Source organism: Lissotriton helveticus (assembly GCF_964261635.1).
Source record: "Lissotriton helveticus chromosome 1_1 unlocalized genomic scaffold, aLisHel1.1 SUPER_1_unloc_7, whole genome shotgun sequence".
Classification (NCBI taxonomy): Eukaryota; Metazoa; Chordata; class Amphibia; order Caudata; family Salamandridae; genus Lissotriton; species Lissotriton helveticus.
Genome location: NW_027611714.1, coordinates 3,692,068 through 3,836,246, shown reverse-complemented (window position 1 = coordinate 3,836,246; position 144,179 = coordinate 3,692,068). Strand labels below are relative to the sequence as shown.

The 144,179-nt window shown below is 46.1% G+C and overlaps 1 protein-coding gene and 1 long non-coding RNA gene across 2 annotated transcripts; one reads left to right on the top strand and one right to left on the bottom strand.

The window, feature by feature from the left end:
* The first annotated feature begins 25,285 nt into the window (after window positions 1-25,285).
* Window positions 25,286-141,766, top strand: LOC144806415 (uncharacterized). Its single transcript, XM_078672776.1, is given in 6 exon segments — window positions 25,286-25,339; window positions 26,802-28,849; window positions 28,851-29,014; window positions 29,016-29,298; window positions 32,921-33,475; window positions 137,433-141,766. Coding segments are annotated over 5 exon segments (3,996 nt in total). The 5' UTR covers window positions 25,286-25,339; window positions 26,802-27,517; the 3' UTR covers window positions 139,095-141,766.
* On the bottom strand, window positions 50,158-52,285 carry LOC144806405 (uncharacterized). Its single transcript, XR_013605797.1, has 2 exons — window positions 52,182-52,285; window positions 50,158-50,347 (listed from the first exon to the last, which is right to left on the bottom strand). It is a non-coding gene; the product is annotated as an uncharacterized LOC144806405 (long non-coding RNA).
* Window positions 141,767-144,179: the final 2,413 nt, after the last annotated feature.

The following is a 144,179-nucleotide window of genomic DNA, read 5'->3' as shown; positions in this document are numbered from 1 at the left end:
TTCAGGAGGTTCCTCTACTTTGTAATAGTGGAAGTACTTTGTTACAGCATTTGCTGCTGGAAAATGTATCCATGTATAGTATACCTCTGTCTGCCGATATTCGTGTGCCTCAATTACGAATATGACTGTGCCACCTCTAGGTGTCAGTCCATTTTCTATAAGTTTTAAGGTTATAGATCTCCTTTTAATGACCGGAATAAGTATTATATCCGCGTCTGCTGCTTGCATGGTAGCATCAGCATCTGCTATTTCCGTAGCTAATCTAATTGCCTCTCTTTCTCCATCGCTGTCTCCCATTTTACTGACAGGATGGTATTATTTTTGTTTGCAGATCAGGTTTCTTTATGGAAACAGAGATTAGATGCACAATATTTTGGAACTGTTTTATCCTTCAACGTTGACTAGACCAAGAACCATACATAGGAGTTCCCTCCTGCGAGGTTTTGGAGGATATAATAACCTTTCACCCACTCCAGACGTCTTTGGAGTATTTGGGAAAAGGGGTCTGAGTGAGAAAGCACGACTGAGTTACTCTAAATGTCTTACGTTAGTTTTATCGCCCTTTCCAAACACGTTGGGCGCCATGTAGTGTAGCTCCTATTTTCCCAATAGGCTCTGCGCATTGGAATAGTGCCTACAGCAGTAAAGGCCTAGGCCAGACGTTAACTAGGTCTACTACTGTCGATACTAGACTTAATTTTTGGGTTTGCCAGCTAAGCTCAGAGTTCGCTAGAAACTTTCTCGAATGTTCAAGGAAGGATTAACTCCCCTGATTAGACAAGAAGGGATTTAGTTTCTGACAACCATAGAACATGACAACTTTGCTCTCCCCTAATCAAGAGTCAATCTCGAGAGTCGTGTGAGCACAAGGCAATTATTTTACTCAGTCAGTACGTGCATTCTTAGTCTCATCAGAATGTAGAGAAAAGGAAGAGACGGGCGTGTTCAATAAAAGATGTTATTTATTGATCAGTCTCTTTTCTCGTACAAGAGAAATGGATCGATATTATTGCAATACTTATAGTTAAGTAAAGTGCATACATTAGAAGCAATAGTATAAAATAATACTGTAAAAACATTGATATGGTTTCTGAGCCATATGATGTTTAAAATGATTAAAATATATTTACATACACATATACATTTGACTAAACGTACTCAACTGGTGTTTCTAAATACGCCTACCCCGTGTACCTGACCTAAGTCTAATGCGTGGGCGGGAATAGAAAGTTACAGTTTAGTTTAAGTTTGTTTTTGCCAAGTGAATAACTAAAGAATTCTCTAGGAGGGGTTATTCAGTTCTGTACCTGGAATTTAGGATGAATGAGGAATGGTATCTCTTTCTCTGCTCTCGATATTCCAGGCTGCCTGCGAGGGCTGCCCAGAAGCGCCGGTGCTGGGTCTCTCGGCTTGAGATAGCAGCGCGTCTCTCAGCGCGTCAGGAAGGCGGGGCTGCTGCCTGCGGGGTCTGCTTCTGCTCTCGGCTTCGGCAAGTATGGCTGCTCCGTCTTGTCACCACGCGTGTGTTTGCATAGGGCAAGGTCGGCAATATTTATACCTTAAAGGTGCCGAGATTGACGTAAGGATGGACATAGGTACGTCAATAAAGATGTCATACGACTTGCTCGTTAGCACATTCTTTACTAAAGTTCTCTGTGAAATCAAAACAATGGCCGCACGGATTATCCAGGTTGTCATAGGTTTGATTTGTTATGAGAACGTCGTATGCCTTATCAGGGGCTGGAGGAATGTCGCTTGTCTAATTAGATCTCAAGCGTTATGACCTAATCAGATAACACGTTCCTGTGCCGTAGTGTGACTGCGTCAGATAACGGTATCTGCATCATGGGGGATTTCTTGCCTCATGGGCTGACTGTTAGTTAACTAGCTAGTAAGTTTAACCAGAATAGGGTCAGGAATAGGGGGATCGAATCAGAACCTATAGAAATACACGACAGCATGAGCTGAGCCTGTCTGCAGCTGTCGGGAACAACTCCCTAAGCTGTTTCAGGATAATGCCATACCATATACTCTTAAGTGCATTATAATCCTCGCGGTTATATAGCAACTTTGGTTTGGCTTTATCAAAACATGTCGTGTAAGGTGTCATACGATTTGGAATACTATCCCCTCGGCAGTTCTGGCGACAGGGATAGCATTCCACCCCTCTAGAGGGAGAAGACATGTTACTTTACTGAAATGCGGTTAATTTTAAAAGAGCCTCAGATCCACAAAATGGATGCTTCTGCCACAGACACAGGTCTGACCCCCTGCAGCTGACCGAAATTCAGCCAAGGGGGCCTGGACAAAGGGTTTCCTGTCGCAGGGAGGTGTTACACCTCCCCAGACAGGAGATAGTGGATTGTAGCAGGGAGGTTTGAAAGAAACCAGACAGTGCTGGGGGCGCACAAGGCTGCCCCTTGCATAATTTATGTATTTATTTATTTTATTTATTTATTTATTTAGTAGCTTGTAGAGCGCACAGCTACCTCCAACGGAGGTGTCCCAGCGCTAAAGAAATACCCTCTACAGGGGGGAGGGGGGAGAGTACTGTGATTTGAGAAGTTATTTAGATAAGGGAGAAGAGCCAGGTTTTGAGTTTTTTTCGAAAGAGGGATTCTGATGTCAAGAATCTTATGTCAATTGGCAGTTGATTCCAAAGTTTGGAGGTGGTCACTGCAAAGCCTCTACCACCCGTCCGGGCCAGTCGAAAGCGGGGGCAGGTCATAAGACGGAGGTGGTTGGATCGGAGGTTCCGGGCGGCTTGTGAATGTTTGATTCTGAGGCATAGGTAAAGAGGACCTCGATCGTTCATCGCTCTGAAGGCCAGAGTGAGGGCTTTGAATTGGATGCGGAGTCTTATCGGAAGCCAATGAAGTTTAATCAGATGGGGGGTGATAGGGTGGCGGAATGGGATGTTGCAGATCAGCCTAGCCACTGCGTTCTGTACTCTCTGTAGTTGGTTGATGAGGTAGGCTGGGGCCCCTACGTATAGGCTGTTTGCATAGTCCAGGTGAGCTGTAATGAGAGAGTGGATAACTGTTTTTCGGGAGTCAGGAGGAAGGTAAGGGATTATTTTTTTTATCATACGCAATTTGCTGAAGCACGCCGAAGTAACTTTATTATTTTGTGCTTTGTTGGAGAGAGCAGTATCGAATTGAATGCCCAGGTTACGGACTGTTTGAACAGGTTCAGGGGAGGGTCCAATTCAGTTGGCCACCAGAGGGTGGAGGGGATAGGAGATTTTTGGTTAAAGAATAGGACCTCGGTCTTGTCCGTATTCAGCTTCAAGTTGTTCGCTGACATCCAGGAGGCGATGTTCATCATGCATTGGCGAAATTTATGAAAAGCTGTTTCGGTGTGATCTTTGAAGGAGAACACCAATTGCGTGTCGTCGGCGTAAAAGGTAGCTTTGACGCTCCACTGTTCGATTGCTTTGGCCAGGGGTTTTAAGTAAACGTTGAATAAAAGTGGGCTGAGCGAAGAACCCTGTGGCACGCCCCAGATCAGAGGTTTATTGGCGGAGAGAAAGGAACCCATCATCACCTGTTGAAATCTGTTGGTGAGGAAGGATCTGATCCAGGCGAGGGGAATTCCACTTATTCCGACCTCTTGTAGGCGAGATAGAAGAGTGTCATGGGAAATGGTGTCGAATGCAGCGGATAGGTCGAGGAGAACCAACATGGTCTCCTCTCCCCTATCCGTGCATTCTCGAATTGACTCCGAAACTTCAAGAAGAGCTGACTCTGTACTGAAGTTGGGTCTGAATCCAGATTGACTGTCATGGAGCAAGAGGTTTGATTCAAGGTAATGGGATAGTTGCTCCTGAACTGCTTTTTCAAGAACCTTTGCAGGTTTGGGTAGAAGTGAAATTGGCCTGTAGTTACTGAGGCAGGCCGGGTCAATGGCCACCTTTTTTTGTATCGGTATTAGCATGGCGTGTTTCCAGGCGGAAGGGACCAAACCTAACCGTAGAGATGAGTTCCAGATTTCGAGAAGGGGGTCAATAATAAGAGGGGCCATTTCATTTAGGATAGATGCCGGGGCTGGATCTAAAGGTGAGCCAGATTTACATTTCATTAGAAGATTCTGGGCATGTTTCTTCGTGAGAGGGTTGAACGCCGAGAATGTATGTTTACTGCAGTCGATGGATTCCTCTGTAAAAAAGGTGGCATTCTGCCTGATATTTTCCGCTATGTTTGAAACTTTTTTTCAAAGAAGTCTGATAAGTTTTCACTCAGATCTTGGGAAGGGGTAACAGCGATGGACATTGCATTGGGCTTGGTAAAATCTTTCACGATGTTAAAGAGGGCTTTGGAGGAATTTTTTGCCTTTGTGATAGCTTCTGCGAAATGGGTTCTCATTGTATTGCTTTTAACTATGCGAAATTCTTTAAGGGCGGATTTGTAAAGGGCTTTTGCTTCTGAGTCATAGGCCTTTCGCCATTTTCGTTACATCCTTTTGCATTTACTTTTTTGTTCCCTGAGTTCCTGGGTAAACCATGGAGCTGACGGTTTTTGTCTACGGGAAGTAAGAGCTTGTAGCGGGGTTAGTTTCTCAATGGCCGCAATTAGATCACTGTTAAATGTTTGTACCGCTTCATCGAGGTTGTCAGGGCAAGGGTTAACATTGTTGTGGTATTGAGGTTCTAAGGTAATGCCGGATATTTTGTGCCATTTCCTTCCTTGTGTTCTAATGGCGACCTCTTTATTGTCAATATGGGTAGAGTGAATCACAAATGGAATTAAGAAGTGGTCTGACCATGTCAGGGGCATACTTTGAAGGATGGTTAATTGTTCATGGTTTGAAAAAATGAAATCAAGGGTATGGTCTGCGATATGCGTGGGGCCCTTCACTTTTTGTGACAGATTTAGGTTTTCCATTGATTGTAGGAAATGAAATAATCCGGCCAAACCGGTTTTGGGGCACTCCAGCCCTCGTGCCAGCGCGGCCTGGATCAAAGGAAGGGGGTGTATCCACCCACTTCCTGGGTCCCACCCATAGGAGGGGACCTAGCAGGTAATCCAGCCCCCTAGATTGGAATAAGAATGGGAGCAGTGCCAATGCACTTCAGATTATCCTGATGAAACATAAGAAATGAAACTCTGGACCCTTCGACATCCTACTCGACGTAGAAGACTGAAGAATCTCCCTTGTGGTCAAGGGGTGACCACCCTGTGCAAAGAGGCACCATCCAGCCCTCGACGTCTGCTTTGTTGCAGTTCCCGCCGGAACTCGATCGACAGAGATCGACGAGATCAAGCTTGCCTGCCTTCTAACAGCCCGATCCACAGTCCCTGCAGAGCTGAGACCCGTGGAGGCGACCGGAAGCGTGGGGCACGCCATCTTGAAAAGACCACAAGACGCTGACTGTGCAGCCCACGAGTGACCCTCGAAGCTGTAAACCAGGGTTTGAGAAGCCCCAGCCCTGAGCCACTCTTGCACCGAAGCTCACCCCTCTACACTCAACGCGTTGGCCCGGTCACTTGCCAGCCGGCTTGTGGCCCCTGTGCCGACGAAACTTGAAAATCAACTTGTGATTCTGGTTGCTCCAGACTTACACCAGCTCCCCTGAAAAGGAGCCCCCACTCTGAACCTCCTGGTTCGAGTGAGAAGCAATCTCCCGGTTCCACGTGGATTGCGCTTGCCAAGTGTTGTTTGCTCCAATCTTGAAGCCGACAGCGCCGACGGTGAGAGCCTGCGTGGGACAGATCGTGACCCGCTCCTGGACATCGCAGATGCCCCGGAGCCCACGTGACAGCGGAGAGAAGCTCCTCGACAGCCACCTGATTGCGCCCGACATTGCCTGGTTCCGTCCTGGTTCCACCCTGGTCACTGCTGAGTGACCCAGACTCTGTCCCCTCTGCTTTCAGGTACTTTTCGACTTGAGTCCACCCTGGGACTCCACCGGACACTTCTCCTTCACCTCGCCTGCAGCCCTTTCAGCTCCAAGCACCAAGAACCTGCGTGACGAAACCCGACCCAACTTCGACCCTGTGCACCCACTTCCTGTGGGTGAGGTAACATTGCAACGCCGGTGTTCCCACACTGGTACACACCTCTAGGGTCTGTGTCTTAAGTTTTGTTCCTCTAGGTTCAGCAGAAGTGTCTTTAAACTCTATTTGTGTAATTTTTACGCACCATTGACTTAACATTGATGCAAGCTTGTGCTTTCAGCACTGCACCCAAATCCCGCGGGCTTTTCCCGACTTCAGCATTGCTTGTCCCGACTGCTCCCAGCGATTCCCTGGGCCCTAGGCCTAACCACTGATCGAATGGTCTCTCTTATACCATTTTTTAGTATATGGGTTGAGTGGCCCCTCGGCCTCATCCAAAATTGTGCAACTTTGTATGTTATACTGTGCTTTTGATTTAACGCTTGTGCCCCTTTCTTCATAAAGAATACTGGGGATTGTTTTTATTAATAAATACATATATTTTTATAATATATACTTGTGTGGTGTCCTTTCATTTGATATTACAGGATTGTATGTGGTAAAACAGCTCGCTTAACACGACATCTTAAGTTAAGCCTTTAGGCTGCTTAATCCATGCTACCCCTAGGATAGCTTGTCTAATAAGGTTGACTTACAACCAGACACCATAAGGGTTGTTTGGACTGATACAAGGTGGTTCCAGAATTGGAAACATCATATATCAGGCCAACTTCTCACATTGGTGAGTAGCGGTGCGGATTTGAGCTTGCTGTTTGTTTTACCATTACAATCTTTTATCAAATTGAAAGATCACATCAAGTACCTTAGGTACATATAAATCAAAAGCTTAGCATATTTAAGTTCTACTGAACTTATTAGTTGTAGATTAAAGGGATTAGCACACCCTGACTACAACTTACTAGCAAGGTACATTAGGGAAACACTTAGTGTAGGTAGGTGCATCACTTACACCACACTAGAGTCATGTCTGACACAGGAAAAGCCTCAGGTCTGCTCCTGTGACAGTTGACCTTACCAAGGCAACTTCCAGTTATGACAAACTAACCCACAAAGACTTGGTTGCCTTGTGCATATCAAGAGGGTTAAAAAGGGGCAGAAGTCCCACCAGTCCTTCCCTGATAGCCATTCTAGAACAGGACGACTTAGATAAGGCGAATGCAGTTCCCTTAGAATCAGGAGATGGAGTGAACCCCCCTGTTACTGAGACCACCCCAGAGGAGGAAGAAGAGGAGGAAGAGGAGGAGGAGGACTCAGAGGTAGAGGGCCCTGAAGATCAGGATCTAGGGGTTAACCAGGTTGTAGTTGCCAGGCTTAACCAGGCCAACTTAGACCTATCACATGTGCCCCATCATTCTCTTTTACGGGGATACTTATAAACAGGCCGCCCGGCTATAGAGCCTCTGATATTCTGAGAATCCTGGAACCCTATTTTGGAAAGCCTCGTCTCACCATCCTGGGCGACCTTAATTTCCACCTTGATGAGGCCGATTCTAAGGACACTCTTTCATTGGTTGAGTCTCTTGGAGCCTGTGACCTTGTTCAGCTTGTTACCAGTTCCACCCATAAGGCAGGTCACATTCTCGATGGGGTATTCTCCAATGATTCGAGACTTTCCAGCGGCTTACCTTTGCCGTTGGTCTGGACTGACCATCTTGCAGTACCTTTATATCTTGCCCTTTCTACTTCCAATTCCATCAAGAAGGCGACATCTTCTTTTGTTCTTAGAAGAAATCTTAGAAACCTCACGGATGAGGCTTTTGCCTCTTTAGTTTCTTCACCTGAGGTTCTTTCCCCTAAAGACGTGGATGAGGCAGCCCAAGATCTGAAGGATTCCATTACTAATGCTGTGGAAAAACTCGCTCCTGCATTCCTGCGATATGTAGCCCGACGTAAGCCATCAGCCCCATGGTTTTCTGACCATCTTAGATCACTGAGACAGGGCTGCAGAAGCAGTGAGAGGAGATGGAGGAAATCCTGGGATCCTAAGGACCGGGAGGCCCATAAGTCTGCTCTGCGTGAGTACAAGCAGAAAGTGATTATGGAGAAGCAGAAACACTTCTCCAATCTTACTAGCTTACTCACTTCCTCTAGGGAGCTTTTCAAAATTGATGACTCGCTATGCTCCCTTCAACTTCCTGACCCTGTAGTCAGCTCTCAAGATCTATGTAATGACATTGCAGACTTCTTTCACAACAAAATCCTTGATATCCATATATCATTAGAAGCACAAGGTCATTCTCTGGATGAGAACACTCCTCCTGGTATAAGCTCTTTTGAATCTTTGGATACAGCCTCTTCCAGCTCCTTCACGGAATTTCCTTCCCTGTCTCTAGAAGGATTAAATCTTCTACTTGACAGGACGAAATCCTCCTCCCCATTGGACCCACTACCTCTTAAAAAGCTGAAAGAGTGTAGATGCAGTCTTCTTCCCTCCATGTTGGAGGTGATGAATAAGGCGATCGCTCAAGGTTCCTTTCCATCGGTATGGAAGAAGGCAATAGTGAAGCCCCTCCTAAAGAAACCTTCACTTGACCCCGGCCTCCTTAAAAATTTTAGGCCCATCTCCCTTCTCCCTGCACCTGCAAAAATATTAGAGGCACATTTGAATTTCCATCTATCTTCTTTTCTCGATGCCTCTGAGTATCTTGACAGTACCCAACATGGATTTCGAAAACAGCATAGCACAGAATCTGCCCTCACTTTTGTAGTCAATAACATTCGACGCAAAGTTGACGCTGGTCAAACTACTATTCATGTGCTACTGGACCTCACGGCCGCATTCGATACCCTGTCTCCCGCCATTTTAACATCTCGGCTTAGGGAGGCAGGTGTAACTGGGTTGGCCCTGAGCCTCCTCAGTTCCTTTCTCCTTGATAGGGAACAGAGAGTGATGCCCGGAAACCACCTCTCCCCAGCCAAGTCTTTGCATTGTGGGGTGCCACAGGGGTCGGCATTAAGTCCGACCCTGTTCAACATCTTCGTGGCCCCCCTTGCTAGGCTGGTAAGATCGCAGGGGATGGAGGTGGTTTCATACGCCGATGACACCCAGATCATGGTGTCATTCACTCATTCCTCTGTCACTACATCTGCCATCAGCTTCAGGTCATGTATGCAACTTGTTGCAGACTGGATGGTCATCAACTCCCTGAAGCTGAATGGCGATAAGACAGAGGTATTGGTCTTTGGGAAGGACCAAGATGCCTGGTCGAGTGAGTGGTGGCCTTCCTCTCTTGGCACCTGCCCCACTCCCTCTCAATCGGCCAGAAATCTCGGTGTGGTGTTTGATACTTCACTCTCAATGTCTCTTCAGGTGAATCGGACTGTGGCAACCTGTTGGGGTGTTGTCAGGATACTCAACAGAATTCGCAGCTATCTGTCTCTGCATGCACGTAAGCAGATTGCGGTCGCCCTTGTTGGCTCCAGGCTGGATTATTGCAATTCTTTTTACATGGAGTCCAACAAGGGCCTCATACATCGGCTGCAAATCGTGCAGAATGCTGCTGCACGTTTTGTCTTAGACCTTCCGAAGACATCATCTGCCACCATCGCGAGGAGAGACCTTCATTGGCTGCCTGTCCAGCACAGAATTTATTTTAAAATCCTGTGCTTGACGTATAGAGCTCTCGAGGAGGGATCTAGAGGTGCTCTCAGCTCCCTACTTACCCGCTACCATCCCACAAGGTGCCTTTGCTCTGCGGGACTACTCCAGCTTGCTGTCCCCCGTTTCAGACTGACCAGATGGGGAGCCAGGGCCTTTTCCGTCGCTGCTCCTCAGCTCTGGAACACCGTGCCTATGGAGATTAAAACTCTACCCTCTCTAGACTTGTTTAAAAAGGCCTTGAAAACGTGGTGCTTTTCAAGAGCCTATTCAGGATGAACTGCTTGGTCTGTGTCATGAGCTGGTTTTTTGAATTAGGCGCCTTGACGCCCACTGGGCTAAGTTTGCGCACGATAAGATTCCTATCATTTCATTTCATTTCATTACTGGGGAATGGAGAGGGCCAGCACCTCCCCAGAACCCACCATATCATTCTCCCAGGCAACAGAAGAGTGAGATCTCCATCAGGGGACTCTCATGTTTCTAGTACCTCAAGAGAATCTCAGAGAGGTATGACTGCCTCTCAGAAGATAGAGCATAAGGCCATGATGAGAGCTGTCAAACTCCAAATAGAGAGGGAGGAGGTAGCCCTGGCTCAAGCTAGACTTACCTTGGCAAGAGAACAGAAGTTGTGTGGCTTAGATGCCACTGGTGGCAGCAATATTCCTAAAGAGAAACCCAGGAGCTATGATAATAGAAACCTGACAAAAATTGTGGCACCCTACAAGGAAGGGGATGACATCCACAAATGGATGACTGCTCTTGAGAGAGTCTGCATGGTACAGCAGGTTCCTCAGGATCAGTGGGCTGCAATTTTATGGTACTCCTTTTCTGAGAAAGGGAGGGATAGGCTCCTCACAGTTAGACCTGAGGATGCCAAAAACTACTCTGTCCTGAAGAGTGCTCTTATTGAAGGGTTTGGCCTAACCACTGAGCAATACAGGTTGTTGTTCAGAGACACCCAAAAAGCACAGACTCAGGACTGGACTGCTTTTGTTGATTGTGCCACTAAGGCTCTGGAGAGTTGGCTGCAGGGAAGTAAAGTCTCAGACTATACAGGATTGTACAATCTTATAATGAGAGAGCATATCCTTAATAACTGTCAGAACCAGCTGTTGCATCAATACCTTATTGACTCTGATCTGACCTCTCCCCAAGAATTGGGAAAGAAGGCAGACAAATGGGTCAGAACAAGGTTTAAGCAGAAACCCCAGAACCAAGGTGGTGACCAGAAGAAAACAGACCAGAAGGGTGGGAATCAGAAAGATAAAGAAAAAGACCAGAAGTCTTCAGGCCCCCAAAATAGTAATAAGGAGGGTGGTCCCAAAATGGAAACAAGAAAAAGAAGAATGATGGCCCAAAGAAACCTTGGTGTAATACCTGCAAATCAGTTTCACACTGGGGAAGTGAATGCACCAAGAAAAATCCAGTCCGCACCACTGCAGCTCCTAAAGCACCTGCACCCCCTAGTTCAGTTAGCAGTGGTGGAACACAGCCAAAGGGTGTAGTAGGGTTAACCCTGGGTACTGAAGTAGGATCTGCACTAGTCAGAATCCCTACTCAGGCAGTTCTCCTATATGATGTGGACTTGGCCAACTTCTCACAGCAAGGAACTATTCAACATCGTCAAAGAATTTACCAACCCCACCGCCGGCACTAACGACATCATTCCCTCCCAAGACCTCTGCGACTCCCTAGCCTCCTTCTTCCACAACAAAATCGCCGACATACATAACAGCTAATAAAACCAGCCCGGAGACCAATCCACCCCGCCCACATCCGAACCAAAACGCCCCTCCAACAACCTTTGCGCCTGGAACCCAATCACCACTGAAGACACCATCCGCCTGATGAACTCCATCCACTCAGGATCACCTACCGACCCATGTCCCCACCACATTTTCAACAAAGCAGACTCCATCATCGCTCCCCATCTCCGAGACGTCATCAACTGCTCCCTCAACTCCGCTACCTTCCCAGAAAGCTGGAAACATGCCGAACTCAGCGCCCTTCTGAAGAAACCCACATCAGACCCCACTGAACTTAAGAACTACCGCCCCATCTCGCTCCTCCCATTCCCTGCCAAAGTTATTGAGAAAGCCGTCAACAGTCAGCTCGCCGCCTTCCTCGAATCCAACAAATTCCTCGACCCTTCACAGTCCGGCTTCCGAGCCAAACACAGCACCGAAACCGCCCTCATCGCAGCAACAGACGACATTCGAACACTACTGGACAACGGAGAAACAGTTGCCCTCATCCTACTTGACCACTCCGCAGCCTTCGACACAGTCTGTCATAGCACCCTCATACAACACCTCAACAACGTCGGAATACAAGGAAAAGCATTGGACTGGATCATCTCGTTCCTCGCCGGAAGAACCCAGAGAGTCCGCCTTCCCCCTTTCAGATCGGAGCCTACCGAAGTCATCTGCGGCGTACCACAAGGATCTTCACTCAGTCCCACCCTCTTCAACGTATACATGAGACCCCTCGCATCCATCGCACGCCTACACAACCTCAACATCATCTCCTACGCAGACGACACCCAGCTGATCCTCTCCCTCACCAAAGACCCAAACTCCGCCAAAACCAACTTACACGAAGGAATGAAAGATGTAGCCGAGTGGATGAGGAACAGCCGTCTAAAACTGAACTCTGACAAAACGGAAGTCCTAATCTTGGGATCATCCCCCTCTGCTTGGGACAACTCATGGTGGCCACCGGCCCTGGGAACAGCACCCATACCAACGGACCATGCACGCAACTTGGGCTTCATCCTGGACTCCTCCCTCTCGATGACCAGACAAGTAAACGCCGTTTCCTCATCATGCTTCAACATCCTTCGCATGCTCAAAAAAATATTCCATTGGATCCCCACCAAAACAAGAAAAACGGTCACCCACGCACTGGTCACAAGCCGACTGGATTACGGAACCACCCTTTACGCCGGAACCACAGCCAAACTACAGAAAAAACTCCAACGCATCCAAAATGCCTCAGCCAGACTCATACTAGACATCCCCCGCCAAGCTCACATTTCCGGTCACCTGAAAGACCTCCACTGGCTCCCTGTCAACAAGAGGATAACGTTCCGACTCCTCACCCACGCACACAAAGCCCTCTACAACCTAGGACCCGAATGCCTCAACACGCGCCTGTCATTTTACACCCCAACCCGCCAACTTCGCTCGTCCAATCAGGCCCTCGCCGCGATTCCACGCATCCAAAGATCCACCATGGGAGGAAGATCCTTTTCCTACTTAGCGGCCAAAACCTGGAATGCTCTCCCCACCCACCTCTGCCTTACACAGAACCACCTCTCCTTCAGAAAACAACTTAAAACCTGGATATTCGATAAGTAAAGTACCCCCCCTCCTCCCACAAGCGCCTTGAGACCCTCTGGGTGAGTAGTGCGCTATACAAATTTCTGAAACTTGAAACTTGAAACTTCACCGTCTGACATTTTACTGACAGGAAGGTTTTTGTTGCAGATCAGGTTTCAAGGAAACAAAGATTAGGTGCACAATATTTTGGAACACTGTATCCTTCAACGTTGAATAAACCAAAAACTATACATAGAAATCTCTTCCTACTAAGTTCCGGCGGATTTTAACCTTTGACCCACTCCAGACGTCTTTGGAGTATTTACGGGAGAAAGGGTCTGTGTGAAAAAGCACGACTGAGTTACTCTAATGTCTTGCGGTAGATTTATCGCCTTACCAAACGGTTGGGCGCCATGTAGTATAGTTCCTATAGTCCCAATAGGCTCTGCACATTGGAATAATATCTTCAGTAGAGTAGACGTAGGACTGAGGTTAACTAGGCCTCTACTGACTATATTAGACTTAAGTTTTTTGCCAGCTAGCTCAGAGTTCACTAGAAACTTTCTCGGATAGGCAAGGAGGAGTTTAACCTCCCTGGATAGACAAGAAGGGATTTAGTTTCTGACAACCATAAAACATGACAACTTTGCTCTCTCTGAATAAGAGTGTATCTCTAAAGTCGTGTGAAAACAAAAGGCAGCTATTTCACTCAGTCAATAAGTGCGTACTTAGTTTCACCAGATTGCAGAGAAAAAAAGAGACAAGAGACAGGCGTTTTCAATAAAAGGTGCTATTTATTGAGCAGTCTCTTTCCTCATACAAGAGAAATGAATTGCCACAATTGCAATACTTATAGTTAAGTAAAGTGCATACAGTAAAAGCAGGATTATAAAATAATACTGTAAAAGCATTGATATGGTTTCTTAGCCATGTGATACTTTAAAATGGATAAAATAGATACATACATATATACATTGACTAATCGTACTCAACTGGTGCTTCTAACTACGCCTACCCCGGTGTACCTGACCTAAGCCTAATACGTGGGAGGGAGTAAGTAAGTAGCAGTTTAAGTTAAGTTTGTTTTGCCAAGAATCTGACTCAAGAATTCTCTGTAAGGGTTTAGTCAGTTCAGTACCTGGGTATTAGAAGGCAGGAGGGCTGGTATCTCTCTCTCAGGACTCGGTATCCCAGTCACCCGCAAGGGTGGGCTGGAAACGCCGGAGGCTGAATTTTTCCGCAGGAGAAAAGACAGCGTCTCTCTCAGCGCGTCAAAAGGGAGGGGCGGCGTCCGTGGGCTCTCGCATCAGCTGGGCTCTTGGCAAGTAGTCGCTGCTCCAGATTCATCACCACCGTGTGTTTGCTTATGGCAACGTTGGTATATTTATACCTGAAAGGTGCCGGGTTTGACGTAAGGCTGGACATAAGACGTCAATAAAGATGTCACCAAGAACTGGTCGTTCTTACAGTGTCTTACATGAGTTCTTGGACGAAATCAAAACAAAGGCAGCGGGGATTTCCCAGGTTGCTGGAGGCTTGGATTTGTTTAAGAACTCGGTGTGCTTTCTAGGGGGCTGGAGGAATAGGCTTGCTTAATGTGACAGCATGCGCTATGACTGAATTATGAAAAGGGTTTCTATGCCGTTGTAGGGATATTATTGATTTATAACCGGACAAGGGCAAAGAATAGGAATATCGATTCAGGTACCTAGATAAACACACTACAATGTGACTCGGCTACCCCTCCTACTAGAGAAAATAGTCTCGACTGTATAGTCGGGATTTGTCCCACATAAATCCACAGCGGTTCATCTACAGACTGTGAGAAAGTGAGTTTCTGTTGCAGTACCCCCCCCCACACACACTTTTTACCTGATACCACTTTTCCTTGGTGTGCTCTGGGTCCCTGCCAATCAGGTGCCCAGGGCCTGTGTTCCTTCCCTAAAAACGTTACTAAAGCCTAAGCCAAATTGGCATCCCTGGCCACATGTCAGCCCCTAGTAAATGGTACCCTAGGTACCCAGGGCATTGTGACCAGAGAAGACCCTTAAGGGCTGCAGCACTTATTGTGCCACCCTTAGGGGCCATGTACCCTGACACACACACACACACTGCCTTTGCAGGCTGAGTGTCCTGGTGCAAAACTAAACAAAGAGTCGACATGGCACACATCCCTGTGTGCCATGCCCACACCCACTGCCCTGGCATACATCTGCCACCCCTCTAGCTGGGTGCCCTATGCCAATGGTGTGGGCACAGGTACATGAGCCCCGTCCCCCTACAGTACCCAGAGCCATTCCTGGGCACTGTAAGTGTAGTGATGCCATTAAGAGTATATGGTGCTGGGAGGTTGTAATTACGAACTCCACAGCACCATAATGACTACACTGAAGACTGACGAGTTTGATATCAAACTTCTCAGCACCTTAAACCCACACTGATGCCAGTGTGGGATTTATTGTCAAATCCGTGGGGCCTGACAGCCCTTGCAGGGTATGTGCAACTTCATGCCCAGTGGTTACTTCAGTCTGTCATTTGCATGTTTTCATGGATTCAGCAATGCATTGCACTGTATTTGTTTTTCTCTGAAACCAATAAAACAAATTTAAACCTAAAATGCACTACAGAGGGCATCTTAGAGATGCCCCCTGAAACCTAACCTACAATCCACGTCTTGTGTGAGAGGCTGTCTAGGCTGCCACACAGCAGACATGTTGCTGGACCCCTGGGTGGAGAGCCCCCGCTCTCCTGGGCCTGCAACAATGCACATCCTGGGACGAGGTACCAAGCCTCCTCCCCCAGGGTGGGCAGGGGAAGCTTCAAAGGCTTTCCGCCTTTGTGAGCTTCTCCAGACCACTTGATGTACTGAGTAACTGGCCTCCACCAGTTCTAACCAACACTCTGGCGGGAAGACTGGTGGGAAACCCTAAGTCAGGAACGGGGGTGTGCCAGCCTGTGCCAACTCCACCCCTCAGCGTGTGTTATTGCATTGTTTGCATCAGATTCTTCTAGTGCCTGTCCAGTGTTATTACATTGTTTACATCAGATTTTCCTTGGGCCTGGCCTGTGTTATTGCATTGTTTACATCAGATTCTCCTAGTGTCTGGCCCGTGTTATTGCATTGTTTGCGTCAGATTCTCCCAACACCTGGCCTGTGTTATTTCATTGTTTATATTAGATTTTCCTTGTGCCTGGCCTGTGTTATTGCATTGTTTGCGTCAGATTCTCCCAACCCCTGGTCTGTGTTATTGCATTGTTTATATCAGATTTTCCTTGTGCCTGGCCTGTGCTATTGCATTGTTTGTGTGTGATTCTTCGAGTGCCTGGCCTGTGTTATTGCATTGTTTGTGTCTGATTCTCCTCATGCCTAGCCTGTGTTATTAACAGTGTGTCCGTCAGATTCTCCTCGTGCCTGGCCTGTGTTATTGCATTGTTTGCGTCCGATTCACCTAGTGCTTGGCCTGTGTTATTGCATTGTGTCCATCATATTCTCCTCGTGCCTGGCTTGTGTTATTGCATTGTTTGAAACAGATTCTCCTTGTGCCTGGCCTGTGTTATTGCATTGTGTCCGTCAGATTCTCCTCATGCCGGGCCAGTGTTATTGCATAGTTTGCATCATATTCTCCTCGTGCCTGGCTTGTGTTATTGCATTGTTTGCATCAGATTCTCCTTTTGCCTGGCCTGTGTTATTGCATTGTGTCCGTCAGATTCTCCTCATGCCGGGCCAGTGTTATTGCATTGTTTACATCGGATTTTCCATGTGCCTGGGCTGTGTGATTGCATTGTTTGCATCAGATTCTCCTCGTGCCTCGCCAGTGTTATTGCATTGTTTGCCTCAGATTCTCCTTGTGCCTGGCTTGTGTTATTGCATTGTTTGCATCAGATTCTCCTTGTGCCTGGCCTGTGTTATTGCATTGTGTCCGTCAGATTCTCCTCGTGCCTGGCCTGTGTTATTGCATTGTGTCCGTCAGATTCTCCTCGTGCCTGGCCTGTGTTAATACATTGTTTGCCTCAGATTCTCCTCGTGCCTGGCCTGTGTGATTGCATTGTTTGCATCAGATTCTCCTTGTGCCTGGCCTGTGTTAATACATTGTTTGCCTCAGATTCTCCTCGTGCCTGGCCTGTGTGATTGCATTGTTTGCATCAGATTCTCCTTGTGCCTCGCCAGTGTTATTGCATTGTTTGCGTCAGATTCTCCCAACGCCTGGCCAGTGTTATTACATTGTTTGCCTCAGATTCTCCTCGTGCCTGGCCTGTGTGATTGCATTGTTTGCATCAGATTCTCCTTGTGCCTGGCCTGTGTTAATACATTGTTTGCCTCAGATTCTCCTCGTGCCTGGCCTGTGTGATTGCATTGTTTGCATCAGATTCTCCTTGTGCCTGGCCTGTGTTATTGCATTGTTTGCGTCAGATTCTCCTCGTGCCTCGCCAGTGTTATTGCATTGTTTGCGTCAGATTCTCCCAACGCCTGGCCAGTGTTATTGCATTGTTTGCATCAGATTCTCCTTGTGCCTGGCCAGTGTTATTGCATTGTTTGCCTCAGATTCTCCTCGTGCCTGGCTTGTGTTATTGCATTGTGTCCGTCTGATTCTCCTCGTGCCTGGCCTGTGTTATTGCATTGTTTGCATCAGATTCTCCTTGTGCCTGGCCTGTGTTATTGCATTGTGTCCGTCAGATTCTCCTCGTGCCTGGCCTGTGTTATTGCATTGTTTGCCTCAGATTCTCCTAGTGCCTGACCTGTGTTATTGTATTGTTTACATCAGATTCTCCCAACGCCTGGCCTGTGTGATTGCATTGTTTGCCTCAGATTCTCCTCGTGCCTGGCCTGTGCGATTGCATTGTTTGCATCAGATTCTCCTTTGCCTGGCCTGTGTTATTGCATTGTGTCCGTCAGATTCTCCTCGTGCCTGGCCTGTGTTATTGCATTGTTTGCATCAGATTCTCCTCGTGCCTGGCCTGTGTTAATACATTGTTTTTCTCAGATTCTCCTCGTGCCTGGCCTGTGTTAATACATTGTTTGCCTCAGATTCTCCTCGTGCCTGGCCTGTGTGATTGCATTGTTTGCATCAGATTCTCCTTGTGCCTGGCCCGTGTTAATACATTGTTTGCCTCAGATTCTCCTCGTGCCTGGCCTGTGTGATTGCATTGTTTGCATCAGATTCTCCTTGTGCCTGGCCTGTGTTATTGCATTGTTTGCGTCAGATTCTCCTCGTGCCTCGCCAGTGTTATTGCATTGTTTGCCTCAGATTCTCCTCGTGCCTGGCTTGTGTTATTGCATTGTTTGCATGAGATTCTCCTTGTGCCTGGCCTGTGTTATTGCATTGTGTCCGTCAGATTCTCCTCGTGCCTGGCCTGTGTGATTGCATTGTTTGCATCAGATTCTCCTTGTGCCTGGCCTGTGTTAATACATTGTTTGCCTCAGATTCTCCTCGTGCCTGGCCTGTGTGATTGCATTGTTTGCATCAGATTCTCCTTGTGCCTGGCCTGTGTTATTGCATTGTATGCGTCAGATTCTCCTCGTGCCTCGCCAGTGTTATTGCATTGTTTGCCTCAGATTCTCCTCTTGCCTGGCTTGTGTTATTGCATTGTTTGCATCAGATTCTCCTTGTGCCTGGCCTGTGTTATTGCATTGTGTCCGTCAGATTCTCCTCGTGCCTGGCCTGTGTTATTGCATTGTTTGCATCAGATTCTCCTCGTGCCTGGTCTGTGTTAATACATTGTTTGCCTCAGATTCTCCTCGTGCCTGGCCTGTGTGATTGCATTGTTTGCATCAGATTCTCCTAGTGCCTGACCTGTGTTATTGCATTGTTTGCATCAGATTCTCCTTGTGCCTGGCCTGTGCTATTGCTTTGTTTGCATCAACCCTAGTGCCTGGCCCGTGGTATTGCATTGTTTGTGTCAGATTCTCTTAGTTTGTGGACCTTGTTATTGCATTGTTTGCATCAGATTATCATTGTGGTTGGCCTGTGTTAATGCATTGTGTCCGTCAGATTCTCCTCGTGCCTGGCCTGTGTTAATACATTGTTTGCTTCAGATTCTCCTCGTGCCTGGCCTGTGTGATTGCATTGTTTGCATCAGATTCTCCTAGTGCCTGGCCTGTGTTATTGCATTGTTTGCCTCAGATTCTCCTCGTGCCTGGCCTGTGTGATTGCATTGTTTGCATCAGATTCTCCTTGTGCCTGGCCTGTGTTAATACATTGTTTGCATCATATTCTCCGCGTGCCTGGCCTGTGTTATTGCATTGTTTGCGTCAGATTCTCCTAGTGCCTCGCCAGTGTTATTGCATTGTTTGCATCAGATTCTCCTTGTGCCTGGCCTGTGTTATTGGATTGTGTCCGTCAGATTCTCCTTGTGCCTGGCCTCTGTTATTGCATTGTTTGCGTCAGATTCTCCTCGTGCCTCGCCAGTGTTATTGCATTGTTTGCGTCAGATTCTCCCAACGCCTGGCCAGTGTTATTACATTGTTTGCCTCAGATTCTCCTCGTGCCTGGCCTGTGTGATTGCATTGTTTGCATCAGATTCTCCTTGTGCCTGGCCTGTGTTAATACATTGTTTGCCTCAGATTCTCCTCGTGCCTGGCCTGTGTGATTGCATTGTTTGCATCAGATTCTCCTTGTGCCTGGCCTGTGTTATTGCATTGTTTGCGTCAGATTCTCCTCGTGCCTCGCCAGTGTTATTGCATTGTTTGCGTCAGATTCTCCCAACGCCTGGCCAGTGTTATTGCATTGTTTGCCTCAGATTCTCCTCGTGCCTGGCTTGTGTTATTGCATTGTGTCCGTCTGATTCTCCTCGTGCCTGGCCTGTGTTATTGCATTGTTTGCATCAGATTCTCCTTGTGCCTGGCCTGTGTTATTGCATTGTGTCCGTCAGATTCTCCTCGTGCCTGGCCTGTGTTATTGCATTGTTTGCCTCAGATTCTCCTAGTGCCTGACCTGTGTTATTGTATTGTTTACATCAGATTCTCCCAACGCCTGGCCTGTGTGATTGCATTGTTTGCCTCAGATTCTCCTCGTGCCTGGCCTGTGCGATTGCATTGTTTGCATCAGATTCTCCTTTGCCTGGCCTGTGTTATTGCATTGTGTCCGTCAGATTCTCCTCGTGCCTGGCCTGTGTTATTGCATTGTTTGCATCAGATTCTCCTCGTGCCTGGCCTGTGTTAATACATTGTTTTTCTCAGATTCTCCTCGTGCCTGGCCTGTGTTAATACATTGTTTGCCTCAGATTCTCCTCGTGCCTGGCCTGTGTGATTGCATTGTTTGCATCAGATTCTCCTTGTGCCTGGCCCGTGTTAATACATTGTTTGCCTCAGATTCTCCTCGTGCCTGGCCTGTGTGATTGCATTGTTTGCATCAGATTCTCCTTGTGCCTGGCCTGTGTTATTGCATTGTTTGCGTCAGATTCTCCTCGTGCCTCGCCAGTGTTATTGCATTGTTTGCCTCAGATTCTCCTCGTGCCTGGCTTGTGTTATTGCATTGTTTGCATGAGATTCTCCTTGTGCCTGGCCTGTGTTATTGCATTGTGTCCGTCAGATTCTCCTCGTGCCTGGCCTGTGTGATTGCATTGTTTGCATCAGATTCTCCTTGTGCCTGGCCTGTGTTAATACATTGTTTGCCTCAGATTCTCCTCGTGCCTGGCCTGTGTGATTGCATTGTTTGCATCAGATTCTCCTTGTGCCTGGCCTGTGTTATTGCATTGTATGCGTCAGATTCTCCTCGTGCCTCGCCAGTGTTATTGCATTGTTTGCCTCAGATTCTCCTCTTGCCTGGCTTGTGTTATTGCATTGTTTGCATCAGATTCTCCTTGTGCCTGGCCTGTGTTATTGCATTGTGTCCGTCAGATTCTCCTCGTGCCTGGCCTGTGTTATTGCATTGTTTGCATCAGATTCTCCTCGTGCCTGGTCTGTGTTAATACATTGTTTGCCTCAGATTCTCCTCGTGCCTGGCCTGTGTGATTGCATTGTTTGCATCAGATTCTCCTAGTGCCTGACCTGTGTTCTTGCATTGTTTGCATCAGATTCTCCTTGTGCCTGGCCTGTGCTATTGCTTTGTTTGCATCAACCCTAGTGCCTGGCCCGTGGTATTGCATTGTTTGTGTCAGATTCTCTTAGTTTGTGGACCTTGTTATTGCATTGTTTGCATCAGATTATCATTGTGGTTGGCCTGTGTTAATGCATTGTGTCCGTCAGATTCTCCTCGTGCCTGGCCTGTGTTAATACATTGTTTGCTTCAGATTCTCCTCGTGCCTGGCCTGTGTGATTGCATTGTTTGCATCAGATTCTCCTAGTGCCTGGCCTGTGTTATTGCATTGTTTGCCTCAGATTCTCCTCGTGCCTGGCCTGTGTGATTGCATTGTTTGCATCAGATTCTCCTTGTGCCTGGCCTGTGTTAATACATTATTTGCATCAGATTCTCCGCGTGCCTGGCCTGTGTTATTGCATTGTTTGCGTCAGATTCTCCTAGTGCCTCGCCAGTGTTATTGCATTGTTTGCATCAGATTCTCCTTGTGCCTGGCCTGTGTTATTGGATTGTGTCCGTCAGATTCTCCTTGTGCCTGGCCTGTGTTATTGCATTGTTTGCGTCAGATTCTCCTAGTGCCTCGCCAGTGTTATTGCATTGTTTGCATCAGATTCTCCTTGTGCCTGGCCTGTGTTAATACATTGTTTGCATCAGATTCTCCTTGGGCCTGGCCTGTGTTATTGCATTGTGTCCGTCAGATTCTCCTTGTGCCTGGCCTGTGTTATTGCATTGTTTGCGTCAGATTCTCCTAGTGCCTCGCCAGTGTTATTGCATTGTTTGCGTCAGATTCTCCTAGTGCCTCGCCAGTGTTATTGCATTGTTTGCGTCAGATTCTCCTAGTGCCTCGCCAGTGTTATTGCATTGTTTGCATCAGATTCTCCTTGTGCCTGGCCTGTGTTATTGCATTGTGTCCATCAGATTCTCCTTGTGCCTGGCCTGTGTTATTGCATTGTTTGCGTCAGATTCTCCTAGTGCCTCGCCAGTGTTATTGCATTGTTTGCATCAGATTCTCCTCGTGCCTGGCCCGTGTTATTGCATTGTGTCCGTCAGATTCTCCTTGTGCCTGGCCTGTGTTATTGCATTGTTTGCATCAGATTCTCCTCGTGCCTGGCCTGTGTTATTGCATTGTTTCCATCAGATTCTCCTCGTGCCTGGCCTGTGTTAATGCATTGTGTCCGTCAGATTCTCCTCGTGCCTGGCCTGTGTTAATGCATTGTGTCCGTCAGATTCTCCTAGTGCCTGGCCTGTGTTATTGCATTGTGTCCGTCAGATTCTCCTCGTGCCTGGCCTGTGTTATTGCATTGTGTCCGTCAGATTCTCCTAGTGCCTGGCCTGTGTTATTGCATTGTGTCCGTCAGATTCTCCTCGTGCCTGGCTTGTGTTATTGCATTGTTTGCATCAGATTCTCTTGGTGCCTGGCCTGTGTTATTGCATTGTTTACATCAGATTTTCCATGTGCCTGGACTGTGTGATTGCATTGTTTGCATCAGATTCTCCTCGTGCCTGGCCTGTGTTATTTCATTGTTTGCGTCAGATTCTCCTCGTGCCTCGCCTGTGTTATTGCATTGTTTGCGTCAGATTCACCTAGTGCCTGGCCAGTGTTATTCCATTGTTTCCATCAGATTCACCTAGTGCCTGGCCAGTGTTATTGTATCCTGCCCGCCCCATTAAAAATACATTGCATCCTGTGGCAATTATAAGGCAGACAGGATATTTGTCACGTTTTGATAATGCCTTGATGTATTTTGCAGAGTTTTACTCCGCTGAATTCCACAAAGTGCTAGGGAAACTCCGTTGCACTCTGCAGACTTCCGCTAGTGGCAGAGGTTGTTAAGTTGCACTGTGCTCACTGATTTTTAGTGCCAGGAGTTTAACCCGCACTGTAAAATCAGCACGAACAGCACTACGCGTCGTGCCAGAGGGCGATGCTGCCTCTGCCACTCTAATTGATATTCATCAACGACAATGGCAGATTTTAACATTTGAGTGTTCGCGACCTGCCAGGACCTCCCGCAATGAGAAACCTCGCCAGGAGGAGGTCTAGCGTGATATATTTTCTCACAAGCGCTCGCCACCTTACCGTTGGCGAACCGCTTGAGAAAAGAACTCTGTTCTACATGGAGTTTTTTGGACCAGGAAGGGGCAAAACTTTGCGAGCTCGGCCGGCAGAGCGGAATTCTTCACCCACCCCTAGTTTTGAGGCAATAATCTGTTGGACAAACTCCTAACTAGGCCCTATGTCTGCAATAAGTGTTGTAGGAGAAGTGAGATCCATGGCCTTGTGACTATCAGGCCATTATCTGACTTCTGATGAACCCCACAGAGTGAGTGTGCAGCCAGAGGGCAGTAGGGGGCCGAAAGACATGAATTTAGATGAACTTGAATATGAGAAATATGGAAAGGTAGAAATGCTGCATCACCTGTGGATAACCGACACCTCCTCCCACTCTTCAAAATGCCCATCCGGTCACAAATGGCATCCAGGGCCCCAAACGGACAACGTCATGCCAGATGCTATGTAATGGCGGAAAAGGGGGAAAAAGAGTAATATGCACACATCTGCTGCGGGATATGTCAGGTACATTATTGGTTGTGATGGATTCTCTATAAGTAGTAAATGACTGATATTGTTAAATATTAAATTATATGAATCAACGTTTGTGTGCCTTATCTGCGCTTATAATGTAAAGGACGGGCCTTACAGTGAACCCCTCGCTCTGTTTTACACAAAAGCCCCGGAAGGAGCTGCATCTTACAGAACTTTATCTACTTTAGGAAGAACTAAAGACTTGCTTTTTAAAGTTGTCTTTCAGGGCCAGAACCAGGCTCTGTAAGCTGCACTAGTTTCAGGGAGATGGACAGATGTTATGGCGATAGGAAACCCCCCTCAACCCACAATAATGTTCACATCTTCCAGGTTAGAAGAAACCAGAAATGCTTGAACCAAGGGAGCTGTTGAAAGTGTCAAAGGTGACTTATGAACTTATTAAGTGAATAGGAAAGGAACGAGAAGAAGTGTATGAATGGAGTTACTTTTGTTGTATACTTTGTAAAGAGTTACTAGAAATTTTGCAGCCCTTGATCCATCTCTTTTTCTAAATCTATTGTTGTTTCAATGAAATCTTGACCCTATGCGTCTATCTTAAGCTATACCTCAGGCACTTGGGTGCTCCGTGAGCGCCCATACTTTGCTAAGTTACTCTGTAAACACTGGTAAATCACCTCCTTTTCAGACATCAATAAGTTGTCAAAAAACCAAACCGAACACAGGGAGTCCATGAGCACAAATGCTGCTTAGTAGAGAAATAAGGACCTGGGCATGCACTCAGATTAGAACTACAGGAAGGGACGGGATGACGACACCTTGCAGTTCTACAGTTCGACAAAAGGGTCTAGTAGACATTTTCTGACTACTAAACAGCTGGAGTGAACTATTAAATACAAGTATACATGTGTTCCGTCATAGATCTGGAGTGCGGATACAGACTGTTTTGCAGAGAGTGTTATAAATAGCGCAGACAGCTAAGACAGTTTTCGGAACTACAGTAGAAGACGGAATTACATCATTCTGTAGTTCCAGAGTATCGGCATATGAACATGTAAAATGTTAAGCACAGGAAAGGTGGACGAAGGTTGTAAGACTCTCTTTTCAATCGAGTACTTCCATAGACATAAATATACTAAAAAATATACTGATTAGCAGTGTACACATGCCTCTGGAGGTGACACGCACACGAAGGTAAAATAGTGCCGCGGAAGAATCGCAAAGGATAAAACATCTTACATCTCGGGCCTCGGTGCCTCCCCCTAGTCTCAGGAGAGACATAGAGGTACCGACGGAGAGGTGAGCAGCTGCTCTTTTCAATTATACCTCTTTTTAATTGTACTGCTTTTCCAGATACACTGCTGAAGTTGCGATGTAGTTATGACACAATAATATTCCTTGCAAACCAGTTTATTTGGGAAGTGTACAAATTAATATTGAGGAAGTAAAATCGCATTTTGGAGTAAGAATAAATGAATTCTTTAGATATAAACATGTAAGTTTGTCATAGAGAGATATATTTTGTGAACACTGAGACTTTGGTCATTCACAAGGACAGATCACCGATTGATTCACTGTATTGGAGTGGAGTAGGGTGACAGAAAGCAGTCAATAGACATTGACATGGATACTTGCTGAATAAGGAGTCACACAGAATGTCTGTCTTTTATCTGTTTGTACCTGTTTCCACAGTGCCGGGCCTCCTAGTCCTGAGCTTTGTCCAGGCGAGGTGAGGTCTTTTCCCCTGTCCAACTTAGGCGAGAAAATAATTTGATATTCTACAGAAATTGTTTCAGAGAGCACTGGGGTTTGATATATACATTTTAATAAAAAATATGTTTTCCTCACAGATCGTCATACATCTACTGACAAGGAGGGTTAGAGAATCACGGTTGGTACAGGTTGTATCGCTACCAACATTTATTATTTAATTAAATATGTTTATTTGTTCACGTTAATAACAGGAGCAACTTTGTATGAGCAGAGGCCCTGATGAAAGCCGGGGATGGTTTGCCCACAAGGCAGAAACATGTTGGCCCATTTATTTGACAGTTATTTGGTCACACTGTCAATTTCACTGTTCTAGTTTTTAATCAGGGGACACACCATCCTATTTTAAGTCACTAAGGTTTTGTTTATGTTGCACTGTTTTTCTAATTTAGTTTCTAACCATCAATAATCAGCCATCATAAGGCGGTTCATAGGTTTGTGTGGACCAGATCCGGTACCATTAATGTACGGCATGAGGTCTCGATGATCAAGGGACCTGCCGATGCACAAGTGGAACAGCCAGATGATAGGACTGATCACTGAGTCTGTTTGATGGTCATCCACGTTCAGATGGTGATGGATTTTGTCGACCAATTCTCCTTTGAATTTATTTTTGATGTATTTTTTCATACTTTAGGTGCTTTTTGAGATTTGCGATAGCTGCTGGAGGATGACTAGGGCATCCCTGACACCCACTGAGAGGGATGTTAGCAGCTGAGCCATTTGTGTTGTGCTCATGGACTGCCTGTGTTCGTTTTTTTTTTTCATATAGTGTAGCTGGGGATGTGAACCAGGTTAGGGTCTTTAAACTTTGGATCCCTTTGACCCCTCTTTCTCGGATTGTTCGTACACATTAATAAGATGTCACCAGAACTTTTAGATAAATATCTGTGCATGATGAAATACTCCTTGCTAAGTTTCAAAAGCGATAAAGAAGAAGGGGGAGATTTACTAAGAATTTGCACTTTGTTTGTGTCACAAAAGTGGCACAAAATCGTTTTTTCCTAATTTACTTTCCAGCGCTAAACTTGTTTAGCGCTGGAAATATCGTTAAAGTAATGTGACACTGCGCATAGCATTGTTTTGCATTACTTTGTGCCATGGGGGCCTGCCAAGGGTGGTGCATGGGCGTTCCTGTGCAACCACAAAACTAGGTGCAAGGAAGGAGAAATGCTTTGACGTTGCATGCTTGCTACACTGTGCAACACGTATGCAAAATGGTGAAAGCTTTCCCTCGTGTCGAGGCATAGTAATTTGTACAGGAAGGGTGTCCTTCCTGTACAAAATCCATGCTGGACTCACACACACACCCTAGCGCTCTGGTGCTAATGTGTGTGCATGGCGCAGGGCCGCTGTAATCAGTGCCGACACAAGGGAAAGGGAAGGAGAGGGCCATATCTCTGAAAATATGTTGCTCTCCTGTTCCCTTCCTGTCGCGCCACGCAGCGTAGCCTCGCGGGGGAGGGCTGCGCTGCATTGTGTGGAGATTTGGTAAATCTCCCCTGAAATGTCTTTTACAACCAGTTAAACATTGTGAATTCTCATTCCATTTTGTTTCAATTTAGTAATTTTAAATATCTTTACATCCAACAGAAAACAAGCGTGTGTCTGAAATGACTATCAATAAAGAAGTGAATGCTGTAAATCTTGAATAACAGCAGAAAAAATGAGCTACAGTATTCAGGAAAACCTCACCGCAGTCGGCGACAGAGGAACCTGCACACAAATTGACAGATCCCGGATGAAGCATCAAGGGCAGTTCAGTGATTGTAAGAGCCTGAGCTGAGCACCTCCACACCACAAGACGAAGAAATGACCTTAGGAAAATTAAGAAAACAACAATAACAAACCACCTCCTGGATAAACAAGTGTCAAATACCAACTTTAATCATGGGATCGGTATGATGTGATTACCGCAGTGCTCCGTTTTCTAAAATGAAGACAAGGCATCATTCCGTGCTCTAGGTGAATTGTAAACTCTTTCTGGACAAACCACAGCAACCAGAGAAGAGCACAACAGAGCGGAGCCGGACAACTGACGGGTAAAGGAAAGAGGAGTTCTTCAATCTACAATACAACAGACTGTCCCAATTTGTACCGGCCAGAAGGAAGATACATCTTTACCCGCAAGCGTGCATAGCCATAATCCAATCTAAAGGCACAATCACCTACAAAGACACCTTCTACGTATTAGGAGTGTAGCAAATATTTGGTGGCTATTGCATTTTAATATTAAAACAGAAATCAAACGTGTAAAATACTGCACACATATAAAGTGTGTGAAAAAAAAACCAAGTGCTTCATCGGTCATGTTGGCCCATCAGGAAATACAGTCAAGGGATGTAGACAAATATATACCCGACCCACAGACACTAACCAAGAAAGAAGAATCATACACATACAGCGAGAGCTTTCGTTTGTCATCACTACTCAAGCTTAATCAGCACACGTACACAGGACAAAAACCATTCAAGTGCAGTGAATGTGTCAAGAGTTTTAGTAGGTTATCAGAACTACAAAGTCACCAGCGAACACACACGGGGGAAATGCCATTCAAGTACAGTGAATGTGTGAAGTGCTTTAGTCACTTATCAAACCTCCAAATTTATCAGCGAACACACACAGGGGAAAAACCATTCAAGTGCAATGAATGTGTAAAGAGCTTGAGCCAGTTATCAAGCCTTCGAAGTCATCAGCGAACACACACCCGAGAAAAGCCATTCAAGTGCAGTGAATGTGTGAAGTGCTTTAATCAGTTATCAGTGCTTCAAAGTCATCAGCGAACACACACAGGAGAAAAGCCATTCAAGTGCAGTGAATGTGTAAAGAGCTTTAGTCACTTATCAAACCTCCAAATTCATCAGCGAACACACACCGGAGAAAAGCCATTCAAGTGCAGTGAATGTGTAAAGAACTTTAGTCGCTTATCAAACCTCAAAATTCATCAGCGAACACACACAGGGGAAAAACCATTCAAGTGCACTGAATGTGCAAAGTGCTTTAGTGAGTTATCAAGCCTTCGAAGACATCAGCGAACACACACAGGGGAAAAGCCATTCAAGTGCAGTGAATGTGTAAAGAGCTTTAGTCAGTCATCACACCTTCAATTTCATCAGCAAACACACACAGGAGAAAAGCGATTCAAGTGCAGTGAATGTGTAAAGAGCTTTAGTCAGTTATCAGACCTAAATAGTCATCAGCGAACACACACTGGGGAAAAGCCATTCAAGTGCACTGAATGTGCAAAGTACTTTAGTGAGCTATCAAAACTTCGAAGACATCAGCGAACACACACAGGGGAAAAGCCATTCAAGTGCAGTGAATGTTTGAAGAGCTTTAGTCGGTTATCAAGCCTTCAAAGTCATCAGCGAACACACACAGGGGAAAAACCATTCAAGTGCAGTGAATGTGTAAAGAGCTTTAGTGAGTCATCACACCTTCAATTTCATCAGCGAACACACACAGGGGAAAAGCCATTCAAGTGCAGTGAATGTTTGAAGAGCTTTAGTCGGTTATCAAGCCTTCGAAGACATCAGCGAACACACACAGGAGAAAAGCCATTCAAGTGCAATGAATGTTTGAAGAGCTATAGTCGATTATCAGACCTACAAAGTCATCAGCGAACACACACGGGGGAAAAACCCCTATCATTATATTGAATGTGACAGTAGTTTTCGCGACTCTTCAGCATTAAGGAATCATCAGCAGACTCACACAGGAGAAAAACCATTCAAGTGCAATGAATGTGTGAAGAGCATTTTTAATCGATTATCAGACCTACAAAGACATCAGCGAACACACACGGGAAAAGCCATACCATTGCAATGAATGTGTGAAGAGCTTTAGTCAATTATAAAGCCGTCAAAGACACCAGCGAAGACACACAGGGGAAAAGCCATTCAAGTGCAGTGATTGTGCAAAGGGCTTCAGAACGTCATCACTCCTACAAAATCATCAGCGAACACACACAGGAGAAACGCCATTTAAATGCAGTGGATGTGTGAAGAGCTTCAGTCAATTATCAGACCTACAAAGTCATCAGCGAACACACACGGGGAAAAACCCTATAATTGTAGCTAATGTGACAGTAGTTTTCGCAGCTCTTCAGCATTAATGTATCATCAGCAAACTCACACAGGAGAAAAACCATTCAAGTGCATTGAATGTGCAAAGTGCTTTAGTCGGTTATCACAACTTCGGAGTTATCAGCGAACACACACAGGGAAAAACCCCTATCATTGTAGTGAAAGTGACAGTTGTTTTCGCTTCTCTTCAGCATTAAGGTATCATCAGCGAACTCACACAGGAGAAAAGCCATTTAAGTGCAATGAATGTGGGAAGAGCTTTAGTCGATTATCAGAGCTACAAAGTCATCATCGAACACACAGGGAAAAAACATAGAAGGGCGCTGAAAGTGTGAAGGGCTTTTGATAGAAGACCCGACTAGCAGTAAAGAAGAAAAACAGATAACAGTATTTGCAGAGTAATAAAAGTGTTAGTTTCCAGAGATTGTTCACTTCCGTACACAAAGCAAAGCAACATGATGCACCAGGATACACAGTGGGAAGCAAGCACAATGTGGATTAGAAGAAAAGAAAAGCAACATTCTTGATTTTTATTTGATGAAGAAGAGATACAAAGAAAAAAGTTCAATCGCACCTGATCACACTTCCTGTAAAAGCAACACTGAACAATACAGGGACTAACCACTGTATTTTCAGCTATCTTGTAGGATTAGTGATAAAATCTATAAACCCAACACACCCAAAGTAGGCATGTTGTCAGGGCTCTGGAGATGGAAGCTTCATTGGTAAAATGTATGTATTGCGATTAACAAATGCCACTGCAGTATATGTAATGAACTCAAGTGAAGCACAGGTGTTCAAGAAATAACCTATTTTTAGATATAACAGAGCATATACCTTGTTTTTAAGTAACGTTTTCTGCATCTTTTACACACTGTTTTTGGTTGATGGATCAGCTCGTGTCTCAGGTCTTATAACTAAGTGTGACCCATGGCTCCTCTCCGACTGGGCTCTCCCTATTCATTTTGTGACTTGCCAAACTCAATTTTTTACCAGAATTGAGCCACTGTTAGCAGCAGACTCTGTTTGAAGAATGTGGTGAAATAGCGAAATTCCACATCAAAAGCATATATGTGCTAGGACAATCTGTTGAACTCCGAGCACATCGTCTTCCACACTGATTGTCCTTTGTCCTGAAATGTGCCTCAGGATTTGTCATATGAATGCGAGCAGTGACATTCATGAAGCTAAAGCTAACAGGAGTGTGTGGGAGATAGAGAGGGGGAAAGATACAGAGAGCGAGAGAGACAAAGAAAGGGGGTGAAAAAGAAAAAGAAATGGAAGGAGGGGGAACGGCAGGTGATTTGTATTCAAATAGAAGAAGCAGCCGAAAACTTGTCAATGTGTGACATCACCATAGAAACGGGCGGAATACCTGTGAATTTATATAATTATTTTTAATATCTATAGACCCATGTCATTTAATAAACGTCACAAATAAGGAAAATAGTGAAGGAGCCCATTATCATATGCAAATAACAATGATGTCACAAGTAGTGACGTCACAAGAATTGATGTCAGGCCCTTATAATAATTTTCACATGAAAGATCGACGGCCTGTTTTAAAAACAAAAAGCAAGAAACATAAAATATTGTAAAAAGAAGATTTTGGTATCAGTTTTTATACATGATGTGTTTTTCCCACTATCAGTTTGTAACTAAACTCGGAAATGACTGAAAGTGTAAATATTTTTAAACAGATATGTGGAACTTGGAAATTACATTTTTAAACAGTTTTCAGCGAACAAATAAGATGTGCTTTTAATTTGTGTTTGTTTCCTGACGTTCTTTATCCAGCCCCTAAGCCCCAAAGTGTTTCACATTTACAGTGTATTAAGCATTAGAGGGGCTGATTTCTCTGTTCCTCTCTTGCGCCACTCACACAAATAAATAAAGGGATGACTGCTAGTTGGACAGACAGTTACAAACACTCTGAGGCCTGTGTCTGCAGATGCAAGAATCAAAGTAACAATTCCAAGTCGCAGGCTAAAGAGCTAGGTGGAACTGTGTCCCTTTTCTAGATAATAGTGGGGGCACCCCTTCAAACTGTGTCAACCCCCGACTTGTGCCGTGCTGAAAAAGCAATAGTGAATTTGAGTAATTTACGATGAATTGAAATGAGAGAAAGAGAAGAAGAGAGCGAGGTGCAGGACATATTGAAGAAAAAGAAAAAAGAGACACAAGATTTTACCCTGTTCTGTGTACAAGCATTTTACGTAAACATGCTGTGCTGTGCGTTGTGAACAGGCTGTCACCCCCCTTTGTATGTAAATGAGCTTCTGTAACCAGACACCCCAGGCTCCCATCTCTTCTAGCGTGGATGATAATGTGAGCACTGTAAGGTGATCACAAACAAGGGCTCTACTGAGAAATAATTGGCTTCCAGGTCACACAGCTGTGGTTATGTAGTTCATTATTAGTTAATTTACTTTAATGGGCAGCAATTCTCCAGGTTACTTTTTTTCAATATATCGCTTTATATCGATTGTTGCTCTCCATCAGTTAAAGGTGAGGTTCGATGTAGGATTTGTTGTTAGTGTTCCTAGATCAGGTCTCAATCCCTTTGTCCTCGATTTGTCGGCATGTGTTTTGTCCACACACTGGTCTAGGATGGACCTTCTCAAGGTAGAAGACACTGTAATAGGAATAATAAATCAGATATATATGAAATTATATGTAAACAAATATGGGCCTTTTAGTTATCAGGCACCACCAGACTCACATCTACACATGTAATTGAGCACCAGACTAAAGTGACTCCTCCCTATATAAATATGTGCCATCAGAAATCGGGCTGATGGTTCCGCTGATGCGCACAGCAAATACAGTTTCTGAGACTGTGCGCATTGGACAACATTTTAATTGTTGAAGTTTCACACAATGTCGCTGATGCGCTCAGCTTATAAGGTTTGTGGATATTGTGCACTGTAACCAGATCACTGAAGTTCAAACTAGGTCAAAACATACATAATGCAAAATGTCACTGCCCCGCCCTTCTTTTTGACACCTCCAGGAGTTCCTCCTCTCTCGTGGCTGAAGTGGAAGGTTTTCACACATTATGCTCGTGTCTTTGGCACTTCCTTCATTGCACAGAGGAAAGCCTCATGGTTAATGCATTGTTTTTGCTCTGAGGGACAATAATTCTTTGAACACCTTCCTGAACTCTCTGATAGTGCCTCTACCACTCTTAATGAATACGAGATCTGCATCAAAAAGTTGGACTTGCACTATCTCCCCAAAGTGAGTACTGTCCTTGTACGATATCACTTTGGGAGAAGGATGCAAAGGCAGAATGAGTCAGTCAAACAGTACATAACTAACTTGCACAATTTGGCTTCCATGTGCAATTTTGGTGCTGCTTAAGAGGAGTGCATAAGAGATCAGTTCATGTTGCGATGCGCCCTTGACAAAACAAGAGACGCCCTGTGGCAAAAAGACACGGAATTGCTTCAAGAAGTACTGACCATAGCCAAAAGTCACAAGCATTCAAAAGCGTGTGTGGATGTAATACACAAAAACAGTTCAGGTGATAAAAATGAGAACATTAATGTCAAGGTGGTGGTGGATAGAATCGTTAAACCCAAATCAAGCACCACTTCAAAGCCCTTTAACACAAATAATTTTCAGGGGAAGATCTTCAGGTGTGGCAACCCTGCCCATGTAGCCAACTTTAAAGACTGCCCAGGCTGGAAGGCAATGTGCAAAACTTGTGAGAGAAAAGGTCACGTCTCAAAGAGCTGCGGAACGGGCAACAAGCATGAAAAAGTCAGGGAAGTTGATCTTTATGAAGAAGATTTGGAAGGGATCAATGTTCTCCCTGTCACAGGGAATGCTAGTGATGGCCCTCAGGAGCTAGTTTTGATCAATGATGCTCCCGTGAACATGCTCTTCGACTCTGGGGCCAAGATAACTCTAGTCCCAAAAACATTTTATGAGCGTACTCTGCTGGGCAAAGTCACCCTTTTGAAGCCAGACTTTAGACCAAAAGGTTATGGTATGGTGACTATTGAGTTGCTGGGTTATTTCTGGTGCACCATTGACTTCAAAGGGAGAGTCATCCCTGGTAAAATCTATGTCTTGATGAAGCAGGACTCGCTCATAAGTTGGTCCCATCAACGTGATATACATATCTGCCTTGATCCCAATGAGAATCCCCCTGTCTGCCTAAAAGAATTACCACCAGTTAGGGTTATTAGTAATGCTAATTGAGACTGGATCAAGGAATTCCCTGAGGTCTTTGCTGGTGAACTGGGTTTGTCTCAAACATTATGTACATCAGATAAAGGTCAAATCTAACGCTGTTCTAAAAACAGCTAAGGTCCGGAAAGCACCTCTGTTAGTAAGGGAGAGCATGAAAGTTCAATTAGACAATCACTTAGCCAAGTGGATCATTCGAGAAGTTGAAGCAATGGAGTGGGTCTCTCCTGCTGTTATGGCCCACAAGCCAATGGGGAGGCCAGGCTCTGTGTCGGCTCAAGGGTGCTCAACAAAACAGTTATTGTTGTTCATTACCCTTTACCCAACATAACTAAAATCCAGTGTTCTCTTGAGGGGGCAAGTTATTTTTTTTCCTTGGACTTGACCTCCGCCTATCACCAGGCCGGGCTACACTCCTCTTCAAAACATTCAGAATGTTCACTCCTCTTCCCAGGACATTACCTCCTTTGTAACACCCTTTGGTACCTTTAGATTTCTAAGAATGCCTTTCGGACTGATTTCTGCTGCCTCATTTTTAAAGAGGGTGATGGAGGGCATTATTGGAGGCCTTCAGGATTTCAAGGTGTACCCAGATGATGTGCTCATCTTTGGTGTGGATTTTGAGGAGCATAATGGGAGGCTGAGGTCAGTATTGAAGAAGTTACGTGATGCTGACCGCACCCTTAGGGCTGACCAGTGCAAATCTGATGTCAAAGAACTAGAGTACATAGGGCATCAAATCCAAAAAGTCATTGGTAAACACCCTTTGAAATTTGCACACCCCTTTAAACAAAGAAGAGTTTGTAAAGTTTCTGGGCATGGCTGAATTTTATCACAAGTTTGTTCTGAACTTTGCAGGATAAACCTCTTGTTTGAGGTCTCTCCTCCAGAGGGGAAGCACATTTGTTTGGTCCAAGGGCAGTGAGGAACAGATGATTTTGAATGATTTAGAGGTGAAGAACTGGCGGAAGGAATTAATGTGTGTGCGATTAGTTAAGGGTTGATATTCGAGAGTGAGTGGAGGGAACATCACTTGAAAGATTTAGACTTGCAGATAGTCCTAACCATGGTCACGGGTAGTTTGTGTGAGAAGAGGGACTGTGATGAGGTCCTCGAAGTCTTTGGCAAGTTATGGAAGATCTGGCAGTGGGGTGGTCTCCTCATGCATGGAAGTAAGTTGGTTGCATCCCTTTCACTAAGGGATAAGCTAGTAAAGACTGCTCACGCCTCGCACATGGGCATTGCCAAGACAAAGAAAAGAATGAGGGAAGCATATTGGTGGCTGCCATGGAAGTACATGTAGAGAGGTTGGTGTGTGAATGTGCGTGATGTGACACGATATTGAAGTGCAGCACGTAACCCATGGTTATTAGGGAACAGGCTACTGGTCCGTGGATGGACACTTCTGTAGATATTTTGGGACCTGTGTAGGAAGGTGGAATCTGACTACATGGTTGCCCCCACTTTTTTCTGGGTGTTTTGATGGTTTTTGACTTAGTTTGGCTGGGATCCTGCTATTCAGGGCCCCAGCCTATCTGCTTTCTCTCTAAATTGATTCCATGTACTATAGGTAAACTCCAGTTTGATTACTGGGGTACCCTTGTGAGTCCCTAGTATATGGTACACTAGGTACTAAGGGCATAGGTACCCCTGCGGCCTACCAGGGGCTGCAGCATGTATTATGCCACCCCTGGGAAGCCTTCCAAAATGACACCACAGGACTGGTACTGCAGCCTAGGTAAGGTGGTGCATGCACCCCTTACTGAGATATAGGTTACCTATATCTACCTTAAATCACTACACATAGAGACCCATCAGTCACCCATTTGGCAGGCCTTATCAATCCCATGCATGAGTAGTACGCCTCTGCAGCCTTCAGAACCTATTCTCTGGGCCTGACCATATACTCTTAAGTGCATTATATCCTCGCGGTAAATGCTAACTTTGGGATGGCTGCACGGAGCATGTCGTGTTTGGTGTCAAACACTTTGGAATCCTACACCCCTGCCAGTCCTGGCGGCGGGGGTAGAATTTCACCCTTCAAGAGGGAGAGACATGTACACACCGGTCTACCCGGTAACAGTTTTAAAGAACCCTGGCATCACAAAATGGATGCTGCTGCCACAGACACAAGTCTGGACTCCTGCTGCTGGACAAAACTCCATCAGGGGAGGCCTGGACAATAGGTTTCCTGTCACACTCCCAGACAGGCTTTACTGTATTGGGGCTTGTTGGATGCACTCTGAGAGTGCTTTGAAGTCTGCACTGGGGGCACATTTGGTGTCCTTGTGTATAGCACAGTTCAAACCGGTTGCAGGGGCAACCAGCCCCTGCTCCGGTGCGAAATTGGACACAGGAAATGGGTATAGCCATCCCTCTTTCCAAACCTTTCCGAAGGTGGGTCCCCAGAGTAAGTGAGTCCAACCCCTTTCTTAGGTATGAGTAAGGAAACCCTGGCAACAGGACTTTACATATCCCAGGACAAAATTCTGCAACTGAATCCTGGAACTTCGATGCTCTACTCAAGACCAGAGGACTGAAGAATCTCCCTTGGGGTCAAGGAGTGACTCCTCTGCTTGCCAGGAACCAACAAAGCATTTGCCGATCTGCATCTCTGAAACTCCCGATGAACTCCGAAGTACCTGCAGCCCAGGAAGAAGATTTCCAGACTTTTCAGAGGCCGGCCCGAGTACCCAGTAAAGCTGAGACCCGCAGGCCTCACGAGTGACGTGGAACCAGAACTCCAGGACACCATGCACATGTGATGTATTCCTATAGGTTCTGTATCGATCCCCCTATTCCTGACCCTATTCTGGTTAACAAGTTAACTAGCAGCCATCCCATGAGGCAGAAAACCCCCATGATGCAGGAACCGTTATCTGATTAAGCCACACTACGGCACAGGAACGTGTTATCTGATTAGGTCATAACGCTTGCCATCTAATTAGACAAGCGATATTCCTCCAGCCCCTGATAAGGCATACGGAGTTCTCAAAACAAATCAAACCTATGACAACCTGGGAAAAACCCTGCGGCCATTGTTTTGATTTCACCGAGAACTTCAGCAAAAGAATGTGCTAACGACCAGGTCGTATGACATCCTTATTGACGTATCTATGTCCATCCTTACGTCAATCTCGGCACCTTAAAGGTATAAATATTACCGATATTGCCCTATGCAAACACACGCGGTGGTGACGAGATCGGAGCAGCCAGACTTGCCGAAGCCCAGAGCAGAGCAGACCCCGCTGGCGCAGCCCCGCCTTCCTGACGCGCTGAGAACGAGAAGCTGCCTTTTCTCCTGCCGAGAAATCCAGCTCCGGCGCTTCCGGGTAGCCCTCGCAGGCAGCCTGGAATATCGAGACCAGAGACGAGAGATACCATCCCTCATTCATCCTAGATTCCAGGTGCAGAACTGAATAACCCCTTGCAGAGAATTCTTTAGTCAGTCACTTGGCAAAACAAACTTAACTTAAACTGTAACTTTCTATTCCCGCCCACGTATTAGGCTTAGGTCAGGTACATCTGGTGTAGGCGTAGTTAGAAACACCAGTTGAGTACGATTAGTCAAATGTAAATGTGTATGTATATATTTTATCCATTTTAAACCTTCATATGGCTTAGAAACCATATCAATGTTTTTACAGTATTATTTTATACTTCTGCTTTTAATGTATGCACTTTACTTAACCATAAGTATTGCAATAATATCGATCCATTTCTCTTGTATGAGAAAAGAGACTGATCAATAAATAACATCTTTTATTGAACACGCCCGTCTCTTCCTTTTCTCTACAATCTGGTGAGACTAAGAATGCACGTACTGACTGAGTAAAATAAGTCGTCTTTTGTTTTCACACGACTCTAGAGATACACTCTTGATTAGGGGAGAGCAAAGTTGTCATGTTCTATGGTTGTCAGAAACTAAATCCCTTCTTGTCTATCCAGGGAGGTTCAACTCCTCCTTGCCTATTCGAGAAAGTTTCTAGTGAACTCTGAGCTAGCTGGCAAACCCAAAACTTTAAGTCTAATATCGACAGTAGTAGACCTAGTTAACGTCTGGTCTAGGCCTATACTATTGAAGGTATTATTCCAATGCGCAGAGCCTATTGGGATAATAGGAACTACACTACATGGCGCCCAACGTGTTTGGAAGGGCGATAAAACTAACGTAAGACATTTAGAGTAACTCAGTCGTGCTTTTTCACTCAGACCCCTTTTTTCCCATAATACTCCAAAGACGTCTGGAGTGGGTGAAAGGTAATATCCGCCAGACCTCGCAGGAGGAAACTCCTATGTATGGTTCTTGGTTTAGTCAACGTTGAAGGATACACTGTTCCAAAATATTGTGCATCTAATCTTTGTTTCCCTAAGAACCCTGATCTGCAAACAAAAGAAATAAGCTTCCTGTCGGTAAAATGGTAGACAGTGATGATGAAAGAGAGACAGTTAGAATAGCAACTGAACTCGCAGAAGCTGATACTGCTATGCAAGAAGCAGACCCGGGTATAATAATCATCCCGGTCAACACAAGGAAATCTATAACCTTAAAACTTATAGAAAATGGACTGACACCTAGAGGTGGCACAGTCATATTCATAATTGAGGCACACGAATATCGGCAGACAGAGGTATTCAACACATGGATAAACTTTCCAGCAGCAAATGCTGTAACTAAGTGCTTCCACTTTTACAAAACAGAGGAACCTCCTGATACGTACACTCCTTTCGAGGAGGTGGAAGTACCACTTAAATTTCAAGAGCATCTGCTCTTATTTAATGGCGCCCTAAAACATAATAATCACATCACCAGGCTCGGTCCCTTAGGTAGACCAGGAGCAACGTGGCCGGTCCTAGCCGGATACACACCACATCCAGACATCGAAAGAATGCCTGCACCAGAGCTTTTAACACAGCTAAAACAATTAATAAAAGTACATAGACAATTAGTCCAATATGTGATGCGGACTTCAACAATTCAACCAGCAATTAAAATTCCACAGCTGACCCCTCACCAGGGGAACACAAATAAAATTACACCACAGAACATACAATCCTGCCTAGGTAAAGTACCAGCTAAACGGGAACAAATACCATTCTGGTTGGCACAAAAAATCACCCAAATAGAGGCGGTGTTTCCTGACACCACCCCGTTAGAAAAACACAGGATTCTGACTATCTGTCTTCCAATGGGAATCGCACCACACGTGGAGGACTGTGACACTTGGGGTACAGTCTTTGCTTCCATCTACACAAAAACGCACGGTGTTCCATCCATTTCGGTAATACCAGATGTGCTAAAACAAATTCAAGACGAATACGGTCCAGAACCCGCTTTAACTCTTGGTATGAAATTACTAAAAGACTTCAAGCAGGTCTCGGCTATATTATTAGCCAACATAAAGGGAGAAGCAGCAAACGTGGCAATCCGCCAGAGGTTAAAGGAGACAGATATAGCAGACCAACCAGCTGAAATTGCCAGAATTATAGAAAAATCCTATGAGGAACTAGGTAGAGATAGTTTAGGTGGAATACCAGTAAAACCACAACTGATTGAAAGTCCTGAAATAATATTTTTTAATAATAATTCAACATCACAAAAAAAGAGCTGGGATGGAAACAAACAATCCAATCCTAAAGAAAAGAAATTCCAGTCCAGAGGAAGGTCTCCTCGGCGGAGAGAAAAATCTCCGAACCAAAGACACAGGTCACCCCAAAGTGACCCCTCTGGGAAAAGATATAACCTTAGAAATAGGGATAATATAAAGAAGCCTGATAGATATCAAGACATTGATACACGTCCCTCTCAATCTTTTCAGACTTCCTCGCAGAAATCGAAAAGAAGAGGACGATCAGAACAAAGAGAAGAGCACGCCAAGTCCAAAGACAAGGAACCTGCTCATCTAAAAAAGAAATTACAATTTCCAAAAAAGAAGGTAGCCAGTATTAAAGTAGTTAACAATGCCGAGAATACTGAGGACACAACTGAAAAACGGAGAATGGGCTCAGACAATGCTAGACAGCGCAGCAGAAGTGAGCATAGCTCGCAAAGTCCTTATGAATCATCTGGAGACAGTGGACACGAATGAATATCTTCAAGTGGAAACTGCAGACACCAGAGTTAGCAAACCTCACAAAATATATGAAATAACTTTACGTATAGAAGGGGATAAGACTAGAAAAATAAGGGGACTATTTTGGGATAATCTCTCGAAGGGCTATGACATCCTTCTAGCTGAAAAAGACTGGCCACCAGAGTTTGTCAGGGAGTGCCCTCATGGCGAAGAAATAATTATGCCTGCCTTCTCAAATCATATCCCAATTCATAAAAAATATACACTTGCTAGAAAGTGGGCAGTAGCTCTAGCTCCTGCTTTATATAAAAATCATGTAGGATGGGATGAGGACTCTCCTCCTCACAAAATCCAGTTAAAATCACAACCTACTGCACAAAGACAGTACCCAATTAAGCAAGAAGCTAAAAAACAGGTAAAAGAAATCCTAGATCAATTAGAATACCAGGGGGTGATTGAAACTTGCACCTCACAAATGAACAACCCTTTGTTTCCGGTCTCCAAACCAGACAATTCATATTGTCTAGTTTTGGATTACCGACACCTTAACTCATGTTGCAAAACTTTTGCAGTGCAAAACTCGCATAGTGCTGCACTAATGAATAACATAGTGCGCAAAAAATACAAAACAACATTAGACATCTCTAATGGATTCTTTTGTCAAAACATAGCACCAGAGAGCAGATATTTGTCTGCGTTCTCAATAAATGGCACTCAAAAACAATTCTGTTGGTTAGCCCAGGGGTACAAGAATAGCCCAGGGGTATTTTCAGCGAGAGTAACAGAATTACTACAAACATATGATGACGAAGCATTATCTTATGTCAACGACATATACTTAACAGATGATGACTTGGATACTCACTTGAAGAGAGTGAACACCATAATACTTGGGTTCGCAGCAGAGGGTTACAAATTCAACTTTAAAAAATCCAGAATTGCTCATCTAACAGTCCTGTTCTTAGGATATGAATTATCAAGTGAAGGCAAAAGCCTGGCTGACAATTTCCTAGAGAAATGTGCCGTACTCCAAGCACCTAGAACACTAAAAAACTTACAGTCAATTCTAGGCTTCCTAAATTTCGGAAGAACATACATTGCAAATTACGCAGAAAGGGTCAAACCCCTTTATGATTTAATAAAACCAGATTTTAAAAGAACCAATTGGACTCAAATACACACAGAAATTCTGAGATCCTTACAAACAGACATGTTAATTAAAACAAAATTAGAAACACGTGATAACACACGCAATCTTGTGATTCGAGTCATCCCAGGAAGATGCGGATTCACATACCTGACCTCTAATGAGGGAGAAAAGGTACCAATTGCATTCAAATCACACTTGTACACAGAAGCTGAAAAGAAATTCAGCATTAAAGAAAACATTGTTAATGCAGTTCAAACCGCAATAGCTAGAGAAAAAGATCAAGCGGACGGTAGACACATCACAGTCAGAACAGCAGAATCAGCCTTTGAGGCATTAACAACACCGTGTAATTTACCAACAACAACATTGAATCCGGAATGGATACAATGGGTGAATTCAATTACAACGGACAAAGTATACTACTACTTTGATCCAGAACTAGAGGAACTAAAACATCTAGAATATGAAAGAACATTCCCTCTGCCAATCGACATTCTGCCCTTACGACAATACGCTTGTGTAATCTATACAGACGGACATGCTCAACCCTCCGTTTGGGGAGAACAAGCATACAACCCCACATGTGAGATTACAAAAGAAGTGTGGCGCGGAGGTAATCTAAGACCTCTATTAACAAAAACACACTCAGTAGAAACTAATTCAGAACAACAGACTGAAATAATAGCATTGAAAATGGCGCTAGATAATGCGGATCGCGAATTCCCGACACTTATAGTGTCCGATTCATATTACTGCGTCAAATCATATAACAACGATTTGCAGACATGGATTCAAAACGGTTACAAAGATGACACAGATGCAACAATAAAGCATAAACTGCTTTGGGAACAAATAGCTCTTTTACAAAAAGAACTACCAAAGACTCACGTGACACACACACTGAGTCATCAGCGTGATGGCGTTCACGTTGCAGGGAATTCATTGGCTGAGACAGCCACAGCGGTAGCAACTAAATCGGCTTCCGTAGCTAGAAAAAAGCGTACAGTGAAGTATATTGACGGTGTGAAACAGTGCTGGCGGTGAAAACGTCATCAAAAGGCGACTGCTCAGCGCTACCGATCAACTATCCACTCAATTATACATACATAATCGATGCAAACTCCGTCCCTTTTGTTCGAATCCCTGGAGTGGGGGATAGAGTGATTCCAAACATGGACAGGAGAACCTTGTTAATAGCAGACGCACATATGGGCGAGGGTCTCAGACACCTCAAACTAAAAGATTCTCTGGAAGAATTACAATCAAGGTACTGGTGGCCAGGCATGAGCCTGCATCATACCATGTTTTTAAAGAACTGCCCAAACTGTAACAGAAATCGCAGTGGTGAGAGAAACGGTGTAATACCGTGTTGTTTCACTCCAGAAAAGATCAACAGTAAAAAGCAAAGTGTCCGATTAATATATACAGGCTAGTTTCCACTTATAATGTAGATCACCAGCACTCGGCTGACGTCTGGACTGTTATACAAAGATTTGCGAGTCTAAATGGCATATACGCTAAGAGCATGCTACGTTTGACCATTGTTTTCACTCTAGCCCTCCAGCCTGAGGGGAAACATGGCCAAATGAGCATAGCACAGCGGGACTCTTCTCACTTCCTTCCTGAGGGATACGGGATGGTGTAAAGAAAAAACCAAGGCATAAAGCTATCTATAACAGAAAGGATATTAGGTTCGGGAGCTGGGTGGGTCAAACATCTAATAAGTGTCCAACGTAGTCTAAATAACCTGCCAAGAAATTCTCTGAAGGGATTCAGTCCGTACGAATTATTGTTTGGAACTAGGATGCTAGTCTTAGACCTCGACAGTCAGACTTCAGTGGTGAAGGAAAAAAGCTTTGATATCAAAGATCGTTTGGCTATTTTGCAGGACTTAAACGAAACAAGAAATGACCTGAGCAACATAAAGTTGAAACAGCAGCCAACAACCACTGAAGAACCACCACCTGTCCCAGCAAGACCTGTCTGGATTCCAAAAGTCGGGGATCTAGTCAGAGAAAAGATCGCGGTAAAGAAGGAATTTGGGCCTTCTTACAGAAAAGCAGTTCCTGTCTTGTCTATCAACGGGACAAGATCAGTTGTACTACCGCCGCTTGCTGGTAAAAAGGAGAACCGAGTTGTATCCATCGACCTGGTAAAACCACAATCATGTGGCCGATAACAAATAGTAGGCCAAGTGGACTCCCGATAAGTAGTAGAACACCAAGATTTGCTACAAACACAGAGGTTCAATCTAAGAGGCTAATCACATTCGAAACGCCTACAGAACTACAACAAGGACTATGCAACAATGCAATGGAACTTAGACCTCTGAAAACCCAAATAAAAACATTTAGCAGAGACACACCAATCTATAATGAAGTAACAAACGACTATGCAAGAAACAGTAATCCTGAAGCAATTGGAACAATTGACAGAACTGCATCCGGCTACTTCATAAACTTCGATGATTCCTCTGAAGGCTTCACTGAATCAAAAACACAGCCATCAACAAAAACCTTTAAAGATAAAGTTAAAGTACTTTGAAACAACTGAAAGAAACATATCTGATTTCTCCATTGATTGAATTTTGGGTGGGTTTTGGTGCTTTTATCCTCATACTTTGGCTCATCATGGTACTAACTTTGGGACGCTTCATTGAGGGAAAATATGCTAAAATGGACACAGCAAGTCAGAAAATCAACTTGATCCTCAAACCACACACATCTTCACACGTCGAGAAAAGAGAACTTTCTTCAGTCAACTTCACAGCCAATCCTATACAGGGTGGGGTAGCATGGGACAACACTGACTACGAAATCTATGGTCCGGTTGAAATCCTGAAATATCCACACCAAATTAAGATCTCGTTGAGTGACTTTGTAAAACCAAGCTCATTTGCTGATGATTGGGACTTTGAAAGTATAAATATTATGATGTCTGACTTAGTGATGTCTGCTAAATTTACCAAACATGATTATTTGCAGGGTTCGACAAATTATGATAGTATGTACTGTTATAACCACTATGGTAACCATTTTTTACATAGATCTGCACAACCTAGAAATGTTTTAAATTATAATCAATGGGAACATTGTGCAACCCCTCCAAAAGGAAGCTCAAGAACCGTTTATAACAAATATTCATACTTTTCAGGTTTCAACTCAAGTAATGCTGAAACATTTTATTTCAAATTGTCAAATAAGACAGGGACAAAGACCATGATAACAAACACGAAATTGATATATTCAGACTCATTCTTTGAACAAATGAATACTTTTGGTTTTGATTATTGGGACAAAAATGTTGAAGTAAAAAGTGTTTGGGGTACAAAAGAATGGCAAGTACAGGGTATAGAATCTTTGTTTAGAGCCTGCATGATCCCAGAACAAATTATATTTTTAAATGACACTGTTCAACAAACTACCTGTCTTGGCCTAGCCAAAATCAAAGACTTAAATAAACCGTCTATTCCAAAACCAACGATGAATAGCAATAGCTCTACAGATGAAGAGATAGACGTAAATTATGTATTAAACCAAAACAGAACACATCCTGATTGGAAAAAGTGGTTGATCTGGCCCACAGATACTAATAACTGTCAAGACAGATTCCTGAACAAAACACAGGGGTTCAAAATGACCAGGCCAGACCCTAGATATTCCCAAAGACAACACCCAGGGATAATAACCACCTACAGTGTGGGCAAATTATGCCTTCAGTGGCTACAAACTTCCACACTGGCAGAAATTAAGCAACACCTTACTTTACTTACTGATGGTGCTGACTTGCGTGATTTCATTATGGGACCGCGCAAACAGCGTCAGAAACGTTTCATAGCAGCCTCTGTATATGCAGCATACAACGAGGCCTGGAAGGTGACTCAAATTGAGACAGCAGAAAGTATACGGGAAATTGACCGTATTAATTTGGAAAAATCACTTTCTGTAGTGGACAATGGGTTAATGACTCTGTCCTCCAGAATTTTTTCTCTGGACAGCATTGTGTCTTCAGCAATCGACATAATATCGCAAGACTTACTGTTGTTACAACACGGTCAGTCCCAATTGCGTTCTATTGTACAGCTTGGCTGGACGTTACAAAATCTGCGTTCAGGCTATGTGCCTTGGCGTTTAATCAACACAACGTCACTATTCAATATCTTTAACCTTACTGATAAACAAATCAGTATGGCACAAAAGGGTGCTGATTATACAATCCTGAGCATTGAGAAACTCGAGAGATTACCAGTGACAATGTCAGAACGACCTGTAAGTGAATGGATAATACATGGGATAATTAATATTCCAATATCAACCTTCAGGTTTCAATACTGCCAAAAATATATACAGGCTGGCATGTACGAAAAAATGGGAAAAGGGTACATTAAAACAACATGGAACTTGCCCTATTCACATGCATGTGTCAGTAATAAAGGACAGAAAGTGTTTCTTAGTGGCAATAATTGTGCGATGTCACTAAGCGGTACACTTCTGTGTAATGGAATTAGTTTGCATGGAGCCTGTGAAGGGAACTCAAATAACCTTTCATGTCACCAGCTAGGCGCACCTGCAACAGAGATAGAACCATTTTTTCAAAGACTCTATAATGGGAGTTATGTTCTAATTGTGGACCGCAGCTGTTGTAGTCTTATGCCCGGGACTCCTTATCTCGTAACTACGACTGCGAAGGTCAAGTGCTGTGGACGCTTATTGTTCCCCAGCTCCCTTCCAGACAGGGAGGCAAGGGCATGGCCCAACTTGAAAATTACTTCTATTCGAATAGATACTTTAAGCAGAATGAAAACAGTGCTTCTTCAGATGCCGACAAGGCTCACGTCATCAAAAGAAACGTATGATCTCCTAGTCGCAAGGACGACTGCAGAGATTCACTCCTTATTATCAACTAATTCCCCCATACATTTCGCAGAAATCCTGAATGAAATCTTAAATATTTCTGATACCAGTGGAGTCTCAAAAGTATTTAAGACAGTATTTTCGATGGCATTAACACCATTCAAAGCCATACTGGGTATTTTTCCAGATTTCGTCCTTTCGATTTTTGGCGGACTTCCCCTCATTTTGGGACTAATTGCAGGAATCCTATTCCTAGTCCTTATATTTCGTTATGGCAAACCATGTCACAGACAAAACACCTGCGACAAGGGAAGAAACAATCCTAGCCATTGGATACCGGGACCGGATATCAAAAATCCTGGGACTATCCCGGCTTAGAGACCTGAACATGACTTGGTTTCTTTCATTTCGACCAATGTGGCAACGATGTGTTTTACCTGTATTAAGGTGCTTGCTATGCGGAGAAGAATGCGTGTTAGACACCTGTCTGACGCTACAATCAGATGCGCCAATGGATGCAGAAACATTGTTGAGTCCAATAAAGGCTCATGCTTTGTGCTGCCCTCAACGGCTACCAATCCTGATGACGGCATTCGTGGAAGCTTCACCACTACGATTAAGGGGTAGTGAAGTTCAAGATGAAAGCAGCATTGATCAGGTACGACCTTCTGTCAGCAATACTAATCAAAATGTCAATGGAGACAATCATGCGCACGAATGCATGGTTACACCTTTTTCCGAGTTAGTGGAACTCTCCCAGGAAGCTGTTGACAACTTTTTCGAGAGTCTAAATGATATGATGTTCTCACCAGAGCAGAAATAGAGACTTTTTAGCAAGCTCGTACACGGCGTTCCCTGAATTTGGCCTTCAACTAGAAAAGCAAAATACCATGAACAATTTTCCCTCCAGTTCACGGACAGCAATTTTTTCAGCAGACCCAAAATATTTTTGCATATTTTTCGGAACACTATCTTCTGCTTAAAGTAAGAACTATTCTTAGAGAACTAAAATTTCTAATTTTAGATAGTTTATAGACATTAGCTGCCCGCTGGTATGTTCATAATTATTTTATTCTGTGATGGAATGGTCTCGAACCTTTTTTCTGTATTAAGAGCCATTTCATGTGTAAATTCTCATATACAAATTAGTGATAATGTATAGATATGCGTGATTACTTCAGCATTATTCTACAGCTTGAGTGCATATATTACATGTGACTGTTTTTTCCGTATATTTGATCATTTCTAAGCATGGGCGGATTTTGCGGATTCGCGATCCGCGAATTTGCGGATTTGCGTATTCGCGGATTGCGAAAATACGCGAAATCCGCGAATTCTCGCGGATTAGCGGATTTTTTGGGGGTGTGTGTGTTCGCACGGGTTTCTGCAAGTTCGCGAGGGTTTTGTACTATTTCGCAAATTGCGAACTTACTTGTCGGGTCGCCAGTTTAGCGAACTTGTTGTTTGTACGTGCCCAGTCTGTTTGCTAAGCTTTCTTCATCACTGCCACTCTCTGTCACCACTGGCACTCTCTTTGGTCACCCATGCCACCCTCTGGCTCACCCATGTCACCCTCTGTGTCATCACATCACCCTCTAGTTCACCAGTGTACATTATTGGGGCAAAGCAAAGCACTGCCATCCTCTGTCAACACTGGCACTCTGGTTCACCCATGCCACCCTCTGGCTGGCACACCCATGCCACCCTCAGTGTCATCACAACACCCTCTGATTGACCACTGAGTGAACAAACACCTGCTAAGTGCCTTAAGTTTTGCAAACAACAACACCTGCCCTGCCCCAACTGACATTAATGAAGGCTGGCACCTGCTTGTCTGCTCCCTTTCCTTTTTGTTGCAAATGCAAAGTAAATAATTTTTTTTAACAGGATGCAATGGCATACTTGTAACTATTCTGTGACTGATAGAGCAGGGTCACACAATAGTTGCAAGTAGGCAACCGGATTCTGGAGGGCCCCTTCAGGAAGCACTACAGGTAAATGGTTACAAATGAATAGCTCGAACTTTTGCACCTACTCGTTCGTTTTGCTTTTGCAAAACTCGTTTTTCGGTAATTTCGCCCTATTCGCGGGGCGCGTCGTAGTGCGAACTCGCCCGTGGAAGCCGCGAACTCGTGCGAGTTACCTCAAGGTTGAGTATGGGCGCCGCCATTTTGTTTGCGTGACGTATTTCCGTTTCCGCCCGCTAAGTGTAATCTCGCCCGACTCGCGCCTTGCGAATACAAGTTCGCACGAGTTCGCGAGAGAAATCGCGTGCGAACTTACTTACTCGCACGTGATCGGGCCGCCATCTTGTTTTTCATTCATTCCTATGTGTCTGGGTATGGTGTTTCTATCCTCTCTATATCTCTGCCATCCTTTGCTTGTTTTACTATTTTTTTGATCTATTTAACTTATTTTCTATCCCTGTATTTTTCTAGATCTATATTTTTGTGTTTTAGGCTATTTTTGTTTACTTTTGAACTACTTTTTTAAACTTTTACTTTCCTTCTTCCCTACTCTTATTTTTTTTCATTTTGTCTCTTCTTTACTGCTCACACCTGCCCAGAACAAGAACATGGTCAAGACAGCTGTGAAGCTGCCCAAGACGGGCACCGCAGCCCGTGCCCGGCTCCCGTGTGGTCGATTGAGGGCGGAAATGGTGGTGCCTCGGGAGATTTTCAGCCCTGAGGAGGTGGGCGCACTTGTTTTTTACGTGCAGCGCCGTCTCCCCAGGACCATCGCGGCAGGCGGCAGGATTGCTGCTGGTTACACCAACAGCCAGGAGCGACGGAAGCGGTGGGCGCAGGTGTGCCGGGCCCTTTTTAAGATCACGGGGGTCAAGCGCACCTACAATCAGGTCACCCACCGCTGGACCGACATCCTTGACCGAGAGCGTGACCTGCTAGACGTGCTGGGAGTGGAGGTCCCCGGTCTTGGTGAGTAGTAGTAGCAATTTTTTCATTAATATTTCAAAATCTTCTGTGCATTTCATGTGCACTGTTCTCCTTCTCTGTGCCGGTGCCACTGCTTATTTGTTATCTATTTTGTGTTCATTTAATTGGGCTGAGTATGAGTGTATTTTACAGAACTGCGTAATGCTAGACACAAAGGGGCAGATTTACAAGCCCCTTGTTCCACGCAGGGGGGGAGTGGGGGGTGGGTGGTGCCGGTCAGGCAGATGTGTGCCTCGCAAAAGTGCCTGCGTGAAATCTACAAGATTTAACGCAGGCACTTCCGCGACGCTGCTATGTCAATTCTTTATGCCTGCTTGCTTGAAGCAGGCGTAAGGACTGATGCGGTATGTAGAGTATTGGGCAGCCCTGAGCACTGCTATAGTTGCATTGCGCCCGCGAAGCGACTCTAGAGATGCGCCCCTATTTCGTCACGAGATGCGTTACGCATCTGCCTACCCTTGCGCCAGGGTTTGCCGCATTGTAATAGCGGCGCATCTGCCGTGACGCAAGGTTATTTTTGTGTTACGTATTTGTTCTGGTGCACATCTGGAGGTGTGCAGCTCAGAACTCGTAAGTATGCCCGTAAGTGTCAGATTAGCAATTACCTGCGCATCCCTGCAAAGTGTGTGGCACGGCAGCACCACCCATGGTGCGCCGTATTTACAATGCGGCACACCATGGTCCCAAAACGTCACCGAAGCGTTACGCATCGGTGCCGTAAAGGCGGCTCTTTGATGGAGTTGCGTTGCAACGATGGCGCAGCTCCAGCAATGCTGCGTCAAGCCGTAAGTCTGCTTCATGCAGGCGCAGGGTTTCAGTGACGCATCATTGTCCTAAATGACTGATTGAAATTTTATATATTCCCCATAGCCACTTTTAGCATGCGTTCCTGCGCAGGAACGCCCTCCCTTGCGCTGGAACGCTCCCTAATGGCGCAGGGTTTTAGAATGGGATGCATCTCCCATATGCGCCACGTTGTTAATATACGCCACACCATGGCGCCTCTCTTGTGGCGCTGCGTCACAAAATTGACGCAAGAATGGAGCAGAAGAGCTGCAAGGGGCTTGTAAATCTGCCCCTAGAGTAGAGGCTCAGGTGCAGTCCTTCCTTTGTAGCCCTCTTTTTGGATGAAATAGTAGGTTCTTGTTCTTTCTAAATGTTTGATTTGGTTGACAAGGACATCGGCAAGCAGCAATCATCAATGTTTTCTGTTATTTCTTTCATGTTGTACGTTAGGTCCGCCCAGGGGCAAGCGGACCGAAAAATCTGCTGCAGCAGTGGCTCCAAAGGAGGAGGATGCAGGCCAGGGCGGCGAGTGCTCCTTTGCTGGCCCCAGTAAGTTTTCTTTTAAATATAGAGGACCTATTGTTGTCCAAGCATTCCTAATTTAATTGTTTTGAAATAGTGTTTAGATAGGAGCAAAATCAATAATCCTACTGTTGCAGGGACAATTCTCCACAAACCGAACTATGGACACCAAAGACCAGAGTAATAATATTTCAGAGGGGCGTGTTTGGCACACTGTATAAATAAACCTGGTAGTGTCAGCAGCACAGATTCCTCCTTCCAAAAATTGCAAAACTTTTCGCTCAGTCACTCTAGTCCGGACTCTCTAGAGGAAAAACTACAGAGTCAATTCAAGTTTAAAAGCTTTATTAAAAGTTTAAGTAAACACATATATTAAAATAAAGTTAGTTGGAAATGGAAAAGTGCTTGGTGCTGATTTGATGAGTTCTGGAATGGTACACATTTCTTGTGGTCGAGCCGAGCTTTCACCTGGTTTCAAGTTGATGTTCCTCTCTTGTCATTAGAAGTCCAGTTTCTGTCTGTTCAGAGAAAAATAATGTGTGTTAAAAAATTAAGCAAGCATTCAACAATTGTGACAAAAAAATTAAGCAAGACAACAGCTTTCCCTGGAAGGAGGGACATTTACTTTAGACTAGAGTAGACAGTCAATTAATTTTTCAGTTGTTTTCACATTTTTTCATTCATAGACCAAATACTAGTGGAGTGGTGTAATCTAACATTCTTAAATCTACTTTGTAGGTGGAACATCTGGTGGCGGGGCCAGCTCGGATGTGGTCATCATTGACTCTGAGTCCGAGGGTCGATCTGGGGAGGAGGCGGCGCTAGAGGAGTCGGACCAAGAAGAAGTACAGACTGTGAGGAAGGAGACAGTGGCGGTGGCGAGTACAGGTAAGCTGGATCATGGTACTATCTGACTCTTAGATAGGATATGATGTGTATCCAGTGGTGGCCCAGTGACAAATTACAATATGGTAATTACAGCAGGCTGGGACCGAAAGACAGATAGAGGCAGAGACAGAGAGAGAGGAAGACAGAAGGAGAGATAGAGAGGGAGGGAGCCAGAGGGAGGGTGAGGGAGGGAGACAGAGAGAGAGAGACAGCGAGGTAGAGGGAGACAAAGGGAGACAGAAAGAGTGAGACAGAGAGAGAGAGAGAGAGAGAGAGAGAGAGAGAGAGGGAGGGAAACAGACATATCGCCTGGGCCTGGTGCAGATGATACGGTTGCTGGTGTGGTTAACGGCTCAGAGGAAAAATCACTCACTTCTGCCAGATCTCTTTCATATGAAAGAGCACCAAACCAAGGATACAAGAGAGTTGTGGGAAGGGAAATGGTGATTCAAGCGCCCCTCCCTGCGGACGCCCATGATACTGGCCTGAATAGTTTTGTACTGCCCTGGCTAGTTGCTAGTTGTACTGTGACACAACTTCCTGCTGAATCATTTTGTGTTAATCATATTCCTAAAGAGCATTGCTTACAGATTATGTCTTTCTTTCTTCATATAGTTGGCAATACTAAAACCTCCAAACCAACGAGGAGTATGCTGGCTGTACTGGCCCGGCAACGGAGGCTGGAAGCAATTGTTGCGGAATATCGGCGACTGGTGGAACTCGAGGGGGATAACACGCACTCCAGTGCATCCAACTTAACATCGTCTACATCCTCCTCTGTTACCCCACGTTCTGCCGGTAAGCACAGTGCTCCAGCGAACCGGAGCCGTGCCGGAAGACGCCACCGCCGAGCAGCAAAAGCTGCACCTCGCAGCACTGTTAAAGGTCGCTTGCGCCGTGCACTCCGCAGAGTGTCAGACCTAGAGGCGGAGGTCCAGAAATGGCACAAATTTCAAAATGTGGTGGAGGGCCTCCGCCTAGAGCAAGCCATCCTCCAAGAAAAATATGATGCCCTGGCCCTAAAGCATGATGCCCTGGAGGCCAAACTTACCAGCTTGCATCCCTAGAGTGTCCCTTGCCCCTTTTTTTGAGACTTTTGGGGGGTGGGAATTGGGAGTTGGGTTTTTTGGGGACTTTTGAGGACTATTTGTTGGGGTTAGGGAGGGTCTTGCGGGAGATTATTTTGTTAGGGATATAAATATACTTTTTCAAACTTTATCTGAGCATACCTGTTTTTTTACTACTTTTGAGCTGGGTGGGTGGTGGTTTTGCAGTAATTTCATTTAACAGAACACTGTCATCGTGTTGGTTCACGTGCAATAGGCCAAATTTTTTCCTAAGTAAATGCCTGTCACAGACTTTGTCAATTCAAGAGCCCTAGGACTTTGCTGCTAGTACCACTGTCACTCTCTCGCCTCTCCGAATACTCCATTATACTACCTCCCATCCAAAAGCTTATCTTACCTGTAATTTGTGTTTGAGGGCTGGCTCCACCTGGAATTCACAGAGTCCTAACGCGTTCTGCAGCAGGGCCACAACTGGAGTTTCCCGGCGTGGATTTTCTGCAAATCAAAAGCAATCAACATTAGAAATGTGGTAGCGGTGCTGACACAACCCTAAAACCTAGAAGCCCCAGAGACAGCACCCCTGAGACAGGCAAGCGAGCAATAGAACGCCTACACGTTCACGTGCAATAGGCCAAATGTTTTCCTAAGTAAATGCCTGTCACAGACTTTGTCAATTCAAGAGCCCTAGGACTTTGCTGCTAGTACCACTGTCACTCTCTCGCCTCTCCGAATACTCCATTATACTACCTCCCATCCAAAAGCTTATCTTACCTGTAATTTGTGTTTGAGGGCTGGCTCCACCTGGAATTCACAGAGTCCTAACGCGTTCTGCAGCAGGGCCACAACTGGAGTTTCCCGGCGTGGATTTTCTGCAAATCAAAAGCAATCAACATTAGAAATGTGGTAGCGGTGCTGACACAACCCTAAAACCTAGAAACCCCAGAGACAGCACCCCTGAGACAGGCAAGCGAGCAATAGAACGCCTACACGTTCACGTGCAATAGGCCACATTTTTTCCTAAGTAAATGCCTGTCACAGACTTTGTTAATTCAAGAGCCCTAGGACTTTGCTGCTAGTACCACTGTCACTCTCTCGCCTCTCCGAATACTCCTTTATACTACCTCCCATCCAAAAGCTTATCTTACCTGTAATTTGTGTTTGAGGGCTGGCTCCTTCATTTCTTCATTTCTTCATTGTGCAGAATCCAGGCATCAGCATTATGGGTAATGGATAGGGTGAGTCTGGAGGAGGAGGACTCAGGATAGACGACCAGGACTGAGTTCTTGTCAACTAACTGTTGTGAACCGGAGGAATGCTGCGGCATCAAAATCAAGACAGTTCTGCTGATGTGCTTGTTGTTTGATTGGGTGATTACAGTTTTGTTGGGAATGTGATGAAGCACTTGCTAAAGAAAGACAGACATACAGGAATAAAAGTGAATAAGGAGGACTATTTACAATTAATGAATGATTGATTGAGTCATTTTCAGAACTCGCTGTCAGGGAAGCAGAACTCGTCCTCATACTCTGCTAAATCATCAGTCGGGGTTACTTCTGGTAACTGAGGAGAACTTTCCTCGGGTAGGGCGGTGTCCTCTTCTTCCTGCGTGCATTCTCGTACTCTGTAATCTGGTGGTATGAAGTGCTGGTTCATCTTTATCATGGTGAGCCGCTCCACATTTGCGGGCAAGAGGCGGGACCTTTTGGAAGTCACAATGCCACCAGCAGAACTAAAAACACGTTCTGAAGACACGCTTGCGAGTGGGCAAGACAAGTAATTGATAGCCAGGTTGGTGAGCTCTCGCCATATTTTTCTTTTCCCATGCCAATACGCCAATGGGTCCTCAGTAATATTGACCTCTGTTGAGTCATCCAGATAGGCCTGCACCATTGAAAGAATGTCCTCCCGGATTCCTGTACTTTGCACTTCTGTGTCCTTTCTAGGACCAGGAAACCCTAGCTGAGTTAGCCAACTCGCTTCAGACATATCGCATGCGCCTGGTGCAGATGATACGGTTGCTGGTGTGGTTAACGGCTCAGAGGGAAAGTCACTCACTTCTGCCACAGGCACAGATGGTGAAGTGCTTTTTTGGGACGCCTGATCGCCTGCTGATTCACTAGTAGTACTGTCTTCTCCTACAGTTTCCTTCCGTTCTATTTCAAAACGAATGGCTGACTGAGCTAGCCAACCTTTGTACTCTGTAACATCCGATGTTTCAAAAGGAATTATTACTTTGCCAAACAATGGCTTTTTGTAACGTGGATCCAGAATAGTAGCACAAATGTAGTGCTGTTGTTTCTTGATATTTACAAGCCGTTCATTGCTAACTAGGCGTTGTAATAATCTCTGCGCCAACTCATGTGCTTCGTTCTTTCCAACGTCCTTTAATTGTGAAGACACCACCTTGACTTGGTGCTCGAGCTTCAGCAACAGTGGGATAGCTTTGCTCAAAGAACAGTCCTCCCTGCTCACGTCACGCGTGAAGACCTCAAAAGGCCGAAGCATGTCTGTCAGGCTTTTAACTAGCTGCCATTGCTCCACCGCTAGCATCATTCCTGTCGTATCACCACCCAGGTTGTAGAAATACTCATTGACTACTGGAAACAGCTCATGCAGACGCTCAAGCATGTAGAAGGTTGAGTTCCAACGTGTTGCTACCTCCTGGATAAGTGCTTTCACTGGCATTCTACGTTCATTTTGCTTGCGCCTCAGCTCCTTCCGGGCCTTAAAAGAATGGTTGAAATGTGTGCATATTCTTCTGCAGATGGTCAGTGTTTTGTCGACTGCAAGTTCTTTTTTCAAAAAATTTTGCACAACAAGGTTGATACAGTGCGCCAAACACGGCACTCTGATATAGAAACCGTCCTCCATGGCCTTAACTACATTCCTGCCATTATCTGTAGAAACATAACCAACCTTGCAATTTCTTGGGCGCAGCCATTTCAAGACCTTTTTGTTAAAGTCAGCCAAAATGTTGACTGCAGTATGACTTTTCTCCATGCCAAACATGGCTAATGTTGCATGTTTACGAGCACCCTTAAAAATCTCGACCAAATCACCACCTGCATTTATCTGTTTAATAACCCCTGAAAAAGAGACCCAGTGTGCAGTGATGCACATGTAATCAAGGGCTTGGCAACTGGTCCACATGTCTGTTGTCAGGTGTATAGTGTGAACAGCACTCTTCTGCAAAGCTGCCCCCACCAACTCAAGCACCTCTTTGTGTAGTGCTGGAACAGCAACCCTGGCAAAATAGTACCGGCTAGGAACCTTCCATTTAGGGGCCAATGTTGCCACGAGTTCAAGGAAACCCACACATTCGACAAACGAAAAAGGGAGAAGGTCCACCGCTAGCATTTTTGCCAGCTTAGTGTTATAGAGGCGTACAGTTGGGTGGTTGCGTTGAAATTGCGCATCTGAGGAGAACATGCCTGAAATGGTGCGCTGGACAAATTTACGGGATGATGCGGATGCCTTCTTCGACCCACTTCTGATCAGTGTTGACATTTTCCGCATTGGTGTGTCTCCCAGACTCTCAGTGTGCCTGTTATGTGTTACGGAGGGTGTGATGCTGCAAGGGGTACTGGGTGCAACTGGACACATGTCTGACGCTTCTTCTACCTCCCCATCATCTTCAGATGAAACACCTACTATGGGTATATTTTGGCCACTTGCCCTTTGGGATCGCTTTCCCTTGACGTTTGCTAGGTGCGGAAACCATTCGACAGCGTGCTTTCTTTCAAGATGACCTATCTGGCCTCCGGTTCCATAGTTGGTACCAGTCTTACCACGGCTAACTCTAGTCTTACAAATGCAACAAACGGCTATGTTATCATATTTTTCATGGACACTAAAAAAGTTCCAAACTGGGGACTGGAAACTTCTGGTTTTGCCGCACGAGGTGATACTGCTGCCAATGCCAGATGAAGCAGTGGTGGATGAGCCTTGCAGACATCTACTGGGTTGTGCAATTATTGCAGCAACCTTACTTGAGGGAGTCGAGCGGGATGGAGTCCCCCTCCGGGGAGAAAATATGGGAGCTGTAGGTTTTGTTGAACTTGTGGTACTACTTGACTGCGTTGGTGGTGCTACCAGTGGCACGTCGCCAGGGTCACGCTCAGCATGACGTCGGGATAGGGTGTAAATGTCTGTCTGCTGCATGGCCGGTGTGGCTGGACTGACATGTGTGATGACTAGGTCATTGCTGTCATCCTCTTCAACAACATCAGAATGCACCACTTCATCAAGTCCGACGTTCGGATCCATAAGTATAAGCTTTCCGGGGCCCTTCCTTTTAACATTTGATACCTTTCGCAGCTCATGGTGTGCCTCCCTCTCAGACGTCGGAGATGGTTGCCAATCCAGATCCAGATCATCGTCTGATGGAGCGGGGCTTGAAGAGGAACTTCTACACATCCTCCTTGATCTTTTCCTTGCTGGGGAGCTGGGAGAAAATGAATCATCAGGAGGAGTGGCTTCGTCTTCCTGACATGATACCCCGGCTCCAAAGTCAATTTCCTCCTGTGCCCCTACTTCTGGAAGAACAACCATTGTGGGAACTTGCACCGCTCCATGGCCATCTTCACTGACCTCTACTTGCAAGTCTCCATGGACCTCTCCTTCTCGGCCTTCTCCTTCTCGGCCTTCTCCTTCTCGGCCTTCTCCTTCTCGGCCTTCTCCTTCTCGGCCTTCTCCTTCTCGGCCTTCTCCTTCTCGGCCTTCTCCTTCTCGGCCTTCTCCTTCTCGGCCTTCTCCTTCTCGGTCTTCTCTTTCTCGGCCTTCTCCTTCTCGGCCTTCTCCTTCTCGGCCTTCTCCTTCTCGGCCTTCTCCTTCTCGGCCTTCTCCTTCTCGGACAGCTCCTTCTCGGACAGCTCCTTCTCGGACAGCTCCTTCTCGGACAGCTCCTTGCGCATGTACTTCTGCTTGTACTAGTAGCCCATGCAGTTGTTGTTGCGGCTTTGGTTGTTGAATAGTACTTGTGAGATGAGTTAAAACCTGTGTTGATGGCGTGCTGCTACTTTCTTGCGATGATCCAACATCACTGGTCGTTGGTGATTCAACAACTAAACAGGCTACCTGTGCAGCACTCATGGTGGGCTTTTGTTTTTTTGGTTGTTGTTGCCCAAAAAATGTCTTGGTTGAGCAACCAGTCGCCTTGGTAAGTGGTGCCACTTGCTTCTTCTTCTCCTTAGTAGAGACATCTTTCTTGGAAGAGGACCTACGGGCACCTCTTTTTGGAGCCATCTTCTTCAGATGTCTTAACAACAGGCCGCAGCAGCACTTCTTCCTGGCACTGATGCTCAACGATGATGCGTAGTTTTGTGCACCTAAACGCAAATGAAGACAGAGGAACATCAGTAAATATAAATGTTGCATATCTAGCGCTTGAATGAACAGTTAGCAAGTAGGCATTTATGAATACACACGTGCACACCACACAATATGGAATTTTCATAATTAGGATTTGCTAAATTTTTGGGAAACAGGAATTTAACATTGATCCAAGAGAGCACACACACAGAGGGTTGTGCTTTCATGTACCCCTGACTCCGCCTGGGCACCATGGGTGAAAGCAAGGCACAATGGGTGTAGGCCTATGTCTCATAGCTCACTGCCTGCCTTCAAAATGGCCGCTTGACCCCCCCATCCACATGGCCAGGACCATGCCTCAAAATGGCCACCACCAACATAGCCAGCACCCAACCCCTACTCCAAAAAGTGAAAACACACAACACAAATCAAATCACCACAATCCAATGCCATCCATCCATTTTCAGAAGGCTTATGCTGCCTGCTGGTGGTTTTCCGGTGCAAAATTGCATTTTTTACAATTTTGCGAGTGCGAGATTGTTGCTTCACGGCGCGAACGTGGCAAAAACCCACAAAATCCGCGAACAGACCGATTCTGGGCCCCCCTGGGCATAATGGATGACATCAGAGCACAGAATCATGTTAACAAAAATAATTTCAACAAAACAGTTGTATCATCCATGCACCCATAAATAAGCCTGGTGGTTTTCAATTCATGTGCAGCAGAATTGTAATTTTTACAATTTCGCGAGTGCGAGATTGTTGCTGCGCGGGACACGAGCAGTGCGAACACAAGCAAAAACATCCTCAGCTCGCGAACTTGCAGATTTTCCCCCCAAAAAGTCGGAAAAAAAAACACACACAAAAATCACCACAAACAAACAACATCAACTTACTTCTTTGTGAAATCAAAATTCGAATCCAAAATTAATCCAAAAAGCCTCAAATCCAAATATCCAGCAGCAACCACAAAAAGTAATCCTTCCCAGTCAAGAATGATCGAAAAGTGGCCAGGAAATGGAGGAGCTTGCTGGACAGGAACAGGAAGTTGGAGACTGGGGCACTTCCTTCACCCCACCCCTATGGGAGGAGCTTGCTGGACAGGAACAGGAAGTTGGAGACTGGGCCACTTCCTTTACTAAGTAATTTTTGTACTTTCGCTAGTGCGAGATTGTTCCTGCCCGCGCCGCGGACCGCGAGCAGCGCGAGCAGTGCGAACACAAACAAAAAATCCGCTTCGCGCGGATTTTGCGTATTCTCGCCGCATCCGCGAGAGTTCGCGGATTGCGGATTCCCCGAAAATACGAAAAATCCGTGAGCGTAACGGATTTTACGCCCATGCTTAATCATTTCAAAATGCATTTATGTATTTTGGGGTGGTAAGGTATACACGATACTCTACAGTATGTTTTACTATGCATAGATTCGTAAATATGTCCATAGTTAGCGTGGAGTGGGTGTGATGTATTCCTATAGGTTCTGTATCGATCCCCCTATTCCTGACCCTATTCTGGTTAACAAGTTAACTAGCAGCCATCCCATGAGGCAGAAAACCCCCATGATGCAGGAACCGTTATCTGATTAAGCCACACTACGGCACAGGAACGTGTTATCTGATTAGGTCATAACGCTTGCCATCTAATTAGACAAGCGATATTCCTCCAGCCCCTGATAAGGCATACGGAGTTCTCAAAACAAATCAAACCTATGACAACCTGGGAAAAACCCTGCGGCCATTGTTTTGATTTCACCGAGAACTTCAGCAAAAGAATGTGCTAACGACCAGGTCGTATGACATCCTTATTGACGTATCTATGTCCATCCTTACATCAATCTCGGCACCTTAAAGGTATAAATATTACCGATATTGCCCTATGCAAACACACGCGGTGGTGACGAGATCGGAGCAGCCAGACTTGCCGAAGCCCAGAGCAGAGCAGACCCCGCTGGCGCAGCCCCGCCTTCCTGACGCGCTGAGAACGAGAAGCTGCCTTTTCTCCTGCCGAGAAATCCAGCTCCGGCGCTTCCGGGTAGCCCTCGCAGGCAGCCTGGAATATCGAGACCAGAGACGAGAGATACCATCCCTCATTCATCCTAGATTCCAGGTACAGAACTGAATAACCCCTTGCAGAGAATTCTTTAGTCAGTCACTTGGCAAAACAAACTTAACTTAAACTGTAACTTTCTATTCCCGCCCACGTATTAGGCTTAGGTCAGGTACATCTGGGGTAGGCGTAGTTAGAAACACCAGTTGAGTACGATTAGTCAAATGTAAATGTGTATGTATATATTTTATCCATTTTAAACCTTCATATGGCTTAGAAACCATATCAATGTTTTTACAGTATTATTTTATACTTCTGCTTTTAATGTATGCACTTTACTTAACCATAAGTATTGCAATAATATCGATCCATTTCTCTTGTATGAGAAAAGAGACTGATCAATAAATAACATCTTTTATTGAACACGCCCGTCTCTTCCTTTTCTCTACAATCTGGTGAGACTAAGAATGCACGTACTGACTGAGTAAAATAAGTCGTCTTTTGTTTTCACACGACTCTAGAGATACACTCTTGATTAGGGGAGAGCAAAGTTGTCATGTTCTATGGTTGTCAGAAACTAAATCCCTTCTTGTCTATCCAGGGAGGTTCAACTCCTCCTTGCCTATTCGAGAAAGTTTCTAGTGAACTCTGAGCTAGCTGGCAAACCCAAAACTTTAAGTCTAATATCGACAGTAGTAGACCTAGTTAACGTCTGGTCTAGGCCTATACTATTGAAGGTATTATTCCAATGCGCAGAGCCTATTGGGATAATAAGAACTACACTACACACATTTGTGAGTGCATCAGCTTCTCGACATCTCTGGAAGCTGTGCTTTGGGTTACTTGTAGGCCAAGCCCCGTGCACCTTTTGCACTGAAGATTACTGGCCTACTCTCCACGAGTGTTCCGTGAGCCAGTCCTGAGTGCGACTACTCGAGGCCCCTATGCAATCCGTGATCCGTCGACTGGAGGGTCCCTGTGATAGCAACTCTGATTTTCCTTGGGCTTCCCTGGTTGCTCCAGACATGCCCTGACTCCCCACCGCATGGTGATTCCCTCTGACCTTGCTGGTCCACAACGAAGCGTCTTTATCCTTTCTGCGTGGGTTGCTGTTGCCAAGGCTTGTTGGGTCCAATCCGGGCACCGACACCGCAGCACTTGACATCCTTTGTGGGACAGCTTGAATGCAGCTCCTGGTTGTCGTTGATGCCTCCTGGTCCTTGTAGCTGAAGAGTCAAGCTTCACCTTTTTCACCTGAAATGAGTCAATCAATCAATCAATCAATCAATCAAGTCACATGTAAAGCGCACTACATACCTGTGAGGGTCTCAAGGCGCGGGGGGGGCTTGCTGCGCTCCTGTTCGAAGAGCTAGGTCTTGGGTCTGCTGTAGGAGGGTTGGGAGGGTGTTCCTGGTCTTGGCAATGAGGTGGGAGAAAGATCTGCCGCCGGCGGTCGTTCTTTGGATGCGGGGTACTGTGGCGAGGGCGAGGCCTGCGGAGCGGAGCTGGCGGGAGGTGTAGAAGCTGAGTCGTCTGTTGAGGTATGCTGGTCCGGTGTTGTGGAGTGCTTTGTGTGCTTGGTGACGGGGAGCCAGTGCAGGTCTCTCAGGTGGGGTGAGATGTGGCTGTGGTGGGGGATGTTGAGGATCAGACGTGCAGAGGCGTTCTGGATGTGTTGCAAATGTCTCAGGAGTTTGACCGAAGTTCCTGTGTAGAGGGAGTTTCCGTAGTCCAACCTGCTGGTGACGAGAACCTGGGTGACTGTTCTTCTCGTTTCAGTGGGGATCCACTTGAAGATCCTGCAGAGCATTCGGAGGGTGTTGAAGCAGGATGAGGAGACGGCGTTGACCTGCTTAGTCATGGAGAGGGTGGAGTTGAGGATGATCCCTAGGTTGCGTGTCTGGTCGGTGGGTGTCAGGGCTGTTCCCAGCGTTGTCGGCCACCAGGAGTGGTCCCAGGCTGAAGGGGTGGAACCGAGGATGAGGACCTCTGTCTTGTCAGAGTTCAGCTTCAGACAGCTGTTCCTCATCCATTCGGCGACAACCTTCATTCCTTCGTCGAGATTGAATTTGGCGGTGTGAGGGTCTTTGGTTAGGGAGAGGATTAGCTGGGTGTTGGTGTAGGAGATGATGTTGAGGTCGTGCTGTCGGGCAACGCGGGTGTGCCATGTAGATGTTGAACAGCTGAGGGATGAGCCCTGGGGTACACCGCAGATGATCTCGGTGGTATTGGAGCAGAAGGGGGGGAGGCGGATGCTCTGAGTTCTGCCGGAGAGGAAGGATGTGGTCCAGTCGAGGGCCTTCTCTTGGATCCCGGCGTTGTGTAGGCGTGATCGTAGTGTGCGGTGGTAGACCGTGTCGCAGGTGGCTGACAGGTTCAGGAGGATGAGGGGTGCAGTTTCTCCGTTGTCTATCAGGGTCCTGATGTCATCGGTGGCGGCGATAAGGGCGGTTTCGGTGCTATGATTGCTGCAGAACCCGGACTGGGACGGGTCCAGGATGCTGTTCTCCTCAAGGTAGCGGGTCAATTGTTTGTTGACGGTTTACTCGATGACCTTCGCCGGGAACGGGAGCAGGGAATTGGGTCGGAAGTTCTTGAGGTCCTTGAAATCACCCGACATCGGTGGGCATTCATCTATCGTGCCCCTGGTCACTGGCTAGTGACCCAGACTCTGGCCCCTGTGCTTTTAGGTTCTTCTCATCTTCGATCCAGGCTTGGATCACCCTGGACACTTTCCACTTCGACGGCAGTAGCACTTTGCAGCAGATCGCAATTGAGATCAATGGCGATTTTCGACACCAAAAGACACCTATGCATCCGGCTTCCCTGGGTGAGGTAACTCAAGTACTCCGGTGCTCCCGTGGGTGTTGGCCCTAGAACCCCTTAAGTCTAAAGGGTTTGCTCAAAGTCCTCCTCCAAGTGTCCTTTATCTTTAAATTTCCAAGCACGACTTTCCCAGTTGAAATTAAATGCGTCTCGCGGCTGTGTTCAGACACTGAACGCGTCCCCCGTGGGTCCCCTGTGTCACTACCATGGGTGATACCTTGTGGCCCCAGCACTTCTACCGGCTCTAGGCCTTGTCTCTAGCAAAGTTGTGGTTCTTATACCACTTTATTAATATATGGTTTGGTACGACCCTAGGGCTCGACATATCTTGTGCTAGTTTACTTGGTGCTATTAAGTGTTATGTATGTACTTTTACCTCTAGCCTCATAAAGAGACTAGTGTGGTGTGTTTAGAATAACTACATATATTTTATATATATATACCTGGTGTGCTTCTCCTTTCATTTGGTCATTCACGAGAATATAGACTGGTAAAACAAGTTGCTTTACATTCCTTCAAGACTTAGCCTGAAGGCTGCTCTCCATAGCTACCACTAGGATAGCTTTCAAAAAGGTGATCTTTAGCCTATCACCTCTAAGGGGCTGTTTGGACTGGTGCAAGGTGCCCACTATCACTAGTGGACAGCATATACCAGACCAACTTCTCACAATGTTCCACTTACAAAGCCTGGATAATGGAATCCAGGGTTTGTAGGGGTGTGCTGCTCATGCAGGGGCACCCTCACACTTAAAACAGAGCACCCTGCCTTTAGGACTGAAAAGGCCAGCCAGAGGAGTGACTTACAGAGTCTAGGTGCAGTGGGGAGAAAAATAAGGAAACATATCTCTTGTGAGAGGTGCAAGCACCAACTCACACAGCCTGCAATGGCAGGCCTGTAACCAGGATTTAGAGGGACACTCATGGGTGGCATAATACATGCTTCAGCCCAGGGGGGACCCCTGGTGCACCTATGCCCTAGGTACTTCAGTACCATATACTAGGGACTTACAAGGGTGCACCAGTAGCCAAACAGGAATGTACCAAGGTCCTTGCCATAGCCAATTTAGGGAAGAAAGAACAGAGGGTAGGGTCCTGGTTAGCAGGATCCAAGCCAGACTAGTCAGAAATAGTATAACACCAGGCAAAAAGTGGGGGATAACCATAGAAGCAGATTCTACGTTCCTACACTGTTACAGATAGCCTTTTTTCGAGCATCACCGCCCGCAATTTATGCTGTGTGTTAGAGCAGAGGCTGGGTCTATCACTCTCTGGGCAGGACGGGCACAACCTTTGGAAATGCCGTGGCATTTTCCTTCAGGAGGCCAAGTTGAAATTCAGTTATTTCAAGGTCCTACACCACTGGCACTGGACGCCGGAGTGGGTCTATAATGGTACAAAAAGGGGGTGGTGATGGACGGAGCATCTGAATCAATCAAACACTCACACCCAGTCAAAAGATCTGGGTTTAATCCATCACCGTTCTTTAGCCCACTCTGCCACCCCAGTTCAGACATGGCTATATGCAAATCAGTCAGACCCTGTGCCTCATAATAATAATAATAATAATCCACATTTGTAAAGCGCACAATCACCCGTAAGGGTCTCTAGGCGCTGGGGGCCGTCGGGAAGATTAAGCAAGCTATTGCCCAGAGTCACATGGTGCTGGGCTAATCTGCCGCCGGTGCTGGGGATCGAACCATGATCCCCAGATTCCAGCGTCAGTCGCCCTGGCCGCGGCGCCACACCTCATGGGAACAGTCCAGCCCGAAATGTCAAGCCATGTCTTCCCTGGACCGGAAACAAGCTTCCGAGGACCGGTTTCTGGCATTCCAGCCGTCTTCAGCCCGGCTTGCTTGAATCCAGTGGCAAAGTAAGCAAGTGACTCACGTCTGAGCATACCCTGCCACACTTATGGTGGCCAAAAGCGGTACAAAAGGGTGTGGTGATGGACGGAGCATCTGAATCAATCAAACAATCACACCCAGTCAAAAGTTCTGGGTTTAATCCATCACCATTCTTTAGCCCACTTTGCCACCCCAGTTCAGAGATGGCTATATGCAAATCAGTCTGACCCTGTGCCTCATGGGAACAGTCCAGCCCGAACTGCCAAGCCATGTCTTCCCTGGACCGGAAACAAGCTTCCGAGGACCAGTTTCTGGCATTCCAGCCGTCTTCAGCCCGGCTTGCTTGAATCCAGTGGCAAAGTGAGCAAGGGACTCACGTCTGAGCATACCCTGCCACACTTATGGCGGCCAAAAGCGGTACAAAAGGGGGTGGTGATGGACGGAGCATCTGAATCAATCAAACACTCACACCCAGTCAAAAGATCTGGGTTTAATCCATCACCGTTCTTTAGGAGTGGGTCTATAAAGCACATATGGCAGAGGATTCCAAGTGCTGGAGGTGCTGAAGGTGCAGTGCACCGGCCTGTGACATTTTGTATTTCCTGTGGGTCTGTATAGTACTTTGTGCTACTAGAGCTCCATTTAGGATACCTTGATGACTAACCTAGGGGTAACACCGGAATTGACGACCCGTCTGACCATGCTTCACAAAATGTCAATATTCCCAGATTTAACCCACCATGGTAAGAGTTGGCTGGCTACAGCCTTTGTAGAGGCAAAGGTGCAATTTTCCACCATTGGTCATCCACCACGCTACCGTCTCATAGTACATGGCTCTTTGACATGCACAGCATGGCCACTTACAAAAGACCTATGTGTAAGCTGATAGACCAACTGCAGAAGTTTGGGGTCCCTTCCTACATGGGTAGCAGTATATGCTGACACCAATCGGCCTGGTTCCGTCCTCTGTGCCTGCCCCTTGACTACTTCGAGGGTGGGAGTTGGCTTCTTGAGGGGCTGCCAGGTAGCCTTTAACCCTGATTTTTCTCTCCAGTTCCCATGTCCCTTCCTCTCGTGTTCTCCCTCATCCTCCTTCCCTGATCATCTGTCCGATCTTCTGGGCCGTATCACCTCTATGTAAATGTAAATGTACAGGAATTTATATAGCGCAAATCACCAAGCGGTTTCTAAGCGCTTACTTAGGGAACTCGTCCTGGTATTCCCCTGTGAGATAACACCGGCAGGGTATCCGCAAGGTGAAAGCCAGGCATCCCGCCACGAGGGGCCGTTGTGGAGATTAAGCAAGCTATTGCCCAGAGTCGCAGAGTGTGAACCCGTGAATCGAGTAGGCACCGGAGCGAGAATTGTCGTGTCCATGGATATTTTAGGACTCAAGACCCCGCCGAGCCGGGAATTGAACCCTGGTCCCGGGCTGACCTCTTCTCCCAGGTCTGCCTCCTCTAACCAGTGAGCCACACTTCTCCACTATCTATCTATCTGAAGGGGTTATGCTATTTATTGTTTTTCCTGTTATCAATGTATTCTCACAAGTTCTAGTTTACACAGAATCTTGGACTCTGCTTAATCGATAATCATTCATACCTGTTATATGCTGATTGTATAAGGAAAATCAATAAAGAATTGAGATATTATAAAAAGGCTATTAGAGACATTACTGAATTTATAGACATGATGAGAACACATGTAAAGTGATAGAATTAACAACCAAGTCTCACTAAAATAGACATTCACATTAGCATTCTTCTGAACTTAAACATGTGCAGTGTTCAAGGTGAAATATGAGAAAGGTTTTGCCATCAAAATGTGGGTTCAGAGAGTTTGCTCTGTGTAGAAAAGTTTTGGAGATGCTACTCAGCACACAGCGGAAGTCATGTGTGAAGTTCTAGTTAATCCCCATAGTTTGGAAGAATGGGCCAGGTTTGAGTGAGACTTCAGCACGACCTCCAAATGTGTGAGTGTCACTAGTGATGAGTGACGCTTGAAGGCTCTGATGTATGCACGTCTGAATTAATGTTGCTGTCGAGGCATTCAAGGTTGCTTGCATGACAATGCTACAAAGAGTTGACCCACTCACTAATCAGCAGTGTACTGATGACGAGCGTACTATGATATCGGGGCTTATATGAAGGAGTACAATATTTCCGAGTAATGAAATGCCCCTCCGCTGTTCTTCAAACCAGTAACACCCACTCATTTTTTTTATGATACATTGCAAACTGTGTGAGAAAATTCTGGTTCTAACTTGATATCTGTATCTTAGGAATTTATTGCTTCAAAGATAAATTGCTTTTTTTGTCAGTGAATCTTTGTTGAGAAAGGGAGGTGGTTACTATAAACAAAACAACAAAGCCTGGAAGAGGCCGGTGTCTTAATAATTTAGAAGACAGTTGTGCTCTTAAATCCGAAACTCAAAACCTAATTAGGGCATAAATTTCAGTCTTGTTTGAGGATATAAAACTGTATCAGATATAAGGAATAAGCGACAGACACAGGAAAGTTGGAAATAAACTGTTCCTTTAATTGGCGCTTTGACACATGACCTATGCCACATTCTATTTGATCTGGTGTTTAAAACTCCCTGGTATTTTCCTCGGTTTACTTTCCTATGTACCGCGCTATGGAATTGAAAAACCGCAAATAAGTTATTTAAAAAAAAAAAAAAGCTGTCCAGTTTAATTGTAAAACTGACCGAAATATTCATATATTCTTTAAAATACCGATATATTCATTGAAATACAGATATAATAATTGAAATACAGATATATTCATTGAAATACAGACTGTCGCTTCCAGTTGTCACCTTTCTGTAAATACTCTTTAATCCTTTACGTCAGTGTTTGGAAGATACTCATCAGAAGTGAAGCTATAAATGCTTTTTTACAGCAGCAACCAAGTGTGAGGCCCTGTACTTGAACTGTCTGACCCTTAAAAACATTCACGTCTGTGACATCTGAAATCCCAGGTTTTTACAGGTAGAAATGCTTGTTTGTGTGAAATGTAGTCACTGCTGGAGCCTGGAGGCAGCGGTTCCATTAGTGGCCACCAGAGGGCGCTCCTCGCCTGCTGATGAAACCCACTGAGCTGCACGTTGGATGAAAAGGAGAAGGGTTTCCTCTTCCGGGTCAGCGGCGGCAGAGACAGCACCAGCAGCGTTGGTGACATCACTTCCGGCCTCTCCTGGTGTGTCCAGCCTGCTGCAGAGGAGGAAGGAGCCCTGTCTGGAGGGCAGTTATCTTCATCTTCAGACCCTCACAGACACCCCCCTTACCCCCCTCAGACCCCAGATCTGCCCCTGCCCCCCCATCAGACCCCAGATCTGCCACAGGAGGAGGAGAGAGCCTGGACAGGTTTCTGCTCAGGTAGGAGAGCTGCCAACTGACTTGGCTGCAATTTATTAATCCATGGATCAGTTTCCCCCCTTCCCCCCCTGGCATTCACGGTGTCAGGAGAGCTCAGGGGAGCAGAGGAGGAGAGGTCTGTCCAGGGGTGCAGAAGAGGTGAGGCCTGTCCAGGGGTGCAGAGAAAGTGAGGCCTGTCCAGGGGTGCAAAGGAGGAGAGGCCTGTCCAGGGGTGCAGAGGAGGTGAGGCCTGTCTAGTGGTGAAGCAGAGGGGAGGCCTGTCCAGGGGTACAGAGGAGGAGAGGCCTGTCCAGGGGCAGAGGAGGAGAGGCCTGTCCAGAGGAGGAGAGGCCTGTCCAGGGGCAGAGGAGGTGAGGCCTGTCCAGGGGTGCAGAGGAGGAGAGGCCTGTCCAGGGTACAGAGGAGGAGAGGCCTTTCCAGGGGATGCAGAGGAGGTGAGGCCTGTCCAGAGGAGTGCAGAGGAGGCGAGGCCTGTCCAGGGGTGCAGAGGAGGTGAGGCCTGTCCAGGGGGTGCAGAGGAGGAGAGGCCTGTCCAGAGGAGTGCAGAGGAGGCGAGGCCTGTCCACGGGAGTGCAGAGGAGGCGAGGCCTGTCCAGGGGTGCAGTGGAGGTGAGGCCTGTCCTGGGGTGCAGAGGAGGTGAGGCCTGTCCAGGGTTGCAGTGGAGGTGAGGCCTGTCATGGGGTGCATAGGACGCGAGGCCTGTCCAGGGGTGCAGAGGAGGCGAGGCCTGTCCAGGGGTGAAGAGGAGAAGAGGCCTGTCCAGGGGTGAAGAGGAGGAGAGGCCTGTCCAGGGGTGTAGAGGAGGAGAGGCCTGTCCAGGGGTGCAGAGGAGGAGAGGCCTGTCCAGGGGTGTAGAGGAGGTGAGGCCTCTCCAGGGATGCAGACTAGGTGAGGCCTGTCCAGGGGTGCAGAGTTATTGTTATTGTTATTGTTAACTTGGACTTTTATAGCGCCAACTCACCAACAGGTCTCTAGGCGCTTAAAAACAAACAGCAAACAACAATTCATGAGGAATAAAGATAGTCCGGGCCTGTAATAAGATTTATTTAGCTGGATCAAGTGCCTTCCTAAATAAAAAAGTTTTCAACAACTTCCTAAAACGCAGGAGATTTGCTTCTTTCCGAAGTGATTCTGGTAGATTGTTCCAGATCTGCGGAACCAAAACCGAGAAAGACCTGCCGCCTTTGGTTTTTAACTTATAACGAGGGCAGACCAAGAGCTGGGATTCAGCGGACCGCAAAACTCGCTTGGGGGTATATAACTCCAGGCGCTCTTTAATATACGCAGGAGCTTGCCCATAGATGGCCTTGTGGGCTGTACACAAGCTCTTAAACTCTACCCTCTGTTCAATGGGGAGCCAGTGTAACTTGAGTAGTAGAGCAGTAGCATGAGATCTTCTGGGTAATTTGAAGGTCAGACGCGCCGCGTCATTCCTGACCACCTGCAATCTATTAATCAAAATTTTAGGTAGGCCTAGATAAAGGGTGTTCCCGTAGTCTAGCCTCGAAACAATGGTGGCAGAGACTACCATACGAAGTGCGGAACAGGAAAGAAGAGGGGCCAGCTTTCGTAGCTGTCGAATCAAGCCAGTACACATCCCTACTACTGAGGAGATCTGACTGGCCATGGACAACTCATTGTCAATCTTGATTCCAAGGCTTTTTACATTGTCACTTGGTATCGATGAGGGCCCTAATTCCTGGGGCCAGTAGAGATCACTCCAAGGCGAGGCTAGGGTAGAGACCACCAGTACCTCCGTTTTTTCTGGATTTATTTTCAGCAGATTGGCCGTCATCCAGCCAACCGTATGTCTGAGGATGTTCTGGGCACTGGTTTGTGCCAAGATCGTATTATCAATACTAAGCAATAACTGGGTGTCGTCAGCGTAGTTAAATACACGACAACCCATGTTAGCTAGAGAGTAAATCAACGGCTGGAGGTACAGGTTGAAAAGCAGTGGGGATAGTGCGGAACCCTGAGGGACTCCGCACTCCAGAATACCCACTTTAGAGATGGCATCCCCCAGTTGAATCCTCTGGGTCCTACCAGTCAAAAAAGATTGGAGCCACTGATGGACCTGACCCCTTATCCCAAATGCAGCCAATCTGTCCAATAGCAGGGAATGGCTGACAGTATCAAACGCCGCTGATAGGTCTAAAAGTATCAGGGCGCTTGGTTTCTTACTGTCAGCCATACCTCTCAGCTCATCCAGCACCGAGAGCATCACCAACTCGGTGCTGTGATGTGCCCGAAATCCCGCCTGACGCTCCTGGAGAAGATGGTGTGATTCCAGGAACGAGGAAAGGGACTTCAGCACATGTTGCTCTAAAATCTTGGACAGAAAGGGCAGCTGGGATATCGGCCTATAGTTTTTTAAAATGGCCGGGTCGGCTCCAGGCTTTTTTAACAGAGGCCTCACCCGTGCCTCCTTGAGACTTGATGGTAATTGGCCGGTCTCCATTGAGCTGTTGAGAATGGAGATAATGTGATTTTCCAGAATAGGGCGCGCCAAACGAAAGACCCTAGGGGAACACGGGTCTGCTGGAGAGCCTGACTTAATGTTGTTCATAATCTGTTCCAGGCTTAGCGAATCCAATTCAGGAAGCTTAGAAATATATACTTCAGGGGAAGACTGAGCTTCCTGTGACGGGCAGGGGCCCTTCAGGGCACTAACCTTGATCTCAGAAAGGATAGTTTCCACCTTCTTGAGAAAGAAGCTTTGGAAACTATCGGCAGTTATTGTTATTTCCGATGTTTCTGTTTTTTTGCTCAGCTCAGTTAAGATTTTAAATGTTGTCCGCTTGACTTATACGGGTTTCGTAAAAATCTGCTTTTGTTGCCATAATCAGTTTCTTATATGTCTTAAGTGAGGTTCTGTATTGTTCCCTATCTGTCCCATCTTTAGTTCTCCTCCAGGTCCTTTCTAAGCACCGGAGTTTCTTTTTGTGGTCCCTCAGAAGGCGGATGAACCATGGGGCGCCTTTTACTATTCCTTTTACTTTTTGTAATTTCTCCGGAGCTATCTGGTCTATTGCCTGACTCAAAGTCTGCATTAGATCTTTATAGTCCTGGTCCAAATCCCCTTTTAAAACTAATGTTTGGACGCGGTTAGGGAGGCTACAGGTCAGAGCTTGAGAATCTACTTTTGTCCACTGCCGGACTTTTTTAATTTAGGGGGTTTTTGGGACACATAGCTTTCGATCGGGATCTCACAATTCACCAGGTAGTGGTGCGACCAAATACAAGGTATGATGTCCACAAGATTTACCCTTGGGTCCGATGTCCAGATGAGATCTAGGATATGCCCCTTGACATGAGTGGGGGCATCCACAAGTTGACTGATCCCCAAAGAGGACATAGTATTCTCTAAATGTCGAGATGGCAGATCTTTATAAACTTTATCCCAATGCATGTTGAAATCTCCTGTCACCACAATTTTTTGATATCTAGTACATAAATCAGACATAATCGGAGCAAACAAATCATTAAAAACTGACGTGGAGTTTGGGGGACGGTACACGGTGAGGATCATTAAGCATGAATTATTCAGCATGATCTTCACTCCGGGTATATCAGCAACTTCTATAGTTTCAGCAATGATTTTGCAGCTTTTAAGTTTTTCTTAAACAGAATTGCTACCCCCCGCCCCGGGCATTTTCCGCGCGGTTGTGCCATACCGCGTCATAGTTACTGGGAAGGGCAGCTATAATATCTGGCAGGGAATTTTCACCCAGCCATGTCTCCGTGAGTGTTAAAATATCGATGGCATCATCCTGGAGAAGGGTGAAAACCTCAAGATGGTGCTTTTGAAGGGACCTAGTGTTTAAACAGGTTAATTTCAAGGAGAGAGGAGCTGTTCCGGAAAAACCCCTGCGAGGTTGGAGAATATTCAAATCATTTAATCTAGTCTCAATAACAGGATCCAGAAACTGCCTACCCTTATCCATATCTCGCAAGTCTCTAGAGGAAAATACCTGTCGTTGACCAGAATACCTGGCCCCTGACCCCGACCGAGCACGGACGGGCGCAGACGGGCAGGACTCTGGCACGACTCCGGCGCAGGTCCGGCGCGTCCGCTGTACGCGTCCGCTGCGCGGAGTCATAGTCGTCTTATTTAAGCGCTGCTAGAGCGCGTCACCCACCTGATCCTCACCCAATATGGCCGCCAAATAACCGGGAACTAGCCCACGGCGTCGACACTCGGCCGAGAGCGGTCCCGAGGCAGAGGGAGGGGGGAAAGGGACACAGAGCGCAAGGAAGCGCTAAGGAAGTCTCCAAAATGCTTATTAACTCAAGCTGTTAAAATACACGATTAAAAATGCTATTGGATGCAAATATGACCAAGTAAAGGAGAGAGACCTCCCGGCTTCCGCCTCAGGAGGGGAAAGTTGTTGCAGTTGGTTATCAATCGAGCAAACAAAGCTGTTCCCTTTATAAGCACTGCTAGAGCGCGTCACCCACCTGATCCTCACCCAATATGGCCGCCAAATAACCGGGAACCAGCCCTCGGCGTCGACACTCGGCCGAGAGCGGTCCCGAGGCAGAGGGAGGGGGGAAAGGGAAACAGAGCGCAAGGAAGCGCTAAGGAAGTCTCCAAAATGCTTATTAACTCAAGCTGTTAAAATACACGATTAAAAATGCTATTGGATGCAAATATGACCAAGTAAAGGAGAGAGACCTCCCAGCTTCCGCCTCAGGAGGGGAAAGTTGTTGCAGTTAGTTATCTTAGAGGAGGTGAGGCCTGTCCAGGGGGTGCAGAGGAGGAGAGGCCTGTCCAGAGGAGTGCAGAGGAGGCGAGGCCAGTCCATGGGTGCAGAGGAGGTGAAGCCTGTCCAGGGGTGCAGAGGAATGTGATGCCTGTCCAGGGGGTGCAGAGGAGGAGAGGCCTGTCCAGAGGAGTGCAGAGGATGCGAGGCCAGTCCAGGGGTGCAGAGGAGGTGAGGCCTGTCCAGGGGTGCAGAGGAGGCGAGGCCTGTCCAGGGGTGCAGAGGAGGTGAGGCCTGTCCAGGGGTGCAGAGGAGGTGAGGCATGTCCGGGGTGCAGAGAAGGTGAGGCCTGTCCAGGGGGGAACAGCGGAGGTGAGGCTTGTCCAAAGGGTGCAAAGGAGGTGAGGCATGTCCTTTTCAGGGGAGTTGCAAAGAAGGTGATGCCTGTAAAGAGGTACAGAGGAGGTGAAGCCTCCCCAGGGGGAGGAGAGGAGGTGGCCTGTCCAGAAGGAGTAGAGGAGGTGAGGCCTGTCCAGGGGTGCAGAGGTGATGAGGCCTGCGAAGCTGATGCAGAAGAGTTGAGGCCTGTTCCGCGGGGGTGCAGAGGAGGTGTGGCCTGTCCAGGGGTACAGAGGAGGTGATGCCTGTCCTGAGGGTTGCTGAGGAGATGCCTGTCCAGGGGGAGCAGAAGAGGTCAATCAATCAATCAATCATAACATTTGTATAGCGCACTACTCACCCGGAGGGTCTCAAGGCGCTTGGGGGAAGGGGGTCTGCTACTGCTCGAACAGCCAGGTCTTGAGTTGTCTCCTGAAGGCGAGGTGGTACTGGGTCAGCCGAAGGTGGGTGGGGAGGGAGTTCCATGTCTTGGCCGCCAGGTAGGAGAAGGATCTTCCTCCGGTGGTGGCTCTTCGGATGCGTGGTACGGCAGCGAGGGCGAGGCTTGTCGATCGTAGCTGGCGGGTGGGCGTGTAGAAGGTCAGGCGGTCGTTGAGGTACTTGGGGCCCAGGTCGTGAAGGGACTTGTGTGCGTGGGTGAGGAGTCTGAACGTGATTCTCTTGCTGACGGAGAGCCAGTGCAGGTCCCTCAGGTGGCCGGAGATGTGGCTGCGGCGGGGGATGTCCAGGATGAGTCGGGCGGAGGCGTACTGGATGCGTTGGAGTGTTTTCTGTAGCTTGGCTGTGGTTCCGGCGTAGAGGGTGTTTCCGCAGTCCAGTCGGCTTGTGACAAGTGCCTGGGTGACCGTCTTCCTGGTTTCGGTCGGGATCCATCGGAAGATCTTGTGAAGCATGCGCAGGGTGTTGAAGCATGATGAGGAGACGGCGTTGACTTGTCTGGTCATCGAGAGGGAGGAGTCCAGGATGAATCCCAGGTTGCGTGCGTGGTCTGTTGGCTTGGGAGTGATGCCCAGGGCGGGGGGCCACCAGGAGTCGTCCCAGGCGGAGTGCGATGGTCCCAGGATGAGGACTTCCGTCTTGTCTGAGTTCAGAGGTGAGGCCTGTCACGGGTGTGCAGAGGAGGTGAGGCCTGTCCCGGGGTGTGCAGTGGAGGTGAGGCCCGTGCCAGGGTGCAGAGGAGGTGAGGCCTGTCCTGAGGGTTGCAGGGGAGATGCCTGTCCATGGGGAGCAGAGGAGGCGAGGACTGTCTGGGGTGTAGAGGAGGTGAAGCATTCCCTGTCCATGGGGTTAAGTGCAGGTAAGGCCTGTCCAGGAGTGCAGAGGAGGTGGTACCTGTCCTGAGCTGGGGGTGCAGAGGAGGTGAGGCGTATCCGGGAGGGGTGCAGAGTGGTTGAGGCCTGTCCAGGAGGATGCAGAGGAGTGGAGGCGTGTCGTCTGCTGGGATGAAACCTGCTCTATAGGGGTAGGAGGTGAGGCCTCTCCTGTTCTCTTGGTATGAAGAATGTGGACTGCCTCAGCCGCTGCTCTCACCGCCCAGAGATGCTCCTTTCCAGACATATCATTTTATTTTAAGAGCTCATAATCCGAGTTTTTGAAAAGTATCTGGAGTTACCACAGAGCCTCAGATGGCTCCTGACAAAGGCAAACTGGCTAATTTCTCTTTCGTGTGTGCCCTGCCTTGTTTTAAGATGTTTATGTGTCGAATTCTGCTAGTTTTGGTGCTCCTTTGGTAACGCCTCCTCTCCTGGTGACGCAGAATGTCTAAAAGCTTTAATTGTGCTTCCAATTAGTAATTGGTTGCATCCCATAGGGCACACTTACATGGTTCCGGTATAGGATTCCACTAATGTTCAAAATCAAACCAATTTTGCAAAAATAGTTCCGAAAGAATAATGTTTATTCCAATCGTTCAGAAATTATATTAATTTCTTTTCCTTTCTTTCATGCTCAGTAAACAGAAAAACTGTATATTTTCATATCGAGTTCAGTTGTTAGCTCCAATGCATTTTGGGCGCTGTGCCCTTCATCTGGGAGCGTGTCTAAAGTAAAAGTAACATAGCTAAGTTTTAGATTACATAGACATCACAAAAAATGTATATAAACAATTGTATCAGCCTGCAACAGTGTCCCCGTATAAAACGTGAAGTGAGACGTGATTTAAACGAGGTGTGTAATTCGGCGCAGTAAGTGAAGAACGCTCTATGAGTGAACAACAAGAGTGTGGTTAAAAAAATGGTGCACCCAATTGCTAATTGGAAGCACAATTAAAGCTCCTGACAAAGGCACACATCTCCTCCAAGCATAGAGTTTATTTTTTAAACCACTGTATTTAGTAAAGTAACCAAGACTACAACCCCCAGAATGCACTTACGTATTACAAGCATGAATATTCGGGGGATTACTCTACGGAAATATTTGGTACTTCCCAGGGCATCGTGGCAGAGACGAGTAGAACAGTTCATGTGCAAGCACGCTCATTCTCAGCCTCTCTCTGCAGATTGTGAGTCCAGTGAGATTTGTGATAATATGAATCTCTCTCAAGGAGATTTCACACAGTTTTATCTGTTTCAGGGAGAAATACAATGAAAAACAGGGGGTGCAAGTCCAGCGCCAGAGTTTCTGGTGTCCTTGGATCTCTGGACTGACCCTTCCCTGGTCCTGCAAGAGAGGACAAACCAGGTGTTTAGTCTGGCCTCTCTAAGGGAGCGAGAGCTGGCTCAGTATCCTGGTCCACCAAGTCCCGGCTCACGTCCTGGTCCTCACAAGGACCTGGTTCACGTCCTGGTCCTCACAAGGCCCGGCTCACGTCCTGGTCCTCACAAGGCCCTGGCTCATGTCCTGATCCTCACAAGGCCCGCGGCTCACATCCTGATCCTCACAAGGCACCGGCTCACGTCTTGGTCCTCACAAGGCCCCAGCTCATGTCCTGGTCCTCACAAGGCCCCAGCTCACGTCATGGTCCTCACAAGGCCCCGGGTCACGTCCTGGTCCTCACTAGACCCAGGCTCACGTCCTGGTCTACCAGGCCCACACTCACGTCATGGTCCTCACAAGGCCCCGGGTCACGTCCTGGTCCACCATACCCCGGCTCAGGTCCTGGTCTACCAGGCCCACACTCACGTCCTGGTCCTCACAAGGTCCACAAGGCCCACACTCACTTCCTGGTCCTCACAAGGCCCCAGCTCACGTCCTGGTCGACCAGGCCTCGGCTCACGTCCTGGTCCTCACAAGGCCCTAGCTCACATCCTGGTCCACCAGGCCCCAGCTCAAGTCCTGGTTTACCAGGCTCCAGCTCACGTCCTGGTCCTCACAAGGCCCTGGCTCGCGCCCTAGTCCCCACACGTCCGGGTCTACCAGGCCCGCTCTTACATCCTGGTCCTCACAAGGCCCGGCTCACGTCCTGGTCCACCAGGCTCCAGCTCACATCCTGTTCCACCAGGCCCGGCTCATGTCCTGGTCCACACAAGGCCCTGGCTCACGACCTGGTCCTCACAAGGCCCCGTCTCATGTCCTGGTCCACACAAGACCCCGGCTCACGACCTGGTCCTCACAAGGCCCCGTCTCATGTCCTGGTCCACACAAGGCCCTGGCTCACGACCTGGTCCTCACAAGGCCCCGTCTCATGTCCTGGTCCACACAAGGCCCCGGCTCACGGCCAGGTCCTCACCAGGCCCTAGCACACTTCCTGGTCCTCACAAGGCCCCGGCTCATGTCCTGGTCCTCACAAGGCCTCAGCTGACGTCCTGGTCCTCACACGGCCCCAGCTCACGTCCTGGTCCTCACAAGGCCCCAGCTCACGTCCTGGTCCTCACAAGGCCATAGTTTACTTCCTGGTCCTCACAAGGCCCCAGCTCACGTCCTGGTACTCACAAGGCCCTGGCTCAAGTCCTGGTCTTCGCAAGCCCCGACTCACGTCCTGGACCTCAACAGGCCCTGATCACTTCCTCTTCCTCACTAGACTCCGGCTCACGTCCAGGTCCTCACCAGGCCCAGCCTGAGAGGGAGATCAATTGGTTGTTGGGCCACAATGCCACCTCAAACAGGAAGCAGACATATGCAAATCAGCTTTAGACTTCTTCCATTAGGGCAGTCCAGCCTGAAGAGCCAATCCAGATCCTTTCTGAACCGGAACACAATCAACCCAAGACCGGTTTCAGCCTATCTGGGCGTTGACTGTAGGGTGCGGCTTCACTCCAGTGGTGCAGCGAGCACGGTATCCATATCTGGGCTCTGACTGTAGGGTGCGACTTGATTCCAGCGGTGCAGCAAGCACGGGACCCACATCTGGGTCCTGACTGTAGGGTGCGGCTTGATTTCAGCGGTGCAGCAAGCACGGGACCCACATCTGGGCAAACTGGTGTATTTATGAATAAGCAAAATGATGGGTGGAACCTTTGAGTTAATCTCTGCCACTGGTAATACCTCTGGGACACATCCCAGCCCAACCTTCTTGTTCTTGCGCTCCGTCACACCTCAGCATACAGCCAATCAGAGAGTTATAGCTAACATTACTTCCATTGTTGTCTGCTTCAGTAGTCACAGCAGTTCTAACTCTAAGGATCGGCACGTCTCTCTGCTCCTGATGTTCACCAAACTAACTGAGGCCACGGTGAACAAGCAGCTCCCCAAATACCTTGAGTCCGACCAACTTCTGCACAAAGTCCATCCAGGGCTCCAAAAGAGCTATCTGCAGAGACATAGCTAGCTAAAGCCACGTGGGATATTGGCGACATTATGTATGCGGGTGGGGAGGTGGGGGCTCTGATCTGATCAGATCTGTCTGCAGCCTTTGCCACCATCTCCCACTCCACTTTACTCCAGAGATTGGAGATGGTGGGTCTTAGGGGAAAGTGCCTGCTTGCTTCTTATCCTTTTTGAAAGATTTGACCCAAGTGGTGGCATCAGCTAACTTCAGATCAACCCCTAAGACAATTACCCCTCCCCCGGCTGGTTTTGAGCCACAATCTTTTCAATATTTACATGGTCCACTTGGCCAGCCGATATCACCTCTACTCGATGATACACAGATCATTAGATTAGAAGAAAATACACCTGATCGAGTCATTCGATAATCGATATCACATCTACTTGATGATACACAAATCATTAGATTAGAAGAAAATACGCCTGATGGAGCCATTCAATATCACCTCTTTGGGAGCTCTGTCAGCAAACTGGGAATTTGGGTGGACTTGCATCTGTTCCTAAAAGGACACATTAAAATCACCTGCTCTACAGGCTTCTGACTGCTAAAAGTTATCAGAAAAATACTTCCATTCATCCCTGCTTCATCTAGGAGGGACCTGGTACAGGTTCTGATCCTATTGAGAATGAATTCCTGCATCACTTTATATGTAGACATATCTGAATATTGCCTACATAGATTGTTGCTGCTACAAAGACAGCAGTTGGGCTGGTTCTGAGGTTAATAAAATCAAGGTCGATCTCCAACAAACTGGTCAAATTGCACTGGCTTCCTGTCCTGAAAAGATGTCAATATAAAGCACTTCATGTCATAAATGCTCTACAATCAGGGGGTTCATTCTTATATGTCCTCGCTTATTGCCTGGTATCAGCTGGCCGAAGGGTGAGAACCCATCATGCTTTGCTGCGTAAAGTATCTCAGTTTACGAAATCAGAATAGATGGCCTCTCCCTGCCTGTGGTGACTGCTGGTACCTGGAATGGAATGCTCTCCCACCTGCCCTGTGCGCCCAAGAAAACATGAGTTCTTTCAGGAAACAAATCAAAACCTTTCTGCTCATGTTCAGGGGCTGTGGGATTTTGATACTTATGGGCTTATACTAGCGCCAGGACACTTCTTTCCCGAACTAGTTGTTCAGTGCTATATTAATTTGCTCTCACATCCAGTCATAAGCCATCAATCTCTGGGCAACAGATCGTTGCAGCTATAGACGCCCTAGGAGGACGAAAGGCTTCGGGATCTGAAGGTCAGGTGTGGAGTTTTACAAATCTTAGAAATAAATACTGGATGCATATCTGCTGGATGTGTATGCCGAGTGTTGGACCTGGCCCTTCTGGCGGGTTCACCCCTGAACTTTTTGCCTTTTAGTGTTACATAATTATAATGATTTCTGGTCTTTGCGCACTTTAGCACTGTGGCACAGTGTAAAGTGTGTGCGCTCTCTGAGTGCGTGTGTGAGGTTGACCTGCCCTCCCATAGGAATGCATGGGGAATGTATGTGTCCATGTTAGTTCCTGATGCGTGGGGAGTGCAGGTGCGAGTTTGGTATGTGCGGACTTGTGTGATTAAATGCTGCGCGATGATGTGTGTGGCATAAATGTGTCTAGTGTGGAAGTGCCACTTCTAGAAGTTGGCATACCTGTGTAATTTATGCCTGGCGTGTGATTGGCTGGAGCTGGCTGGTGAGCCTGGCTCCAGGAGTCAGGATGGGTCTGCCCCAGTGGTGAGTGGAGAGATTAGCATGCTGATGTGAGGGAGGAGTGCACCTGGGACCTGAATTGGGCTGGGCTTCCCCACACAATGCTCGCTCCGCCCCCTGTGGTGCGACTGATGACCCTAGCCTGGCCAGTGAATAGGGAGAGGGGCTGAGAAAAACAAAGTGCTCCAAAACCAGCTGCGACTGGTTTTTCCCCCATCCTACAGACACAGACAAAGGGATTTCTCTGTATAAAAAGGGGATGTGTCCTCTTATAAAAGGTTCTTGTGCAGAACTTGAATCTACCAGGGGCGTGCTGCTGCTAGGGCCCAGGGGAAGGCTTGCCTCCATGGGCCCTGCCCAGCCCCTGGATGCCTGGAGGACCCTTCTACTTCCTGAATCCTGACAGAGGGGGCCTGGCTGATGGTGGGGCCCTGGAGGGACCGCCATGTGGGCTGTCTCCTTGCTGGAGTACCCTGTGTGCTGGCCCCTGGGCCCTACATGCCCCCCTGACCTCCAGGACCTTTTTCCTTGCTGTTGCCCTCGCCCCAGGACTTGATGCTACCTGTTGGCCCCTTGGGAGCGCTGGGCTCTTTTCCCCTGTGGCCCTGTGCGAGGGAATCCCGAGCGTAGGGATTCCCCCTGCGGCCCCTTCATCGCAGGTGCCCACCCTGCATCATGCCCGTTATGATGTTTCTTATTAATGGTGCCACCCCTTTTCAGATGCGCCTTAGCGGGTACCCACACCGCTTCTACAGTTTTTTCTTTCACCGAGGGTGCCCACCCCTCATTTTATGCCCCTTAGTTTCACCGCCGCGGCACCGGGAAGGAAAATGCCGCCCAAACCGGACGTCAGGCAGCCGGGCGCCTGGAGCGGGGCGGGACTTCCGCTTGCTTCAAGGAAGTTTGGCTGCTCGGGGCCGCCGCTGAGAAGAATGAAGAAAAGCCGGCCAAGTCATGGCCTCCCCACGGCCCGGGGCTCCCAGGAGTGAGGGAGAGCCCCGGGGCTGCCTGCAATGCCGCACCAGTGTTGTGGGGCTACCGTGCAGAGGAGGGAGCCCCGGTGACAGAGAGCCCTGCCGGCCGCCCTTAAAGAGGAGCAGAGAAGCCCCGCGGACACGCCGCCTCCCTGAGCAACCTATGAGTGCAGGCGTCTCAGTGGGCCCCCCCTGTCAGTGGTAGAGCAGCGCTCAACTGTTCTCCCGTATGTTGGTAGTTAGAGCCTAGAAGGCACCTGGGGGCATTTTGTATCTCGAGCCCAGGAGGCTCTACCACCTTGGGGGCATTGTTAGTTCGAACCTGCGGGCTCCAATGTCTCGGGGGCATTACGGGAGGTAGAGCGGCCACGGCTGGCAGCGGGCCGCTCCCCCCAGTCGGCATGATGGTCCCCGAGCCCAGATGGCTCCCACGAGGGCCTATTATTTTTAAGAGCCTAGAGGGCTCCTGGGGGCCTATTGTTTTAGAGCCTAGAGGGCTCCACCGATGGGCGAGTGCTGGCTCAGAGCCTAGAGGGCTCCAGCCTTTGGGCAGTTTTGGTTCCTGAGGGCTAGTGACAGCCCATGCCGCAGTTCGTTCCCCAGCTACCCAGAAAGTAGTGGGCAGCTGCACCGTTTAGGTTCTTTCCTTCCTAGGGACATGTGTTCTCTGGACTGAGGAGTGAGGCGCACTCCTTTCCCCTACTTTGGCCTTCCTCAACTGCGCAGCACTTAGTGCCAGCTGCAGCGTTTAGGCCCTGCTCTTGTCCCCAGCTGCCCAGCAAGTAGTGGGCAGCTGCTACGTTTAGGTTTTGGCACAGTGGCGCAACCTGGACTTTAATGTGAGTTATGTGCTACATGCGATTTCTGCGCTAAATGTGATTTATATGCTATTATGATTCATGCGCTAAAGCTTTGGGTGTTAGGAAATGTGCTGTGTGTAGTATGTTTTGTGTTCTGACACCTCTGAATGTGTTTTTATGCAATATGTGTGTAGCTTCAGGCCTATACCCCTAAATGTATTTTCATGTATAGGTGGTTGTTTTATCTAGTATCGTTATGCTAGTGAGTTCATGGTTCCCTGCGTGATACTTTCCTAAGGTAGTCAGGGTTGCGTAGGTGGTACTTACCTGTTACCAGTAGTTACTGGTTGTGTGCTACATTTGCTATTCGGTGCTACAAGCGTTCTAGGTTTTAAGTGCTATGTTCTAAAAGTGTTACTTCTACAAAGTGCTAATAGTACAAATGCTAGTTCTAAAAGTGCTTATTCCTGACAGTGGTCCATGTGGCCCTGTCCCATGTATATAATCCCTTGTAAATATTGCCCGTGCCATTTGGCACAATGTACATCCTGTGATTCTGATTCTGATGTGTTCTGATAATACAAAGGCTATTTTTATATACCCTTGTGTGGAGTTCCTTTTGTGGGGGGCCTGGGATGTTGTTACTGGTGGGTGCGTGCTCAAATGCTTTACACATCGCCTCTGAGATAAGTCTGACTGCTCGTGCCAAGCTACCAAGGGGGTGAACAGGGGTTATCTTGGCGGGTGACTTCCTTGCCCTGACTAGAATGGTGGTTTCTGCCTGGCTTTGGCGCAAGCCTTAGCCAACCAGAAATTCCCATTTCTAACACTGAGGCATTAAAGGGTGGTGTGACGCTGCTGTCTATAAGTGACACAATCATGTCAGTGCCCCCAAGCTTGGGACAGACCCGGCTAAGTGTATCTCTTATCACTCTCTGTCACTGCTTCACTGTGATAATAATTTCCTGCCTGAGGTGATGCGACTCGGCTATCCCTCCTACGAGAGAGAATAGTCTCCCTGGTACAGTTGGGATTTGTCCCACATAAATCCACAACGGTTCATCTACGGATGGTATTCGCAGTGCTGCCTCGGGAAAACGCACACATGAAGGCTGGTGATGCCGATAAGGCGTTTGACTCCCTGGAATAGCCTTTTATGATTGAGACATTTAGGCTCAGGGAGTTTAAGATCACGTAGGAGGCTCCTGGACACACAGCCTATGGCCTGCGTTTAGGTAAATGGGCTCAACTCAGTCGCCATTCAGATCGCCTGGGGCACTGGGCTGGAGCGCCCCCTGTCACCCGTTCTTTATACCAGGAATGAACCCTTAGGCCCATAAACTCCAGGAGAGGCATACCCTACCCACCTTGGGCAGACACCTTTTAGAAACTGAAACCAAAAAGAAAACATGTCTTTATAAATTGACAGGTTTATAGTCACAGTGGCCAGGCCTGGATGTGCGTTGAGAGTTGAGAAGGTCAGACGACGGAACTTCAGAGTTCAATTGTTCGAAATCCTTAAAGTTAAAGGTTTTCTGGACAGGTCCGCTGTCCTCTGGAGATCTGATCTCTATTGAAGAGTAGAAAATAAAATATCCTCTTGGAGTGAAAAATATCACCAAGTAGGTATAGCCACCATTCAAAGCTCTCTACTCAATCACATCTACACAAGATCCGTTAATTATACATATATACCACCAAGAAAGAAATTCCACATAATAGCTTTAATATAAAAAAAATACAACTCATGGTATTGCGTTTGTACTTAAAAAGGAGATTATATAGGTGACTCCCTATAAATAGTTCTAATTTTAATCCCCCAGTACAAAATATAATTTGGCGCACTAAAACACTTCAGATAAAAATACATGAGGTACTGGCATCAGTGCGGGTTTAATGTGCTGAGAAATTTGATTCCAAACTTCCCAGGTTTCAGTGTAGCCATTATGGTGTTGTGGAGTTCGTAATGACAAACTCCCAGCACCATATACTCTTAATGTCAGCACTGTAATTACAATGCCTAAGTATGGACTTGGCCACTGTAGGGTTACAGGGCTCATTCACCTGTACCCTCACTACGGGTATAGTGCACCCAGCTGAAGGGGTGACTGATCTAGGCCAGGGCAGTGGGTTGTAGGCATGGCTCACAGGGATGTGTGCCATGTCGACTCTTCACTTTGTTCTGCATCAAAACACGCAGCCTGCAAAGGCAGTGTGTGTGTGTAGAGGTACAGGGCCTCTAAGGGTGGCACAATAAGTGCTACAGCCCTTAGAGGCCTTCTCTGGTCACAGTGCCCTGGGTACCTGTGGTACCATTTACCAGGGGCTGAACTGTGGCCAAAGATGCCCATTGGGTTAGTTTTGGGGAAAGTGCACAAGCCCTGGGAACCTGATTGGCAGGGTCCCTGGGCACGTCAAGTCAAAGTGCATTAGTGGTCTGGCAAAAAGTGGGGGCTTACTATAACAGAAACCCACTTTCCTACAGGTAGTCTTTGAACAAAATTTGGAGAAGCATACCATGCATTCTAACTTGTCATTTGCTGGTCTATTTTCCAGAAGGGTCTAACTTGGACTCCACCAAACACGTTTCTTCGTATTTTTCCACAATTTATTTGGGTATCCGCGTTCCTATAATTTGTGCACAAGAATTTCTGCATTCATGAAATAATCACTTTTACCTGAGCAATTCCGTCTTATCCTGAGAAATTGGCCCGAAGGCAAATTGTCACGTAAACTGCGTGGATGATGACTTGTATAATGCAGGGCATTGTCCCTAACTATTGATTGATTTGGTAAACGATGTAGTTCATAATCGGCCATTGTGGCCAAAGACCGCTACATCCAAAAATTTGATAGATGACTGGCTACTGAACACACAAAATTGTATATCTACAGATCTGGCATTCAACCATTCAATAAACACATTTATGATATCATCTTGTCCATCCCAAATGCAAACAATTCCATCAATAAACCGAAACCATTTTTGGATATGATGCACAAATGGATTGTTATCATAGATAAACTTCTTCTCAAATTTGGCCATGAATAGCATGGCCAGCTGTGGGGCAGAAGGACAACCCATCGCTGTCCCTTTGAGATCCTCTCCATGGGCAGCTCACTGGTGTGACAGTGTCTCCATGATGACACGTTGAGATCTCTGCCCCAGTACTCATGGTGGAAGTTCGAACAGTCGCAGTGGGAGGATCTCCATCTTGGGTCTGAGGTGCTGGTGTTATTGTAGAAGTGCAACAACGGTAGAGTGAGCAGTGGTTTATTTAGCAGTTGACATGTAACGTAACTGGTGCTATGTAAAGCGCTCTGATAACTGGTTCGGTTCGGTTCTAGTTCGCGCTATATAAAACTCAGCAAAAAAAAACAAAAAAAAAAAAATAAGTGAGACCACCTCTACAGAGACTTGCTCAGTTAGGGAGACTAGGGGACCCTAGACACTTCACAGGACTTTTCGGCACTCTGCCACACTTCCTCTGTTCCTTCTTGGCCTTTCCTCACAGCGGGCTCTGCTGCTGGTCCTCCTCAAAGGACAGGCAGACTTCTGCCGGACAAGGCTGTCTCCTCTTCCCTCTCATCAGACAGGCAGCTCACATGGACCACTGCCCGGGGCAATAGTTTCATCCCGGAAGAATTGCAGAAACCAGGCGAAGTGCCCTCGCCTACGGGGAGACACTATCAGTGATACTTATCTTGAAACAGCAACTCTTCGTGTCGGACAGTAAAGCAACTTGAGTTACAACAAAGCCAATATGATTGCCACCCACTTTTCTGTGGTATTTTCAGACCCTGAATGCTTATTCCCTGTCTGGGTTTACTGGTTTCCCTGGTTGCATTTCATCGTCCATTTTCTTCTGCGGCACAAACAAGGACTTTGTGCAGGGTGATTGCTGCTCACAGCAGGTAGTGACAATGCTGCCTCCATGCAGGAATACTTACAACATGAGCACAGTAAGTGTGAACCTTCCAAAAGGCGGTCCTGACTCCATCCCTCCACCCTTGTGTCCAAAGTTACACCCTTCTCGTCTGGATTGCTGACAATATTGCCCATCTTGTGCCATGTTAGATGGTGGGCAATCGAACATGGATGCGACTGGTAACAACATACTTACACATGTGTAAACAATATAGAGCCCTGCTAACTTATATTATAAATACACGTCTCGAAATTCAAACGGGATGCCAATGCAAGGTCTGGTCATGACACGTGAATGGAACTTTAGTCAATGCCCTGTAAGCATCGCAGCCGCCCTCTGACAAGTAAAGTGACCAGTTCAGCTGGTGACCTCTAAGAACATGGTACGCTGCTCCCACTACTCCCTGTACATAGCCAGGGACACAGACCGTAGTCTTTGCCCCACCAACAGAGTGGTTGAAGTGTCCGTCAACCTCCCCAGAGCCAGGCTTTGGGTCTTCAGGTCAATTTTGGGCCTAGTCATGCAGTGCGCACACAGTATCTTCTCTGTGCTGAGGCCAAAATAAAATCAGGATACCAGAGTCATTTGCAGTTCCGTCTCTCATGGCAAGGGTGCACGCGCTTTGGCCGAGGTGGAAGATAGGGTGACCAAGCAGGGCTCAGACAGTCTATATTGTTGTCTTCCCCTAAAACAATTGGCCTCTGATATTTACATTGATTTATTTTAGCCTTCATTTGTAAAATCACAATATACTGCAGCAGAACTTTGAGCTGTATGAGGGTCCTACCAATCAGTGGGAGTAATTGTAATATAATATACACATCTAAAATCAAGAGACTATTCTGTATGAAGTGGTCAATTGCTTAGTGTTATAATTTCTGATGTCTTTGTCTCAAACTGGAGGGTCGCTAATTTGAATCCTGGTTGGTGCACTAGGGAATAGTGACTTGTATATTTACAGTGCTAGGACGTCCCTGCCTGTGAGAGACAGCACTTTGAATGTGAAAGCCAATAGTAAAAAGAAGGAATTAAACAACATATAAAATTAGCTACATAAATTATAGGATGGGCTGTAGAGAGTATAAGATCAGTCGAGCATATTTTGCAAAAAGAGAGAACGTGTAAATGCTTACCATGCTATCAGATGTTACATTTTTAATAACCGCAATCATACTGTAGCTAGTGGTAACCTTTTTTTAAGTTTTCCATGAAAATACTGCATTCCAGAAGTACTGGTAACAACCTTACAGTAATCTTAAAAATAATTACTCTTTGTCACCGGGAACCTCCAGGTTTGTCGCGTCCTCGGGTGGTCTGCTCCATTGCCCGCACTCATCTAGTGCAGCTCGCTGATGCCAGCACAACCGGAACAGCCTGGCAGGGCACACACAGCTCAGCTATACAAGCCCTGCTTATTTGGTGCTGGGTGGCAGGAGCTGCCGGGTAGCAAGGATCCCGAAGTGAGTGTCCACATGCCAGTTTGTGGATCGTGTTTGCAACCCAACCCAACCATATCAGCATACTACAAATCTTTGCCGCCACCACACAGGCAAACTGACCCAGGAGTTATAAATTATCCATGGCGGCTACAGGCCATTGCTTACATTGATGGCCACACCCAGGTCTCTGGTCCACTGGACAGCTTTCTAAACAGAGGATGTGTCCTTTTGGGAAGCTGGTAACCCCAGTGCCTCTTTGAACAGTTCTGTTATCGTGGCGCTCCATTTTACGCGACCAACTCTCACCCTAGTGGCCTCCTCAACATGGTGCGATGTTTGGGTGACATTCATTCTGTGAAGTTCTGAAGTGTGCATAAAGCACAAGCCCGAAACCCATCAACCTATACCTTTCAGGATCAACACCTAACGAGAAGAACAAACGCAGAACTCAAATGTTTTGATAGACCAATGTCATAGTCACAGTTTGATGCGCTGTAGTCGTTCACCGTATTTGCAGGTCTTTTGTAAGTAGGCGCTCCTACCTGGAGACGGTGGTTATGTGGTCACTATTAATAAGGGTTTATTGTCCGCCATTGCAGATACACTGTCTACCTTGATACTTCTGCTTTTCCTTAACCTTTGCGTCTTTGTAAAAGTACCAGTCACCTTTATAAGGCAAGTCGATAAGCTATATAATGTTGTCTATCCGTTGTCGCTTTATCTCCTTTTTGTAAAATATGCCAACCTAACTTGAAATAAGTAAATTTTGTTGTGAGAATAGCTATTGTTGCCAGTGATTTCTTTAATTGCAGCACAGCAATGCCTCCATTCTAAATCGAACATTGATTATGCGAAAAGTATTGATTTAATTCCAGAGGTTCTTTTGCACCATTAAGGCGATAAATAATACGTTGACCTCATATTTGAGTTCAATCGATTTATCCTATTAGAGTCCCGTCCTTCGTCCTCGTTTTCTAGTGAGCGGCCTAGGCTCTAGAGCAGAGTTATTCAAACTGTGGGGCGTGCCCCCCCTTTGGGGCCGTGACGCCATCTCCGGGGGGGTGCGCACTCCACCATAAAATTTCACCTTTCATTGTTTCCCGGCGGAGAGGCAGAATGGAGCTGCAGAGGCCCTAAGAAGGGGTGCAGACCATCAAAGGCTCATTAACGAGCAAAAGGTCTTTAAAAGACCTGTGAAGTACTCAGGTGCTGCTGTGTGTGTGCCTGCGAAGCTGCCTCATCCCGGGCTGACACCCACAGACGCAGGAGGGGAGGGTGGGGGGGTGGGGAGGGTGGATAGAAGCCCTTTAAGTCCAATGGGTGTTGCGCGCCTGTTCTTCACCCATTTCAAATGGGGCTTTTGGAATAGAGAACAGCAGCCGATTAGCACATAGGAATGTCAGTACTGACATGCCACCAATGACGTGGTCAGCACCATAAATGGCAGGAAGTGCCGCGAAATTTGCGTGCACAAAGCTTCTGCATACTACTACCTTTTGGTAGTATGGCACTTCTTCACTCCTGCTGTTTGCCCCGTGTGCTGCCTCGCTGTGAAGGATTATGCCTCTGAGCATTTGAAAATCACCAACAGGTAAGTCCGATCGGAAGAGAAAGCGAACAGACAGTCCTTCTTCATAGGGCAACTGCTTGCCTGAAAGTAGTATGTTCACTTTTGGTTTCACAGCATAATGAACATCGCATACTCCCTGTATCCTATTTTTGACTGTCTCACTTAATGTCTGCCTCTTTCTTTAGTTCTATTGTTTATTTATTTGAGAGTTTTATAACCCCCTGCCAGTAAACGTTTGGTTACTTCACTGGGCAGTTTTGATTTAAACCTGGCACCCTCAGGCATAAAATACCCTAATTAAAGCCCCCTACAACATCCATTGCACGATAGGCAGAGGCTTTGCATCTTCAGGTTTAGCACCCTACTCTAACCTCAGCATCCTAGTCCCTCACCTAGATACGGTGCAGGGTTGTCCTTTTTTTTCAGAGAGGCACCTCTAAATACAGCCCCTTTCTCCAATCTTCACACTCCTGGGACAGACTTGGCATCTTGTGCCAGAGCACCCATAAATACAGCAACATACTAAAATGTACCCCCCAGGGCACCCTTCTACATGTGGTATACACCTGAAATTTTTAGGCACAGCTGCTGGGACATTAACCCCCTAGATCACACATCCCAGACACTGGGTATCCTTTGGCCTATTATTATATTTTCAAACTTTCACCCTTCAGAAGCAACTCACTAGCATTATGATAAAAATGCAGGGTCTAGAGCACTACAGAAGTAGGAAGTTCCTTTTCATTGGATGTGAAGGAGAAAGCCGTCAGCCTCAAAGTCTATCCCAGGGATGAACTTGTACCAATCACTACCCCAGAGGAGCCACCTGCTTCACCTGATCCCAGAAATTCTGGCCACTACCATTGTCCCAAAGAAGACACCTGCCTCACTCCCAGGTCCAGGGAACAGGGACATCTTTAGGATTTTGGGGGGGCCATATTCAGAACAGCTTTGAATTTATGATCCAGTTTCAGCTCTTTCATGCCCTCTTCGGTCTGGTCACTGACCGTGCACTGGCACACTGGTCCAAATTCTAAATGTGTTGACATTTCATATTCAGGGATAGTGACGTGTGTATTCAATACTGTAACACAGCGGCAGCTCACTAATATTACTGCAAACAATCTCTGTGACACCCTCCCCTTTCTTGTGTGTGCAGTGCTGTTTTGTTTTAAAATAAACTTTTTTTTATGGGTGTTGCATGAAACTTAAACACATATGTCTGCAAAATGTCTTTAGTAGACTCTCACACAGTAAAAATTTTTTCAAGGAAAATGCTATTTAAAACTATCTGTTTAAGAATGATTCAAGATAGTCAGGGTAAGACTCTCTCCAGAACAGAGCTGGTTCTATCTTGGGTTCCCCTTAAGGGAAGAAACCTGCTACAACCTGTGTATCAAATAAACTGCTTACCTCAATGCCTGGCAGAGGGAGTCAACCGCTTTTTTCATGGAAAGAGAAGCTGTGATAGGATGGGCAGTGCAGGAATGGGGAGTTTTTTCTGGGAGGTGAGAATGGGGCAGTGCTGCTTAGGATGGCCAGAGTTGAAATTGTTTTTTTTTATGCCATTGGAGAGTGCTTCTCAGTGGAGAGCATGGTCTATGATTGATACTCATTTTATTGACCACAGACGTTTCTTTGAGGAAGCTTTGCAAGAATTAAGTGGAGAACCAGTAACAATTTGCACACATTTTATCTTGAAAAATGTAGTTTTGGACTGTGTAGTAAGCCTCTGTCATTTCACCGCACCTACTCGCAAACCTGCAGTTTTCTAAACACTCTTACTGTGTTTAATATTATTAGCCAGATATGGACTGGGAAATGCGGATGACGGTTGATTATGTAGAATACCAGGTTCCAGATTTTTTTTGTCAAGTGGTAGGGGGGGCGGCCCGACATCTAAATAAATTCAGCTGGGGGAGCCCAACCTATAAAAGTTTGAAGACCCCTGCTCTAGAGGGTCATACGGGCTCTCCCCCTCCTTTTGCTTCAACAGTGTTTGCCTTTTGAGATGCTGATATGGAGTTCGGACACCTGCAGTTCAGCAGCTTTAGGATAGGATAGGATAGGATAGGATACATATTTGTAAAGCGCACGAATGCAAACAGCGTCTTGGCGGTAGTGTAAGTGAGGGGATGTTATCCAGATGTCAAACTATGCCTGTAGGAACTGCAGAGTCTTTAAGATCTTCCTGAAAGTTTGATGATTAGGCTGCAGTCGAAAAGTAGATGGCAGCTTATTCCATAATTTGGCTGCCCGATGGGAGAATGCTTTTCCACCCCATCTAGCTCTCCTGATTTTATCTACTTGCATAAGGCAGGCAATGCTAGATCTTAGCGTCCTAGCTGGAATATAGGGCCTGAAAAGTCTCTGTATATCCTTGGCCCTCCCCCATAGAGCACTTTATGAACAGTGCATAAGGCCTTGAACTCCGCTCTTTGCTGTATGGGGAGCCAATGGAGGGCTCTAATTCCCTTTGACGTAGAGCTGCCTTAGGGAATATTTAGCAGCAGCCTAGCAGCTTCATTCTGCAGAGACTGTAATTTGTTATTCTGGGCTTTGTCAATCCCCAGAAGCAGCGCATTGCAATAGTCTAGTTTGGACAGCAGAAGGCCCACTACCACTGTCTTTTGCAGAGGTTGGCCAATGAAAGGGAACATTTTTCTCAATTTCTTTATAAGATAAAAACAGAAAGAAGTAAGACTATGTACCTGCGCTGAAAAATTGAGCTGAGTATCAAAAATTAGCCCCAGATTTCTAACTTTAGGCACCAGCTTAGGGCACTCCCCTGCACTTTTTGGCCACCACGCAGAGTTCCACGAGGATTGTCCTGGCCCAAATTTCATGACTTCCGTCTTATCTGTATTAATCTTTAGGTACGCTTGGTTCATCCAGGTCAGGATCTCCAAAAGGCATCCATGAAACCTGGCTGATGTCCTCGGGTTGTTTGGCCAATGAGATGATTAGCTGCGAATCATCCGCGTAGGATACCATCACAAAGCCATGTTTCCTAACGAGTCTTGGCAGGGGAGTGATGTATATATTAAAAAGCATCGGCGAGAGGGCTGAACCTTGCGGGACGCCACAGGGGAGAGTAAAACCCTCTGATTGCATTCCCTCCCAAACCAGCTTCTGTTCTCTTCCTTCCAAAAATGATGCCAGGAGGGACAAGGCTAAGCCTCCGATACCAATGACCTGAAGCCGTTGGACTAACACCGAGTAATTTACCGTGTCGAAAGCTGCCGACAAATCTAACAAGACGAGAATCGCCTTGCCTCCTGTGTCAACAGTCTTCCGAATCTCTTCAGTTTCAGTTGATACCGTAAGGGCAGTTTCTGTGGAATGGTCGGTACTAAAACCGTGTTGGGTCGAGTCCAACAGATTGTTAGCATCCGAGTACTCGGTTAGAGTATTATTCAGTGTTTTTTCAAGCACTTTAGCTGCCATCGGAAGACCTGCTATGGGGCGATAGTTCTTAAGTTCCGAAGGATCCAAAGTGGGTTTCTTCAGGATGGGTCTGATTATCGCTTTCTTCCAGGCAGTAGGATACCTCCCTGACTCAAGCACCTGATTAATGAGAGGAGTTAATTGGCCGGCAATTTTATTAGCGCCTAAATGCATAATTCTAGGGGAACTGCATCACTAGGTGAGCCTGATTTTATCGAACCTAGTATGTCCAAAATCTCCTCATTCGTGACAACAGGGAAACTAACTAAACTGGCCTGGACTGGTTCTGCCTCAGTATGTAGTTCCTCATCCATGTCTATGCGAGACTTCTGAAGGTCGTCATAGATAAGGTGAACTTTACTTTGGAAATGTGTGGCCATGTTGTTACACATCTCTTGATCTGGCTGAAATCTCTCATCTTGCTGGGGTTTCGATAGGGATGTAATCGCCTTAAACAACTCTTTAGCGGAGTTGCTGGCATTCTCAATCTTCTGCATGTAAATCTGCTGTTTTGCCCGAACGATAGCCTCTTCATACTGTGTAAGGGCCTGATTGTATATCCGTGTACTATCCTTATTGTAATTTTGCCTCCAAAACCGTTCAGCTCTTCTGCAACTGGCTTTCAGGACTTTCAGCTCAGAATTATACCATGGCACCGAGGGCTTAAGTCTCTTACTTGTCACCACTTTCTCCGGGGCCACAGTATCTGCTGCTGCCAAAAGCCATTGATTAAAGACGGCTACTGCAATATCATTGGTCTGACCTGCCCAACACGGAGGTTGTCCTAATGCAGATTCAAAATCATTTAATAGGACCTTATTCCAACCTCTGATTTTTGTTTTCACTACGGCATTCTGCGTATAGCACCCGTCCAAAGTGGTTTTAAACTTAGAATGCACTGCTCTATGATCTGACTAGGGGAGAGCAATCACCTTGGTCACATTCAAGTCTTCATTATTATAGAAAATGCCATCCAATGTATGGTCCGCCTGATGGGTAGACTCCATAACTCGTTGTTTGAAACCAAAGGCTGCCATGTTGTCTAATAATCTGTAGGTATCGGTGTTATTACCTAGATCGAGGTGATAATTAAAATCCCCAAGAATTAGCAAAGAGTCAGAATCCATACGAGATTCCATGTGTGTCATCAGGGCTTGTGAAAAAGCAGCTCTAGGCCCAGGTGGGGGGTAAATAAGAATTTCCTGCAGCTTCCAAAAGTTGTGCACCTTTATAGAGAAACGGAGTGCTTCTGCTGGTTGGTCCGTCACAGGTTCAATGTACACTTTAAAAAGGTCCCAATATATAATTGCTAACCCCCCACTTTATTAATCTCTCTGTCCCGGAACTTCACTGCATAACCCTGTGGTAATGCAATGTTCCAATCCGGCCCCGAGGCATGGTCCGTCCAGGTTTCGGTTAAAAAGAGGATGTCTGGCGAGATATTTTGAATCGGGTCTTCAATTTCATATTTGTTTTTCCCCAATGCCCGTATATTTACTAACACGCACTGAAATTGCTGACATGTAGCTTGCGTCAGCGTATGTTTCCCATTTATATCGGGGGTCAAAATATTATTTGGTGTGTCTTCCATATCGCCCCTTCTGTGAACAGCTGACAGTAATCCCGTCCCAAAGATCCCCTGGTTTTGGGCTTGAGCAGGTCTGTTGACTCTATCGACAACCCCGGGATTAAACACGTATGCACAGCTGGTACAGCCTGACTTTTCTAGGGGCCAGATACCAAATGGCTTGCACTCACAATTCTCAAAATGTAATAGGTGCTGTCTACTGTATGTAGTTACCTGGAAACAGCCCGGGGTCCTGGCCCCGGGCGCGTTTCGGGTGCGGACGGGCGCAGACGTGCTTGCTTTTGGCACGCCGCTGCGCGGTCGCCCCATAGTGTAATTTATACTTCCTGACAGCAACTAGCGCCCCAACCCAGGTGCAGTGCGGTCCCGATTAACATCCGGGTACCGCCAGGGTCAAGCAAGCTAGCCTTTCAACCCGTACAAAAGCAGCAAAGGATGGTGGGGTGCGTAAACAAGAGCAATGTGCCAGATAACGAAAATGTTAAAATTGCAAAGTGCAATGAACTTTTAAAAGAATACTAGCAGAGTGTGGTTCTTGCCAACACAGATACAAATAATACAGCTAACAATGCCGATATTAGCAAGGAGAAACAGCCCAAAACTTACAGGCTGCGCGGTCGCCCCATAGCGCACTTTATGCTACCTGACAGCAACTAGCGCACCAACCCAGGTGCAGTGCGGTCCCGATTAACATCCGGGTACAGCCAGGGGCAAGCAAGCTAGCCTTTCAGCCCATACAGAAGCAGCAAAGGATGGTGGGGTGCGTACACAAGAACAATGTGCCAGATAACGAAAATGGCAAAATTGCAAAGTGCTACGAAGTTTTAAAAGAATACTAGCAGAGTGTGGTTCTTGCCAACACAGATACAAATAATACCGCTAACAATGCCAATATTAGCAAGGAGCAACAGCCCAAAACGTTCGAATGAGTGAATGAAATCCATGCTGGTGGTTTGTACTGGGAATGTGCCTTTTATGTTTATTTCTTCCGTCCAGGCTCCTTTGAGGTGAATACATTGTCATATCAGTGGACAGAGGCACAGAAAGAGTAGGATATGAATACTTCTAAACAGTTTAAGTCTGATGAACGCAGAACTACTTTTTCCTAAGGATATTACTTGGCCACGTTACATTCTGGTGAATAGTCCATGAGTGTGGGCGCTGTGTAACCCTCCCCCCCACCAGAGGCAATGTCTATGTGGTAATCAAACTCTCGTGTCATCGGTAGGCTAAGTATAAGATTTATTCACCACTCACCCAACTGCACCAGGAACGTAACTGCTGGGAACACTCCTGGCAACGCATCAACAACATTCCAGGAGCCGCTGGAAGGAATCTATAGTTAAAGAGGCATCACCACAGTCTGGGCCCATTTTTAAAAGCACAGTTTTACTTACAACTCTAGAATAGTTGTAAATACCTCCGATCTTGGACTTAAATGGGGGAGAGGCATAAACTTACTTAGTGATTCCTAAAGCTCACTATATCACAAATTGTAGGTCGGGGTTAAACACAGAGTCTCCTGGTTGCACAGTTTCCTTGTGCAAAACTTACTCCGCCTGCCGTCCCCCTGCAAAACGGGACCACCCGTCATAAGGGCGGGGGTCCTGTGGGGGACATTAAGATGCGCCCGCCACACTGGCGGGCGCATCCTTCATTTTTAGCATAATGCTAAAAATGCACATCATGCATTTCAATGCACAATGTGACAAGCACCGCGCGGTGCCTGCCATGTTGTATATGGAAATGCAGGTACCATGTGCACCCCCCACACCCCTGAATCCCAGGGGGCCCGCACCGGGCCCCGCAAGTGGTTTCCACTTGCCTTTCCGTGGTGGCATTGCCGCCACGGAAAGGCATGTCCCCTCCATTATGCTAATATGGATGGCGGTGTCTCCCAGACACCGCCACCATGTTAGCAGCATTTCCGCCCGGTCGACTCTCTGACCGGGCGGAAAACCGGTGGAAAGTCTTTCCGTCCGCCGGGCGCCCCCGTCATGGTAATGTGGCGGGGGAGAATTCAGTGTGGGCAGAGGTTTTCTGCGGGCAAATGGCCACCGCCATACGGGCGATGGCGATACGCCCGCAATCATAATGGGGCCCTTGGTGTCTATTTCCAGCCTATTTTGGTAAAGTGGTAAAGCCGGGATTAGATGTTATGTCTAGTGGTGTTGTGCGCACACGCCTGTGAATTGCCCACCTCGTTAAGGGTTGTGTCAAGGGTTATTTTTACATCATTTTTCTAGATGTATTGAGCATATTTATAAGTGCCGTCTCACCAATATTTTCATTTAATGGACAAAAGTCAGAAGAAGGTTGAGACCTTTTCTTTTAGCCGTGGAGTAAAAGCTGCTTGTTGTAGGGGACTTCTGTCCCCACAACCAGTCCATGACACTACTAACTAGCGTAGTCAGTTTCCAGTAACGTGTGAGGTACCGGATTTTTAAGAACCGGCACAGAACCGGTAACCCGGCGGTGTCAGGGTACACCCAGAGACCTCGAGTTCTTCCTGATTTAGACCACAGAAACTCAGAGTCTTCTAGGTGAAGTCAAGGACCGATTTTATTGTCTGCAACCAAGGTAACAAGTGTCCTAGAAGTACAACACACGGGGAGTATATTCTCAGGAGACTGCTCAAATTTACAAAGTCAGGCTTCTCTTCTTATACAGAATTTTAAGCTTCAGGCAAACATTCTTGGTTTTTACGGTAGATCATTGACATATTTTCTATACAAAGAGAAAGCAGAGTCATGATGACATGTCCATATTTCACTTCGCCCAGCCCACAACAAATCATCCGGCAAGGCCCAACATTTCATCAGATATCGCTGGACCCCCAATAAAAACGAGCACCTCCCCATCATAAAGCCAGTGAAGCAAAAAGAGTAGAGACAGATGTGAGCAAGATACAGCAGGTGTGTGCGCAATGAGAAGGTTTTATGGCCTGTTGAGCCCTGATGCTATCTTGCTCGGCCACTGGAGAGGAACTGACCTAACAGGTCCGGCCTGGGGCAATGGTTCCGACTTGCATAGGTCATGGAAAAGTCGATCAAGGTGTACGTGTCCTTCTGGGATCGAATTTAGCTGGATTATAAGCCTATGTAAAGGGCAACTCACAAAATGGCTGCCATACATAAAATGGAAGCCGAGGGTTCTGAACGAAAATGACGATTTCAAGGTGAAATCGTCACCCGAATATGCTGAAAATGCTTGTACATGGTGTACTCGTCATTCTCGGTCTTTTGACACCAAATTCATCATGTTTCGACGAAGTTTAATTCTCGAGTCCAGAATTATTTATGTGAGTCCAGAATTTTCAGAACCACAAACCCTCCTTTTGCCCTTACATAGGCAATTAATCTATCCTTATGTTAATCTGAGTCCAGATCTATATTCCTAAAGTCATTGAGATGTTGCTGTAGCATCCTTCTAGTACTTAGTTCATCTCTTGATACAGGCTTCCTTACACATGATGTAACACAGAGGCCACATATTGCAGGAGCACACTGTACGCACAGACAGAACAGGAAAAGAATGGCTAAGACCATCCCAATGACCATCAGAATCTTCCATCCCCAGGCGGATATCAGTTCCCAGAACCATCCCATTAATGACCAATCTCCTTTATCCACATGAATAGATTCGGAAATCTTATGTAGCTTGGAGATGGCCTGGTACACTGTTGGAGCGTTATCTGGGAAGAAAACGCAGCAACTCGATTGGATCAATCTACATACCCCACCTCGGTCTGCAAGTATGACATCTAGAGCGACCCTGTTCTGAAGGGTCATAAGACGATCCGACTGGAGCTCAGCAGTCAAGTTACTAAGGGCACCAGCAGTTTCAGTCACGGTGGACTCAACTATCCTCCCTCGTCAATTGCCTTATGTTCCTGCTGTTTGCCATGGATCCCCAGAACGGCAGAAAACCCTTTGCAAAGTCCCCAAATTCTTGACTTGCAGTGTCTTCTTTGCTCAAGACACCTCTAACTACCCTTGTCCTGTGGTAGTCTGCCGCTGCTGTGTAGGTGGGAGGCAACAGGAAGGAAACAAAACATGAGCCCGAAAAGTGAGGGGGCAACCATGTATAGGCTCTATCATGGCAGATGAAATAAGTACCCTTAGCGGCTAAAAATGCAGGGGAAGTCTGAGACCCAAGAACATACGTTTCTGTACAGACACTTTTCCCTAACTGAGCTCTGGGATTCTTGCCAGTACCTTGCAGACACAGGTGACCCTGATGGGGTACAATCCACAAATCGGGGACGATCCCTTAGCTTGCTGTTTCTCACTCAGAGTAGCTTCATATCCGGTCACGTTCCAATTTATATATGCAAATATCTCATCGTCTGGGGTATGTTCATAAGAGATTTCTCCCTTAATCATGTCGACTATACCCTTAACCAAAGCACTATTCTTGGGATTGTCTTTTGCAGAACGTAGGGGGTGGACTTCACGAGCATATATGAACATTGTTCTGTGTGCCCACACAGAACCATTATGGCTGAAAGGCAGAACTAGATAAGGGATACCTTTATCTGTTGTGTGAGGCATGAGACCACACACCCAACAGTTAGTCGTGTTCATCACTAGTTTATGTTGGTGCAACAGCTGAACAAAGGAGTTATTAATGAACTCTAACCTTCTATTGGATTCATGGTCAGGAAGAGGGTGGAAAGAATGAGAGGAAACGGTAGGAGGAGGTATGGGCGATGCAGTGGGTGCAAATGTTACACGAAAAGAGAATAAAACATAACTTATTAAGAATATCATCATACTGAATAACATACAAATGCACAATATTAGGAAGCTTTTCTTTGTCATCACTTTACACAATTTGTGTTTAAAGTTCGTTGGTTTGGCAGGTCTCTCCACATCGGGAAACTCCATCCTCTCTAAAGTGCTGCCCGCGGTGGGAGGTTGCCTCTGCTAAGGGATGCTTCTGTCAGTCTAGGGCAACTCCCTTGGACCAACCAGAACTACCGACCTAACGTCGTCAGCTGCACCCCAAAGACTTTAATCAACCGCGGCCCTAGCAGCGGAACCCGCATGGCGGTTCAAAAAACAAAAATAAGCAAGTTTCTTAGATGGGAGAGCTGCACTTTCAAAATAGTACTTGGAGGGAAAAAAGATATATTTATTTGTCCATAGGTCTTGGTCTCAAATTGCAAAAAGAAATTACTTTTATTAGTTCGTATTTCTTGGTCTCAAATTGTATCTTCGTTTTCCCGGTACTGTTTGATCCACAAACAAGAGTTCAGGCTCTGTAGTGTTCAAATGCTTGGATGATGGCACAGCCTTTTGCACAATGTTCTCTGTTTTATGTTCAGAGTTAGTTCCTTTTACACGTGCATCGCTGAAAGGTATGACACGTGGCACGGTTTTAAGTTCTGGGTCAGTGACACCCTTCTGGACCCACTGGTCATGTGGCAGAGGTGAAGGGATTCTTTTGCAGTGGACCCCGTGGATCCAGTTGGCCTTCCCCTCCACTCGAACGGCTGACCTTGTGGAAAGAAGGACGAGGTGCGGTCCGGTCCACCTGGGCTGGTCGTTTTTCGTTCTCTGGAAATTCTTAACCAGGATCCAGGAGCCAGGGTCGATGGAGTGACCTGGAGTCTCAGAGACCGGAGGCAGGGTGTCGTGAACCTGTTGATGCAAAACACGCAATTTAGCCGTCAATTCATACAGGTAATCCAGCAAACAGGGTGTTCTAGCTCGCTGAACTTAGTGGGTCTAGGCACTCCCCATATATTGGCCGGGCGGCCAAAGACAATTTCGTAAGGGTTAAGTTTCACTCACGAATGCACAGTCATTCTGGTGGATAGGAGTGCTAGAGGGAGAGCGTCGGGCCATTTAAGACCTGTGCTCGCTTGGATTTTGGCCAATTTAAGTTTAAGCGTGCCATTGTAACATTCTACTAATCCAGCTGATTGGGGGTGATTTGCAGCGTGGAACTTTTGCCTAATGCCTAGCCCTTCACATACCTTCTTCATTACACGACCCACAAATTCACTTCCATTATCAGACCAGACCATTCTAGGCATTCCGAATCTAGGGCAGTACTCTTTCACAAGGGCTTTTGCTGTGGATAAGGCAGTGTTGTCTTTTAAGGGATATGCTTCTACCCATCTCGAGAAGGCACAAACGACAACGAGTACATACTTTAAATTGTTGCACCACTCCATGTGGATGAAATCTAGCTGCAAAACCTCGAACGGATTCGTAGGAGGTGCAAAATGACCAGCTGGAGTTGGGGTTCCCCTACTAGGATTGTGTTTCAGACATACCATGCAATTCTTGACCACATTCTCTGCACACTTGGGAATCCCTGAATTTTGCCATACTGGAGCCAACAACTTGCAAATCCCTTTCACACTAATGTGAGTCATTCCATGAGCCATTGTAACTACCGCAAGCACGTACGCATCGGGTAACAACCATCTCTGATGTTCTGACAATTCGATCCAACAACCATTTGCATCCATTCTACCCGTACTTTCTCTCCACATGCTCAACTCTTTCTCTGTGGCCTCAGCTTGAATAGACTTCACACTCTCTATTGTGTCTTCACATATTCCAACATCACCAGTCCATCTTGCAGGGCCTGCAACATACATTCGGCTCATCACATTCCTTGCGGTTTCTTTCGCGGTTTCGTCAGCAAAGGCATTTCCACGACCAACATCATCGGTCACTTTCTTGTGCGCGCTACATTTCACAATCGCCACTTGCAAAGTCAGGGTCAGTGATTCAAGAAGCTCATTCACCAACTGACCATGCTGAATCTTAGCTCCATGTGACGTCAGGAACCCACGTTCTCTACACAATCGCCCAAAACTGTGAGCCACACCAAATGCATACTGGCTGTCGGTATAGACAGTCACTTTCATTCCTTTCGACAGCACACATGCTCTCGTAAGTGCAAATAATTCTGCTGCTTGAGCTGAATTATGTGGGATACGTGCAGTTTCAACAACTGTATACAAAGTCGTGACAGCATACGCTGCAGTCGTGTCACCATTCGGAAGCTTGAAGCATGAACCATCCACCCATAATGTACCATCACATTCAGCAAGAGGAGTGTCGTAAAGATCAACTCTTCCTTTTGTCTCTTCTTCTGTTCTAAGAAAACAATCATGCTGTTCTGAAGCATCTGATTCCTCTACAATTGGCAATAACGTAGCTAGGTTTAAAGTACTGCACCTTTTTATGTGCACATGACTTGCTAACAATGTCAATTCGTACCCTGACAATCGAGCACTGGTTAAGTGCTGTGTCTTGGTTCTGTTTAACAACGTGTCTACTGCATGTGGGACCATCACGACTAGTGTATTGTTCATTACTAGGCCAGCAGACTGTCGAATAGAAACAGCTGCTGCCGCTGTGGCTCTTAAACAACTTGGCAATGCTCTAGCTACCGGATCCAAAGTCGACGAAAAATACGCGCATGGACGCTGTTTGTCCCCAAATAACTGAGTCAGCACTGACAATGCACAACCTTCCTTCTCATGGACATACAATGTAAACGGCTTACTGTAGTTGGGGTTACCTAACACAGGAGCCGAACATAATGCTGTGCGCAATTCAGAAAAACTTTTCTGACACTCTTCGGACCAAGGGACGAGATTGGGTGTGTCTTTACATGTTAATGCCACCAAAGGTTTGGCTAATAACGAAAAATTTGGAATCCACTGTCTACAGTACCATGTAATGCCCAAGAAAGCACGCACTTCTCTCTGGGTTCTTGGCACACTCAATTTCGCTATTGTCTGTATTCTTTCTGGGGTCAGTTTCCTTCTCTCCTTCGATAAGAGGTGACCTAAGTAGGTCACTTCTTGTCGGCATTATTGTAATTTGGAAAGTGACACCTTGTGATGAAAATCACACAAATGTCGCAACAATGACAATGTGGCTTTCTTACATATTTCCTCAGTATCTGCAGCAATGAGCAAATCATCAACGTACTGTACAAGAGTAGCATTTTCAGGTAAAACAATCGTATCAAGCTGTGTTTTGAGAGCTTGACTGTATATTGATGGACTTTCACAGTAGCCCTGGGGAGCGCGTTTGAAGCGGAAACTGCGTCCTCCTAAACTGAAGGAAAAAATATCCCTGCTCTCCTCAGCAATCGGGATGCTGAAGAAAGCATTCTTCAGGTCAATCACCGAGAACCACGTTGCAGAAGCTGGAATAATAGTCAATAATGTGGTAATGTCGGGGACAACTGGGAATTGTGGCACAACGATTTTATTCACCTCTCTGAGATCAATCACAAATCTGTACACGGGTGGCTGAGATGGGTCAGTTCGTTTTAAAACAGGTAGAACGGGACTATTGCAAACGTTGCCTCTTGTCTCTTCAATCACATCTCTTTCAATTAACTCATAAACGATCGCTAGCAAAGCTTTCTCGCCCTCACTAGAAATTCTATATTGGGGAATTCGTGGCATTTGAACATTGGCTTTCAATGTTACAACATATGGTGGAATTTCTAAAAGACCGACATCATTAGGACCAGTAGCCCAAAGAATATCTGGAAGGAACGACAATTCTGCTGGAAGTTTGTCTCTCGACAAATACATTGGAGAAACCACTTTCTTACCTAAAGTTAGTTGTACTCCTGAAGGAGAACAGTACAAAGTCGCATACAATCTTTTTAACAGATCCAATCCCAACAAGTTTTCACCACAACCTGTTGTCAGTATAAGGGGTGCTTCTAATTCACGAGGACCAACGGAAAGAGTCAAAGGGTCAGAAATCGGGTTTCTAACCGGGGCGCCAGAAAAACCTACAGAAACATTCATTTCGCCAGACAAAGGTGCGCCAGAGAGTTTGGAGAGCATTATAGAACTCTTCGTAGCACCAGTATCCAACTGAAAAGGTTCTGACACACCTGATGTAATCACCTCAACGTATGGTCCACTCTGATCTACTGGAACTGAAACAACTCCCTCTCTTTGTCTATGGCTGTCCTAGCAATCGTTACCTTCCCAATGTTCATTTTCTGTATAGTAATCATCAACATAGAATTGAGCTGTCCTGTCGGATGCATTATTTTGCTGTTCAAACGTATTCATTGACTGTTGCGGTGGAAGGGAATGTGCGTTCTGGGGGACGTTTCCGCGTCCTCTACCTTTAGGCGCTTGCTGAACACCACAGCCTCTTGTATTCGAACCACCATTTGAGCGTTGTAACAGAATAGGGCAATTATACTTGAAATTACCCTCTTCCTTGCAATAAGAGCATTGGTTGGGGCCTATAGGGACACGTGGCTGAGTGTACTCGACTCTTTGCGAGTTCCTGTGATACTGTTGAGGCTGCTGAAAACCATTCTGATAGTTAGTCTGACCACCATCACTCTGATTACCACCACCACGTGGCGGATATGCTTGCTGTAATAAAACCTTCGTTTTCAACTCCTTAGTCTTCTTTTCTGCTCTATCTTTTTCGTCTTTGTCTCTATTTTCGTAATATTGTGCTGTAGCTAATATCTGTGCTGAAGACGAAACTGCCCAAGAACTTTCCGAATCTTTTAACTTTTTACACAACTCTGGAAGCAGATTGTGCACGAATTTATCGACGAATAATCTCTGACCACCTTCTGTGGTAATATCTTGACCACTGTGGTCTATAAAAGTTTCTTCAAACCTGGTGAAGAAATCTGATACCGTTTCATCTTTCTTCTGCTTACACGCAGACAGCTTATCCCAATTTACACGTATTGCAGGCATTATCGTTTTCATGTAATCAATTATTTTACCAGGAAGTTCAGCTATCAAAGGCTCAGGCTTAGCGCCACCAACTTGTCGGGCATCTGCAGTAGCGATATTAGCCCATGAGTCACCTAATTCCTGATCATGATCTGTATGACGAATTTTACTCCATAAAGGCTGTGGAACAACATTTCCAAATAACATATCGATGTCGGCTAAATTCATTATACATGACCCAGCAGTCTGTGACAACTCTTTGTAATACCCTGCAGGATTTTTGCGCGGATCAGGTAATGTCTGTTTAAGGGCTAAAACTTCAGCTCGCTTTCATGGGATATGTACCCACACACGCTGAAAGTGTGGCAGAATAGGTGGGTTAGCAGTTGTGTCACCCTCTCTCCATTGTGGGGGAACTTCTCTCATGGGGTACTGTCGCGCCTTTTTCCTACCAGATGTACCATGTTCAGATTGTGATCCAGAAGTGCCCCCCTTACTCCGATATGATAACAATATCTCAATTGCTTGCTCGACATCAGGACCTACGATCATGCCCTCTCCAAACTTAAACTGTACACAACACAACTCCTGCGGGTTGCATTCTAAATCATTGTCTTCCAAATCCTCGCAGAGGAAAACACACATTTGTTCAAAAACATATCTCTGCGTCGGTGCTTCCCACTGATGGAAGACTTCCGTGACAGACTCTACATCATATTTTACAGTACCCATAATCCATTTATGAGCTAAACAATTCAATACATCTCTCTCTTGATAGTCAGGCAGTTGACTTCGCAACTGTCTTCGTCCTGTGTTAGGGGTCGTAGTAGGTGACCCGAAAAGAGGTGAGAAAATATTAGTTACAGTGCTGGCCATTCTCTGTCGAACGGAAGGAGAAACTGAAGGGAGAACAGGTGGAAAAACGGGGTAAGATAAGGCAGAAGTAGAGGTGATAGCAGAGGGAGCATTAGGAGAAATAGAAGGTGCACTAGGCAAAGTCGCAGAAGACATAGGTGAAGTAGATGTAGTCCGTGGGCCTTGAGGAGGCTGCACCGAAGAAGCAGGATCCAGCGGAAGAGCAGCTGGTGGTTGCTGTAGAGGAGCAGGAGGCAATGCAATCATAGGTTGCGGAGGTGCTGTAGGATTCTGCGCATAGGGGGGTGGTGAACTTAATAAATGCGTCATTAACGGATCTTTTCCAATATTTTTCGCTGCATCCTGCTTGGGACGCGGCAAAACTGGATAGCACTTATCTATCGCCATTTTACGTTGCCTGTGCAACTGCTCACTCATCTGTTTTTCTTCATTGTCTTTAAACTGCATAGCAGCTTGCATTATGGAAATATTCCCTTCTCTCTTATTTTCTTCTCTAATTTAATTTCCTTCTGTTTGGCTTCTTTACTCCATAGGCGGAAAGAGTCAAACATCGCCGGCCGGGCATTCTTTTTGAAAAGTTTAACTTCGAGGTTATCTAAGATTTCGGTATCAAAGCTACCATATTGGGGCCATTTTCAAACACCATCTTTTCTGGTGTATTTGATCCATACTTCATTGTATGTGATGGGGCGTACTCCGTGTTTGACGTATAATTCGTAAGTTGGAGTTCCAACCGGAGGAACCGGACATGAGTCCTCCAATCGGGAGTCCCTATTACTACAACCAAGACAAAACAAATTTCCAAGTCTAAGACCAGGCATCTTCGCTCTCTAGTCTAGTTCCAAACTTCAAAGGATTATCGATTACGATATTTCTCATGAATACACGAGTCCTTCGGCTTTGGTGCTTTCAAGTACCAACAAAACGTTCCCAAAGGATACCCAAGACTAAGACCAACTAAGGACTGGGAGACGCTCCACTTATACTTAACTGAGATATCGATGACGTCACCAGAAGACTCGTCTTAGTGTTTCGCTCTACCAAACTTCAAGGGTCCAAATCAGGGCGATAGCCAGGGCAGCAGTCTTCTGTAGCCGTCGGGAAGCGGGGAACCTCGCAGCAAAGACCTTCGGACCACGTCGACATGCAGGGGTCGATGAAGTGGTTGGCCGTCCTCTGGAATTTTCACACGAAGCTCCTCACGAACCTCTGGCTGGACTGGTACCGCTGGAATCGCCCCACGTTGGGCGCCAATTGAGGTACCGGGTTTTTAAGAACCGGCACAGAACCGGTAACCCGGCGGTGTCAGGGTACACCCAGAGACCTCGAGTTCTTCCTGATTTAGACCACAGAAACTCAGAGTCTTCTAGGTGAAGTCAAGGATCGATTTTATTGGCTGCAACCAAGGTAACAAGTGTCCTACGGGGAGTATATTCTCAGGAGACTGCTCAAATTTACAAAGTCAGGCTTCTCTTCTTATACAGAATTTTAAGCTTCAGGCAAACATTCTTGGTTTTTACGGTAGATCATTGACATATTTTCTATACAAAGAGAAAGCAGAGTCATGATGACATGTCCATATTTCACTTCGCCCAGCCCACAACAAATCATCCGGCAAGGCCCAACATTTCATCAGATATCGCTGGACCCCCAATAAAAACGAGCACCTCCCCATCATAAAGCCAGTGAAGCAAAAAGAGTAGAGACAGATGTGAGCAAGATACAGCAGGTGTGTGCGCAATGAGAAGGTTTTATGGCCTGTTGAGCCCTGATGCTATCTTGCTCGGCCACTGGAGAGGAACTGACCTAACAGGTCCGGCCTGGGGCAATGGTTCCGACTTGCATAGGTCATGGAAAATTCGATCAAGGTGTACGTGTCCTTCTGGGATCGAATTTAGCTGGATTATAAGCCTATGTAAAGGGCAACTCACAAAATGGCTGCCATACATAAAATGGAAGCCGAGGGTTCTGAACGAAAATGACGATTTCAAGGTGAAATCGTCACCCGAATATGCTGAAAATGCTTGTACATGGTGTACTCGTCATTCTCGGTCTTTTGACACCAAATTCATCATGTTTCGACGAAGTTTAATTCTCGAGTCCAGAATTATTTGTGTGAGTCCAGAATTTTCAGAACCACACGTGTCCCTGGACACCTACTAGCTCTTCCTTCTATGTTTGTGTTCTGAGCCCCTCCTTCTCCCCTCGGACCCACCAAGGATGTTTGGTCTGTGTGTGAAGGCGCTTTTGTGTACTGGATTCATGTGAGGTGCAGAGCCCATTTCAGGTGTCTCCCTTGTATCTACATAGCCTCTAAAGTTGTGTGCTGTTCCATAACGTTAGTGACAATCTGCATTCTCTCTTCTCACTGCATCCCCCGCTGCTGCTTTTTAGAGTCTCTCCTCGTATTGAAATTCTTTGAAAAGTGATGACCCTTGTAGAGAAGATTATAACCTCTCTGACACCAATTGGTACGTAATATCCCACACCAGGCCCAAAAAAAAGCAGTGCACAGTCAATATATTGATGTTGTAATATCGACCTACCTTAATATCGAGTTTTTTATATCATAGGTACAGAATATCGACAGCAAGAATATCGGTGACCAGAATATCGACCTTAAGGTAAGGAATATTGTTTTATTTAATATCGATGTAAATAATATCTTTAGCAAAAAAATAGTTGGAAATAATATCGAGATTTATATTAGTGTTATGTATTTAAGTATGTTTTTATATGTATGCGTTTAATATATTTAATATTTTTAGTAATGTATTTTATTAATTTTTAAATAAATGTATGAAATGTTTAGAAAATATTAAAATATTTTTCGGTAGATTTTGCGTTTTAGTATTAGAGCGGGTTGTGGGTTTATAGGGGCATAGGGTGGGAAGTAATTTAATTATGTTAAATTAATCATTTTTATTAAATATAAATTCATTTTATTAAAATGTTGCGTTTTAGTATCAGATCGGGTTGTGGGTTTATAGGTGAAGAGGGTGGGAAGTAATTTAATTATATTAAATGAAATAAGAATTTTTATTAAATATAAATGAATTGTAATAAAAATGTGCATTTTTGTATTAGAGCGGGTTGTGGGTTTATAGGGGAATAGGGTGGAAAGTAATTAAATTATATTAAATATTAATTTTTATTAAATATAAATTAATTTTAATAAAATATTGTGTTTTAGTTCTGTTGCGGTTTGTGGGTTAATAGGGTAATAGAGTGGGAAGCAATTTTATTATAATTATTTAATTAATATTTGTATTTAATTTTATTTATTAATAATGGATTGTTCATTAATAATTGGCAATCATTTGGATGACTTTATTAATTGATATATATATATTAATTATTCATAATTAGTTATGAATTTTATTTATGGTTATTGCTAATTGCATTATTGTTTATTATTTAATTATTGGTAATTCATTTTTATTAATTGATTAATCGTTAATTATATTCATTTTGTTAATTTTTTATATGTAGCGTGTTGTGTGTTTATAAGGTATCTATGATAATACCACCAAATTGGAATGCACAAACACCTATCCCTACCTGGGTATTTTAATTGACAATAAGTGTAGCTGGTGTCAAGCCATACAAGCAAGGAAACTGTCATTTCTTAGAGCCACTACCGCCCTGGTAACTTTCGCGCAGAACTTGGGGCAGCACCCTTCTCGGGAGTTGCTCCGAATTTACCAAGCAAAATGCTGTTCTGTGGCATTATACGGGGCAGGGGTGTGGGGTTATGTTGCAACCGACATTCTTCAGAAAAAAGAAAATGGTTTCATTAGATACCTCCTGGCTGTCCCTAAAAGCGCGCCGACTTACGGTTGCCATCTGGAATTAAGCTTGGACTATTTATCTGATACCATTGCTAGCCAGTCAATTGTCCTATGTCACCGTATATGGCAACCAAAGGAATGTGACCTGAGCCGCTCTCTGATTATAGATTGTCTAGCCCTAGAAAATTGGAAAACTATCCCTTGGTTGGCCTATGTGGGTAACATTCTTTTAGATATAAATTTAGAAACCTATTTTCTGCACCCAGAAACTACAGCTGCAATATCAAGGGCAAACCCAAAAACCCTATGTCTAACACATTTGCGTGAGCTTCGATTAACGAAGGAGATTTCAAAACCCTCAAATGTCCATCTGATAGCGGCTCAGACCTCTCTTGGGATTCAGCCCTACCTATTACTCTCTATTACAGATTATGACAAATATCTACTAACACGGTTTCGATTCAACATCTACCATCGACTGTTAACATTCCCAAAGCAAAATGATGGGTCTAGTAACCTTCCCCCATGCCATTGTGATGAACTGTCAGAGCAATCACTATTGCACTTGGTCTTTTTCTGTAGTTTATACGAATACCCGCGGAGATATTGGGTTATCCCACTATTAAAACACATGGGTTTGCGCCGCTGTCGGCTGGCGCTTTTAGCCTTGCAATGCTTAGACACCGAATCTAGTGTTAAACCCATAGTTTGTTTTCTGAAGGCCTGTATTAAATATCGAAGAGATTATGATTAGCTCTAAAAAAAAAAAAAGGATTAACTGCTGCTCCGCTATATTTCATGGTCCCAAAAATCGTAAAGAGTGTGGTTCTCCAGTATTTGCTTTTTATGCTGCTAGTTGATTACTACACTCGATTGTACCATTCAATGTAAATGCTTTTGTATCTTTTTGGTTTTAAAATAATGCTGCTTTCCTCAAATGTGTTGCCCATTTACAGTTTCTAGGTAGCTTGCTGTATTCATATAAGAACTGGTCGTACTGCACACCTGTTTTTTTTAAATATTTGTTTATTTGCTGCATCTTTTAAATGTTATATATTTTAATACATTCGTCCTGTAATATTTTAACAAATTTAAAAAAATTTACATGTTATCTGTTATCTTTGTACTTTTATGGAAATATTTTTATCCGAATAAAGTTTTATTGAATTGAATTGTGTGTTTATAGGGGAATAGGGTAGGAACTCATTTATTATAATTAAGTCATTATTAATTTGAAATAATCATTATTTAATAATTACTTATTGTTAAATAATTATTAATTGGTAATATTTTTTTATTACTTGATACAAAATAATTGTGTTCTTTTTTATTTGTAGTGTGTTGTTGGTTTATAGGGTAATATATTTGGAAGTAATATATTATAAATAGGTAATTATTATTTTTAAATAATTAATATGAAATTATTGTTAATTAATTACTAATTGTTAAATATTTTAATTAATTTATAATTAAAATAATGTTCTTTTGTATGTGTAGTGTGTAGTGTATTTATAGGGGAATAGGGTGAGATGTAATTTAATGTTAATGATGTAAACATTTCTTTATTTTTATTGATATTTATTAATAATTATTTTTAATGAAGTTTTTAAAATTTTATTTTTATTAAAATATTAAAATTATAAATGTGTAAAATTAACACCTACGCTATCCACCACTTTCCCTACTGTTGCACTTACTGGAGTGGGAATAGTAATTTTTACCCCAACGCTATCTCACACTTTCTAGACTGTTGCATTTATGGGAGTGGGAATAGTAATTTAAATTTCTACGCTATCCAGCATTTTCCCTACTGTTGCACTCACTGGAGTGGGAATAGTAATTTTAACCCCTACACTATCCAACACTTTCCCTACTGTTGCACTCTCTGGAGTGAGAATAATAATTTTAACCCCTACGCTATCCAACACTTTCCCTACTGTTGCACTCGCTGGAGTGAGAAAAGTAATTTTAACCCCTACGCTATCCAACACTTTCCCTACTGTTAGACTCACTGGATTGGGAATAGTAATTTTAACACATACTCTATCCAACACTTTCCCTACTGTTTCACTTACTGGAGTGGGAATAGTCATTTTAACCTCTACGCTATCCAACACTTTCCCTACTGTTGCAGTCACTGGAGTGGGAATAGTAATTTTTACGATTACGCTATCCAACATTTTCCATACTGTTGCACTCACTGGAGTGGGAATAGTAATTTTAACCCCTATGCTATCCAATACTTTCCCTACTGTTACACTCACTGGAGTGGGAATAGTAATTTTAACACATACTCTATCCAACACTTTCCCTACTGTTTCACTTACTGGAGTGGGAATAGTAATTTTAACCTCTACGCTATCCAACACTTTCCCTACTGTTGCAGTCACTGGAGTGGGAATAGTAATTTTAACCCTTACGCTATCCAACACTTTCCCTACTGTTGCACTCACTGGATTGGGAATAGTAATTTTAACCCCTACGCTATCCAACACTTTCCCTACTGTTGCACTCACTGGAGTGGGAATAGTAATTTTAACCCCTACGCTATCCAACACTTTCCCTACTGTTTCACTTACTGGAGTGGGAATAGTAATTTTTACAGTTACGCTATCCAATATTTACCCGACTGTTTCACTCACTGAAGTGGGAATAGTAATTTTAACCCCTACGCTATCCAACAATTTCTCTACTGTTGCACTCACTGGAGTGAGAATAGTAATTTTAACCCCTGCACTATCCAACGCTTTCCCTACTGTTTCACTTACTGGAGTGGGAATAGTAATTTTTACAGTTATGCTATCCAATATTTACCCGACTGTTTCACTCACTGAAGTGGGAACAGTAATGTTAACCTCTATGCTATCCAACACTTACCCTTCTGTTGCACTCACTGGAGTGGGAATAGTAATTTTAACCCCTACGCTATCCAACACTTACCCTTCTGTTGCACTCACTGGAGTGGGAATAGTAATTTTAACCCCTACGCTATCCAACACTTACCCTTCTGTTGCACTCATTGGAGGGGGAATAGTAATTTTCACAGTTACGGTATCCAATATTTTTCCTACTGTTGCACTCACTGGAGTGGGAATAGTAGTTTTAACCCCCTACGCTATCCAACATTTTCTCTACTCTTTGTTGTAGAGAAAATCGTGAGGGGAGGATAGAATACAGGAAGGATAATGGACTGCCCTAGATGGAAGGGAGTAACCACCTTAGGAAATAAAGGCAGCCCTGGTCCTGAGGACCATCCTTTCAGCATGTATGGTCAGAAACAGGGGTTTGGAACTAAGAGCCTGAAGGTCACTCACCTTCCTGAATGAGGTAATAACCACAAGAAAGACCACCTTAAAAGACAAAAGCCTCAAAAGACAACTATGTAAGAGTTCAAATGGGCAACCCATCAAGAAAGTTAAAACAAGATTCAAATCCCAATGAGGCATCACAAAAGGTGAAGGTGGAAACCTATTAGTGAGGTCTTTAATAAACCTCAAAACTATGGGAGATTTAAATAAGGATGGCTGATCCGGCAAACAAAGAAAGGCCGAAAGAGCCGACAAATGTCCCTTAACAGTGGCCACAGCACATCCCTGCTGAGCCAAGAAAAGTGAAAACTCAAGAACATTCGACAGATGGGCCTTTAAAGGATCAATGAACCTTTCTCCACACCATTTAATAAATCTTGACCATCTATAAGAGTAAATTGACTTAGTGGAGTCTTGCCTGGACGATAAGATAACATTCACTTCATCCGGTGGGAGAGAGAAAGAAATCAGGTTTCCCCGTTCAAGCTCCAGGCATGAAGGTGCAGGCTCTGGAGGTGGGGGTGTAGAACTTGCCTCAGCGACTGCGAGAGGAGGTCTGTCCTGACAGGGAGATGGAGCGGCGGGTGCGATGAGCGGTGAAGTAGATCTGTGTACCACACCCTTCTTGGCCAATCCGGTGCGATTAATATGACTTGGGCCCGTTCTTGGCGAATCTTCCTCAGAACCCAAGGACTTAAGGGTATGGGAGCAAACGCGTAAAGGAGTTGAGAACTCCAATTCAATCGAAAGGCACCCCCCAACAATTCCTGCACCGGATATTGAAGACTGCAGAACAACGGGCAGTGCACGTTCTCGTGAGTGGCAAACAGTTTCAACCGAGGAGTCCAGGACCAGAGTCGCAGAGCCTCTCGGCAGAGACGATACGACCCTACACCTCCCTGCTTGTTGAAGTACCACATCGCGGTAGTGTTGTCCGTCAGGACCTGAACTGACTGAGCACAGAGGGAAGGAAGGAAAGCCTTTAGTGCCAAACGTATGGCCTGCAATTCCAGGAGGATGATATGAAGCAACCTTTCCTCTGGAGACCAAAGACCTTTGACCTCCAGTTCCTTCAGATGAGCACCCCACCCCAGAGTGGAGGCATCCGTGATCACTGTAGCCACTGGAGGAGGAGACTGAAAGCGCTTCCCTTGAGTCAGGTTGCCCAGCACACTCCACCAAGTCAGCTCCGCTGCAGCTTCTCTGGAGATCCTGACTGACTCTTTGAGATCTCCGCATGAGTGACCAACAGTATGCAGGAAACAAAGAGACCGAGCAGGCGAAGGACCTTCAGGACCAGAATAACCTCACCATTGTGAAACAAAGGAATCATCTCCTAAATGTCGAGAATTCTTTGAGGAGGAGGAAAGGCTTGACCCACAGTAGTAGCCAGTACTGCCCCTATAAACAGGTTGCGCTGAGAGAGCACCAGGTGAGATTTGGGCACATTTATTGTAAAGCCCAAGTTGAACAACAGTTGAGTTGTTACATGCAGAGGATGAAGCACAATCTCTAGCAACCACGCTTTGAGGACGAAGTCGTCCAGATAAGGGAACACTGGAATCCCGATCTTCTGAGATGAGCCACCACCACTGCCATCACCTTCGTGAAGACCCGAGGAGCAGTAGTAAGACTAAACGGCAGGACCGCAAACTGGTAGTGCTGCGACCCCTCCGTAAAATGGAGATACTTCCTGTGCGACATCAGGATGGGAATGTGAAAATACGCATCCTGTAAATCGATTGACACCATCCAGCCCTCTTGCTGCAGCACCAAGAGAACCTGCGCAAGGGTCTGAATCTTGAATTTCTCCTGTCTGAGGTTAAAAATTCAAGATCCTGGGGTCCAGGATCGGACGTAACCTGCCATCCTTCTTGGGGATCAGGAAATACTGGGAGTAGCATCCCTGACCCATCTCCCGCTCCGGAACCAACTCTATCGCACCTTTCTGTAAAAGCACAAGGACTTCCTTCTGAAGGAGAATTAAATGGTCCTCTGAACAAGAACCCTGGCAAGGAGGGAAAGGTGGAGGAAATTCCTGAAAGGGAAGGGCATACTCATGCTCTACAAGGTTTAAAACCCAAAGGTCTGATGTGACCGATTTCCAACCCTGAAGAAAATGAGACAATTGACCCCCTGCAGGGCCTACATGAATCAGGATGGGGGATCTAGGGCTGCTTTCCTGCATTACCAGGGGAAAGAGGGAAGGTAGAAGAGGAGGAGGAGAGATTACGGGCAGATCCTCCACATGCTCCGCAGGATCTACAAGTGGATCCCCACTGAAACAAGAAGAACGGTCACCCAGGCCCTCGTTAGCAGCAACTTGGACTAAGGAAACACCCTCTATGCAGGAGCCTCGGTCAAACTCCTGAGACAGCTCCTACACCTCCAGAACGCCTCAGCATGCCTGATCCTTGACGTCCCTCGCTGCAGCCACATCACACTCCACCTGAGAGACCTGCACTGGCTCCCCGTTAACAAGAGGATCACCTTCAAGCTCCTCAACCACGCACACAAGGTACTCTACAACACCAGACCAACTTCCCTCAAAAGACGACTAAGCTTCCACACCCCCACCCGCCAGCTCTGCTCCACCGAGCTCGCACTCGCCACAGTCCTCCGCTTCCGAAGAGCGACTTCCGGTGGCAGATCGTTCTCCCACCTCGCCGCTAAGACCTAGAACACCCTCCACATCCAACTTCGGCAGACCCAAGACCTGCTGACCTTCAGAAAACTCCTCAAGACCTGGCTTTTTGAGCAGTAGCAGCATTCCCCCCCCCAGCGCCTTGAGACCCTCACAGGTGAGTAGTGCACTTTACAAGTGATATGATTGATTGATTGATTGATTGATTGATTGATTGGTTCTTCCTCTATAGGACTTATAAAGCGGATTTTGCTGTTGATGTTGTTGTGGCTGACACAAGCTGTGAAAGGAAGACCTTCCAAATCCACAATACTTTTTAGAAGTAAATCCTCTTGACTGGGATTGCAAGCCTAAGTATTTTGCAGTGGCCCCGGCTATCTTTAAACTTCTGAATTGCAGAATCAACTTTCTCCCTGAAAAACTTGACCCATCAAAGAGCAAATCAACCAGAGAAACTTGAACATCCAGAGAAAAACCAGAGGATTTAAGCCAGGCCTCCCTCCTGGTAGCAATCGAAGAACCCATAACTCTGGCCACAGAATCTGCCGTATCCAGGCCAGATTGAATTACCTGTCTAGCAGCAGCTTGAGTATCAGTAAGAACCTCCATAAAATTTCCCCTTTGCTCATAGGGCAACTTGGGTGCCAATTGCTTAGCCGAGTCCATCAAGGCATGAACATAACGGCCCTACAAACAGGTAGCATTGGTAGACTTAAGAGCCATGCTTGAAGATGAAAAGACTTTCTTAGCTGACTGCTTCAGTTTTTCACAGTCCCTGACAGCAAGAGCCAGGGGAAAAGCACCCGAACACTGTTTAGAGCAGGATGCCTGCACCATCAACCTTTCTGGAGAAGGATAAGAAGACGGAAAAAGAGGATCCCCTGGAGCAGTTCTATATCTTCTTGCCACTGGTTTAGAAACAGGAGAAAAACCACTACTGGGTCTGGGCTCCCAACAGCACAGCTTGCCACAAGCTAATAATAAACAAAAAAGGGGGGGTGCACGTGCCGCTACTCAATTAACCTGGGATTATTTTTTTCAAAACATCCAAATGAAACGCTATGTTTTGTGTTTTTGTTTTCAATTATTTTATTTACTTAAATGATTTATTGAATGATCTTCTATTTGGTATTTCAATTTTTCCAAATTTGCATTTGTTAAGACCTTAAGTACACAACAAAAAAGAACCACAACATTCCTATTCACAATAACAATAATACATTTCAAAATGTGTCATTCAAAACTCTCAATCATCCCTCTCTCATACCATTACAGATGAAAAAATATAGAATTTAAATGAGTGCTGGAATAAAAATATTCACAACAAAGCCCTAAACAATTGTTATTCTCAAAAAAAGCCTGTTTGTTCTAATTTCTGTTGCTTTTCTCTATTTTGGGCTTTTAAACAGTCTATGCGTTTCGAACTCGCGTTATATGGGAGTTCTCATCAGGACCATAGTCTCTCTCTCATCAGAGTACAGAGGAAGGTGAATTATCCCCGACGTAATCACAAATTTAGTAACATCAGCCAGTATCCTGCTTTCTCTTTCAACTGCCTGGCACACCCACCACTTAAACGGGGGGCTCAGGCGTCTGTGTGTACACCTCGTGTGCCTCCGCCTTAAGAGTTCGGGGCACGATGCTTCAAAAGGTCTCCTTGTTGATGGAAAACACCGTGTCTCAATCGCGCTGACTTCCGGGTCCGCAAAGGATCACGGGAAAAACACAAAACATAGCGTTTCATTCGGATGTTTTGGAAAAAATAATTCCATGTTAATTGAGTAGCGGCATGTGCACCCCCCGCCCCTTTTTGTTTATTACTGGTTTAGACACAGCAGGAGAAGAGAGTGGTTTCCGCCATACCTCCAGAATTGGATCAGTCAAGGCTTCATAAAAAGGTAACAAAGGTTCAACTATCGATGAAGGCGAATGAAGAACCTCAGTGAGCATATTTGGCTTATACTCAACTGTTGGTTAACTATAAGTCCAAAAGCTCAGCCGCCTTTCTTATCACATTATGTTATGGGGCTACCTCTTGAGGTGGAGAAGCCCTTATGGATAAAAGTTCCCACTCAGGAGAAGTGTCCAGCCCACCTGCATCCTGAATGCGTTTTAAAATCATCCACTGATTCCTCTTTGCCACCTTCTTCCACTTCCTGTCTTTGATACTGCTCCTTCTCAAGCAGTCTCTGCGCCTCTCTCCTCGATCGAAGTCTAGGAACTGGAATTGGCGGTGCTGCATGCGGTGCCGACATCCCTGGAGCCCGCGTTGAAGGAGGATCCGAAGGCGGAATCGGTGCCGCACGAAGCTGAGAGGAAACACATAAAACAGTCTTCATGGGGGTCAGTCATGGACATGTGACCGCCACACTCTCTGCCCGGCTTGATTCTAGACTTCCTCGAAGATGACATCCTAAAAGCAACAGTTTACAGAAGAATCTTACTACAATGTATCTCAACAATATGGAGAGAGCCAGAAAAAATGTTACGCGTCGACGGAGCGGAAAAAATGGAACTGACGTCATCACGCCGACGAGGCCCTCTTATGGCTCCGGTGACGTCACACAGAGTCACCTGTGGAGTCGTGGTATTGTGACGTCCTTGTCGGCGTGCAGAACTAGGAAAAAAGTTTCAGTGGAATGCTGGTGCAGGAAATATTCATAAGATGAGGAATCCAAAGGCAGATGTATCCATCAGAAGCTAATGTACTAATATACGCAAAGCCACAATTGGCGTTTTGCTAAATACTTTCGTGCACCCGGAAGATTTCAAAGGAGTATCAGCGATATTCCGCAGGATCTACCACTGAAACAAGAAGAACGGTCACCCAAGCCCTCGTCAGCAAAAGGTTGGACAATGGAAACGCCCTCTACGCAGGAGCCTCGGCCAAACTCCTTTGACTGCTCAAATGCATCCAGACCGGCTCTGCACGCCTGATCCTCGATATACCTCGCCACAGCCACATCACAACCCACCTGAAAGACCTGCACTGGCTCCCCGTCTACAAGAGGATCACCTTCAAGCTCCTCACCCATGCACACAAGGCACTCCACAACACTGGACCAACGTACCTCAACAGACACAGCTTCTACACCCCCACCCGCCAGCTCCATTCCGCCGACTTCACCCTCGCCACAGTCCCCTGCTTCCGAAGAGTGACCTCTGGCTGCAGATCATTCTCCCACCTTGCCGCCAAGACCTGGAACACCCTCTTCATCCACCTACGGCAGACCCAACGCCTGCTGACCTTCAGAAAACTCCTCAAGACCTGGCTTTTCTAACAGTAGCAGCAATCCCCACCCCAGCGCCTTGAAACCCTCATGGGTGAGTAGTGCACTTTACAAATGATATGATTGATTGATTGATTGGTTCTTCCTCTATAGGACTTATAGAGCGGAGTTTGTTGTTGCTGTTGTTGTGGCTGACACAAGCTGTGAAAGGAAGACCTTCCAAAATCACAATACTTTTTATAAGTAAATCCTTTTGACTGGGGTTGCAATCCTAAGGATTTTGCTGTGGCCCTTCTATCTTTAAACTTCTGAAGTGCAGAATCAGCCTTCTTCAACCCATCAAAGAGCAAATCAACCCGAGAAGCTTGAACATCCAGAGAAAATCAGAGGATTAAAGCCAGGCCTCCCTCCTGGTAGCAATGGAAGAACCCATAACTCTGGCCACATAATCTGCCGTATCCAGGCCAGATTGAATTACCTGTCTAGCAGCAGCCTGAGCATCAGTAAGAACCTCCATAAAATGTCTCCTCTCTTCATTGTAATTGAGTTTATTGTAATTGTAATTGAGTTTATATAGCGCATAAATCACCCGAAGGTCTCAGTGCGCTTGCAGATGCATGAAGGAGTTACCGGAAGTCCGATAGCTAGAAGAGCCATGTTTTTAGGAGTCTGCGGAATCTCATGTGGTTGGGTTCGGTTCTGATGTTTAGGGGAAGGGCATTCCAGGCATCCGGGGCTAGCTTAGAGAAGGATCTGTCACCATTCCTGACAGTGTGAACTTTGGGAATGGTTCGGAGAGACTTGTTGTTGGCGGACCGAAGAGTTCTGACCGGACAGTAGTTGACAAGCTTCTTCTCTAAGTATTTGGGGCCTTGTCCATTGATGGTTTTGTGGACTAGGCAGCAAACTTTGAAGTTTATGCGCTTCCTAACTACAAGCCAGTGGAGGGTTCCAAGATTAGGCATAGATGGGGAGCGGGGGGGGGGTAGATCAAGGACCATCCTAGCTGCCGTATTCTGTAGAACCTGGAGTTTGGCCAGGAGGCTCTCATTGATGGAGGCCAATAGAGAGTTACCATAATCCATCGGCTGATGATGAGGCCTTGGACTAGGGGCATGCGAGAGGAGAGGGGAATCCATTTAAAAATGTTCCTGAGGTTGCGCATCAGCCTGAAACTTGTGTGCACTACCTTGTTGACATGGCTGGCCATGGACAGCTTGTCGTCAATTGTCACCCCAAGGTTTCGGACCGCGGACTTGGAAGGGGGACAGGGCCCTAGTGATGGTGGCCACCATTCATCATTCCAATGTTTGTGGATATTTCCAACCAGCACGATCTCTGTTTTACCAGCGTTAAGCATCAAGAAGTTGTTGGTCATCCAGTCCTTGATTGAGATCATGCACTTTTGGAATCTCAGTTTGGTGTCATTTGGGTCGGGGCCTAGGGTAATCAGTAGCTGCGTGTCGTCGGCGTAGGACACGGTATCAAAGCAGTGGGGACAGAGGAGTGGGATAGTGAAAGATTAAGGGTTTTTGTGAGAACGGGTATCAATGCGGGTGCAATTTTTGCAAGAATATGAGAAGAGGCAGGATCTGTGGGGGATACGGATTTAATTTTATTCAATGAGTGAGCTACTTCGGATTCTGAGAAAGGTTGGAATTCTTTAAGGACTGCAACAGGTGGGTGAGGGGACGAGTCAGCCTGATTGGAAGGTATGTAGGGAGTCATGGTGTTGGTTCGTTTGGGGAAGGATACATGGATAGTATTGATTTTGTCCTGGAAATAAGATGAAAGGGTATTAACCCAGTCCTGGGACTCAATAGGAGGGGGCTGACATGCCTGGGGGTTTGTGAACTCTTTAACTATTTTATATAACTCTTTGTGTGACTTAGTTGCCGAGTTTATCCTGTTCCCCAAATAGGTTCTTTTCGCTACAGCAATCTCATTCATATAGAACCTATGTGCTGCTTTGTAGAGTTGTCTGTCCGATGGATCCTTAGTATGTCGCCATTTGCGTTCGGCAGTCCTAGCCAACTGTTTAGTTATATCTAAGTCGGGGGTGAACCAAGGGGAGAGTTTGTTAGAGCCTCTGGATACCTTTTTAGGGGCAATTACGTCTAAAGTGGAGGTGATTGCTTTTTCTAGGGCCGTTGCTACATCGTTAGGGTCACTGCACTCTGTAATGTGTGGGGAAGAAAAGTGAGTGGTGAAGGATTCGATGTTGATCTTATTCCATGGCCTGCTCCATTCCACATAGGATTTGTCCGGCTGTGAGACATTTGTGGAGATGTAGAACCTAATGACAGAGTGATCTGACCAAAGGACGGGGAGAGTTTGATCAACCACCACTTTGGGTGAGTTTGTGAATAGGAGGTCTAAAGTATGGCCCGCCTTGTGAGTGGGGCCAGTTGCTAACATGTTTAAGCCTAAAGAGTTGATACTGGAGACAAGGTCGCAGGTGTTGGGGTCTAGGGTTAATTCAGCATGATAGTTAAAATCTCCTACCAAGATAAAATTGCTAGAGGCTAGGATGTGCAGGGTTATTGTCTCCATGAGATTGTTGACGACATTGGTTTTGTTGCAAGGGGGCCTGTAGAGAAGAGCTTAGCCAAGTCCATCAAGGCATGAATATAACGGCCCAACAAACAGGTAGCATTGGTAGACTTAAGAGCCATGCTTGAAGATGAAAAGACTTTCTTAGCTGACTGCTTCAGCTTTTTAGAGTCCCTGTCAGCAAGATCCTGGGGAAAAGCACCCGAAGACTGTTTAGAGCAGGATGCCTGCACCACCAAACTTTCTGGAGAAGGATGAGAGGACAGAAAACGAGGATCCCCTGGAGCAGTTCTATATCATCTTCTTCCACTTCCTGCCTTTGATACTGCTCCTTCTCAAGCAGTCTCTGTGCCTCTCTCCTTCTTGATCGAAGTCTAGGAATTGGCTTTGACGGCGTCGCATGCGGTGCCGACTTCTTTGGAGCCCCCGTTGAAGGAGGTTCCGAAGGCGGGATCCGCACTGCACAAGGCCGAGAGAAAGGTCCACTAGACGGCGCCAGGGACTCCATGAATGGCTTTGAAGCCCTCGGAGCTGGAAACTGCCATGATGGAGCTGCCAGCATGAAAGGCACAAAGGGTGCCTGGGCATAGTGCTGAGGCACACCAAGTTGAAGGCCAGCGGATCCACGGTACCCGAAGGTGCTCCGGAGGGGAAGGCTGCACTAGTAAATACTCTGTACATTGCATTTAAAAAATGTGTCGGATCCGAACCTGAGTAGGAAACTGTGGATAAGGATTCGACACAGAATCCAAACGAGGAACCTCCGGAACTGGACCAGCTGGATACACCGGAGCCACTGGATCGACCTCATGCACAGGAATAGCAGGAATTGAAGCAATCTGGAGTGGTAATTCTTCTAAATCCGGCGAACCCCTCAACGCCAAAGACTGTACCGGAGTGCCCTTGAAAGAAGAAGATCTCTCTGGAGTCGTACGAGGAGAAGGAGAAGGTGAAGGAGACACAAAGTCTTTTCAATGACATTGAGGAGCTGGCGAAGGTGACCTCAAAGCCTTACTCTTCGATGAACGGCGCAGAGATCCATATCTTCTCCTCTTTTTGCGTTTCCTCGACTTCAACGAGTGCGAAGCCGACAACTTCGACTTAGCCCTTTTCCAACCTCTTCCTTCCTTCTTCGCCTTAGCCATAAAGAGCTTTGCTTCTCATTCTTTAAGAGCCTTAGGATTCATCTTGCCGCAGCTGGAAGAATCCTCCACGTTGTGATCAGACGACAAACACCATAAACAGTCTTCATGGGGGTCAGTCATGGACATGTGACACCCACACTCTCTGCACAGCTTGAATCCAGACTTCCTTAAAGGCGACATCCTAAAAGCAACAGTTTACAGAAGAATCTCTCTACAATGTATCTCAACAATATGGAGAGAGACAGAAAAACCGTTACGCGTCGACGGTGTGGAAAAAAGGGAACTGACGTCATCACGCCGACGAGGCTCTCTTTTGGCTCCGGTGACGTCACACAGAGTCACGTGTGGAGTCGTGGAATTGTGACGTCCTTGTCGGCGTGCAGAGCTAGGAAAAGTTTCCGTGGAATGCTGGCGCAGGGGATATTCTAAAGGTGGGGAATCCACAGGCAGATGTATCCATCAGAAGATAATGTTCTAATTTACGTGGAGCCACAGTTGTCTTTGTGCTAAATATTTTCGTGCACCCGGAAGATTTCAAAGGAGTATCAGCGGATAGCTGTGGCTGTTCTATACACACTGATGCTTTAATGTCTCTAAACCAGGTTCCATCGCGTAATATTGTTTATTGTGTCCGTGCTGATGACATACTTGAAGACTGCCGATATTGTAGGGAAATAATACTGCTACTGCGCCAGCACATTTATTAGAAATGTTTTAATACAAAAACCCCATGCATAGACTATGGGAGCGCACGCAAGTGCTACATCGCGTTACATGCCTGCCACAGACCTCAGTTCTGCTTATGGGCGCGCAGTCATCAAAAAGCATTGCATCACATCACATTGTTGTCACATCATAAAATGGTGCTTCGTGCCTTTGAGATCAAATCTAAATTAATGCCCTAATAATAAAAACATGACATGCCCCTCCACATGGCTACAGCTGCACGCTGAGGTGTATGTTTTTGCTGTTGTTTAATTTTCCCTGCCCCCCTCACTTTATCAGTCATCAGGGACCCTCGTTTGTTACTGTTACAGCTGTGCGCTGTACTCACGGCTGGGTAATGTGCCTCAGCTGCTGCTGGTTTCCCCCTCACACTTCCTGTAGCCCGGGGGTAGCTGGGGTGGCTCATATACGGTGCACTTAAACCCCTCTGGCTCACTGGCTGAACAACCAACAAGACTGCATAATCAAGAGAGAGAGAGAGGACCAGATAGCTAGTCCTTATCCCCGAGATTATATATGATTTTAATCAAAAGAAGACTAGCTCATAATTAAGAAAATAAATAAAGAGACTCATGTATGTTTTGTCATGGAGTGAGAACACCTGGTGAGTGTGTTCAGAAAGCCCTCACCCACCAACCTAGTTGGTGGCATGCTTCATCATCGGGCCCCACCCAGTGACACCTAGCGTGTCCCGGGTGTGCTTCGACGCCTGATTACAGCGGAGCAGGTATTTTGCTGAGTGTGCAGTGAAGGGTGTTATGAAAGTGAAATTTTAAAACGGCTAGGCGGGGGTCCCAGTATCCGAGGGTAAATTAGACTTTAATACCTGGGCCTCCGTCAGCGGTTAAAAATAAGGCTGTTGGATGTTAGAGGCGAGTTACGACCTCCCACATCCTATGGGTCAACATGTTTCAGCCAGTGCCTTCTATCTATGCTGGCTTTCTTCAGGACCTTAAAAATGTGAGTGCAATTAAACTAGTGGGTGTGTGGTACAGACTATGTGTCTACACGCCCTAAGGTGTTTATCTATGTGTGAGAGGGGGGATTCCCTTCTCAAGAACACCTGTACATGTAACATAAATAGACAGAGACAAAACATACAGGGAAAAAGAGAGTCACTCGGTTGTATGTTATTAGACATATCCGATTGCCGTCACTAGAGCGGTTGGGGTGTAGGCTATAGGAGGCTAGGGTGTAATGGTATTGGTGGTATACCATTACACCCTAGCCTCCTATAGCCTACACCCCAACCGCTCTAGTGACGGCAATCGGACCTCCCACATCCTATGGGTCAACATGTTTCAGCCAGTGCCTTCTATCTATGCTGGCTTTCTTCAGGACCTTAAAAATGTGAGTGCAATTAAACTAGTGGGTGTGTGGTACAGACTATGTGTCTACACGCCCTAAGGTGTTTATCTATGTGTGAGAGGGGGGGATTCCCTTCTCAAGAACACCTGTACATGTAACATAAATAGACAGAGACAAAACATACAGGGAAAAAGAGAGTCACTCGGTTGTATGTTATTAGACATATCCGATTGCCGTCACTAGAGCGGTTGGGGTGTAGGCTATAGGAGGCTAGGGTGTAATGGTATTGGTGGTATACCATTACACCCTAGCCTCCTATAGCCTACACCCCAACCGCTCTAGTGACGGCAATCGGATATGTCTAATAACATACAACCGAGTGACTCTCTTTTTCCCTGTATGTTTTGTCTCTGTCTATTTATGTTACATGTACAGGTGTTCTTGAGAAGGGAATCCCCCCCTCTCACACATAGATAAACACCTTAGGGCGTGTAGACACATAGTCTGTACCACACACCCACTAGTTTAATTGCACTCACATTTTTAAGGTCCTGAAGAAAGCCAGCATAGATATAAGGCACTGGCTGAAACATGTTGACCCATAGGATGTGGGAGGTCGTAACTCGCCTCTAACATCCAACAGCCTTATTTTTAACCGCTGACGGAGGCCCAGGTATTAAAGTCTAATTTACCCTCGGGTACTGGGACCCCCGCCTAGCCGTTTTAAAATTTCACTTTCATAACACCCTTCACTGCACACTCAGCAAAATACCTGCTCCGCTGTAATCAGGCGTCGAAGCACACCCGGGACACGCTAGGTGTCACTGGGTGGGGCCCGATGATGAAGCATGCCACCAACTAGGTTGGTGGGTGAGGGCTTTCTGAACACACTCACCAGGTGTACTCACTCCATGACAAAACATACATGAGTCTCTTTATTTATTTTCTTAATTATGAGCTAGTCTTCTTTTGATTAAAATCATGAACAACCAACAAGCCAACTGTCTAAAGGCAGACAATGAGGGCTCTCCCCCCCTCCCGCCGCTCAAAGAATGTCATGTTTCCGCCTAGAGCGCCATGCAAGTACACATGGCGGGAAGCACACTCTTGAAAACCGCACCATTGCTCAAAATAAATCCAAGTCTCGGAGGAACCATAACACAGCCCAAGAGAGCGATAATACGAAGTGTCATTTCTGGACGAAGTGGAGCAGGGCACACTGATGTGTGGGATTTCCACGCCCCTCCGACTTTGAAGCTGAGTGAACCGGGTTCGAGTCTGGCAGGAGGCTTATGCTTAGGCAGTGATTTTGCGCAAATCACTCCATGCCTAAATATGATTGTGTTTGTCTGTAGCACAACTGGTGCTAATGTAAAGTGCTCTGATATCTTCGGGCGTAGTTTGCGCTAATTAAAACTGCAACAAAAAAAGGCCAAAGACCACGTAGTATTGCCTATTTTCAACTTTATAATCGTCAAACATTTAAAAAAAAGTTAATTCGACATAGTTATTTAAGAGCCTGTCGCAGAGGCCGTGAAATGTGTTGGTAGGATCAGCATCGAGGGCAAGGATCAGATGCCCATGTAACCTAACATCACCCTTTAAGTTCCTGCTGTTCAACAGCTCCGTAGTTCGGAGGAAGGCTGCTGTCATGTCACGCGCTGGTAAACACACCTCTGATCACAGCTGCTGTCATGTCACGCACTGGTACACACACCTCTGATCACAGCTGCTGTCATGTGACGCTCTGGTACACACACCTCTGATCATAGCTGCTGTCATGTCACGCGCTGGTACACACACCTCTGATCACAGCTGCTGTCATGTCACGCGCTGGTACACACACCTCTGATCACAGCTGCTGTCATGTCACACACTGGTACACACACCTCTGATCACAGCTGCTGTCATGTCAGGCGCTGGTAAACACACCTCTGATCACAGCTGCTGTCATGTGACGCGCTGGTACACACACCTCTGATCACAGCTGCTGTCATGTGACGCTCTGGTACACACACCTCTGATCATAGCTGCTGTCATGTCACGCGCTGGTACACACACCTCTGATCACAGCTGCTGTCATGTGGCGCTCTGGTACACACACCTATGATCACACCTCCTGTCATGTCAGGCACTGGTAAACACACCTCTGATCACAGCTGCTGTCATGTGATGCGCTGGTACACACACCTCTGATCACAGCTACTGTCATGTGGCGCTCTGGTACACACACCTATGATCATAGCTGCTGATATGTCACACGCTGGTACACACACCTCTGATCACAGCTGCTGTCATGTCAGGCGCTGGTACACACACGTCTGATCACAGCTGCTGTCATGTCACGTGCTGGTACACACACCTCTGATCACAGCTGCTGTCATGTCACGCACTGGTACACACACCTCTGATCACAGCTGCTGTCATGTCAGGCGCAGATAAACACAACTCTGATCACAGCTGCTGTCATGTGACGCGCTGGTACACACACCTCTGATCATAGCTGCTTTCATGTCACGCGCTGGTACACACACCTCTCATCACAGCTGCTGTCATGTCAGGTGCTGGTACACACACATCTGATCACAGCTGCTGTCATGTCATGCGCTGGTACACACACGTCTGATCACAGCTGCTGTCATGTCAGGCGCTGGTACACACACCTCTGATCACAGCTGCTGTCATGTGATGCGCTGGTACACACACCTCTGATCACAGCTACTGTCATGTGGCGCTCTGGTACACACACCTATGATCATAGCTGCTGTCATGTCACACGCTGGTACACACACCTCTGATCACAGCTGCTGTCATGTCAGGCGCTGGTACACACACGTCTGATCACAGCTGCTGTCATGTCACGCGCTGGTACACACACGTCTGATCACAGCTGCTGTCATGTCACGTGCTGGTACACACACCTCTGATCACAGCTGCTGTCATGTTACGCACTGGTACACACACCTTTGATCACAGCTGCTGTCATGTCAGGCGCTGGTAAACACAACTCTGATCACAGCTGCTGTCATGTGACGCGCTGGTACACACACCTCTGATCACAGCTCCTGTCATGTGACGCTCTGGTACACACACCTCTGATCATAGCTGCTGTCATGTCACGCACTGGTACACACACCTCTGATCACAGCTGCTGTCATGTCAGGCGCTGGTACACACACCTCTGATCACAGCTGCTGTCATGTCACGCGCTGGTACACACACGTCTGATCACAGCTGCTGTCATGTCACGCGCTGGTACACACACCTCTGATCACAGCTGCTGTCATGTCACGCGCTGGTACACACACCTCTGATCACAGCTGCTGTCATGTCATGCGTTGGTACACACACGTCCGATCACAGCTGCTGTCATGTCACGCGCTGGTACACACACCTCTGATCACAGCTGCTGTCATGTCACGCACTGGTACACACACCTCTGATCACAGCTGCTGTCATGTCAGGCGCTGGTAAACACACCTCTGATCACAGCTGCTGTCATGTGACACGCTGGTACACACACCTCTGATCACAGCTGCTGTCATGTCACGGGCTGGTACACACACGTCCGATCACAGCTGCTGTCATGTCACGCGCTGGTACACACACGTCCGATCACAGCTGCTGTCATGTCACGCGCTGGTACACACACGTCTGATCACAGCTGCTGTCATGTCACGGGCTGGTACACACACCTCTGATCACAGCTGCTGTCATGTCACGCGCTGGTACACACACCTCTGATCACAGCTGCTGTCATGTCATGCGCTGGTACACAGACCTCCGATCACAGCTGCTGTCATGTCACGCGCTGGTACACACACCTCTGATCACAGCTGCTGTCATGTCACGCACTGGTACACACACCTCTGATCACAGCTGCTGTCATGTCAGGCGCTGGTAAACACATCTCTGATCACAGCTGCTGTCATGTGACGCGCTGGTATACACACCTCTGATCAGAGCTGCTGTCATGTGACGCTCTGGTACACACACCTCTGATCATAGCTGCTGTCATGTCACGCGCTGGTACACACACCTCTGATCACAGCTGCTGTCATGTCAGGCGCTGGTACACACACCTCTGATTACAGCTGCTGTCATGTCACGCGCTGGTACACACACCTCTGATTACAGCTGCTGTCATGTCACGCGCTGGTACACACACCTCTGATCACAGCTGCTGTCATGTCACGCGCTGGTACATACACCTCTGATCACACCTGCTGTCATGTGAAGTGCTGGTGCACACACCTCTGATCACAGCTGCTGTCATGTGACGCGCTGGTACACACACCTCTGATCACAGCTGCTGTCATGTCATGCGCTGGTACACAGACCTCCGATCACAGCTGCTGTCATGTCACGCGCTGGTACACACACGTCTGATCACAGCTGCTGTCATGTCATGCACTGGTACACACACCTCTGATCACAGCTGCTGTCATGCCACGCGCTGGTACACACACCTCTGATCACAGCTGCTGTCATGTCACGCGCTGGTACACACACGTCTGATCACAGCTGCTGTCATGTCACGCGCTGGTACACACACCTCTGATCACAGCTGCTGTCATGTGATGCACTGGTACACACACCTCTGATCACAGCTGCTGTCATGTCACACGCTGGTACACACCCCCCTGATCACAGCTGCTGTCATGTGACACGCTGGTGCACACACCTCTGATCACAGCTGCTGTCGTGTCACCGGCTGGTACACACACGTCCGATCACAGCTGCTGTCATGTCACACGCTGGTACACACACGTCTGATCACAGCTGCCTTCATGTCACGCGCTGGTACACACACCTCTGATCACAGCTGCTGTCATGTCATGCGCTGGTACACACACGTCCGATCACAGCTGCTGTCATGTCACGCGCTGGTACACACACGTCTGATCACAGCTGCTGTCATGTCATGCACTGGTACACACACCTCTGATCACAGCTGCTGTCATGCCACGCGCTGGTACACACACCTCTGATCACAGCTGCTGTCATGTCACGCGCTGGTACACACACGTCTGATCACAGCTGCTGTCATGTCACGCGCTGGTACACACACCTCTGATCACAGCTGCTGTCATGTGATGCACTGGTACACACACCTCTGATCACAGCTGCTGTCATGTCACGCGCTGGTACACACACCCCTGATCACAGCTGCTGTCATGTGACACGCTGGTGCACACACCTCTGATCACAGCTGCTGTCGTGTCACCGGCTGGTACACACACGTCCGATCACAGCTGCTGTCATGTCACACGCTGGTACACACACGTCTGATCACAGCTGCCTTCATGTCACGCGCTGGTACACACACCTCTGATCACAGCTGCTGTCATGTAATGCACTGGTACAGACACGTACGATCACAGCTGCTGTCATGTCACGCGCTGGTACACACACGTCTCATCACCGCTGCTGTCATGTCATGAGCTGGTACACACACCTCTGATCACAGCTGCTGTCATGTCACGCGCTGGTACACACACCTCTGATCACAGCTGCTGTCATGTCTCTCGCTGGTATACACACGTCCGATCACAGTTGCTGTCATGTGACGCGCTGGTACACACACCTCTGATCACAGCTGCTGTCATGTGACGCGCTGGTACACACACGTCTGATCACAGCTGCTGTACTTGAAGCAGCACGAGCCCTCCTCACATTCTAAGCAGGCTTCCCACCTCCTCCCTCGGACAAGAAGCGGAACACAGCCCCACTTCACCGAGGTCACCCTGCTTTTTAGGGCTCGCCTAGCCATTGGGCTAAGTATAAGAATAACATCTTATTTGAATGCATTCAATGTGCTAATATTATGAGAATATACATTTTATTTTACAATTTAATTTAGAACCGTGGAGAAACTATAGAATTGTTGCAAAATGTTTAAGATGCGATTGTCAGATATTCCTTTTTATGATGGGCACAATCTGATGAGCTTTGTGGGGGTCAACAGGGCGTAAAAGACATTGTCTTTTACAATGCCAATACTTGATTAATGCTTCACAAAGGGAAATAAATAATAATATTAACAATGCCAATAGCTATAAACAATGTCATTGCAAGACCTATTGCATTGTAAATGCTTGTTTATAGGAAGCCAGTGAAGTAAAGGAAGAACATGAGAAACTCATTGGCGTTTGGTTATTGCCATAAGCAGCAGAGTGGCTGCATTTTGGACGACCTGAACTTTATTTTAGAAACTTTTCTAAATGTTGGTGAATTCATCCGCTATAATAATCTATTTTAGCAAGAATAAGTTCTGAGATTTCCGTAAGTCAAAAGGGATAAAGGTAAAGATTTTCTTGAAGATTCGGAATATGAAAAAATGGGAGGAAGTGACAAAATGTCGGTGTCCTTCAAAAGAGTTTGTTCTCAAAGTATACACGAAGATTTTTGACTCAGGTAATCGAGGTAGGCAGCACCCCAACTCCTGCAGCCACCAGGTGGGGCCCAGAACAATGAGTTCCTGCCTAAAAAGCAGAACCTTGATTTTACCCGAGCTCAGTTTTAGACCGTTTTTTTACATCCAACTACGGACTTGTAGCATACACTCATGGAGGTGCAGTGCCATCAGGGTTGCTGGCCACAGACCCCAAAATGTGGGTGTCATCAGCAGAGGATACCATTGCAAAGCCAAAAGATTTTAGAAGGTTAGCCAAAGGGGTTATGTTTAAGTTAAAAAGGGTCGAACTAAGGGCAGAGCCCTGCAGAATCACACACGGTCAACAGAAAAAGGGCGACTTGAAGCCACTGACATCAACAAATTGCTCTATATCTGAAAGGAAAGATTTAACGAGCTTGAGGGCCTTGCCCCTGACCCCTAAAGTGAAGAGACAGTCAATAAGAAGGCTTTGGTTAACTGTTGAAAGCTGCAGAGAGTTCGACAAGATCAGGGCAGCATTTCCACCTGTGTCAAGGGTTTGCCGTATCTCTACTGAGGCAGTAATCAGAGATAGCCCATCTGTTGGCTTCTAAAGTCAAATTGGGTGGCATCCAGAAGTGAATTATTATTAATAAAATTTGAAAGCTCAGAGTTCGCAGCCTTCTCCACAACCTTTGCAGGGAAGGGAAGACGCAAGATAGGCCTGTAATTATTTCTATCGCTACTGACTACGTTTTTTAGGAGAGGTAGAACGGAGGCCATTCTCTATTCCATAGGAAAATAACCAGATGTGAACATCCTGTTGAGGATGTCCCCAAGGAGCCTGGAGATGGCCTCAGGCGGTAAATGAAGAATTCCGGGAGGGCCGGGATCCAAGGGAGAGCTACATATAATTTGGCTAAATAATGATTGAACTTGATCTTCTGATAGAAGATTAAAAGATAGCAGAAACGTATCTCCTGCTGAAGGACGAGCTACCCGTGTCATAGGGCGGGGGGGGCGTGTTTTCTGTTGTACTGATCGAGTCGGGAGGTGGTATCTGCCAGTACCAGACACTCCCTGATCCCAATTCCTTGGCTGGCCTGTTTCCTGTTGTTCTGCGAGGTCTGAGGGGGTGGTAGCCATCAGTACCAGTTCAATGCCTGTGTCCTTCTCATTGGTTATACCACAGGGAGGATGCTTGTGCGAACAGGTATTATAGGTAGCTTTGACCATATCTTGAAAAAAAGTTGCTAACAAATTGCAGAAGGATTGGTTGGCTGTAATGTTTTTAGGTCAGGAAGCTTGCTCGGTTTTACCACCGTCGCAAAGAGTTCTTTGGGGATGTTTAAAGAAGATTTAATTTTGACGACACAGTAACTGGATTTTGCTTTAAAAATTATATCATGGTAGGCCTGAATGGCGTGCTTGTATGGGATTTTATCACAGGGATCATAGTGGATGTGCCGTTTTCTTTCTAATGTTTAACTAAACAAGGGGAGTGATTCCTTTAAGGAAGAATGAGGCTGGAATCTAGAAACTAATATCAAAAAAACAAGGTGCCTCAAACACCATAAATAACAAACCATTACTTTATTAGCAGAGGTCCCTTTTATTGACCCTGTATTTATTTCATTTGATCATATTTTCTCTATTTTTATCCCTGTTTAGTATTTCTTCACCATTATATACAACACAAAATATTTGAAAAAGAGGAAGAAAACATGACATTTATATACACAACATGACAAATATGTTACAAAAAACTAATTACACATATACAGCAAAAACTTGTGTTTTGAATTTTTGAAAACTTTTTTCGATTATCACATTTGCAATATTTCATATAAAAAGAAAACAATTTGACACCTTGGGGGCGATTCCGATCCTGGAAAAAAACTGCCCTTATGAAGCGTATCCGGAGCCATCTCCATACGAATAGTACACATCCCGTACGACCCGGCGAGTACGATCCGGACCGGGCTACCAGGACGCGATTCGTACGGTCCACGTCAGGGAGGTAAGATTCGTACGGAAAAGCGCACAATCACACATGCACCGTACGGTGCGTACACCCCAAGATCGCATGGGTACGCTTCGTACCCCTGCGATCATGCGGTGTACGCACCGCACCCCGCGATCGCAGGGTGTACGTACCGTACACCCAGTGAACATGGGGTACGGTGTGTACACCCCAAGATCGCGGGGTACGGTGCGTACACCGCATGATCGCAGGGGTACGCATCGTACCCCTGCGATCATGGAGTGTACGTACCAGACCCGGGGGTGGGGGGCGTTCTGTACCTGTTTCGAGGCGAACTCTGCCTTTACGGATGTTTTCGGCTCCCATAAAAAAGAGTCGTACGGTGCATACCCGACATGATTCGTACTTGCCGGGTCGGGAATACCAGCCACGAAGCATATGGATGTCGCGTCCGCGGGAAAATCATACAGGGATTCGAGTCGTACGGTCTCTGTACGATTCGTACGGAGTCCAGCCCCTGGTACGAATTGTACTTCCTCATTCGAACAGGGACGTTGAAGGTGTACGATTTGTACGTGAAAAACGCTCCGTACGGCTATACGGAGCATTTTTTTCCGTATCGGAATCGGCCCCCTTGTGTCAGGACTATGTACAATGTTCGTCCTGTCCACCTGTCCTGGCTTATGGTCCTTTTACGGTGGTCTGAAAGAAATTTCTAAAATTATTTACACTAGGGGAGTTTTGTCCTATTTCAATTCAAGCACATGAATAGAGTTCAACTTGTCTTGAAGTAATTCTTTCTAGACCACTTTGTTGTACCAACGCGTTTTGACCTTGCAGCTGTGGGACCAGCACCTTGTTTTGTCTCAAGGTCTTCCTCAGGGCTGATATTGTTTGTAGTGGGACGGGTTTTTGGTGTCGTCGTATTCGTTGAAGAGCTTATTTGCTTCTTCTTTGTTACCCTCTCTTGTGTGGTGGTTATCTTATTCTGGGGTCTGGAATGGCGCTTGAAGTAGCACTTACTTCTTGTCCTTTCAAGTCCGGACTGGGGGTTCTGGCCGCTCTATCCCTCCTGCCTGCTATCTTCCATTTTCAACTTTCTCTCATTCGAGTATTTTTGATATTAGTTTTCTTTCTAGCCTTCTGCAGGCTTGTTTGTGAGCTCTAAGGTTCTCGTCAAACCAAGGTTCGAGGGGAAAAAATTGTTTGTTTTTCTGATTTTTAAATGGAGCAAGCGAATGGAGACTGGAGTCAATCCACTGCTGATAATCATCCGTGGCTGCATCTAAATCTGCAGTATTCTCAAGCATAGATTGATTGACCTGTGCCATCATTAGTTCAGGGGTCATTTTATGCCAGGAGCGGCATAAGGACCACAGCGGCTGAGGATGAACAGTGAGAACATCCGTTTCCAAATTCAGTTGAAGCATAACTGCACGATGGTCTAACCAGAGAAGTGGACATGCAGAAGTGACTTGAAGAGAGGGATTGTCTGAGAAAATACCATCTGAGTGGCCGGCTGAGTGTGTCGGAGCCGTCACTAACGGGGTGAGACCGAGACTTGCCCCAGGGTCTGAGAGATCGATATTATCTTTATCCGCTGAATTTTCAAGATGGAAATTGAAGTCACAGGGTAGAGTGAAATCAAGGGAATTGGATTTAATGTCCTAGAGCTGATTGTTACTATTTGAGAAGGCTGTCCTAGGGTCTGGGGGTCGGTAAATAAGTACCCCATTGAAGGAGTAAGGATTAGAAAGAGGAATTTTATATGCAAGTGCTTCATAATCAGATGCGGCCGGTAATGTCTCAAAGGAGGCATTGAGGTTGTCCCTGTAAATGATTGTTAACCCACCACCCCTTTCCCTAAATGATCATGCCTGAAATTGCACAACAATTAGATCTGGGTGGGATGAAGCATATGCTCAGGTCTCAGTGATGAAAGCAAAATCCAGTGCACAAACTTCTAGAAAGTCCGCAAAATAGGATGCACTCTCTGTTAGAGACCATGCATTAATAAACATGCCTCTGATTTCTCTCTGAGGAGTGGGTAACCTGAAGACATGCGGTGTAGGAGAGCTAAGTGCGACAATCCTAGAGGTGCTCAGAGTGAGCTTTCAATCTGGGCAACTATTCTTGCCGATAGTATCATTCAGAATCAAAGTAGGGCCTAAACAAGGGTTACCTAAAGGTTAGAAAGTGAGCAGCTCATCCTGTACATAGCGGATACGAACAGTCGGTTGGGGGGTGAAACCAACAGGAGGACCGGCGCTGAGCACAGTCTAAGCCTGTACGGGCTTAGACGAGCTTGTCTTAGGCGCCACTTTGGCGCGCCGTAGATCTGTCTTTATAGCACAACCTCCGGGGGGTGTGTCAGAGAGGCATGTACGAAACGAAAGTACTACTCATCACAATATTAGCAAGTTTAAAAGATAATGTGAGGGCAAAATATAAACCTAATTAGGGTCCAGCAACCCCTGCGCCCTTTACACGCTCCCTGGTGAAGAAAATAAATGGTGTCCAACGCTAGCAACACATAAAACAAAAGTCATAACAATCCACCATTGCGCCCTCGCCGCCGTCCCCCGCTTTCGAAGAGCCACCAGAGGGGGAAGGTCCTTCTCCCACCTGGCCGCCAAGACTTGGAACTCCCTCCCGACTCACCTCCGCCTGACCCAGGACCACCTCGCCTTCAGGAAGCAGCTCAAGACCTGGCTGTTCGAGCAGTAGCGGACCCCCCCTCCCCTAGCGCCTTGAGACCCTCCGGGTGAGTAGTGCGCTATATAAATGCAGTGATTGATTGATTGACCATTCCAGTGTGGCGGCAGGGGTGCCAGATACATCCCAAAAGTACATGCTTGTGTAATACAGGGAAATAAAAAATCTGCACATGGTGCTGCTGACAGATGTCCTGTCTGGAAGGAAGATCTGCACAGGGCACAGCTGACAGAAGTCCCGCCTGGATAGAAGATCCGCACAAGGCACAGTTGACAGAAGTCCTGCCTGGTAGGAACATCAACACAAAGTGCAAGCGACACAAGCCATGCCCGGAAGGAAGGTCTGCACAAGGCGCTGCTGACAGAAGTCCTGTCTGGAAGGAAGATCTGCACAGGGCACAGCTTGCAGAAGTCCCGCCTGGAGGAAAGATCCGCACAAGGCACAGCTGACAGAAGTCATTGACCATTCCAGTGTGGCGGCAGGGGTGCCAGATACATCCCAAAAGTACATGCTTGTGTAATACAGGGAAATAAAAAATCTGCACATGGTGCTGCTGACAGAAGTCCTGTCTGGAAGGAAGATCTGCACAGGGCACAGCTGACAGAAGTCCTGCCTGGAAGGAAGATCCGCACAAGGCGCAGCTGACAGAAGTCCTGCCTAGAAAGGAAGATCTGCACAAGGCGCAGCTGACATCATTTCTGCCTGGTAGTAACCTACAAGCAGTCAGAGACCCACAAACCACAAGATCCTTCAAGTCCAGCTAGCCACACTGGACACAATGTACACCAAAGGCCTGATTTAGATTTCAGCGGATGGTTTATTCCATCACAAATGTGACAGGTATCCTGCCCACCCCATTAAAAATGCATTACATCCTGTGGCAATTATAATGAAGCAGACAGGATATCTGTCACGTTTTGATTAGGCCTTGGTGTAGTTCGCAGAGTATTACTCCGCTGAACTCCACGAAGTGCCAGGGAAACTCCGCCGCACTCCGCGGACTTACGCGAGTGGCAGAGTTTGTTAAGTTGCGCTGCTCTCACTGATTTTTTGGGCCAGGATTTTGTCCCGCACTGTAAAATCAGCACGAACTGCACTACGCGTCATGCCAGAGGGCGCTGCTGCTTTCTGCCGCTCAAATTGACATTCTAGTCGAGTGGCAGCTTCATGAACGAGAATGGCAGATTTCTACACTCGAGTGGTCGCGACCTGCCGCGACCTCCCGCAATGATAAATCTCACCAGGAGGAGGTCTAGCGCGTTATATTTTCTCACAAGTGCTCGTCATCTATCCGTTGGCGAACAGCTTGAGAAAAAAAACTCTGTTCTGCATCACTTTGTGGAGTTTTTTGGAACGGAGAGGGCAAAACTTTTCGAGTTCTGCCGGCAGAGCGGAATTCTTCACCCATCCCTAGTTTTTAGGCAATAATCTGTTGAACAAATTCCTAACTAGGCTCTATGGGCCCGATTCACAGAATGAACTTAAGACTAAATCCTAAACTTACTACTATTTGGTATTCACAGAATACACTTACTACTTTCGGTATTCACAGAATACACTTACTACTTTTGGGATTCACAGAGTGAACTTACTGCTTTCGGTATTCACAGAATAGATTTAAGACTACTAACTTTACGTCTGCACTCGGGCTGGGAATTCCGGCCTGGAGGCGGAGCTTCTGGCTTGGAGGTGGCGCTTGTGGCCCAGAGGCAGGGCTTGCGGCCCGGAGGTGGAGCTTGTCGCTTGGAGGCGGAGCTTCCGGCTCGGATGTGGAGATTTAGCCATGGCTGAAATGTCCACCTCCGGGCCGGAAGCTCCGCCTCTGGGCCGCAAGCCCCGCCCCCAAGCTGAAGCTCCTCCGCCTCCGGGCCGGAATTTCCGGCCCGAGTGCGGACGTAAAGTTAGTAGTCTTAAATCTATTCTGTGAATACCGAAATTAGTAAGTTCATTCTGTGAATCCCGAAAGTAGTAAGTTCACTCTGTGAATCCCGAAAGTAGTAAGTGCATTCTGTGAATACCAAATAGTAGTAAGTTTAGGATTTAGTCTTAAGTTCATTCTGTGAATCGGGCCCTATGTCTGCAATAAGTGTTGTAGAAGAAGTGAGATCCATGGCCTTGTGACTATCAGGCCGTTATCTGACTTCTGATGAACCCCACAAAGTGAGTGCGCAGCCAGAAGGCAGTAGAGGGGCAGAAGGACAGGAAATTAGGTAAACTTGAATATGAGAAATATGGAACGGTAGAAATGCTGCATCACCTGTGGATAACAGACACCTCTTCCCGCTCTTCCAAATGCCCATCCGGTCACAAAGTGGCATCCTGGGCCCCAAACGGACAACATCATGCCAAATGCCATGTAATGGTGGAAAAGGGGGAAAAAAAGAGTAATATGCACACATCTGCTGCGGGGATATGTCAGGTAAATTATTGGTTGTGATGGATTCTCTATAAGTACTAAATGACTAATATCGTTGAATATTATATTATATGAATCAACGTTTGTTTGCCTTACCTGCGCATATAATGTACAGGATGGGCCTAACAGTGAACCCCTCGTTCTGTTTTACACAAAAGCCCCAGAAGGAGCTGCATCTTACAGAACTTTATCTACTTTAGGAAGTACTAAAGGCTTGCTTTTGAAAGTTATCTTTCGGGGCCAGAACCGGGTGCTGTAGGCTGCACTAGTTTCAGGGAGATGGACAGATGTTATGGCGATAGGAAACCCCCCTCAACTCACAATAATGTTCCAATCTTCCAAGTTAGAACAAACCAGAAATGCTTGAACCAAGGGAGCTGTTGAAAGTGTCCAAGGTGGCTTATGAACAGCGAGGTAAAGACAGTTGGTATTTGAGATGATCTTAAGTGAATCGGAAAGGAACGAGAAGAAGTGTGTGAATGGAGTTACTTTCTTTGTATACTTCATAAAGAGTTACTGGACATTTTGCAGCCCAGCCTGATCTATCTCTTTTTCTAAAATCTATTGCTGTTTAAATGAAATCTTGACCATATGCGTCTATCTTAAGCTATACCGCTAAGCACTTGGGAGCTCCGTGAGCGCCCTTACTTTGCTAAGTTACTCTGTAAACACTGGTAAATCACCTCCTTTTCAGACATTAATAAGATGTTACCCTATCAACAGATTTTTTTGTTAAATATCTGTGTATGATGAAATATTCCTTGCTAAGTTTCAAAGGCGGTAAAGAAGAAGGGGGAGATTTACTAACATTTTGTGCCGTATTGTTATCACAAAAGTGGCACAAAACAGCACAAAATCCCTTTTTCCTAATTTCCTTTCAAGCAAATAATGTAAAATTAATGTGAAGCAGCGCATAGTACTGAGTTACATTACTTTGCGCCATGGGGCCTGCCAAGGGTGGTGCATGGCCGTTCCCGTGCAACCACCCAAGGTATCTCACGCTAAACCCAATTTACCAAATACAGTAGATTGAGGTTAGCATGAGAAAAGTGCACTCTTTTAAACTAGGTGCAAGGAAGGAGAAATGCTTTCATTTCTCCTTCCTTTTCTAACTTTGCATGCGTGCTGCAATGTGCAACACGTATACAAAATGGGAAAAGCTTTCCCTCGTGTCTAGGGATCGTATTTTGTACAGGAAGGGTGTTCTTCCTGTACAAAATCTATGCTGGACTCACACACACACACACACACAATCTAGTGCTCTGGTGCTAAGGTGTGTGCATGGTGCAGGGCTGTTGTAATCAGTGCCAGCGCAAGGGAAAGGGAAGGAGAGAGCCATATATTTGAAAATATGGTCCTCTCCTTCTCCCTTCCTGTCGCGCAACGAAGCGCAGCGTAGCCTTGCGCTGGGGGGGGGGGGCTGCGCTGCTGTGTGGAGATTTGGTAAATCTCCTCCGAAATTTCTTTTACAACCAGTTAAACATTGTGAATTCTGATTCCATTATGTTTCAATTTAGTAATGCTAAATATCTTTACATCCAACAGAAAACCATCCTTGGATGTATGAAATGACCATCAATAAAGAAGCTAATGCTGTAAATCTTCAATAATAGCAGAAATAATGAGCTACAATATTCAGGAAAACATCAGCGCAGTCGGCGACAGGGGAACCTGCACACAAACTGACAGATCTCGGATGAAGCATCAAGGGCAGTTCAGTGATTGTAAGAGGCCGAACTGTACACCTCCACGCCACAAGACGAAGAAATGAACTTAGGAAAATTAAGGCAACAACAATAACAAATCGCCTCCTGTATAAACAGGTGTCCAACACCACCTTTGATCATGGGATCGGTATGATGTGATTACCGCAGTGCTCTTTTTTTTTCTAATATAATGACAAGCCATCATTTAGTACTCTAGGTGAATTGCAAACTCTTTCTGGGTAACTCACAACAGTCAGAGAAAAGCACAACAGAGCGGAGCCAGACAACTGACGGGTAAAAGAAAGAGGAGTTCTTGCATCTACAATACAACAGACTGTCTCAATTTGCACCGGCCAAACGGAAGATACAGATTTACCCGCAAGCGTGCATAGCCATAATCCAATCTAAAGGCCCAATCGCCTAAAAAGACACCTTCTACATATTAGAAGTGTGGCAAATGTTTGGTGGCTATTGTATTTTATTGTTAAAACAGAAATCAAATGTGTAAAATACCGCACACATATAAAGTGTGTGAGAAAAACACAAGTGCTTTTTCAGCCATGTTGGCCCATCAAGAAATACAGTCAAGGGATGTAGACAAATATATACCCGACCCACAGACACTAACCAAGAAAGAAGAATCATACACATGCAGCGAGAGCTTTAGTTTGTCATCACTACTCAAGATTCATCAGCACATGTACACAGGCGAAAAACCATTCAAGTGCAGTGAATGTGTCAAGAGCTTTAGTAGATTACCAAAACTACAAAGACACCAGCGAACACATACAGGAGAAAAGCCATTCAAGTGCAGTGAATGTGCAAAGAGCTTTAGTCAGTTATCAAACCTTCAAAGTCATCAGCAAACTCACACAGGAGAAAAGCCATTCAAGTGCAGTGAATGTGCAAAGAGCTTTAGTCACTTATCAAACCTACAAAGACACCAGCGAACACACACAGGGGAAAAGCCATTCAAGTGCAGTGAATGTGCAAAGTACTTCAGTGAGTTATGGATCCTTCAAAGACATCAACGAACACACACAGGGGAAAAACCATTCAAGTGCAGTGAATGTGTAAAGAACTTTAGTAACTTATCAAACCTTCAAAGACATCAGCGAACTCACACAGGAGAAAACCCATTCAAGTGCAGTGAATGTGTAAAGAACTTTAGTAACTTATCAAACCTACAAAGACACCAGCGAACACACACAGGGGAAAAGCCATTCAAGTGCAGTGAATGTGTGAAGAGCTTTAGCCAATTATCAGTGCTTAAAAGCCATCAGCGAACACACACGGGGGAAAAACCATTCAAGTGCACTGAATGTACAAAGTGCTTTAGTGAGTTATCAACCCTTCAAAGCCATCAGCGAACACACACGGGGGAAAAACCATTCAAGTGCACTGAATGTGCAAAGTGCTTTAGTGAGTTATCAAGCCTTCGAAGACATCAGCGAACACACACGGGGTCAAAACCCCATCATTGTAGCGAATGTGACAGTAGTTTTCGTGACTCTTCAGCATTAAGGAATCTTCAGCGAACTCACACAGGAGAAAAACCATTCAAGTGCATTGAATGTGGGAAGAGCTTTAGTCAATTATTAGACCTACAAAGACATCAGCGAACACACACAGGGGAAAAGTCATACCATTGCAATGAATGTGTGAACAGCTTTACCCAGTTTTCAAGCCTTTAAAGACACCAGCGTAGACACACAGGGGAAAAGCCATTCAAGTGCAGTGAATGTGCAAAGTGCTTTAGTCAGTTATCAGACCTAAAAAGTCATCAGCGAACACACACGGGGAAAAAGCCCTATGATTGTAGTGAATGTGACAGTAGTTTTCGTTACTCTTCAGCATTAAGGAATCATCAGCAAACTCACACAGGAGAAAAACCATTCAAGTGCAATGAATGTGGGAAGAGCTTTAGTCGATTATCAGACCTACAAAGACATCAGCGAACACACACGGGGGAAAAGCCATACCATTGCAATAAATGTGTGAAGAGCTTTAGTCAGTTATCAAGCCTTCAAAGACACCAGCGTAGACACACAGGGGAAACGCCATTCAAGTGCCGTGAATGTACAAAGTGCTTTAGTCAGTTATCACAACTTCAAACACATAATCGAACACACACAGGGGAAAACCAAATTCAAGTGCACTGAATGTGCAAAGCAAAAACAACAGGTGATGGACAGAATGCAGAACAATGTCATACATTCACCCCAGTACAGAGATCTGGGCCTAAATCCATTGTTTCAGTTGACTGGGGGTGAGTGTTTGTATTGTCAACGCTCCGTCCCTCACCACCTTTGGTTTTTCTTTTTTCTCTGAATGTGCAAAGTGCTTTAGTCATTTATCATGCCTACAAAGTCATCAGCGAACACAGGGGGGGAAAACCATTCAAGCGCAGTGAATGTGTGAAGAGCTTTAGTCAGTTAGGGAAACAACACTTACAACACAACTTTTACAACGTACTACCTTTACAACAAAACTTTTACAACGCAACATCCATTACAACGCATGACATTACAACGCAACCATTACAACGCATGTCACTATGACGCATACCACTACAACTAATGCCATTACAACGCAGTCATTACAACGCATACCATTACAACTCATACACATAGTACTCTTACACTATCCAACACTTACCCTACTGTTGCACCCCCTGGAGTTAGAATAGTAATTTTTATCCCTACACTATCCAACACTTACCCTACTGTTGCACCCCCTGGAGTTAGAATAGTAATTTTTACCCCTACACTATCCAACACTTACCCTACTGTTGCACCCCACTGGAGTTAGAATAGTAAATTTTACCCCTACACTATCCAATACTTACCATACATGCAATGTAATGGTATGCGTTGTAAAGGTAGTATGCGTTGTAGTGGAATGCGTTGTAAAGGTAGTTTTTAAAGATGCGTTATAATGGCATGCGATGTAATGGGATGCATTGTAATGGATCTTGCGTTTTAAAAAATGCGTTGTAAAGGTATGCGTTGTAAAAGTATGCATTGTAGTGACATACATCCGTCAGTTATCAAGCCTTCAAAGACACCAGCGTAGACACACAGGGGAAAAGCCATTCAAGGGCAGTGAATGTGCAAAGTGCTTTAGTTGCTAATCAAATCTCCAAACACATCAGCGAATACACACAGGTAAAACACCATTCAAGTGCAGTGAATGTACAAAGTGCTTTAGTCAGTTATCACAACTTCAAACACATAATCGAACACACACAGGGGAAAACCAAATTCAAGTGTACTGAATGTGCAAAGTGCTTTAGTCATTTATCAGACCTACAAAGTCGTCAGCGAACACACACGGGTAAAAAACCCTATCATTGTAGCGAATCTGACAGTAGTTTTCGCAGCTCTTCAGCAATAAGGTGTCATCTGCGAACTCACACAGGAGAAAAACCATTCAAGTGCAGTGAATGTGCAAAGTGCTTTAGTTGATTATCACAACTTCTGAGTCGACAGTGAACACACACGGGGGAAAAACCCTATTATTGTAATGAATGTGGCAGTAGTTTTCGCTTCTCTTCAGCATTAAGGTATCATCAGTGAACTCACACAGAAGAAAAACCATTCAAGTGCAATGAATGTGGGAACAGCTTTAGTCACTTATCAGATCACACTTCCTGTAAATACAACACTGAACAATACTGGGACTAACAACGATATTTTCAGCTAACTTGTAGGATTAGTGATAAAACCTATAAACCCAACACACCCAAAGTAGGCATGTTGTTGTCAGGGCTCCGGAGAGGGAAGCTTCATTGGTAAAATGTATATATTACTATTAACAAATGCCACTGCAGTATATGTAATGAACTAAAGCGAAGCACAGGTGTTTAAGAAATAACCTATTTTTAGATATAAAAGAGCATATACCTTGTTTTTAAGTAACATTTGCTCATCTTTTACACACTGTTATCGGTTGTTGGATCAGCTCGTGCCTTGGGCCTTATAACTAACTGTGACCCGTGGCTCCTCTCTGACTTGGCTCTCCCTATTCATTTTGTGCCTTGCCAAACTCTACTTTTTACCATAAATGAACGATTGTAAGCAGCAGACTCTAGTTGAACAATGTGGTGAAATAGCGAAATCCCACATCAAATGCATATATGTGCCAGGACAATCAGTTGCACTCCCAGCAACTCGTCTTCCACACTTGATTGCACCTTGTCCTCAAATGTTCTGAAGGATTTGTCGTATGAATGCCAGAAGTGGCAGTGACATTCACGAAGCTAAAACTAACAGGAGTGTGTGGGAGATTGAGAGGGGGAGAGATAAAGAGAGCGCGAGAGACAAAGAAAGGGGGAGAAAAAGAGAGAAATTAAAGGAGGGGGAACAGCATGTTATTTGTACTCACCTAAAAATAGAAGAAGCAGCAGAATACATGTCAATGTGTGACATCACTAGAGAAACGGGCTGAACACCTGTGAATTTATATGTTTATTTTTAATAGCTATAGACTCATGTCATGCCAATAACAGGGCACAAGTAAGGAAAATAGTAAAGGAGCCCATTATCATATCAAATCACAATGACGTCACATGTAGTGACGTCACAAGAAGTGATGTCAGGCCCTTATAATAATTTTCATGTGAAAGGTTAACGGCCTGTTTTAAAAACAAAAGAAAAGAAACATAAAATAATGTAAAAATAAGTTTTTCGTTTCAGTTTTTATACATTATGTGTTTTTCCCACTATTAGTTTATAACTAAACTCGGAAATGACTGAAAGTGTAAATATTTTTAAACAGATATGTGGAACTTGGAAATTTAATTTTTAAACAGTTTTCAGCGAATAAATAAAATGTGCTTTTAATTTGCGCTTGTTTCCTGACGTTATTCTTTATCCAGCCCCTAAGCCCCAAAGTGTTTCACATTTACAATGTATTAAGCAATAGAAGGGCTAATTTTGTCAAGTTCTCTGTTCCTCTCTTGCGCCACTCACACAAACAAACACTCAGAGGCCTGTGTCTGCAGTGCTGGGGCACAAAGTAACAATTACCAGTTGCAGGCTAAGGAGCTAGGTGGAACTGAGTCCTGTTTCTAGATAATAGTGGCGGGACCCCTTCAAACTGTGGCTACCCCCGACTTGTGCCATGCTGATAAAGCAATAGTGAAATTGAGTAATTTATGATGAATTGAAATGAGAGAAAGAGAAGAAGAGAGCGAGGTGCAGGATATATTAAAGAAAATGAAAAAAAAGAGACACAAGACTTTACCCTGCTCCGTGTACAAGCAATTTACGTAAACAAGTTGTGCTGTGCGTTGTGAACAGGCTGTCACCCCCTTTGTATGTAAATGAGCTTCTGTGACCAGACACCCCTGGCTCCCATCTCTTCCAGCGCGAATGATAATGTGAGCCCTGTAAGATAATCACAAACTAGGGCTTTATTGAGAAACAATAGGCTCCCAGGTCACACAGCTGTGGTTATGTAGGTCTTTATTAGTTTTTTCAATTTACTTTAATTTGCAGCAATTCTCCAGGTTTCTTTTTCTCAGTATTACACTTCAGGTCGCTCATAGCTCTCCATCAGTTAACCGTGTTGTTTGATGTAGGATTTGTTGTTGTTGTTCCTAGACCATGTCCCAATCCCTTTGTCCTCGATTTGTCGGCATGTGTTTTGTCCACACACTGGTCTAGGATGGGCCTTCTCAAGGTAGAAGGCGCTGTAATAGGAATAATAAATCATGAATATATGAAATTGTATGTAAATAAATATGTGCCTTTCAGTTATCAGGCACCACCAGACTCACATCTACACATGTAATTGAGCATCAGACTAAAGGGACTCCTCCCTGTATAAATATGTGCCATCAGTAATCAGGTTGATGGTTCAACTGATAATAAATAATAATAATTCTGAGTTTATACAGCGCCTGGTTACACTAACCAGTGTGTCCCCGCGCTAGTCAATGGCCCCAGCATCCCACCTTACAGCTTCCGTGACCCCGTCCACAAACTAGCCCCTAGGGAAAAGAAAGGTTTTTAATTCCTTCCGGAAAGCCACCTCTGAAGTCTCCACACGGAGCCTGAGGGGTAAGGTATTCTATCTGCGTGCCGCCAGGAAACGGAAGGATCTACCTCCCATTCTGGCCCTTCTGGTTTTAGGAACCTGCATCAAACCAGCACCCTGCGACCGCAGCAGCCGAGTAGGAGTGTACGGTGTGAGCAAGTTGCGCAGGAAACAAGGGCCTTTCCCCTGCGCAATCCTATGGCTGACGCAGAGAGCTTTAAACTGGATGCGCTCCCTAGTAGGCAGCCAGTGAAGAGTCTCCAGAGCTTTTTTAGAGGTGGATCTCTTAGGTAGCATCAACACCAGTCGGGCGGCAGCATTCTGAATATGCTGTAGTCTCTGAAGACACCTCACATTTGCTCCCGAGTAGAGGACATTCCTATAGTCCAGCCTGGAAGTAACCAAGGCGTGGACCAGGGCCCTCCTAGCTGACATGGGGAGCAGATCAAGCGTCTTTCTAAGACTCCGAAGAATGCCAAAGCAGGATCCGGCCACACGTCTGGTGTGTTACTCCAAGGAGATTTTAGAATCGATCCAGATTCCGAGATTTTTAACTTGATCCTTGGGTACAGGTAGAGGGCCCAAAGATTGAGGCCACCATGCTGATGTCCCAACAGACTGAGACTTGCCCACAATAAACACCTCCGTTTTGTCCCAGTTCAATCTGAGACAATTATCAGACATCCATCCAGCCAAGTCTTGGAGACTGGACGCAAACCTGCTGGCTGCATGCTCAGCCGGTTGTGTCTAAGCCACAACCAGCTGCGTATCATCTGCATACGTCACCACTTCCACTCCATATTGCTCAGTTATTAATGCCACAGGCGCCATATAAAGGTTAAAAAGGGTAGGACTCAGACTAGAACCCTGAGGTACCCCTTGATTCAAGTCAAAAGACTCCGAACTGTAGGGCCCTTGCTCAACACGAAAGCTGCGCTCGTGGAGAAAAGAGTCCAGCCAGTCCCATGCGTTCCCTACCACTACGCCCCTCCTCAGACACTGCAGCAAGGTGTGATGCGCCACAGTGTCGAACGCGGCACTGAGATCGTGGAGAATCAGTGCCGCGGTCTGAGCCTCAACCACGTCTCCGCAAGGCCTCTGTAGAGAAGAGTAAGGCAGACTCTGTTGAGTGGCAGGCACGAAAACCCGCCTGAGAGGGATGTAGGAGCCTATGGGCTTCAACATGTGCTGTAAGTTGCTGATTA